The sequence below is a fragment of the Rhipicephalus microplus genome, chromosome X (genome assembly GCF_043290135.1).
Source record: "Rhipicephalus microplus isolate Deutch F79 chromosome X, USDA_Rmic, whole genome shotgun sequence".
Classification (NCBI taxonomy): domain Eukaryota; kingdom Metazoa; phylum Arthropoda; class Arachnida; order Ixodida; family Ixodidae; genus Rhipicephalus; species Rhipicephalus microplus.
In genome coordinates, this window is record NC_134710.1 from 312,661,247 (window position 1) to 312,805,425 (window position 144,179).

The 144,179-nt window shown below is 44.7% G+C and overlaps 1 protein-coding gene across 2 annotated transcripts; it reads right to left on the reverse strand.

Annotated features, from left to right (window-relative positions):
- Window positions 1-26,954: 26,954 nt before the first annotated feature.
- LOC119184751 (uncharacterized) lies at window positions 26,955-104,726 on the reverse strand. Of its 2 annotated transcripts, none has more exons than XM_037434042.2 (9): window positions 104,275-104,726; window positions 73,691-74,534; window positions 72,117-72,282; window positions 69,042-69,159; window positions 64,490-64,668; window positions 37,111-37,281; window positions 35,821-35,943; window positions 28,940-29,236; window positions 26,955-27,193 (listed from the first exon to the last, which is right to left on the reverse strand). In XM_037434042.2, the coding sequence occupies exons 1-9, from the start codon at window positions 104,280-104,282 to the stop codon at window positions 27,171-27,173; spliced, it is 1,929 nt and encodes a 642-aa protein (XP_037289939.2). In that variant the 5' UTR covers window positions 104,283-104,726; the 3' UTR covers window positions 26,955-27,170. The 2 variants fall into 2 exon arrangements, with proteins under 2 accessions (XP_037289939.2, XP_037289938.2); XM_037434041.2 differs by having other exon boundaries at window positions 37,111-37,284.
- Window positions 104,727-144,179: the final 39,453 nt, after the last annotated feature.

Here is a 144,179-nt window from a genome sequence, read left to right on the forward strand (position 1 = left end):
GCATTCGTGGTGTAATACAGCAGCATACATCTGCTGTTTTAGACTTAAGTCTTGCGGGCGTTGTCGTCGCTTCAGTGTAGACGTGGTCTTTAATGTATCTCCATAGAAAGAAATCCAGCGGAGTCAACTCTGGGGATCTTCCGGGCCACTCTGCAGGCCCAAGACGTCCAATCCCTTTCGAGGGAAATCCTCGATGAAGCCATGTTCGAGTCCACGCGCAGCTGTGCGGAGGAGGTCCGTCTTGCTGGAACCAGATATTCCCAAGCTGTGCTACAGGAGATTGCATTTGAAGTCACTCAGTGGACCATTTAGTATTTCGCTGATGTAGCGTTCTGCGGTGAGTTTTTCATCGAAAAAGACCAGGCCAATAATTTTGCCGTCGTAAATGCCGCACCAAACCCTGAATGAAAGACCACTGCACCTGGTGTTGTGACTGCGACAGCTAGTGAGGATTTGTAGCACTCCAGTAACGACCACTTTGAACATTCATTGCGCAGGGCGTGAGAAGCGCACTACATTAGATCAGATTATGTTCTACAGGAAGCTGGGATAGGGTATAATAACATTCAGGGGGGCAAGAACAGGCTGAAGTGGGAAGAGATAGAAGAACAGCTAAGAAAGAAGAGGCTGATGGTATACGGTTTTGTAGAAACACATCTTAGGGACATGGAACAACTTTCTAACAACCCGGACTACACGTGGGAATATTGTAACAGAACAGAAGGCAGCAGAAAGGGGGTGGTATTGGGGAATTCATTCATAAAAGTACAGACTGGCAAAGGGTCAAGCAGAAGTGCAAGGAACATTTATGGCTAAAAGGCAAAGTGGCAGGGCAAACGACACTCCTTGGTTTCGTGTACTTGTGGACGGGAGCAAAGGCCAGAGAGGAAAACCAGGCAATGGTAGAGTGCATATCAAAGGACATTTAGGAATTAGGAGTAGAGTGCGAGATAACTATACTAGGAGATGTGAATGCGCACATAGAAGATATAGATGGGTATACCGACCCGACAGGCAAAATGATCATGAATATGTGTGAAAGGCTTGATTGGATCATTTCCAACAGTACCGAGAAGTGTGAAGGGCAATTAACTTGGGAGGTAGGAAGGCTGCTGTCGACGATAGATTACGCACTGATGTCACATAGGATGTAAAATAAGCTCAGGGGAATGCACATAGATAAAGGTGGCTCCAGAAATCTGAGTAGTGATCACAAACGCATCAAGCTAAGTTTTGGAAGAGCAGTGAAAGTGGGAAGGAGACAAGATAAGCAACTACAGGAAAATTTTTATTCAGAAAGGCAAATAGAAATAGCTACTAAAAATTGAGAAAATAATCACTGAGGATAATAAAACAGTGTTGACATACACGAATCTAATTAGACTGTTTGAGCGAGCGCTTACTAAGGCACGTGACAAGTCGCCCCGGAAAAGAAGACGCAGACCCAGAAGTTGGTGGGATGAGGAAGTTAAGAGAGCCATAGCAAAACATCAGGAAGCCTCTAGGGAACACAGACATGCTAAGCAGTGGGGTGAAGCGACAGATGGTGTTGAAAGAAAATGGGAAATCTTTCTAGGCTGTAGAAAGAATGCATCCCTTCTGATCAATGAAAAGATTAGAAGAAAGGGAGCTCAGTCGCTGGCAGAAGTACATAAAAAAGACAGAAAGGCAACTGCTAAATTTTGAAATCATCTCACCTCCCTAAGAAATGAGACGAGCCTAGAGCAGAGGTTTATAACTACAGCTCAAGGTGCTAGGCTACAAGGGGACGAAGCTATTGAATATATAAGAACAAGGTTGACAGAAAAATTTCAACAAAGAAGTGCTCTATGCACCGCAATAGACAAGGATGAATCAAGTGGCGCAATGGGTCCATTTTCACAACAAGAGTGGGAAAGGGCTGAGAAGAGGGTTCCTAGTAGTACATCAACAGGCCCAGATGGCATTCCAATTATGCTGATAAAGACATTAGGTCCGAAGTCTAAGCAGGCTTTGAGAGAGGCAGTGAGCAAAATAATAATCGATGGTGAAGTCCCCGATGGATGGAAACTTAGCACGATGAGCATGATCTATAAAGGAAAGGGGGACAAAGCTGACATAAACAACTACCGTCCTATAACAGTGACACTATAGCAATAGTGGTCTACGGGCTGGCGATGCAGATTATAAAGGAAAGAAAATAGGCATGGATGGAGGATGAGAGGGTGCTGGGGGAACTGCAGAGTGGGTTTCGAAAACACAGGAGGTTGGAAGACAATCTGTTCTCACTGACGCAGTGCATCGAAATAGCAGAAAAGGAACACAGGCCCCTGTGGCTAGCATTTTTGGATATCAAGGGAGCGTACGATAGCCTGGTTCAAGAGGAATTGTGGGGAATACTGGACACACTAGGCGTGGAAGATGGAGTCACTAATCGTTTAAGGGATATTTATAAAGGTAACAAGGTAGCTATAAAGTAGGAAAAACAGGTATCCAAGCCTGCAGAGGAAAAACGGGGGCTTATAGGTAGGGGTGTCCTCTGTCACCCTCATGATTTACCTACAAGAATTAGAGGCCAAATTAGAGGAAAGTGGACTGGGCTTCAACCTCTCTTCTGTCAAACAAGGAAAACTCATTGAACAGGCACTACCAGCATTAATGTACGCAAAAGATATAGTGCTAATCGCCGACAAAAAGGAAGATTTGCAGATTGATGGACATCTGCGGTAATGAGGGAGATAGGTTAGATTTCAGATTCAGTAAGGAAAAATCAACAGTCATGATTTTTAATGACAATGAAGGTTAGAATACAGTATTTAGGTGAGCTTAGAAATCAGTATTTAAAATTTCATTTCAATCTTTGTTAATTATCATTCTTGGCGGATCGAAAAAATATTCTGACATGCAACATACAGCTAAGAACAATCCTGCGCTAGCTGGAGACGCGTAGCACTCATTTTTAATTTTTTATTGTTTTGTGCTTTTTAGCTGAAATACCCTGTATATTGAACACCATGTTATACGCTGTCGCGTAATGTTTTGATGTGAAAGGAACAGCCCTACCCTTTCACTACCCTTTTCGTTCCCCCTAAACCTAACCCCCCCCCCCCCGCCCGCTCACATGCCCACACACACACACAAACACACACGCGCGCGCGCGTGCGCCCACGCACGCACAAACTATTTCCTTAATGAGGCCTTGAAACACTCTTTCAAGTAACCATGGAATGAACTCACTGGAAGAGCTTATTGCCTCACGAATTCAACGCCGCAAAAATTTTGATGCGTGCAGTGCGAGTAGAGTTACAAAGCATTGTCGCATACTGCGATTGCATTATCTCTTCTCTCGTCCCGACGAAAGCGCTGTAAGTTAAGCAGGGAGGGACCGCAGGCGCAAATAAAATACGTCAGGCATGCTTCGTGACCTTGAGCACATTTTCTTTTTTTTTTCTTCGAATGCGCAGCTTTTTAAATGTGATCACAGTCGCGGCCTCCCGCGGCGACCTTTGTAACGACTGAGCGCGCCATGTTCAAATCAGCCAATGGCTCATAGATGGGCTTTCTATGAGGAGTTTTTGAGCGTCTTACGCCATTTTTTGAGCAAAGAGAAAGCAATTTCAGGTGCCTTTACTCCCGATCGGCAGCGTTTTCTGACCATGCCCAAAAAGTGTTGCGGGGCCCCTTTAAGGCTAATTATTCGTATCGCGTTAAAAGTACCGAGCTAAGAGGATCCACTGTCCTGCTCGCCCCTTTTCAAGCAGCGCCAGATCTGCGGTGGTACAGTCACGCGTGATTAGAAGGTTATCGCGAGAGCGTCGACCAAGAGTTACAACAGCGCCAGGTCCCAGAATACTCTCTCGATGAGAGAGTGGTAACACGCAAGCTTCACTCACTCTTTTCGCTCTTCCTTAAGCTGCGAGTGCTCCCGTCTGAGGAAGTTCTGGAAATGAAGCAGTGCGAAGCGCCAGCTTTAACACATCTTACCACCAATTTTCGTTATCACTAGCGGCTATAGGATAACACAGAGAATACACTTGATCGGAAGTAATGGAAGGCTCAAGATAGAAACAAAGGGCGTAGAGTTCGTCTTCGGGGTGATTGTTGTATGATGAAACATCCAACTAGAGAGATAATAATGCGCAATCTTGATTTCTACTGTTCTGAAACGCACCGCTAGGCCCGTGGGACGTTAGGCTGCTCAACACTCACGCAAGAACGTTCACATCACGTGCTACTGTACGTTAGATATGCATGTTTTGCAACGCCTCTTTTATTTTATTTAATGCCTGTGCGAACGCGCGCTCTTCCACTGAGGCCGCGATGCGATGCCACAAGGGGAATGGGGGCAAGGGGGGGGGGGGCACTTTCATTACACGTTCGTCTAGGTGCTACCCACTGAGACGCATTAGACGTGTGTCGCACTCCGATATCACACGTCTGTCAGACTAATTCCTTCATGCTCTTTCTCTTTGTGGCTGGAAGCAATGATGCCGCCACCTTACAGTGCTCTAGTTATGCAGCAGGGTCACCTTGACGTGTCCCTATTGGTTCCTTGCATAGCAGCACGAAAACTCCGTACCACTTGCAGAGCCAGCGTGACCACCAACATTGTGATCACAAGGAATGCAAAACGCAACGGATTTGTACAATAATGAACACAAAATACTGCATATATTTCCACTGAAAGGCACCACATGACGGTTTCCCTCCTACACGAAAGCTAGGCGATGGGTGAGAGCAGGGAAGGACTAGAGGCTAGGTGGTGAACAACTGTATAGGGCGCATCTGGCTGGCATTGAAAAAATAGAGTAGGCGCTGATTTTGCAGTAAACTATCACACAACAAAAGCACAAAGTAAACAGAAGCGTTAAAGATTCTAATGAAATCCGTCTATTGATATGTGGGGTTTAACGTCCCAAAACCACCATATGATTATGAGAGACGCCGTAGTGGAGGGCTTCGGACATTTCGACCACCTGGGGTTCTTTAACGTGCACCCAAATCTGAGCGCACGGTAATGAAATCCGTCAAAGATCACCCTGTTGCCAACAGTGATTTAGACTTAGACACCGTAGATAAACATGCCGGCATGTAAAGCGAGGACTGTAAAAATGGCAATGAAGCGATCTATAGTGATCCATGATTGTATGTGACTTTGTTATCGCCAACAGTTCGAGGCGTTATATAATTAATGAAGCGCACACTTTCACGGCGACTCGCAAGCACAATGTACGCATAGACTAGGCGATCAGACCACGGGAAGCCACGACCATTATTGAAGCAGCGGTTGTGGCAACTGGATCTTGTTCCGATTTGCTTCTCACTTACTCTGCAGGTTGGTGTGTTTGTTTTTTGCACGCGCTAGCGTGTTATCATTTACCACAACTGCTGCCTCTTAAATACGTGTGTTTATCCGTGTGTGTATTTGATTACCGTAAGTGTACTCGCTACCATGCCGTCCAATATAGAGTTGGTAAAAAAACTGAAGCACTTGAGTCTTTGGTTCACTCTAGACTTGACACTCTCGCAAACGATTTAACAGGTAAAATTAAAGAGAGGCGAGCAAAGGAAGGACTTGGGGGAGATGCGTCCCTCAGTGAAAGTGTTCGGTTTCTGTGTGACAGTTTTGACTCTATCAAAACAAAACAGGAGGAATCAGCACGAGTTAGCAAGGAACTTTTGCACAAAATGAGGCACTATAACAAGAATAATTGCGGGCCTAGAGCAGTATTCTAGGCTAAATAATGCTAAAGTCAAGGGTGAACCGGTCACTCTAGGTGACGACTGTACAGCCATTATGAAGAAGATTGGCGAAGCTATTCAGTGTCCGCTCACGCATGCCGACTTTGACACTGTTCACCGCGTCTCCACTAATTCTGAGGAAACAAATATTGTCACGCGATTTTGCTCTCGTGACAAGAAAAACGACTTTGTGTGTAAAACGCGTAAGGGCCGTCCGAACACTTCTGATATTGGCTTCTCCGGTGCCGGTAGCTCAATTAAGGCAAGCTATGTCAACGATCACCTGTCTCTCGAGAAGTAAAGATTGTTTGCTAAGGCACTCACTCTGAAAAAAAAAACGCATAAATGGCAATTTTTGTGGACCGACCATTGTCAGATCAAAGTGCGGAAGTCTGTGGATAGCAGGGTTTATCGCATTATGAAAGATAGTGACCTCAGCATCTTTTCATAACCACTGAGCTCTAGTTTTTGTTTCCTTTATACACTCTTTTTGCTTTCACCTAATCAACATGGCACTGCTATCTCGTGATGAGAATCAACGTATTTTATCTGTTGGTGATTGCTCAATATTTCATTTCAAAGTGCGTAGCTTCTGCGAAAATTTTGATAATATTTACGATTTTATAAGTTCACTTGCGCATTCTTTTTCTGTCATTTGCATCTCTGGATCTTGGTTCTGCACTTATGATGGAAATTTGTTCGGTCCGTCATCGTACGAGGCTGAATACTGCCACCATCAATCAGGTAGGCATGATGGCTCACTTTATCGCCTCAGATTTTTCTTACATCCCACGACAAGTCATTTCTTTAGGCATCCTGCTTTGTGAATCCGCATGAACTGAAATTGATCATTTTTAAATATAATCAGAACATCATTCTTGGATGTATTTACCCTTACCCTTCTTCGAGCGTGAAGGATTTCATTTCTTGCCTTGACACCATTTTGCATCAGCTGTCATCTGAAAACAAGTGCGTTATTTTAGTTGGGGATACCAACAATAATTTGCCTAAATCTGACCATTGTTCAAGTACAAATTATTTCGATTGTTTCAGGGGTTATGGTTTTGAGTGTCTTATTTCATCGCCTACTAGATGTCCCTTCTATGGTGGTGCTTCAGTACTTGATCATGCTATGTGTAATTTTTACCGTCTCCCTTTGCAGAAATAATTGATGTGAATATCACAGATCATTATCTTATTTTTTCTGGCATTTCGTGTCACGAAACCATTTGACACACCTTCGCATGCTACTTCCATACTGGATCAGAAATCGTTCTTCACTGCTATACGTAATATTAATTAGTCAAGAGTTACATCCTTATGCAATGTATACGAGGCATTAAATTTGTTCTCTGCCCTTTTCCTTAAAGTTGTAGAAGAGCGGACAAAAATAGGTAAATGTAAAAAGAAGTATAACTATCCTAAGAACCCTTGGCTTTCCTAAGAACTGCTGAGAAGTGTCCGCAAAAGAAATAACTTTTACCGAAAACTAAAGGAACAACCATTTAACGCGGCTTTAGCTTCTCGTTAGAAAAAAAAATATTCTAATGTTCTTTCATTTCTCTTGAAAAATACTAAAAAAATTACAATGATGATCAATTATCTTGGAAAAATAACAGCTCTAAAAGGCAACGACAACTGCTGAATATTTTCTAAATCGATCATCACGTAGCTCATCTTTTCAGAAAGTGACGTATACCGGCATTACGCATGATAACCCTGAAAGTGTTGCTGATGCTTTTAGTAACTACTTTTACGAAATTTTTAGTCAGGAACGAAGAAGGTCTCACTGGAATGTATAGCGTTCTAACCAATCTTTTTTTTCCTTTTTCCCGTGACCTCTGTGACGCAACAACAGCAATTAAAACTCTTAAGGAGATCAGTTCTGGTATACATAATATCTCAGCACGCCATTTAAAACTTGTAGTAGATATCATATGCAATCCACTAGCTGAAATTATAAATCTTACGTTCACGCATTTTTCCTACTTTTCTAAAAATATTCAAAGCACTTCCGGTGTTTAAAAAAGGCGATAAACAATGTGTTTTCAATTATCGTTTGATCTGTATTCTTTCTTGCCTTATTGATCGATATATGGGGTTGGACGTCCCAAAACCACCATATGATTATGAGGAACGCCGTAGTGAAGGGCTCTGGAAATTTCGACCACCTGCGGTTCTTTAACATGCACCCAAATGCCCCACCACGGTGGTCTAGTGGCTAAGGTACTCGGCTGCTGACACGCAGGTCGCGGGTTCGAATCCCGGCTGCGGCGGCTGCATTTCTGATGGAGGCGGAAATGTTGTAGGCCCTGTGCTCAGATTTGGGTGCACGTTAAAGAACCCCAGGTGGTCTAAATTTCCGGAGCCCTTCACTACGGCGTCTCTCATAATCATATGGTGGTGTTGAGACGTTAAACCCCACATATCAATCAATCAATCAACGTGCACCCAAATCTGAGCACACGGGCCTACAGCATTTCCACTTCCACCGGAAATGCAGCCGCCGAAGCCGGGATTGGGTTCCGCGACCTGCGGGTCAGCAGCAGAGTACCTTAGTCACTAGACCACCGCGGCTGGGCTATTCTTTCTTCCCTCAGTAAAGTAATCAAAAATTCTTTATAGTTCGGCCTAACAAATTTCTGAGTAATTTTAATGTATTTAGGTGCTGTCAATTTGGCGGTTGCTCTGGAAGTTCAACTAACCTTGCTCTGTTTTCTCTTTCTCACTACATCAAACACACTATTGATTCAGTGTGCACCGCAGGGTCAGTTTTTTGTTTTTTTGGATTTTTCAAAGGCATTCGACACCATTGTCATCTCATTTTGTCCTAGAAGCTAGACGCTTACGGTATCACAGGTTCATTCCTCAAGTTTTTAAACAGTTACCTGGCTAATAGAAAACATATTTTATATGTAGCAGGTTCATTTTCATATACTCAAACAATAAATCAAGGTGTTCCCGAGGGCTCACTACTGGGTCCCTTACTTTTTTTCACTCTACATTATTGACTTTCCTCTTATTATAAACAAGGCTCGCTGTGCTTTATATGCTGACGATACTACCATTTCTTTTGCTGATAGTTGTCTTACTGGTGTGACTACTAAATTGAATGCTACACTTCGTAATGTGTCCACGTGGTGTAAATAAAATCATCTAGTTAATAATCCAAATAAATCTAAATTTATGGTTTTAGATCACCTCAACGCAAGTTAACTTTATCACCAGGGATAACCATAGACTCTCATTTTATTAATATCAGTGACAGCGTATCATTTCTTGGTGTTCTACTAGATGCTAACCTTAATTTTGACCTCAATATTGCTCACATTAGAAAAATAACAGCATTCGGCATTCGCGCATTACTTAAAGCTCACTCATATTTTTCTCACAAAGCACTCCTTTCTCTTTACTTCGCTTTCATACATTCTCATATCACTTACGGTATCGCTTCATGGGGTGGCCTTATCCGTGCCATCTAATATCCTTACAGCATTTACAAAATAGAGCCCTTCGCATTATTTTTAACTGTGCTCGCGACAGTAACATCACTCACCTCCTCCATTGTAACAACATTTTCACTGTTAGCAACCTATTTAGATCTAATTTATATGTTTCTGCATAAACAAATAACACATCATTTTTTTTACCAACTTCATTGAGTGTGAACTTTTAGGTAATACTAACACTACCAGGTTCGCGGCTAACAACAACTTCCTTTTTCCGAAGGTTCATACTAACTATGGCAAGTCATCCTCACACTTTTGTGTCATCTCATTATGGAACTTCCTACCTTCATCGCTAAAATGTAAAATTTCTCCGATTTCGTTTAAAAAGTCATTAAATCATTATTTGTTAAACTTAAGAAGTTTTTTTATTTGGGAGTGCCAGATTATTGCTATATATAGTACTAATAATGTGCGTTTCAGCCACATGTCTTTTCATTTTTTTTTCTAGTTTAGGCATTCCCTGTTTCTTCAGTTGTTCTGGTCTTGTGGTGCTTCTAAATTTACCCATTCTATAGTGTGTTCTTGTTTTTCGTTGTTATATGCCTTTTTTGCTTTTTATATTTGGTTTATATCAGTTCTGCCTCCTACGTTGTTTTTATTCAATTGTAACTTTAACCGAGGATCCCGTTGCAGCCACGTACTTTGGCACCCTTGTGTGTATATTTTATATTTTGCAATTACTCTTTTTGTAATACTAAAAAAACGTTTGATTTGATTTAAGCATGATAGCACCTCTGAAGGTGATGAGCCCATGCTAACGCAATAGCTCTGCACAACAAACTAGGTGACCCGCCGTGGTGGTATAGGTGCTCGGCTACTGACCCTAAAGCTGCCGGTCAGATCCCGGATTCCACGGTCACATTTTGATTGAGGTGACGTGTTAAAGGCCCGTGTACTGTGCGATGCCAGTGCACAATGAAGAACACGAGATGGTCCGAATTTCCGCAGCCCTTCACAACGCGCACCTCATAGTGATATGATACTTTTTTCACATAACACCCAAAATAATATTGTAATATCAAACGGCACAGCTGGAAAAGTGTTTAGTTGTGCTGTGTGTGTTAAATAACCATAGATTCTATAATTGAGGACCAAATACATATCTCAGTGAGCATGCTCTTGTTCGCGATAATCACAAGCGTCATGCGTTTCTCGGTAGATAAGGGTTGACCTATATTCGATAAATGCGTTTATCTTTTTGCGTGTCATGAAGAACACAATAGATAGGGCTCGATCTATATAGGTTCGACCTATTTTCGAGTAAAGACGGTTTGTGGAAGAATATATTGTGAGGGGGTAAACATACAGAAATAATTTAATATCCAAGCAGTATCAAGGCAAGAATGTTTTCCTCAGTATCAATTAAATAACTTTACCAGGCGTTATACACACAAAGTTTGTTGAGAGATAAATAACGCAAACAGGCACGTTAAGTTGCGAGGAGGAATGCGCGTAACAAAAACGCTGAGGCTGCTACAGATATCAGCTTTTTGTTCTTGCTCTCTTGTTCATTATCTTTCTGCAATGAATTTAATATGATTGATTGATTGATTGATTGATTGATTGATTATTCCGAAGACAAGTGTTGAACGGAAAGCGGTGTAGTCAGGAACATAGATGACAACATTTAAAAATGGACGTTGATCATTACAATTTTATACTGTAGGTCCCTGACGTTTCGCATAACATACACGAGTCGATTCGCTTGAGGTCGGGAGGTAGACAAAGCGCATATACGTGTACGTCGATGCCTTCGTCTTCACGATCAAGATGTGTGTGCAGTTGTTTGGGTTGCCCAATTATTTCCTTTTTCTATTGTGTTTTCGCTTTCTCATCAAGTATATATATACAACCTACAGATGGACCTGCTTATATCAAACTCACTACAAAATGGAAATTAGTTTAGTATATGGTGTAATTTGACGTGAAACTTTATAAATACTATCTCATAATTTTATTGCACAAGCAGCCTTCACAGCACATTTTTGCAATAATGCAGAAAAGCTACCTTTCTGCAACACTAAGCAAATTGATTAGTTTTTACTTTTCCGTGATTTCCTTTTGGAGGTGCGCGTTAAATGCCAGGACAGGTTGTCGACAATAAAAAATACGGTGTCGATGAATACAGTGATTCAACTTCTTCAAACGCAGAGACGCGCACTCGTCTGTCACCGGAACCGTCCAGTGGATCATAATTTGCACACGAAGGGGATATGTGTATGTTTATTTGATGTTTATGTAAGCGTATATATTTATGGAAAGAATCTCTGGGGTCAGAATGGAATCAGGCGAGAGAATAGTAAAGTATAAAAAAAGGAGGGCCAAGATTTAACGGAAGAAATCAAGGCCCAAGCCAGTTGATGCCAGCCCTGACGGTGATACACAAGAAATTGCAGCGAAGGACATGGAAACAAAATACAAGGAAGATGGAGGATTCAGCATGTAAGATGGAAGATTGAAACCAAGATAACGAAAACAACAAGCGACAAAATTGTATTTTTAAGTCAAGAGTTCGTATGTCAAGATTGAGTCCAAATATTTATTTGTGTATTGTGTTGTATGGTTTTGTACAGTATGTCATTGAGGTCTTTGCTCGATCCCTTGGAGGTGGTTGGCAATGGTGATGGGGCTCTCTGCTTCATTTCTCTCTCTCTCTTTTTCTCTCTTGCCTTTTATCTCTCTTTTCTTTTTAAAAATTATCATTTGACACTTGACCTATATATTTTTAAAAAATTCTGTAGCATGCAATACTTCGGTAAAGCAGGCAGGGTAATGTTTATTGATTTATTTTTATTATTTAAAGACAAATTTTGACCCACACAAACCTGTCAATCAGGCAGTCTGCCTTGGCGCTATAAAAATAACCTTGTTTTTTTTATATATATATCAAGCTCAGCGTGTGTCTTAGAACGTTGTTTGCGCTGTAGACGTCAGGGCTCAGTTCTCTGCGTTTGACTGTGTTATCACCTTCTTTTCGGAGAAAAGCAGCATTCTCTTGTTTTATGGCATTGATTTAGTTAACAAAGAGGGCTAAGAAACGCACGGCGACCCCACACAATGGCCGTGAGGGTGAGGAGTAATGAGAGAAAACATGCAATGGCAGGCAATATTTGCTAGCTTTCTATTTAGTCTCCGGGGCACCCTCACAATCACAGCGCTCACTCTCCCGAATGCCGGCGATAAAGTCCCCTTACAAGAGGAAAAGCAGACTTCCTGGGATGTCTCGCACCGCCCGACGTTCAATATATCAAATGCTTTTTTTTAATTGATGTAGCTGCAAATGTTCATAAGCATTGACATTAAAGCATTCTTGTGGGTGACAATTGTTCGAAATAAAGGGCAATTTGATTTAGCTGACTTCGATAGATGTGAGCTCCCTATGTTATTATACAAAAACGGTTTATGTAGCTTTGAAAAGTGGCCCTCTTATAAGGTATCAGTGAATGCAAGGTACTGCGGCGTACATGGAATCGAGCGAATGGCTCACGATAACACCGCAATATTGACTATTTTGTTTTCATGACCGCATACTAACACTGTTGCGTATTCAGTCCTCCGAGAAACTACAGTGGCATACTCGTTCTTACTCAGTCACCATCACCACCGTCTTCTCGAAGTTGACCCAGATATGCGGTTACCGCCAACTTGAAAAGGTGCAAAAGCTTATTGCAGTGGTTACGAGTAGGTGTGGCGTTCACTTGTCGTTACCGACACCTTATCGAATGTGCATACAATCCTAGTTGTGAGGCCTGTGGTGCCCCTGAAACCACTTAACATATCTTGTGCGTCTGCCCACGATATATCGCGCGAAGAAATTCGATGGCGTACGTTTTGATGAAATGTACCAATCAGCGAATTTCTGAAAAATTACTGTTGGAAACACCACCTCGTCACCAGCGTGATATTTTGAAAGCACTGACCAAGTTTTTTACAAGAGGCAGAACTCGGCTAGAGACTATAAATTGATACGAGGTTTTGCTTCACCGCCAACTTCCTCATCATCTTCAACGTCTTCTCTCTCCTTCGTTTACCACCCCCTCCCCTCTCCTAACGCTGAGTAGTAGGCCAGAAAACGGATTCAGGCTGACATCTCAACTCTTCTGCCACAATAAACATTTCTCTCTTCTTTGAATTGAAATTTTAAACAATGAACTTTTTCATTAGTTGACTACGCGTGCATTAATTTAATTTTTACATATGCCGGTACCGCTCATGCAGCACCGGTGGACGCTGCATAAGTAGACACTGCAACAGCGGTGGCAGCAGATCCGAACCATTGTGCGAAATCGAGATATGATGGGGCACGCCGACTCGCTGTGGCTGCACCTTATGCTATTTCTAGCCTTCTCGTAAATTTTAATCCAAATCAAGCTCTCGAGGAACGCGTCATTGAAGAGGCTATGTAGTGTGGGCCGGGTAGTTTGCGATCTCACTGATACGACTCACCGCCGACTCCTTGGCCACCATTTCAAAATTGCAGCTGCTGCATATACCTATGCTAAGCCTAACAGAGTCGAAGTACGCCTTTCCGTGAAGAGAGCGGAAATGAGTTCCGTTGTCGCGTGGCGGAAAAATTGGTCCCGTATATATATATATATATATATATATATATATATATATATATATATATATATATATATATATATATATATATATATATATATATATATATATATATATTTATTTGCATGAAGCTCGCCACGTCAATTAAATGAGGCGAGCAGATTTCTTGAATGTTTCACCATTTTCGCACCCTTTCAGGCCAAGTGTGAACGCCTTTTTACACTACTGTAAATAGGTTGACGTCGCTTATTTTGATCAAACCTGGTGCGTTTGTAGTTCCGGCAATTTAAAACACACTGATTTCCAGTGTGCCTAACTTAAGATAACCTACAGCTTGCTGCTGAGTGTATTGGACAGGGCATCTGCACTCAGTAGCACGTTCAGGAAAATCTGAGAGGTTTCACAAACAAACAAATAAACTAAAAAAAACATGAAGAACCACCTCTAGTAGTCGTCTAAGTGATGCGTAAGCGTAGGTTTACTGTAGGTAAATTTGAATTTCGCCATCCGTGGAGCAATTTCACTGTGCCTTTTATCTTCTTTCTTGAGTTCGCCAGTGCACCAGTACCTGAATTGACCCCATTGAAGAAGCATCCCGCGTCATGCGCAACGCGCATTTGGCACTAAATATGAGTGAACTGGCAGTTGTTGTTGTTGTTGTTGTTGTTGTTGTTGTTGTTGTTGTTGTTGTTGTTGTTGTTGTTGTTGTTGTTGTTGTTGTTGTTGTTGTTGTTGTTGTTGTTGTTGTTGCGTACAATGCTTCATGTTGGCTTTAAATTTTCTCCCATAGAGAGAGTTCTTATTGTACCAAGCTTATCTAAAGTATTCTCCCTGTAACTTCAAATGAGTTGGCTGGCGTTGTCGATGACATTCAGGTGCCTTAATTCAAAAGCCAGAGCCATTATCGCGGCTCCTAAACAAGGATATACTGGCGTGTTTTTTTTTCTAATAAAACACGAACATCGAGACAACCATTGGATAGTGAAGGAAATGTGGCATCTTACCCCAATTTCTTCAGCCTGGATCATATCACATAAGGTAGTCAGGGCACAAACAAGTGACAAAAATATTGCTTCCAAGTTCTTAATATTTGCGGGCTATAGTACTGAATCTGTAACATTAATTACACTTAGGTTTTATTTGTCGTTTCCAATAGCGAAGTTAACAAAGTATGTTGGGGCACCGTACACTTCATTATCATCTTTTGACACTGGTCGAGGCACCTCGATGACCAGCTGCTTTTCGAGCAATCAAGTTTGGAATCCTAGAACGTTATAGCTTCTAACCAGGAAGTGACGAAGGTGCTGCTAAAGCTCCTGCTGCCAACCCGCCACACTAAACATCTATGACACCGCCGTGCTTAGGTGTGCTCGCGTTTTTTAACACGAAAGTCTTCTATGCCGTCCACCAAGGCTCCGATTATGTATTTCCGTCATGGATATGGCATTGTAAATTATATTTTAACAGATCAAGAAGAAAAAAGCGAGAAAAAAGAAGACGTGTCATGGTGTGTAGAACCAGTGACCTCTTCAACCACAGCGCGCGGCGCTAACTATTACTCCACGGATCATACATTGTAAAATGTGCTAACAGCAAGACATTTACATACACGATATACCGTTTGGCGGTCCTCAGAGCTTCGTACCTTCAGCGTCTTTTTGTCACCAGTAGCAGCTGGCACGAAAGTCTTGCGTAGGGCACGCTCTCAAAATAGTCGCCTCTAGCGTTTCGATCAGTGCCGCCTCCACAGAGCGTGGTCTCTCCTGCGCGCGCGCTTATCAGACTCGTGATTCGGGAGAGCACGAAGGTCACTTCGCTCGCTGCCGCTGCCGCGTCTACGAAAGGAGCACAATGCACACACACAAAAAAGTAAGACTTGAGACAACTTCTCGCACTTCTGTTGTGCAAAACTGACCATTCGTTTCACGAGTCTTTCTGCTTGAATACCGAGCTAAGAGTCGAGCTGTGACAGTTGCTAGTCCGCGCACGTCTTTTGTATGTTAATTTCATGTGTTCTTTCTGCTTGGAATGTGCGCTGCAAGTTTCGAGCTGTTTGTTGTTCTTCTGGTGATTTTGCATTTTGTTGCTGTAACAATCATTCCTTCCCCCTCATGGTGAAATAATGCACAAGAAACTCTCCACTACCTCTGTGAAGGCACGTTTCACTCGTGTTATACTGATTCCTAGAAGAGTGATCAACAACAATTTTTGTTATATTTTTAAAGACGATAGTCTTTCTTGGGGTTCTACGACGCCATAATTTTGGTCTGTCTGCCTGTTTGTACATTTGTCTGTTTATCCGCCGAAACAATACCGCAAGCGGCCAAAATCCAACACCATCCGCAACGCCCACCAATACTGCTCAAGCTTCAGTGTTCTTACTTGTGCGATTGTCAGTTAAAAATCACTTATTTCGCATATCTTAGGCACAATAACAACACGTGAACGTTTTGTATGTGTCCCTTTATACTAGAGAAAGCATACATGAGTAATTATAAGGGCCGTACCGTTTATCAAGTTTCGGAGATAATTCAAGTCTATGCACAAAAAGGCAAGTGTTTCCAACGCTTTGCTTAGATGACATGGTTATGGCAGCTGCCCGTCGCTTTGCGTTCTAAACCTTATCGCCTGTGAGACAGGCACGCAAGCCTTCCTTCGTTTTCGAAGATAACTGCCAGACAGCGCTCGTGTCTCACGTGCCTCGATGCGGTCGTTCGCCTTCACTGCACAAATCAAGGCACTCTAAAACATCAAATAAACGTTTTGCGCATACCCTCCAGACGCAAGACTATCGTCTTTCGATGGCATTTGCAGTGAATCATAAAAATGCGAGGCCAATTTTTTTACCCTTTCGCTTTTTTTCTCCCTTATCTTTTTGTCCCTCTTACTCCTTCCCCAGTACAGGCTAACAAATTAAAAACCTCCCTTTCTTCTATGTAACCTTTTCTTGTCTCTCCCTTTGCTGCTGACAGAGGTTCCCTTGTGTTCTATTTAACTCCAGCAGATCATAGGTGTAGCGGCATGGGTTTTCCATCGCCTCCTTCGACAGATGGCGCCACGCTGCGTGAGCACATAAAGTCACTGACTTTATGAGCACCCCGGCAGCGTCCATCGCGGCGCACGTGATGTTTGGCCGAGATGAGGCTTGCGACGAGCTTCAGTTCATCACTAAGATTTCAGGGCAGCGTCGATGCCATCGTCACGTTTTAATTTGTGAGCAGTGCCATCTATCACCAGTTTGCTTTGTCAGTAGCCACGTCATGCTTATAACAGACCTCGACTAAGAGAAAGCTAATCATTTTAATCTGTATGCAATCTGTATCTCATCTCGCAGTTGTATAAATATGCTATAGCTTGCAGAGCATCACTCGCTTCTAAAATATGCACGAATATGAACCCGATGACAATCGTTCGCTTGCAGCAACCAAGCCCTATCGCCAAGCGATGTTTATCCTAGGTATAGGGGTGTGTGTCTTGAGGTTATAAACCCACCACCCCCCAAGAAATAATGTTTTGTTTTATACACCTATTTTCCAACAGCAACGGTCTCTAGCGTGGCAAAGCGACGCAGGGATGGACGCACAGTTTTCTTTTTAGGTCGGCATGACAATAATTACGCGCTTAGAATAAAAACGTTCCCTTTTAAAGACCTTTGCATCGGGCGAGGAGGTCCAGTCTGGAAACCAGCGCATTCCTCCTCTCTCGCATGCGGGCGACGGCTTGGAGCGTGTGTGTTGATGCTGGTATGTGTGGCGTTATCAAGCAAATCGCCGTATATTAAGCCAAGCTGCTGATTTTGTTTTTATTCATTGCTATGATGGCCAAACATTGATCATCAGTGAACCACTGCGCTGTTTTTTGGTGCACTAACAACTACATAAAAAGGAAACTGCTGTCGGAAGAAATGTGCCATGTGCATCACCAGACGTGGAGTTTTTGTAGCTGTTGACTCTTCAAGTTGCATCGTTTTCCTGTTGACGAGAAGCAGCGGCTTCTATGGCTTGCAAACTTAAACAGGAAAAACTTTGCATCTTCCGCGGGTACTCGGGTATGTTCAGAGCACTTGTTCTCCGGCAAACGAACTACAACGACTTCGACACTGATGCTCAACCTCACTATCGGGGATCAGAAAGATCGCAGCCTACAGCTGTTCCAACGACGACAAGATTTCCTTGATAAACAGCCTTACGTAACATTTCTTTATGTCATAGGCCAAAGTACCAATGCCACGAACAGTAAAGCAACGGCTTGTGCCAACGAATAACCAAAGGGTAGGTCACCAAACAGTCTGCCATAATTGAAGCATGAACGAAAGCTTGAAGCCAACGCTACATAGCAGCTCCGGACGGCGTCAGTGTACAAGCCGCGCGCTCGAAACTAGGCTGTGCAGGTTACAGTTTACTTTTCGTCCTTGTTCTCAATTGCACAGTATTCCTCAATCATGAATCACTAACTGTCTCAATTGTCTACATTGATTAGCTACACTGGGTGACAGCAGTAATGCCTATCTGTGCACGCGGAAGGACCACGCCAAAAAAGTAAAAAAGGGGACGCACAGGCACGTCAGCGTCGTTTGATTTGAGAGCTGCATTCAAATGCACACTCGTAAAAACATACGAGCGTGTAAGATAGTCACTCCTTCAGAGCTGAGAAACAATTTAGACAACAGTTAGTGTGCGGTTAAAAAAAATACCTCAGTGCCACAAAATTAAGATAAATAAAGTGCACACTCCAATCCATGGCTTCATGCAAGAGCGGTAGCCGATGCGATGTCATGGCGTAAAGAAATCGATCTTCTTAGAAAAGCGGATGACTACAGCTCAAGAAAGATATCCACTATGCTCTCAAAGTGTTGTTGCTAATTCTGGAACAAGAAAGGCCTAAAAATACTCCGCATTCTTTGAGCAGAAAGTCGGTGCTGTGAACGAGGTGGACTCGTTCGCTGCGCTTGTATAATAAATTGCCCTTCAACGACTTGATCCTTGTCAGAACGTCTCAAAGACCCAGTTTCTAAAGAACCTGCATCACTTGAGTCGAAATTCCTTGAGTAAAAACTACAAGCGAACGATAAAACCACAGCTTGACGCTTATCTTTTATGCAAACAGTGAGCTTCCCGCATGCCAGAGGGGTTGCCAGACCAGAAAAGGGCCATCCGCTAGCGAGATGGCAGTGCCCACGAAAAAACGTCTGTAAAATGTGTTGTGCATGGAACCCACCACAACACAAATGATGAGAAGATACCTGACTATACCGAGGCCACACAAACTGCAGATAACAGAGCTGCAAAGGTCACCTAAAAGGGCCATCCTCGCTCAAGTATCCTTTAAACACACACACACACACACACACACACACACACACACACACACACACACACACACACACACACACACACACACACACACACACACACGCACACGCACACACACACACACACACACACACACACACACACATCCCAACAAAATCTCTCCGAGAATTTTGCGCTAAATTAATGAAGCCTATTTAAAAGAAAAAAAACATGTGCTTCACTGAACCTTCACTCACCCTTCTCGAAAAACAAGATTGTTTTTTAGCTGTTAACTTGAAACATTTCGAATCGATGTAGGTTCATCTTGCATTTCATCTTCATGCGCACGTGATAGTTGTAGTCTTTTTTTTCAGCTATATATTTTCTGGTGTAGTAAACTTGTACACTGTTGTTCGTCAGCGGTTGTGTTGTGTGGTCATTCTTCTTCGTCCTGTGATTGCGATGTTTCGCCCTCAGATTTATTTGCTATTCCTAGTAACTGTTGACCTCTTGTTTCGCGCATTGTTTTGTCCTCGCATCATGTTATGTTGAAGCGCTTACAGCGCTCTTTATTCCGGCTGATGCCTAGTACGTATCACGTACTTGAATATTTTAAGGCGACATCCTTTAGTGTCTCATACTCACGGTGACCGGCTGCGTCTGTCCGTGTCTTCGATGTGTAAATGCGACACCTCAAAGAGTTTTCGCACTTGCACTAAGTTCTGCTAAGGTCTTGTCAGCACTTATAGCTTAGGATCATTGATGATTCATTTGTGCGGTTTAACGTCCCAAAATCACCATATGATTATGAGAGACGCCGTAGTGGAGGGCTCCGGAAATTTTTACCACCTGGGGTTCTTTAACGTGCACCCAAATCTGAGCACACGGGCCTACGACATTTCCGCCTCCATCGGAAATGCAGCCGCCGCAGCCGGGATTTGAACCCGCGACCAGCGGGTCAGCAGCCGAGTACCTTAGCCACTAGACCACCGCGGCGGGGCTATAGCTTAGGATCAGTAGCGTAGCCAAAAGCGTTTTTGTTGGGAGAAAGGTGAGGTTCAGTTATGTTTATTTTATGTTGGCATGTGCGTTTGTATTTTGTATGTGTGCGTATGTATCTTTCGTGAGAACGGTAACAATATGGTGTTTAATTATACACTTTCGACCAGAGTCTGGCTTTAGTTTGAGGTCAGACGAAAGCCAAAATCTGGTCGACACTGGCGAATTAAACACTTCCGTTGTTACCGTTCTCACGGAAGATCTACTTGACTTTATATATATATATATATATGCTTTCACCAAACACACTTTGGAATTTGCAAAGTACTCCTCAATTTTGTTTTTGCTGCTCCTGCGCCGTGACCATAGCATTTCAAGCTCTCAAAAGCACCTCATGGGAATGAGTGGCGTGTTATCTGGAAGGCTGATGTATAGGGTATCAACACCATGGTACGTTTCATTATCTTCCCAGCGTTCGTCAGAATCTAGAACGGCCTAACGGAACGTGCATCCCTGCAACTTTCAAACTGTGTGTTTGGCGTTAAAGTTTCACAAACTGGCAACCTTTATGTCAATGCTTCATATCGGCAATAAATGTTTTTCTAAAAAGAACTTTTATTCTACTATCGCTATTCGTTTCAGCGGTTACAAATCAAATTCAACCTAATCATTTCAGCGGTCACAAGTAAAAATGGTATTACTAGGCAAAGATTCGGAAACTTAAAAGTTTTAGGGGCGAAGCTCCTTAAGGCGTGGGTCTGTTCATTGCTTGTATGTGTGTAGTAGTACGTGGCCACCGGTGGCACATACCCGCTCTAGAGCGGGCATGTGCCGCAGGGAATGCGACATGGGAGATGGCGGTACTTGGAGTGTTCCCTAGATGGACGCACGGACGGATGGATAGACGCGCGGACCTACGGGCGGATGGACGCATGAACAGACAGACAGACAGATTAATGGCCAGACTCACGGACGGATGCATGGACATACGGACAGGCCGAAGGTCGCGCGGATGAACGGAAGCACGGACTGGCTGACGGACGCTTCACCCCACTCATCATCATTCACTCCGTGGATATGCTGCGATTTTTTTTATTTTGGCCAAGTCATGTGAACTGGCGGCTCAGTCATGAATTAAGTGATGTTAGACAAAATGGCCTACACTCTAAAAAAATATCGAGTAAAAAGGGTGCCTTTTTGTCCCACAACAATACTATCGTCATCAGGCTTGCGTGCGCTTCCTTTCTTGACAACTCGGCGCTGGCCACTTTCCTATCGAGAATCCAACGTAACCCTGATAATGGGCATGTCGATCGTGACCGGAATGTACCGGGCCCGGGGTGATAGCGCAAGGATGGAATGCAATATAGATGAACGATTATTGTTGTGGGACAAAAAGACACCCTTTTTACTCGCTCTTTTTTAGAGTGTAGCATTACTCGGAGTTACCAACGCGAGAAATGGTTAGACGAGATTACTAATCTTGACGTACCAATAGTCGAAATCGTCTAAATGGCACGCAAAAACAATCGATATTCACCATATTTGCTTCTGTAGATGTCGTTCACAATACACCTCATTACCGCGAGCATAACGAAAAAAATTATCAATAAAGTGATCAACGAATTTGCGCCATTTTCGCACACGGGCGAATAACCAATAAAAATGCGCACTGCGACTGTCTGAAAACAAGAAACATCCTCCATTCAGGCATGCATCTCACTTAAGGCGTTTTTATCTAAACTAAAGCGTGACCATTTAGACAGATGGAATTCGTATTTTTTTTCTTTTCTATCTGTTTTTATTCGTTCATATCTCTACGCGTAGGCTACAGCGCTCGCTCTTTTTGGCTGCAAAATCAGCGTAACACGGGTAGTGCACTTCCTGAAAAACAGGAGGCAATGGCATAGATCGATGCGATTTGCGACGACCTGAAAACACCTGGCAAAAGTGTACCTCGTTAGCCATTCCTCGCGCACAACGCAGGTGAACTGTTTTATTCATTTTTTAACGTAAATTGCAGAAGAAGGCGGAAAGACTGATAGAAATATTCATTTTCTTTTAAATTCATCCAGTGTTTTTGTTCGTCTTTCATTTACTAATGCGGAAGCCCTGAAATAAAAGCGGAAAGAAAAACAGAACTACCGATGTCACGTATCGCGTAATAAACAGGAAGCGACTCTGGTACTACCGGCAGCTGCCGTCACTGTGCGACACGACGATCCCCATTGAGCTTGTATGACATTTAGAAATGCGGTATAGCAAAAAGACGTGCGAGAGAGGACAACGTTCGTACGCAGCAGCAAAAGACGACAAATGAGTCACGAAACACACGTCGTCGTAGCCGGGCTTACCAGGAGGGACGTTATATCGCGATTGTATAATGCCCAATTAACGACAAAAACGAAAGGAAAACACGGCAACCGAAGCGCGTTCTACAAACCAGGAAACGGTCGACAGACTCAATTCGGCGCTCTGAGCGGGACCGCCTTTTTCGTTCTCGCAGCGCCAGCTTCCTCGAATGTTGACTGCCATTCGCGGGTGTCGCAATGGTTTTCTTCTTTCGGCCCTTCGAAATTATTATAGAGTCACCAAAGCTGCTTACTTCAGTAGTGGCGACGATTCTACAAGCGCAACAGTTTCGCCTCAGCATGGCGAAAAACAACAACAGTGGATTCTATATCGTCTACCGCTGTAAAGGTGTTATGCGCGCTGCTTCGAGTCGTAATGAACGCCAATACCGGAAGAGAAAAGCGCTTGGGCAGCCTTTATCAACTTGGGAATTCGAGACGCACGCGCACGCCGTATATTTCCGCATTGCAGCCTGTATAGGAGACAATAAATGCACGCGCAAAGGCACGAGAACAGGACAGTACCAGATACGGTGGCATGTATGAAGCGTGTTGCACGCCCGGAAGAGTGCGCCCGAGAGCGAAAGATTGAAACAAGTGCTGCCTGGCAAGAGATCAAGAGACAAGCAAGAAAACTGCTTAGAGGAACGAACATGCAGGGACCCAACGGTCGGCGTAAGACAAAAAGAACGAGGAAATGTCGCCGGACTGGCCGCTTAGTAAGTGGCGCGGAACTCTCATTCCGATTGTCTCGCGCTACAGACCCTTTCCCTTTACCGGTAACCGGGCTGATAAGTTGCGCAATGACGACACGCTTCCGCGATACGCTTCTGCTGTAGTTGCGGCCGCAGCGTATGCGCTTTCGCTGCTGTGCCCCTCTTTCTCGCGAGGTCTTTAATCGAGGTCAAAACGACGCCGGCTTCACGCTTATCTCTCGGCCTATTGGAAAAGCGTCGTTGCGTCACTGAAAGAAAGAGAAAGGAAGCAATCGCACGTCCGGAGCCTCGGATTCAATTAACAGAGACAAGGCGAGGTTCGACTGCTCAGGGCCATTTTTAACCTGCGTCACGAATTAATTAAAAAGAGAGCACGTGACACATTGTGGGCTGATTTAATCAGAGCACAACGGAAATTTGGGACCACTCCACAAGTAATTTACAGTGCGTGTCTCTTCGGACGTTTAAGCATTCTGGAGTCAGATGCGCTATCGTTGCGCCACCGGGTCACACGTTTAAGTATTCGAACTACACCTCCTATTTTATAGCAAAGCGGCGTTTGTAGAATGTTTTGGTGGGGAAACAAATCGCGTCTTCGCACAGCCTACGGACCATCGAAAAGGACCCAAAGCCTTATGTCACCACAGAATAACCCAATATAAGCATGATCCTGGTTTGCGTCATAAAAAGCTAGCATATATCCTCCACGCCGGGCTTTTTCTGCACTTGTTCACGCGTATAACGAAACCAGCGTACGGTTTGAAAAGAACACCGAACTCCCAGGTTGGACGCCTACTGCTGCCCGACCCCTTAACGTAAGCGGCTCGTCGAAAGGATGGAGTAAATAGTTTTCTCTCGGAACAAGCCAGCCGACGCTACCGGCAGTTGTCGATAATTTTCGGAAATTCAAGGGTTTTGCGCATGACCACAAAACCACGACAACTGCTCAGAAAGTAAGAGGTTCTAATTTGTAGGACGCCACGTGTGCGTTACAGGGGCAACAAGCGACAGCGATAATCACAGTCGTGCTTGGTTAGTCTGCAGCAGCGCGTCCTCTATTTTTCAATGCCAGCCAGATGCGCCCGTTCCAGCCGTTCACCATTCCCTACTCTAGCCTTTTTCTGCTCTCGCCCTAGCCTTCCCGTGTGCAACGGCGTGTGCTTTGTGATCATGCGGGTGAAAACCCATCATGAAAGGCCTGACGGTGTAAATCATATTAAGTAATTTTTCATTGAGTTATGTGCAGATGCGTGGGGCGGTGCCTTGCATTCTTCGTGTTCGCAATACTGGCCGTCACGCTGGCGCGGTAAAAGATACGGTGTTTTGAGATAGCACGTCGCCGTTCATGACACTATGCGGGCAACCAATGGGGAAGTGTCACCGCAACGATATATACTGCATGATAATAAGGGTTGCAGCGCGAGCATGAATGTGCTAGAAGAAACAGACGAAAGTCGAGGTACGGAACGCAAAGAGGACATGCGCTGCGCTGGGATGCGACGATGGCATTGCTTCGAGCCACAAAAAAGGAGCACGAAAGAAGAAATCTGACATACATATGATATTGGAGTGGTAATCATGTCTGTCGTATTTCCGGGGGAAAGCACTCGGACGCACGTGTGACGCTAGCAGCGCTACCCATCATGTAGTGTCACATCACGACCACTTCCTGGACAGACGGCTTCCGTCGAGAAGCGCTTGTTTAACTGGCATTGAAAGAAACGAAGGACGCGTTGGTCGGCAGCGTTCCTTCATTGCCGAGGCCCCTGCGAACATTGTCTTCTGTGTTAGCTGTTTCCATCGCCATTCAGGGCATATGCATTATACACGAGGAATGAAGTTATATCCAGCCCCCAAGCTTGAAGATATGTCGTTTCGAAGTTATGCCGTGGGACACACATTTAAGCTATGTCAATCGTTGATGACGTGCTGTGTGCTGTTTGTCCTCCATAAAGAAAACAAGGAAAAATAACGTTGGGACAGCCCACACAACCCCGATGTAAAACAGGCTGAAGCCAACTAAAAAATGAGTGGCGGAATTTCCCAAATCGCCTTTTACAGAAAAACGCGTGAACTGTAACCTATAGAAAAAGCAAAATGGGCATTCAGCTATAGTAATGGAAACACTGGTAGCTCCTGTATTGTCCACTAGTTGATTGTGCGCATCCCACCGCAGCCTTGATACCTAAACTACGACGCGATTCCCGCGCGATAGAGTGGATCAAAAGAAGGTACGCGGGCCAATTGGGACAAATGGAGCGTATGAATGGTAGGTTCGAAAGAAGGTACGCGGGCCAATTGGGACAAATGGAGCGCATGAATCGTAAGGTCCGAAAGAAGGTATACGCGGGCCAATTGGGACAAATGGAGCGCATGAATCGGCGAAGCGGGCCTGCAGTCAAGATTGATGTATTCATGTTCTCGAAAGGTGACCGTGTCTGCCTCTATCGGCCACCTACCGACTCGTTGGTTTCGCGTTTACGCTAGCAAGTGAACCTCGTTGTGACGTCACTGCCACAGGACGACGTCGGTCCCCAAGAGAAACACACACTGATTGAATATGAAGAGCTTTTTCATCCGTTTTATTCTCTAATTCTGCGACGCGTGAAAGGCACTTAGATTAGAGAGCGCGAATGACAATGTCATGCACCATAGGTGCGCTGGATTTTAAGAACATGTTAACATATAACAAAAAGCAAGTCCGAAGGGTGTAAAAGAATATTGCCATTTTTCCTGTCTGGGACACCTGTGCTGAGCAAAGCCTCTTCAATCGAAAGGTTGCCATTGCGCCCACACATTGCATACACACAGGAAAACTATCAGACAGGGGCTTGACTTTTTGGCAAGTAACAACGAGAATATCTCCTCTTTTCTTTTTTTTTTAAATAAAGCACGACCTGAGACTATTGCCGCAGCGAGTACAATATTGCAGATACCGAGCTTCATGATGACTAGAGAGACTACTGTGAGCGCTTGAACTGAGCCCCATGCTCAGTGAAGTAAACGATACACCTCAGCTCAATGTAACCTTGGCAAAAAATAAACACTGTGCCATCTTTCCGGCAGAAACAAAGAAACAACGTACATAGCTAGGCAGTCGGCTCACGCGTACAACAATCGCGATGTAGAAATAGCACGGGAAATGGACTCCCAGAGTATGACCTTTCGCATTAGCGCCGATCAACGTGTCAACGCATTCAAACGCGAACTGGAGAAAACAACTGTTGACACAAACAAACGTGTCTGCTTCTCAACCACAGCTTTTGTTTATCTGTCTCATCCTACTTAAGTGTAATAGAAGCAACTTTGTTCAGGTTATTGGGTTTCGTTAACATAAACATTATGTTAGTGTTTGAGGCCGCAATTTGCAGATCACTGTGATGTCAAAAACTCTATTCTACGAGTCACTGTCTAATTACAATATTAGAGCATTAATCATTACCGACGAGTGTTTTTTTTTTTTGCTGTATGCTGCAAACCAGCGCGAAACGTGTGATTTTTGATCTTAGACGAGATCTCAGGACCATGATCTTATATACTAGATCTGCAAAAGGCTAAAAAAGTGCTGCGGTGATTCCCGAAGGATACCAACCGCAATTCGAGACAAAGTTCCGATAATTTCCTTTGAGTCGGCGATTTCTTCTTGCAATAACTTGACTTGCCAGTAGCCAAACGAATACAATTCCGCTTAACGACCCCTGTTTCGAGCATCATGTCGGATAGATTTTGGCGCCACTCTTCATGCTGCATCTTTCACGTGTGCGTGTGCTGAAATGTCGAGCTGTGATTGAGAAGCACAACGAATAGCAGGACACAGACATGTGCTGCCCTTAACAACGAAGGAAAACGTAACAAAACAGGGAAAAAAAAGAACTCAAGCTGCAACGCGACTGGGGACCACAAGTCTCGTAGCGTAAGTGGGGAGCTCGAGCCAGCGTGGCACAAGTGCATCTTCGCCGCTTCCCACTGGCGTTGTCTTCATCCAAGGCGTGGTATAAGCACCGCGTCCAGGACCACTCCTTAGAAATCTGTGCCACCGTCCCCTGTGGGAAACGAACAATTTTATTGTGAACAAATCACCGGCAGCGGAGCTTTCTTCTGCAGTACAGTGCCTATTCTTCAAACAATGCAATGACGGTTATAGCGAGTGCCAGACGGTTTCTCCCATGTTTAACTCGATTTTAAATTCGAAGTATTTCTTAGAGAACTTCGGCGAGTTTGACCGCATATATCTATCCATCTAGCCACCTACGACTTCTAGCTCCCTTCACCGTTTAGATAATCGGATCTATACCAAATTTGCTATACACGACGTGACTGTATCACGAGCATAACTGACTAGGCATAACATGCAGATTATGACATGTAAGTCATGAATTTAATTATTTAGATGCCATGGTCTTGTTGTTCCTGCCGTGTTTTCGGTCACGTGTGATGTGGCAAAACTGATGTGGTATGAAATGACTGCAGGGTGAACACAAGTGACCGGCCCTTGCGTGCCACATGATCGTGAAATGCGTTTCATGTAAGAACATGACTACCGGTCCTTGCGTGCAACATGATCGTGAAATGCGTTTAATGTAAGAACATGACTACATGCCATGCTCGTGATGCGCTGGTGGCCGTTTCACTAGCTTCACATATACCAAATTTGGTATTACGTGACGTGAATGGACGACGAAGGTAAATGACACGTCCATACATGATAATCATGATATGCGCGTGATGTAAAACTTAACCACTTGCTATGCTTATAGTGTGCTCAAAGCCGTTTCGCTACATCTACAAATACCAAGTTTGGTATCACGTGACTTCAATAGACGACGAAGGTAAATGACACGTCCAAACATAATAACCATGACATAGAAGCTATGTACAGCATAATGCACGTGCACCTCTTAAGGTTGCGGTGATTTTAAAGGGACATATCAACATTCCTCATTGGTGCTTCGCATATCATTGATTCCAGCTGTACGTGGAATCTGGGAAGTTTTTTTTTTTTTAAGTGGCAATGAGTGCTTGCCCTCTTGGACATTCTATGAGTAGGTTCAGTTGGAGCAAACCTTCGGTATACTGTATGCACGGCCACTTGGGAATATTAATTCATAAAAGAGAACCAGTTTATTCCTTTAAATGAGCTGCCGAAGGTCATATAATGACGGACAAAGGGGGTATAAAGCGTCGAGTATCAGGAAGCGAAACTTATACTGTGAGAAACAGCATGTGGGGATTCGTGAATAATCGTAGAACCTAGAATTAGTTTGTCTAACAAGTTTCACATACTTGTGAACTGAATTCGTTGAGCAAAATAATTAGAGCTGTTGAAGAACGGATGACTTGTTAAATAAATTTTCAGAAACATGCGCCTTCAATTCTAGGCGGAGAGTGGCCACAATGAAGCATAGAAGGCTTGACAATTGTAGGTTTCCTAAAATATTGGTAAGATTGAAAATCTAACAGTTGCCGTTTTTTGTAGCCGGAATGTTTAGTACATTCCGCGCGTGTTTAAACCTTTGAAAATGATGTCAGATGGTGAACTACATATTTCACAGGGGATTCGCCCCTGCCGGAAGCATTACGCTATTTCAATCTGTGGTTTAGCAAAAAAAAAAAAGTTGCAGGTGCAGTCATGCTCCGTCATACGCCTCGTACACTCAGTTTAGTTGACGGATTGTCACTCCGAAAGACAGTCATTTTACAACCCCGGTTTCATCGCTTTTTAAGAATGGGACGAGCAGCCATTTTTTTTCGAGACTGGAAGCAATGGGCACAGAACAGAGCATTCTCACCGGTGTTCTCTCCCGTCATGGCTTGCAGCATCCTGAAGGACCTCGAAGGGATGCTTCCGCCGGTGTACTTGCGCGGATCCGGTTCGGCCTCCTGTTGCGAAGCCGGCACGTTTGGGTTAGGGAACACCTTCTCGGGATGGGGCACGAATCCACCCTGCCCTTGAGGGCCAGAGTAGCCACACTCTTCGGCGGGTCCACCCAACTGGATGGTCATCTGTGTCGTCTTGCGTGGTTTGGGACCGCCTTGTTGTTGTTGCTGTTGACGTCTCTGGTCAAAAACGGAAGGCGCTACGGAGCCTGCGTAGAACAATAGATTGGCAAAAGGCAGCAGTGAGCGCTGACATTTCTGAAACTACGATTCATAAAAAAAAAAGTTGAATAGTCCAGCTGGCTCCTTATTGAAATCGTCACGTGTCTCTGTCAGTGTACTCTCAATTTTAGTCGGAAGCATTCCCATTATATCGCTGCAGGTGTGCGCTGGTGGAACAGAAGCGGCACGTGATAATGAAATAGAGGTCGATAATACCCACTTGCATCAGCGTTATATGTACGGGGGGTAGTTTTAGTCAACTCCAAATGACGACTCTCGTGTAACGCTGTTCAGCTAAAAGAGACCGACCATGACATGGCAAGCAGGTCAATTATATAGAAGAAACAGAGGCAACTCTATTCAACTCCAACTTCGTATCTTTCTATATGTATATGCTTGAAGCAGGACACAACGAGGATAGCTATTCACAAAAACGTCTAAACAGCCGCCACCACCCAACTGGAAGTAGTATACGCTGAGTGCAGTCAAAGACCACTTCCACTACGGCTGTTTTCTACGTGACATCCTAAGCATTTGACAAGTCAGCCCAGCCGGGTACTTTCGGGTTGAGAACTGCGCCAATATCAAAGCGTCTTGGTTCTGAAATGACACAACACTTCTGTGGGGGCACGCCAGTTCCTATTTCACCTGTCAATCCCCGGCGGCCACTCCCGCATGTGCAAACAAATGCAATTCAGTTACCACTCAGCTTCGATATTCCTCGACTTAGCTAAGCTATTCGTTGTTTGAGCAGCTCTGCGAACTTTGTGGAGTTTCTTTTTTTTTATTTTTCTGCTCCCGGTTACAATGCAATGAAGAAGCCTCAGCACGGGACCCTGGCATGGGTGATTACCGGGTATCCGACACCAGGTGTTTCTCAGGACCTCAATAAAGTTCTGTTTCTGTCTGTCTGTCTTCCGGTTACACGCAAAAGAGTATTGACAGAACATTTCTAAAATGTTGTCAAAGCATTACTGGAGATAAACATAGTACAACGCATATACTTCGAAAAGCGTGCTACAAACAGCACACCAAAAGACCAGATTCAAACTGGCCAAAGAAATCAATAAAAGTGAGTATAGCGAATTACGCGCTTTCATTTACTAAATATGACGTTGGGCACGCAGTAAAAACATATAGAAGCAAACTTATCAGTGAAGAACGCGAAAATAACGCTCTCATGGGCGTTCTGTTTCACCAATAGATTTTCATCAACTGTCTGGCATTCAGAACTCATTATATCACGCATACGAAAGTAGTTTTTACTGGTGGCCCATAGCACGATGCTTCACCAACCGTGGCTAATAAATAAACAAACAAATAAATAAATAACAAAATAATTAAATTAGTGAAGAAAGAAAGGAAAAAGAAAGAAAGAAAGAAAGAGTGAAAGAAAGAAAAGAAAGGAAGGAAAAGAGAAAGAAGGAAAGAAGAAAAGAAAAAAGAAACAAAGAAAGGAAGAAAGGCGTATTTGAACCTACATACAGCCTTTTTTGAAAACAATTGTCTAGCACCCTCCACTCTTTGTTGAGAGCTTTATTTAAGCGCTGCTTAGTGGCGCACCTCTACTCATGATTCGACGCTTTTGTATGTTCGCATATAGTAACGAATAAAGTGCAACAACGTCATCAGGCCGCTTTCGGTGCGTGACTTACCGCAGGGGTCTCAAACATGCGACCCGCCCACCTCTCACTGGCTGCCAGTGCCACCTCAAGGAATAAACTTTGGTCACTGCTAAATGATATTGACATTCTTTTCTCACTTATTCATATTAATAACGCTTTGTTTGGGGGAGCATCAGAGATGGGGCTGGTATCAATGATTTTTTTTTTTTGCTGAGGCATGTACCACAAGCGGTAACCATGAATGTTTTGAGACATTGCCACAGAAGAAAAATTCTTTTTCGCAATCATTTTTAGCCATTCTGCAGAACGTGTCGATTGTATATACTCCTCAAAACCTACGTCAATTCTCCGGCAGATATGGCCCATGACCGATAGTTTGGATATAGTAAAAACATATACCTTTCAAATATCTACGCTAGCTGACATTTTATTTAAACAAACACCCCCCCTTCCCCCCACCGTTTCGATTTTCTTCCCTTTCCCGGCCCTTGTCGGGAACAGATTTCAGGAATACGGCCCACTAGGTCACATGAGTTTGAGACCCCTGCCTTACCGCGGGTTATCATGTTATGCAGCATTTCGATCATGTGCTGCTCCATATAGATAAGAGATGAAAAATACTTGGAAGACAAGATCAGTCTTGACGGAACGTTGGCCCCTGCGACAACCTCTGCTCAGAGGTTTTGTGATCTTGTTAAGGATCAATCTTCCCCTAAACTTATGCCCTAGCTGTTGCTACCTATAGGTATAAGAGTACACGAGAGTACACGTATACTATTTGCATTCCTTTAACTACAATCCGAGGCATACACGCCTCACTGCAATGCTCTGCGTAGTACCGAGTATGTGCTTTTTTTTCATGTCGGCATGTGTCACTCCGTTATGCGAATAAAACGCGCACAAGAACAAAACCTGCATCTCGCATAAAGCTCGCTGCAGAAAGATTCCATCATTAGCTTACGAACGCTGTGTGTATATTTTACAAGGGCAGGCGTTTTATGTGTATATATACTTTTTTTTGTTTCAGACGCCGCAAACATAGGCGTTTTCGGCCGCGTCGTATGTGGACGAATACATAGAAATGAGCAGCGAAAGCTCACTACAGCAAGTGTTTCAAAAGCAGGGACGTCGGCAGTATATAGATGCGTATGCGTAGGAGTGCATAGTTGAAGGGGCGAGTGAGCGCTCGCTTGGTCACCTGTACAAATATTGCGCAGCTAACGCAGCTATCGACTATATTTGCACAGTGGTTCGGCATAATCGGTGTTACTCGGCCTTATAGCAATCGTTAAAAAAAAAAGAGCAATAGGCTTCGTGTAAACACGCCAGTGGTCAGCGTCGTGTTCTGAGAAGTGCAACATTTAGAGACTCCGCATGTAGGCGAATATAATGTAGCATATGGTGTGTTCCAGTTGGTATACAAAGGTGCGCTACACCGAGAGCGGCTGCGAGACGCGGAAACGAGAGGCGAAGCTAAAAGCAAATTATTTCTGCCAGCCGAGTCAATGACGAGGATCGCGCGGGCCTCGCCACTGAGGCGTAAAAACGGCGCGAGACAAATTACATAAACGCACACAATAAATTCTGAATAAAAAGAGAGACAAGAACAGCCTCGGGTGACCGACATCAGCGGCTGGCTCGCAGGACGAGGCGGCGAAGCGGCGGTCGGGCGCGAATAGCCTTCTCGATCAAACTTCGGGACAGCTGGCCTTTTTCTTCTTTTCAAGACTGTCGGAAGGTGCCGCCGCTGCCCGTGATGGGCGCCGTCCTTAGCCCCGATTTGCCACATAGATTCGTGGCGTGTGTGCTGAAAGACACCTGCTCGGAAACGCGAAGACAACAAAAGAAATGGTTTTTTTGTGGGAGCGAACCTTCTCCCTTTTTTTGTGCGGCCCAAACAAAGGACCCTCAGCAAGTGTTTCCACGAGGAGAATACAGAACGCGGAAAAGCAGCGCGTGTGCAAACAAGCGCACACGGGAATAAGCCAGGGCGCGCTAAAAGGCAAACACATGTGGTGCGGAAGATGTGGAGAAACGCCAGCGGGTGAGGCAGCCGTAGCGTTCCCATTTCTCCCTCTCCCACCGATGAAAACGAGGAAGGAAGAAAGTGGGAAGGTTTCCTAGCACCGCTATAACTGCATGACACACAGTTTTTAAATAGCTGAGTTGGTTACATTAATTTTCTCAGCCTTACTCATCTCAAAAGTGCCGAGTGTTTTCATTTCAAGGTTTTACAGAAAATGTACTTGGCTTTTCATTAGTTTTGAGCGTCGGTTTTCGAGAATAAGAAGTTCGCTTCTTCCTTCCACGTCCTTCTTATCCTAACCAATGCACGACATATTGGTAGCACGATTCCTCTGCCTGAAGTCTCGACAACCAGTATTACCGACTGATTTTATTCTGGACATTTATTTTTTACTTTTATAATGAACCTTGCGTAATTAAATTTGATCATAGTAGGCTCCCCCCCTCCCCTCATTTATTTGCGGAAAATAGAAAAGCTACTAGTCTCGTTGAATGTACCCTTTTTTCAATGGAAAGGGAAGGATAGAGAGGTGAAAAGTGTTCCGGATAGATTTAACTGCGCGCCCTGCTGTTCGCAATTTTGACATCCATCCGTTAGAGACGAACTCGTATGCACGCTCCTTTCTTACTTTTTTCTGAAAAAAAAACACGCTTGTCTATTCCTTTACTTCAAATAGCTGAGCTACTCTTTTTACTTATGCCAACAAAAATAAAACGAAAAAAAAAGCTTCCTGTTCACAAAACCGTCCAAACATACAGCTGAAAATACACGGCGCATTGTGTTTAACGCGCCATTCAAAGCTTGTTAAATGCGCCACTGTACAATCCTGTTTTAATAGCTGCTTTATGAAGTTCTGTAACCACAAGGTTGATTGATTGATACGTGGAGTTTAACGTCACAAACCCACCATATGATTATGAGAGACGCCATAGTGAGGGTCTCCGGAAATTTCGAGGCTTTTTAACGTGCACTCAAATCTGAGCACACGGGCATACAGCATTATCGCTTCCATCGAAAATGCAGCCGCCACAGCCGGGATTCGATGCCGCGACCTACGGGTAAGCATCCGAGTATCTGAGCCACTAGACCACCGCGGCGGGGCTGTAACCACAAGGTTGCAGGCAGTTTTCTGGACTAGGCCAAGTGCTTAGCAAAGTCACGTTATACCCAGTAGGTATGCTGAGCTCGGTCACAGAAGGCTTAAGCAGAAATATAAAAAAAACATCTAAAAGCAGTAATGGTGGTACAGCTAAAAAAGTGGCCCTCTTGCCAAACATGCACGACATTTCACACAATTCTAGAAGAATCGCAGGAAAGGGAAAGTCCGGGATGAATACGGTCTTTTCCGCTCCCTAACGTCTTCAAAAGTTATGTAAACGGGTCAACTCAAAAGGTTACAGTGTAAACGCTTGTCTCATTATTCATTGAACATCTTTTGTAAACTGTGCTCGTAACGTTGTTTATGCTATTCCACTTCCTAGCATAAGAACCCATGTTGGTCAGACCGGCCAATGTATCAATCAGAAATTGTAAGAGCATCATTATAAAAACACGAAAATAATCATAGGTCAATTGGGCCGTCATTGCCGAAATTGTGGATGCAAGCCCTTGTTAGAAAACATGGCAATCCTATTCAAGGCACCTGGCAAGATTACAAGAGAGATTATGAAGGCGTATGAAATTGCGAGATTAGCAAACATGTGTGTTAGCCAACCTTTTGTATCGCTTCCTCAGAAAAAGCTTCACTACCTTAATATGTCGCAGCGAAATTAATTTTTGCTATGTCGGGATAGTGCATTGTACACGTGCTCGGTTCAGCAATGTGAATCCACAAAACTTTTTTTGTTTCTGTTATTTCCATGCTCGCTCGTTATATATTTATCGGTTCGTACGAAAATAAAAGCTCCCTTGAAAGTAGCACTCTGTCTGTGTCTCTACTACGTCCTTGTCTATTCACACTTACTCCCTATTCATGAATGGTTAGAGCTTTGGCCGCCCTCATAGCAGCTTTATTAAGAAATACCTACAGTAGTTAGAATATGCCAATCACTACAAAAGCTCATGGAATACATTCGTTTACAAGGAATAATTTAATCAGAATTATTACTCACATATTATGTGGAACGTCCTTGTTTTTTGCAGTGTATTTGAAATGCCTTTCGCGCAAGTTTGCTGTTCTTTTTTTTTGCTATCAGCAAGCGCTTACGATTTTGTGATGGCGAAAAACTGGCCTTGATCGAAAAGCAACGATTGCATTCGAACGGAGTTGCTACATCATCTTGGTTCTGGGGCTTGGCTCACACGCTTTTAGCACTCCCTGGATTCGGTTATATAGAATATCTGCACCTCTACAGCTCTTTACAGCATACAGTTATTAAGTGAATCTAATGCTTATGCAGTGTACGCTGCTACATATATATCCAAACGAACAGCCATACCACGATTGTTGCATTAAAAATGTCTGTGCGGAATACCGCATTGATGTGCGCTTGCTAATGTTTATTTAAACTTAGGCGCAAGAAAAACACACAAAAACATCAAATAGTTCCCCCACAGTTCAAAGACGTGGAATATTGTTAAGCTCATGTGTGTATACGCTCAATGCTCCGACACACTATGCAATGCGTCCAGTAGAGCGAGCGCCATTATTCGCTAACGACCGCTAATCCTCTGCCAGCAAGCAGCGAAATCACACGTATTCTATTCACTCCTGCGTACGCTCTTTTTCCCTCGGTTCCGTTGGGTCGTTTCACGTACATCGTTTCACCAGCAAACGAATTCTTACTGAATTCGTTCGGGGGCGGAGCGATGCCGACGAGAATCAGCATACCGGTGAAAAAGCGAATATGGCCGGGGCCACCGGCATCGTTAGCTCATGCGCTGCGCTTCGCGTCCGCGCAATATGCTCGCCGAGACTCACCGTCGTCGCCAGTCATCTCCTGAAGCATCTTGAAGGAGCGAGAGGGGATGTTGCCTCCGCGGTAGCGCGGGTTGATGGTCGTGTCGTCCAGCTCCTCCGGGTGGTTGCAGTACTCGCGGATGTCTGCGCCAACCATCAAATGTATGACGCGCGACGCGTCGAAAACACAACGTAAACAGCGTGCGGGAGTGAGGAAGACTTTTCACGAGACATATGTCTATCTTGCCGCTATCTCTGACACAGGGTGTGTCTTCTGCAGTAACATAACTGTACAGCCTCAGTTGTTTAGTAACATTAATATATGGTACATCAAGCGCCCAAACCACTATGTAAGTATGAGGAGAGACGCCGTAGTTGATGGCTCTGGAAAATTTGACAATCTGGTGCGCTTTCACACGCACTGACATCGAACATTACACGAGCCTCTCACATTTCGGCTCCATCTAAATGCGACCGCTGTGGCAGGAATCGAACGCGCGACCTTCAATTCAGCCTCCCGGCGTGTTCACTATACCGCCTTGGCCGACGGCCTCAGTTGTTTCTGTGTAGAGCAATGATACCCCTCTCCTGGTGCACGACTTTAGACCGTCTACTAGACAGCCATGACAGGTGCTGTGTGACCGTGTAGACTACGAATAAAAGGTAAACCTTGTATGCGCTATGCACAACCACTCTCGCTGGAATCGCCTGTCTATATAAAGTGATACAACTGTGTTCTTCATGTTCCTGCAATCATCCGTGTACCATATATCAGTAAAGCCAGGGCTGGACAAAGGGTTAAGTTAGCCTAGTCCATTTTCACTGGCAAGGCGCGCCACAAGCTCCCTGGGACACAGCTGCATAATGACATTGTGACGATAAAAGTAACCGAAAGAAATAAAAACATACAAAGAGTAACTTGTCAATTTTACTGCCACGTTGTTATTTCTTCTCCTTACATTTTACGCCATATAAATATTAGTAGCATCTCAGTGCTCATGACAGCGGCAGTCAAGTGAAATGGCTGGCTACAGAATTTGTTTTTCAGGCCCATCCTTTCTTTTTTATCAATTTATTTTTTTCATTTATAATTCTTGATATTGTTTACACTGACACTTCGAAGGTAGTGTCAGGGAGCACGATGCTCCATGACAGCATAGCGCCGTTGTCGAGATTAAAGTCGAGTTTATGTGTTCGCGAACGCCTAACTCTGTTTCAGCTTGCTAAATTCGTCACACGAAGTTCATGACAGACAGGTCGTGATGACCGAGCAGCTGGACCATGCTAGACGAAGCACGTAACAGTGCTCACCCGGGGGTGGTTCCTGCTGTGACTGCGGGTAGTAGTACTGTTGTTGCTGCTGGTAGGGCTGGTCATCGGCGCCGGTCATTTTCTGGAGCGTCTGGAAGGAACGCGACGGGATCTGGTCCCTTCGTAGGCCACTGAACCGCATCTCATCCTCCTCACGAGGCTTGGGTGGCGCTGCTGCGAGAAAGCACGAAAATAAAATGTTATAATCCAGTTAGATCGAATACTCATTGGGTGAGTGACTGGTAACACGTAAAGTAAAAGATGTGTAACGTGTAACGAACGAGTGAAGGAGACAACTCGATGAGTTCCTGGTTAGATATCGAATCTAGCAAACGGTATGTTGATAAGAACAATATATGACCTGGAGGGGCCACATTTTTGATCGCTAGAGTACGGAAGAATAACACCGGTCAACTAAACAAAATGATGAATACGTATAAGGCAAAAAAAAGGGAAGTCAATGATCGGTTAAAACACGTATCAACACAAAGGAACACCTAGTTTCAATGAGAATACAGCCGCGCCACGGTGGTCTAGTGGCTAAGGTACTCGGCTGCTGACCCGCAGGTCGCGCGATCGAATCTCGGCTGCGGCGGCTGCATTTTCGATGGAGGCGGAAATGTTGTAGGCCCGTGTGCTAAGATTCGGGTGCACGTTAAAGAACCTCAGGTGGTCGAAATTTCTGGAGCCCTCCACTACGGCGTCTCTCATGACCATATCGTGGTTTTGGGACGTTAAACCCCACATATCAATCAATCAATCAATGAATCAATTAATCAATCAATCAATGAAAATATAACTAAAGCTAACTCAAGTCATTACGTCTTGTGCCTGCAGAAGTTTCGTCAACGTTGCACGAGATAGACATTCGGTATGCAGTTCGTCAACGAAGTGAATGGAATGCGTTTCATCATGAAGACGTTATGCTTTTGTTTGTTCGTTTGTTTTTCTCATGCAATTAACCCGGAGAGCATCATTTCAGAAATAAATGGAGCCCTAAACTTCTCCCTCTTCTTTTTCTCCAGTCACATCCGCGTCACTGATCACCCCAGGGAAAAGAAAGGAATCAAGAAGTTAGCATGGGAAGAGTGAAATTGACGCGGAGATTTGTGCTCATTATTGATCCATTTCAAATCAAACCTTTGAGCCATCAAATGGCTGAATTGAAACTGAGCGGGTCACGTTGCCGTGTAATCGCCTCACATTCGATAACCGGTAAGCGAATTCGCGTAATGTGTGAACTTCGTTTTTTTCTTATCGTTTGTGGGTTCGTTTAGTTTATGAAGCACGCTTCGCGAATGCCCGCATGGCCAGCGCCTTGTCATATTTCGTACGCCGCACACGTACACTACCTGTCTTGCGCATTCGACCTTCGTGGCGACGACGACATCGCAGCGGCAAATTGGCAACACTGTTTCACTCAGCACACCACTTCCTCATAGCGGTAAAGCCAAATGGTTGCGAAACGATCCCGGTTACACGATCTGTCATACTCCAGCACACCATGTATTCAGTACGCACTTTGCGTGTAATCCCGCGGTAACGCAATAAGTCGTAAATGAAATCCATATTGAAGTCAATGGCCAACATGCGCGTAGAAAGGGTTCGCGCCGAGAGGACATGCACTACGCCTGGTAAGAATCGGTGAAGACAAAATGTTTTTGGCCCCCGTCAGTGAACCACGATGTTTTGAGATAAACAAATGAAGAAAATGAATATACTAATATTATTATCGGGACTTCAACGTTACGAAACCGTGATACAATTCTCAAGCACGCCGTAGTGAAGGGCTTCGGAAATATCGACCGCCTGGTGTTTTTTGACGTGCACTGACGTGTAAACAGTACACGGCCACGGTGAATGTATAGAATGCAATTCTATACATTCACCGAGTATCCGACAACATAAGAATAATGGCGTGTAAACATAACACTGGGGTAGTGTTTTCTGCAGCTTGTGAGCTGTGCAAATTGTGCGCGTTGACAAACAAAGATTCATGATGGCTATGCACAACAAAGCAGAGAACGCGCAACACACGGTGCGATTCCAATGTGGTTTACAAGATACCCGTTTCCTGTGGACGCCAGTACACAGGGCAGACCGGAAGGTGTTTCAACGAGAGAGCGAGAGTGCGCAATTTGAATGTGCGTGGCTGAACATTGCAAGCAATGCGGATGTGCGCCCATTTTTTTTTAAACACAGAATTTTTGAAAAAGGCAAACGGCAAAACAGAATGTGAAATCATGGAAGTGTTTTTTATCAGAGAAGCAGGAGACAGTCGCATTAGCAAGCCGTCTAATTTACTCGCTCACTCTGGGACACAGTATCTCACAGGTTTCATTTAAATCGTTCCCTTGCAATGTTTTTTTGTTAAGAGGTGACTTTATGATTTTTCACTGGTGTTGTTTAAATTTGAGAGCGCAAGATGCGTGCGCGCGGTGCAGTTCATGTGCGCGTGATAGCTTCCAGTGACCATGCGGTTTACCTTCCTGATGATTTTGGCTGGTGTTTTGATATAGGTATGGTGTGGGTGGTTGAAAGAGCAGTCGGTGAAATTAAGATGTCAGCTTTAAATTATGCACTCGTATGTGTTCTATGTTTCTGTGTCCTCGTCTCTCTTACGCTCTTCTTCCCCGCTAACCAGTTACTTGTATACACTATGACTCCAACTTTGAATATACACTGTGTAATCGTAAACATGCATTAATACCTGGCCTCCGTATAAGCAGGCCTATGATTTCCCGTACAGATAAGCAATAACTAAACGCCCTTCAGGGATTCGATTATCCACAATGCGTGTCACGCAGAAATAATACGTGTGGTCCCGTCCTTCACCCCGCGAATCGCTTTTAAAGACCCACGCCCATATCACGCATCACGAACACACAAAGCCGCACCACTTCGCAAGGCACGTTCAAATAAATGTATACCGACAGGCGCATAGTTCTGCACGTATATGCGAACCAGTGTTACAATAATGCTTGCGTGCAAGACCTTTTTTTCTTGATTAGGCTTGCATGTGAACAGGGGTAGAGGCACTGAGGTTTAGAGAAGCGTTTTCTACACTGTGTAACTTGTGCCGCACGTAGCTGAGTAGTACACGATCTTTAAACATTCGCTGTCGCACGATTGTCTCCGAATATATGCCGCCCGGTTCTGCATGCCACTGAAATGGTACGTAACACCTGATGAAATTAAAGTTTTCTATAGTAGGATGCACAGTACGTCGCAAGAAGGTATAATTAAGAAAAATAAAACAAAAGAAGCAATTCAGACGAACAGAAACTCACAAGCCGTGTTTGTACCTGACAAAAAAAGAAAACAAGAAAGCTGCACCAACTGAGGGATGTATCGACGTTAATGCATTTGCAAGACACGCGGGGTTCGTGCTTAGGCGGAACCACCGCGCGGCAGTCATTGAATTACACATGTATCTACGTGTCTAGCGTGTTGTGCGAAGCATACAAAACGTTATATCTTGTGGAAAGGCGTGTTCAATTCATAGCCGCTTTGAATTAACGCATGCATCATAAGACACCTGCGTAGACTAAAGAGCGAATACAACGCCCGTTCTTCAGACCTTATTTTCATTTTCTGAGAATTCCTGCAATGATGTGACGCTATAAAGGGTGACTATAAGTAAAAGCAGTTCTAGTTGTCCAAGGTTCATTACAGTGATGTATCTCAGTCTGCGAGATAATCTTTCGTTATCTGATTTCTTAGTTTAAAAACCTAATACTTTGAGCGAGCTTGTTGCTGTAGTGTATGTTGATGGTAGCCAGGGCTTAAGATATGCACTTTAATAGTATAAATAGTGACAATAGCAACGTTTTTTTAGATCCATTCACGAACTTGCCCAGAAATTGTATCAACGTGGAAATTATTTCTCTCGAACTTCCTCTTCATTAATGTACCAAGACATGAAACTGTACTGAGAACAAACGTATCATACCAGGATATAATTTGGGTAAACACATCTCAAACTGGTGGTGCACTCTCCGAAATCCAATTAACCGGTTTTTACATGAGCAGTGACTGGATTCTATTATTTGTAAACTGTTTTATTAATAAAATAACCTAGTTGTAAAGTTACTTCAATTTTTTTTCTTCGTTTATTTTCTCATTGTTTGTTGATGCCAGCAGCCAACTTTTAACTCCTGACGTCGGTGATACATTTAGCACAACGTGACGTCTCCGAGTCATAGTCCATGCACGCTGTCGATACCCTACCTCACTCAAGTCGATGTCCAAAAAAAAGTCTGTGAGACACACTATATGATTGAACTGTGTATTTCGCCACAATGATAATAAAGGAGTGGCGATTCAAGTAAGGTCAGTTCATTTTAAGAAACCGCGTTCTGTAGCGGCATTCAAAAGCACCTGTTCATTAGGCTCGCCCGAGCGAAACAAGACTAAGGCTTACATGGTTCCACTGTCCCGTAAAGTGCAACCATGCCAGTATCAGTCACAGTCTCGCAACATTCATACCTTCAGACGCATATCATTTTTTTTGGCACTCCCCAATTTCATACACTTAGCTGAGTGTATCTGAGTGTATCTTTCCAGCGAAAGCACGGGTCACACTGTGCACTTGCATACTCACGCAACCGCAGCCAGCAGCAGCAGTAGTAGCCGCTGACTCGGCTTACTGCTGCCAAGGAGGAGATCGCTGCTTTCATTTCTCGTCCTCAGCAGTAGCATTCTGGTGGGTCACAAGCGCTCCTGAGTTCGAGACGCGATTGCACTACATGCACTAAATGGTGACTGCATTAAATGTAGTGCAGTTGCCCTTCAGGCTGTCTTTTTCACTTAATACATTTCAAGACAAATTTCCTTGTCGTGATCCTCGGGACCGTAATAATACAACTCAATAAACACAGGATCTTGGGGGAAAGACACTCACGCAACTCCCGTTCACACAATGGACTTTCACAAACATTCAGTTTGCGTACGGTAATGTTTGGGCAGCTAATTTCTAGAAAAGTATTGATTGCTCCATGCCATGTCAAGAACAACAAGAACCATAGGTGAAGGCATAGTTTGAACCCCACTGGCTGCGTCCCTGATTGAAAACTGTCACGTAAGGCGCCAGTGATGTTCAAAATTAAAAATAATAAAAGCAGTGGGGGGTGGGGGGTATGTGATTATAGTTCATTTTGTCGAAAAGTGCGTGCACTTGGAATCAGACAGAAACAATCCACAACCGCGAAAACGACACGCGCACTAGAAGCACATGGGCGACGAGATGATAGCATGTATCCAACTCACCAAATCCCCGAAGCACCTCGTCGGAAAAACAACCGTCCACGCTAAAAACGAAGCCATCCAACCCATCGAGCGATGGAACGAAAAGACGTTCCGCAGCATCCCGGCTGTGTACACAAATCGAGCCGAGACGCGCGCAGTTTGGGTGCGAGGAAATGCGCGCGCGGATGTAATAAAAGCCGTCGGTGCTCTCATACTCACTCCTCGTGTACGGCTCATACGGGACCACGCGGACGAGCACTTTCTCCATGTCGGCGGTTCACTTTCGCGCGGCGCCCTACTCCTTCGTCGCAAAACAGCGTGCCTCCACAGAGGCCTCGGCAGACAGGAAGAGTGAAACTTTCGCTCCGCGGCGCTCACCGCTTCGAAACTCCCTCTCGACCAGCTCGAGGAGGAGGTAAGAGAAAAAAAATCCGAGAAGCACAATTTGGCGCAAGTGTGGACCCCCGTAGGCGGCTCTCCTCCCCCCCACGTTCTTCCCTCCGGGCGCGTTCCACATTAGAGCGGAGCGGAATGATCGGTTCCATCGGTTTGACGACGCAGAAGCCGCGGCTTTATGGCACGTGCAGCCATCACTTCCTGTCCCACGCCACACTCTTCGCTTATGAGCACAGGAAGGCAAACTTTCGTCGCAACCGCGAAATGACGAGAAAGCTCGCGACTCGGGAAAGCCCTTCGGGCTGTTCCGTTAGCGCGGGTGCGCTTGAAGTTCCCGGCGACAGTGATGGTTCGAACGGCGACTTCATAAAAGCAGTAGGAGTAACGCCCTTGTGTTAATGTTTTCGTATGAACGCGTCGAGGGCTGCTCACCAGAGGGCTCGGATCAAGAAAAAAGTTAAGGCAGGAGTACGGAGCTGGCCAGCCTGGCTTGATTAGCTTTATTTTGCAGCGTTAGCTACACTGGCCTCGCAGTTTCTATTTTATCATCTCTTTCTTTCTTTTCTTTTCGTCTATCATTTTTTCTGTGTCTTCTCTGTCGCTGTTCAATTGAATTTCTTTCTTCCTTTTTCCCCATATTTCCTACTGTTTCTAGCTTTTTCTATCACCTTTTCCCTTTCCAATTTTTACTGCATTTCATTTTCTCTTCGTATATCTTAGATCTTGTCTATTTCGCCCTTATTAATCTCCTTGTTTGTGCTCTCCTTCTTTACCTCTATTTCTCTACATTTCCTTCCTCCTCATTCTCACTCCTCTTCCCCAGCCTCTTGCTATATACAATACTATGCAAGTCTATGTTATGTTCTGCCAGCGTGTCTCGATGAGCGAGTCATAACGATGCTCGCCTTTGGATCGTGGCTTTGAATCCCGTCTGGCCAAAAATATTTTGCTCGACAATACTTTCTTTTTCTCCTTTCTTTTGCTCAGTACTCGTTCTATTACCCATCAGCAATATTGTATCTCACGCCGGACACATCGGGAGAGAATCAGAATGATTGCACATGCCAGCAGGCTCATTCTCTACCGACGCCAAACAGCATAACGTAAAGCTCAAGAGCTCTGCTGTGGAAGGTTTATGCTAGAGTTGTTTGTAAAGCAATATTTCATGGACTAGATTTCAAGAGAAGGGAATCGTGCGAGAGAGACGCCGAAAGTGAGGTATGATGTGTGAAGCACTGTGCGGGTTCTGCAGGTCAAACTTTCGGTTGACGCAGGCGGCTCTTCCGTTGGAACAGTAAGGTTTGACATGTCCGCCGGGGGCTAATGGGATTAAGAAACTTGCGGGGATAACGTGACCACAGCTAGCACAGAACCCGACTATTAAGAACTAGCTGGCTGAAGTTCTTAATCCCCAGGACTTTACATCAAACGCGGTGCAAGTGACGACGCCTCATCGCTGGCTCTCGGTATAAGCTTGCGGCCAACTTTGAAGCCACTGCTCGCGTCCTGTGCCAGTCACGTATATTCTGGAGAGCGCGGAAATGAAAGCATATGGATGCGCCGACACGCGTAGACTGGAAAAAACTGGACACCGATGTCGCGGACTCAGCGGAGTGCGTTGGCGCTGGTAGTGTGAAGATGGCACGAGGATGGCTCTGCAATACCATGGATGTAAGCTAAAAGCAAAATCCCCAAGGTCTGCGAAAGGACTGCGGACGCCACGCAGTGAGTATACGTAATATCCTGGCAACGTTACCGGTATAGTAAAGGGGTACGAACCAGCGGGAGTGAAGTGCGACTTCGAAGAGGTTTAGAAAGTCACAGAATGACCACAAAGAGGGCTTTTTGATCCTCCGCCTCTCTATATACATTCAGCAATTTGACGCAATTTTATGGACGAATTTCAGTTTCACCTGAAGGTTGTGTTTTTTTGGGCAAATTGTGAGCTGTGGAGCATGACCGCCTGTATTTAATGTGTTTTGTATATAATATTATTTGATAGAGAGAATTGTAACAAAGGTTTTGATGTTTACTGTGAATATTATAAGCAAAAGCGACCGACATTTGACAAGAGTGCTACCATAAAAAAATTTCGTTTTCTTTTTCTTTATTCATTCAGCCGCGAACGCAATGTTACAACAGTTTTCTGACTCAGCATTCACAAATAAAAATTATATAGACACTTCTTGAAAGACATAGGTGGTCTTTATATTCTGGAAGTAGTTCTTAATGCATGGAAAGTGCCCAATATCGAAAATCACAGGCGTGCTCCAGGGAAGTAAATGCCAAACGCGAGAATGCCGAATGCCTGACGGGAGGGAAACAAACCTAATTACAATACTGTCGTACTTGGTAAATGTGGTACCGTTAAACAAGCTGAATAGATTTAAACTAGCCTTTGACACACATACCGTACATGGGTTACTATAACCGACAGATGTTAACGACGCATTCTTGCACACAAATTATAGAACAGAAGTGATAAGCTCGATCAGTATAGACAGTGTACAATGCCGGTACAAAGAGTTGGGAATGTTGGCTTTGTTATGCCTCTTTTGTATCCCCTAACGATCTCACCCAGATATGGCTATTGTAAATGCGCTTCCTCCCCTTTTTTAGGTGGCCTTGTTTATGTATGCATTCATAAAGAAGCCTATAATCGAGCTCCAGATAGCATTTTCTGCAGCAACGTGCCATGCTGTGTGTAGTCCTACGATGGGAACCTAGTCACCCTCGGAAATGTCAACGCCGTGAGAGCGAAGCTTATCTCGATACTGATGACCCGTCGTGATACATATTAATTTGCAAACGTAATATAAAAGGTCTGACTTTAAGATTCATAAGAGAGCGCACATTCTAAGCGCAGCGTTTTAATGTCAAACCTCACCTTGTTCGCACACGCAGCGCCCCGCCTTTCTCATCTCGAAGCTGAACGCATCGCGCTATAGTACCTTAAGAAGGAGGTAGGCACGTAGTACACATATACTACGTGCTTTGCGTACGCTCCTCCAGTCATGCGTGCATAAGATATATCGTCCCCAAGAGTGGTACCTGTCGGCTGGCAGCGAAAAAAAAATACAATCACGTGTAATCAGAACTGAACAAGGCAAAGCTGTTATGCTGTAGAATAAGACAGAGAGAGATACAAGAGAAAAAAGGCAGGAAGGTTAACCAGAGTTACATCCGATATGCCAATCTGTACTAATGTAAAATGAAAGAAAGATGTAAAGAAAAGTGAACGGGGCTCTAAGCGCTTGTGTCCCTATGTGTGTCTTTAGTGGGGCAATGGAACGGAGTCAGTACATAATAAACATCAAGCCGTTTCAAAATCGGCGGTTACTTAAAGAAGTGTTCTAACAGTTATAGCGTCACAGCTGTTACTATAGCCCAAATATTGTAAAAAATAGAAGGTGTGCCAGGAAACGGTGTCGCAAATTATAAGATCGGTGATAAACATAAAATCATCGCGCGGAATAAATTTCGTCTGAGTCTTCTCTGTATACGTGACACTACCTTATAATTTCATGTCGTGGCCTTGATGTTATGCTTTGCTTCACGACGAGGACGGAGATGATGCATGCCGGCAGAAGATCTTGAGAGTCGTTCCTTGATCGTGTGATGTGAACACTGCTCCGTGGATGCAGCTATTCTAGCCACCATAACACAGCTGGTGACGCATTTTTTTTTTCAATGATGGTTACACAATTGACATTTGATTGTTTGGAACGTTCTCTTATTTGCTTTGTGATCCGTGTCCATCAGAATGGCAATGCGGCGTGAGGGTGACGGTAAAAAGGAACGCTTCTCTCGTGCTCAGAAAATAATTCTGCATAAGTGTATCTTATAGAACTACTCCACGCTTTCAAACAGAAATAGCCGCTGTGACAGTTTTCACGTGATCATGGAGAGCGGTGGCGAGCTTTGGGCTGGGCATACCCTACGCATCGCGACGTCACTACAAGCGCCTCTGTGTGTCGACGGCGCCTATCCCTGTTTATAAACAGGCAATAGGTCTATAATGCGTTTTTAAGGAATCTACATGATTGCGGTCACACGCAAGCCTAATGGTGAGCTGTCAGGACAGAGCTCACTTCATTGCCACAGACATAGCTCAGTAATGCCTTTATGACGTTCGTTTGGCTGAGCTGTTTTACCCGAGCTCTTCCCCACCGTTAATACATGTGGAAGAATCACCTGCTATTTTCTTCTTTGCGGTGTGGTGGGTAGGACACACCTCCTCCTTCCTTTCTGGTCATCCCCACTTCCACATTTTTCCCAGCAACACGCACGTCTCATAATCCACTTGTTGTTAGATCCTAAAAAGAGGTATCAATGGTTGTCTCTGCTTTAATAATTCATCGAGATTTACATCATCGAGCTATTGGAATGTAGACAGCTGGGCTTTTCATTCCAGTATATATATAGCGCACGGCAGCGAGGACTTGTAGTTATACTCGTGTTCGCGTTTAACATTCCTTTCGTCGACGCGCGAAATATACATTCGAAGGCAAGTAGGCAAGTGGTACGTGCTCAAAAAGAGTTCTTATACGCAAGAACTGCTTGTAAGAGAAATTTTTCGGACAATCCTAAAGCTGGGCATAATATAAGCGATGCCGGTCAGCCAACGGACACTTACAAAACGAAAAAGCTTCGTGAATTTGGCCCCTGCTCCAGAAGGTCATGGCACTCAACTTCGGAAAAATGTGCGCAAAATACCGCGAGTTATACTTTATATCGCATTTGCCAGGGAACGAACGGAAGGGATGCGAGTGGTGCGCTGCCAGAAGATGTCGTGTTGGCAGTCTTTCATTTTCACGCTGTTACTCGTAGGTACACTCCACTCGCGCATTATAAAGTGCGTACATTACGTTCACAGTACAACGCCGCCGGCACGAACATCGAATGTGTTGAGCAATGCGAGCCTTATGAATGCCAACATATATATATATATATATACTTAGATCGGTCAGGCCGTGGAGGGTTCATCGCTACATGTGCGTGCATACACCGGCCGGCACTTTTGCGGCATCTGGAGAAAACTCGCCTGTGTGCGTGCGTGCGGCCTAGACTACGGTATACAAGTGGCTTCAAGGCAATTAAGCATTAGGAGCGGGTTCCTGGAAGAACAATTGTCGTCACCGAGTGGTGCTGTGACATCGTAGCTGGAACGCCCGAGCCCTGCGCTATTCGTCTATCCTCTACTTCTAATTTGTCGTTTTTTGCTTCTTGAACCATGAATTTTGCTCAATGATCCGCTACAAGAGCGTGATTTCACAAGGTTCAACTCTGAAAACTTGCTATATATATGGTATAGATTATATGAAATATTGGCTGTGTAGAGTGGCTGATTCGCATTTGTTGTATCAGGACGCGAAGGGTTGTGCCAAAATTCCAAAGCATTAGATAACCTGAATCGATTAAATGTCTCCTTTTTTGAGAAGTAATTAACTTTCATCCTTCTGACGTTTCTATTACATTCATTTGACTATTCATATCCAGGCAGCCTTCCAGTCCTACAAAAAATTGCGTAAATTGCTTCTTGAGGCTGGGCCCGCTGACATTGAACGTTCAGGCGCCTAGACGGAAACTTTTCTCGGGGTAAGGGGCGCATTTATGATTTCGGGGAGGGTATCCCCTTGAAATGGTCATTTTTCGCTTTCCATTCCATGCATAGGACACTTTAATGCAATAGAATATTACTCGTAAGAAATTATATACATTCCTCGCAAGTCCCAGTGCCATGAGACCATGTATACGTGCTCGAACCATCAAACAGGAAACAGAAATAATTTATACTGTACAGATCGACTAACTTTCGCGGGAGGTTTTTGTCGCAGCGCTAACCAGCAATACTGCCCATGTAGCTGGGGAAGCCGGAAATACACCGCTAATTATTTTAAGATGTTTGAACTGTAGTTTCCTCTTTGGCATGAGTATCGACCTAATATGTATATGCACACAGTGTCGTCAGCAATTGGGATAATTAAGTCTTGCTATGCATTCCGTTAATTGACGTATAAGCACGTGGGAGGTTAGACAAGGAGAGCAGAAAAGTAGGTCTTAAAATTAATCTGCAGAAAACGAAAGTAATGTACAACAACCTCGGAAGAGAACAGCGCTTCGAGATAGGTAATAGTGCACTTGAAGTTGTAAAAGACTATGCCTACTTAGGACAGGTAATAACCGCGGAGCCGAACCACGAGACTGAAGTAACTAGAAGAATAAGAATGGGGTGGAGCACATTTGACAAGCACTCTCAAATTATGACAGGTAGATTGCCACTGTAACCCAAGAGGAAAGGTATATAACAGCTGCATCTTCCCGGTACTTAGCTACGGAGCAGAAACTTGGAGACTTACAAAGAGGGTTCAGCTTAAATTGCGGACGACGCAGCGAGCAATGGAAAGGAAAATGGTCCGGGTTGACTGACGGAACATGGGAGAGGCCTTGGTCCTGCAGTGGGCGTAGTCAGGATGATGATGACGATGATGATGATGATGACGATGATGATGATGCATTCCGTGTGTGAAGGACATACTGAGAGTTTCAGCATATTCAGAAGCATCACAGTGTTTACTGAAAAGATGACAGGAGAGATTATCACACAACAGGCTATTGCACTGCTTTACTTCGTTCATCTTCAAATTTTCTGTTCTGCTTGTTTTGCCTGCACAAAGACAGGTGAGAAAAAAGTTTGCGTAATGAGCCTAAGCTAACGATACCACAAGGCATTATCATTTTTATAATTAGCGCTGTTTGACTGACTTTCATCTTAACGACGACTTAGTGCATGATTGTGATTAACAAAGCCGTTTCTACATAAGCGATATATGTTCCGGAGAACTTCTACCGAACTGACTATCACCTTCTAGTTTGGTCAGTATCGGGTTACTAGGACCTCTCAGCGTCCAATGATCACCTCCAGTCTCTTAGCCGTGACGATTGTCATAGCGCGAGAACAGAACGACGACAAAGGGACAAGAAGAAGACGAGCGCTCGTCTAATTCCTGTCCTTTTGTCGTCGTTCTGTTCTCAAAATATAAAAATCGTCATGTCATACCAACTATAGCCGAAACTTCCACTTCTCTTAGCCAGTCGCATTATGCTTTTCACCACACAACTGGTGTCACATGAAACAGTCAATGAAATTTGCATGAAAAAGGTACAAATTTATTCGTAACCTTAGCGCAACCGTAATAGGAAATGCAAGCGCAGCAAAGCCATCGACAAATACAGTCAAGATGTCGGCGTCAATAAATAAGAAAACGTGGTGGGTCTATAGATCAGTGCTGTTTTTTTTTTGTTTTCAGTGACGCGTTAATAGTAAATACCGCGGTCCGCTCCCGTGGTTTACAGTAATACACGTGACATAAACAGATGGTTAACACCATGTTGGTAAATGCTAACGGTTTTTGGTAACACTACATGATACACCCAATTTACATGCATAAATTTACTATGGGTGGCACAGATGTTATAAATTTAGATATTATCTATAATTACACTCATTTTGTGTCGAACTAAATAACTGAGAAACATATGACGCTAGCAACAATGCGATAAAAAATTGCCGAAGCGTGTTCCAAGCACTAAGCCATGAAATCATTGCAGCAGCGAGACTGATAATTTCGCCGACTAATCTGGTTGCTTCTATAGGTTCTTTTTAGACCCCAGATAGGCGGTGATTGTTGTTTTATTGGTTGCTTCTAGGTCATTGCTATAGACTTTAGCTAGTTGATGTTAGGTTTCTTTCTACGTTTATTCTCAGAGCTGAGAGGTTCTAGTTAAACAACACACAGACACGACACAGATGTCCAAACTCTATAGACACCAACTCGCACTTGAAGCAAGCCTTCGCACCTCTCATTGATCTGCAGGAACGTCGTTATTGGTGAAGGCCTTCCATCGCAACTCTAGAGACACAAACTCCCGCTTAAAAAAAGCCTTCGCACCTCTCATTGATCTGCGGGCTCGTAGTTAATGGCGTAGGCCTTCTATCGCTTCGGGGTCTTCTCGCAGCCGTCGTTGCCTTTCCCGTTGCTTAGTGTTGGGACGATAGTTATAGCGCGAGAACAGAACGACGACAAAGAGACAAGAAGGACACTTTGGGTTGTTCTATTCTCGCACTATAACTATCGTCATGTCATACCAACTAGCCCAAACTGCCACACTTCTTAGTGTTGGGCTAACGCTTGACTGCCCCCCCCCCCTTTTTTTGTTTAGAATACCAGTGGGGAGTAGTGGGACTTACCCGATTTCTGTGACATACCAGAGACGACACAGATTTTCGGCAGCTTAAGTAGCTGCGCTGTTTAAAAGCAGTGACAATACATAAGGTAAATGAGTTCTGGCTGATAATATGACAGAAATGCGACACGCTCGAATAGGAGCGCTGCACAGAGAAACTCAATTAGCTGCTATAATTAGCCTAATTGCTTTAGGATGGTGCTTTACGGTTAGCAACTACAGCCTGCTTGCTTGGGAGGTCCGCCGTGTAGCCGGGGACTAATTCGGGCCAGCTGATGGTCTTCCATGTGGATCTAAATATAAGCAGACGAATGCTTTTGCACTTCGCCCCCGTCGAAACACAACTATAACAGCCGTTATTCATCCAACGACCTGGGGCCACGTGCGAGATCACAAAACTTCTCTTTCGCAACTGCTGTTTGCATTTCGCCGGCCTCCTTCACTAATAATATGCCGAACGAAAGGATTGGTTTGTTCTTGCGAACATTTCCAGCGTAATATATTTTGTTAATACGGAACGGAAGCAGAGAGTTCAAAAAACTTTTTCTAGCTTGCAATGGAGATGCAATATCAAACAGACAGCGGGGCTAATGGTCACCTAAGATATATACCCGGCTGTGGTTGTTTCGCTATGTTCAGGCTTTTTTATTTATTTCTTCTCTGTTTTTTTTTGTGCACGTCTTTCCTAATTGTCTGTGTTTATTTTGATTTCTTTATTTCTCTCTGACTTTCTGTACTTCTTTTTTTCTAGGTCTTTCAATCATTCTTTATCTTTCCTTTCTTTCCTTATTTCTTTCTGTCTCTCTCTCTCTCAACATTTCTTTCTTTGTCGCAGTCATTCTATCTTTCTCTTTCTTTCTTTCTTTCCTTTCTTTCTCTCGCCATATTTTTAGCTTCCTCTAAAGTAAGCGTCCCAAGACTACGAGCAGCAGCACCAGATGCGGACCTCCTCAGTGAAGCGTCTTGCGTCCCCAGGCGAGACCGGAATCCCAGCATGGAGTCGTTGTAGTGACCGTTCTCCTCCAAGTACCGCTGCCACCGGTTGTTGAGGACGTGCTCCAACACCTTGCCCACGCAGGACGTGAGCGAGATGGGGCGCAGGCCCTCTATTCCCGGCGGCTTGTTGGGCTTGGGCAGTAGTATCGTCTTGGCCGTCTTCCACTGCTTGGGAAGGCTTCCGCTCGTCCAGCAGGCGTTGAAGTACTTCGTCAGGGCCGAGACTGCAGCGTCGCTGATGTTACGCAGAGCCGCTGATGTTACGCATCGCTAGCGCGACACGTGTGCCCCGAACTCTACGTGAGTGAAATGTGCAGTGTGTGCGCGAGCGCGAGAGCCACCCTGGCTCACATACTCTGGGGATGTGACGCAGACAGCGCGGACGGTCCGGTGTTACCGCCGCAAGTAGAACAGCGTGTGGGGTCTACGGACCCAGAAGACCAGCGAAGGGCCGTCCGGCAGCTCGAGGTCGCACTGGCGCTGCAAAGGCGAAAGGGGGACACCCTCAGTAACCCGAGCGGCGACGGGGCACGAAGGCCTTGAGGTCTAGGCCCGCGTGACATTAGGACTTCTAGTGTAACGTGAGATAGGGTGAACCCCACGCCCTGCGCGGCCGGAGGGAATCCCGCATGCTGGAACCCAATAAAGTTTATTCTCTCTCTCTCAGTGAAGCGTGGGAGGCTGCGATCTCCCAGCCGGACCTGGTCGAGCAGCGTCAACTCGTCGCTCGAGCTCGGCGGGCTGTCCAAGCCAGAGGGTTCCTGGAATAAGGGACCCTCCCACCTTCACTCACAAGCTTCATTCAATAAATGGTTTTCTCTCTCTCTCTCTTTCTGTCTATCGTTCTTTCGCTTTCTATTTCTCTCTTTCTTTGATTTTCTCTTTCTGTCTTGTTTCTTTATGCCTTTCGTTCTATTTCACTTCTTCTCTTTGTTTCTATAATATGATTTATTCTTTCTTTTCCCCTTTTACCCCCCCCATTCCCACTTTCCTTTTCAGCACCTCGCTATACTTTGCTAGGCTATGTGATGTTCTGCTGGCATGTTCGGACAGTTGACTAATTAAGACACCCGCCTTCAATTCGTGAGTAACGTGGCTATGAATCTCGCCTCACGAAAAAATTTACCCCTCTAGAATTTCTCTCTTACTCTACCTATATTTCTTTTTGTTTCTCTGTCTCTCTCTCTTTGTACTCGTTTTCTCGCGCATCATAGTTATTGCATGCCACACCGGAGTAATCGGCACACGTGTTCCGGAAGTTAAGAAGACGAATTGCAGGATGAAGTGAACACGTGCTGGTTCGTGTTAATCACTTTTTGTTCGCTGTTCCTGCACCAATGGTGGCCTTAAACAGCGCCCTTAAGCAACTTCGTTTTCCGCAAAATCAGCGACGACTACGATACTCCCTGATGAGACATAGGAGCGCAGCAAGATTCGGGCGCCGGCGGCGCTTAGCCGCTGCTCGGGAAGTTCGTTTGGCAGCAGCACAGAACGGAGAACTTACGCCAGTTGCGTCTCTTGCCCCGGCTGCGTCGCCGGATGCGTCTCGCATTGCGTATAAAGAAAACATGAACTCAGAGACGCGTGGCTCACGTGCCGCAGAACGTGCCTAATTTGTGTCCGCACTCTGAGCTTCTCGAGCTGTGCTCACACCTTTCGTCTTCCCACAGGTGAATCGTTTGCTCGGTTACAACGTATGACGCGAAACCCAAGAACCGAGCCTTGAGAGATGCGCTCCAAGACAGGAAACAGAATAGTGCACTTCAGGCACGTCATTTCATGTAATGCTTTTGCACATGTAACAGAATGTACAGGTGCAGAAAGTATCGCAGAACTAAAATTATAGGCTCGACACAAAGCGTTGTACTTGCAGAAAGAAACTCTCCTCCCCAGAAAATGCACTCAGTTCTGTGAGGCTCTTGGCAACATGGAGAACCATATAAATGCAGCATAAAAATATGCAAAAGACGTAGTAAGTTTGTATATATTGAGCAGTTTGCCATTTGTGTAGTCGTAACAATATGGTTGCATCGCTATTTTCTCTACGAGGTAGCAGATAGTTTCTAAAGAAACTCTTAATATAAAAAATACAATTGACTAATTAAGCTAGCGATAACTTATCTCACTGATTGTCTAACTGATTGATTGATTGATTGATACTTTGTTGCTATCGTATACACGTGGACAGCAGCAGCCTTAACGACTCGGTGCCCGTACACCAGCAGGCGTAACGTCTTGAAAGCCAACAGTAGCATATCTTCGCTGCCTCCCGCTGCCACTCGTGCAGTTCGGGAAGGAGTGGCAGTAGAGTGGTAGAAAATCACGCATGCACACTGAACAGATTAGCGAAAAGTGGACGCCACGTTGAGCAACCGGCAATGGAGCACGCCTTACGCGCGCTCAATGGAGGACGAAATGTGCATTGTGGCGGGTAGAGCTCGCGTTACTCGCGGTTCCGCAGCGACTCGGTAAGGCGCGGTGCTGCGGTTGCAGCAACAGGAGGAATTCGCGTTCTCAACTACAAAGGAGAAGCCGAGAAGAAGAGGACGCCGATTCAGGGGCCGCCGATCTATAGCGGCGCAAGCAGCCGTCGACCGCGGAGATTATCAGATCAAAGCGCCCCGCGCACTCCGCGCGAGTTGCCACTGCAGTCCACGACGTCGCCGCAGCCCACCGCTCACGCGCCTCGATCAGATTAGGTGTAATGCGGAGCTAGCGGCGAATAACGGAACAGCGCGGCGAATGCGCCTTCCGGTCGTCAGCGCGGAGAAACGCATTGCGTGCCGCGGAGGTGTGGCGCTCCGATGCCGCCGGCAAGCCGCTACTGCTGAACGGGAGCGGTGGCGGCTCGAGGCACGCGCGCGATCTCGCCGCGTGTTGCGGAAATAAGGTTGCCGGCGAAACATGGGCGCGGCAAATACATGCATTGCGCGAAGCACACTGTAGTATACGGGCCTTTCGGGCTTATGTGCACGCCCATTGGCTGCACAACTGGTGGCCCCGCGGACAACCGTCGTTTGCGCAATTGTTGCTCATCTGAAAAACTCAAAAGGTACACAAGGTTGGAACTCGAAAAGAAAATGCCCGCGAATGGGGCAGCCGACAGCAACAATAATGGACGCCAGGAAGTTGCACGTGAAAGTGGAGGGAGGTTGAAAATGTGACATGGTACTCCAGTTTGTCGGTATTGATCAAATGAAGAAAAACCAGCGGGAAAGAGCCAGTGACACGGGGCAGCAACAGTGACAGTTTGATTATAACGTGAGAAGGAGAAGACTGGGTAATCTTTAAAAAAATTGCTGGCCGTCTATATTTCTGGAAGACTTGCGACGGTCTGGACACGTCGAGTGCACGTAGAGAACGGTACTGCTCACGTATTATGTACAGTTGAAAATAGATAACAGTACGCTTCCACTGCTATGTTTCGCAGTGTTGCTAAAAAAATTGAGAACTTAATCTGAAAACGGAGCCTTTCTAGAACGAAAGCACTCTATCACTCGCACTGCGCTTTTGTGGCGCGACGAATGTGCGGGCGAAATTTGAACAGCGCAGATGCCGAATATCGTTCCCATAATGAACGGTCAAAGAATATACCCGGGCGCGAGAGGTTCTCAGCCTTAGCGATGGAGTATAAGACAAAAATCCCGACGAAAGCTAGAGAAAAACTTCGCCGGTCACTTCAAAACAGTGCGCCGACGAAAAAATAAAGCAGAATACTTAAGAGAATTTATTTTACGCTGCAATGGTAACGTGGTTGTCGCAGCAAACGAAATCAGTGCAGAACACAACCGTTGTAAGTGAAAAGCAGCTGGCCGTATGACGATCGTCTTTGTTTACAGTGTGTTCTCTGTCAACATCGGACGGCGTATTCTCTTGCGCATTTTTTCAGCCATTCTGACTGCATCGAGAACAGCAGTCTATAAGGAATGTAGTGCTCAGCGCAGTTCATTCATTCGTCCATTCGAACTTTGCTCAGTAAAGTTGAATGTGGTTGTCATGAAAATGGCACAGCGTGATTGATCAATATGAAATATATCGAAAAGCGCGCTGAGACACAATGGTCTCAAACACTGAAGAGAGCCTTGACTGCGAAATGGGCACTTAATAGGCAGGGTGTACAGCTAACTAGGAGCAACATTAAGTTAAGAACGTGTGCTCTAGAAAAGTCCTACCGGCTGTGTATCAGTGGCATAGTTGTGTGTCACATACAACGTGTACTTTTCTCATGAGCGAGCACTTAATAAATATTTAAACAAATTGGCCAACCTTTTTATTCTTGCTTGAATCGTTAAAACATTAACTTTATGCTGTGCCTCTTCTCCAATAACCCCATAATGATATAATTTTTGCCCAAATCTTCATGGTTATTCCGACAAAAAGCAAAACCGCGCGAAACAGGCAAAATATGAAATGGACTGGCGCTCTCGTGTCACTACTCGAGCACTTGAATTCCAAGCGTTCTTATCGTATACACGGCTGCGTTCGTTCATTGTACCGGGCTTCACACTACTTCATGGACGCGCATCAAAAGACACTGCTGGTGCATCCATCTTCGAACTTGGAAGCCCTACACAATAGGTTGACGAACGAACGCAGCCATGCGAATCGACTAAAGAACGCTTGGAAGCGCACGAGCACGTCTGTATTTCATATTTCGCTTGCTTGCCTATTTCATATTTGCCGTTTTTGCTATACTCTATTTTCATGAGTGCCATGTATCACAGTTTTACTTACGAGTTAGTTCAATTCTATGTTTCATTATTACCATTGAGAAACCTTTCACTTATGTTACTTTATATTGATGTTCTTGTTGCTTTACACTTTTTAACTGTGAGTTCACCGAGTTCTTTTGACGCATTGTTGATGTCTTCGCTGTACATAATCACCCTTCGTGTTCCTTTTCGTGACTGTGTGAAAATTCTTTTAATTACTGCGCACACTTTGCCATACACTAACATTTTTTAATGTAGTCATGATAATATCTCATCACGCTATGTTGATTTCTCTTATACATGTGCGATATTAGATATTGGTTAAACACGTGGTTGGCTCGCTAGCACTTCCACAAAGCTCGCTAGCAGCGTCACAACGACTCAAAGCGTCGAAATAAAACAATTGACGTACTTCCAATCGCTTCTATACACTGCAGTTGAAATTATACATGTAGCCGATATCTCCTCACGCGTTTTGCACAAAATGAAGGATGCCTTTTTTTGTTGCACAATGAATGGAGTTCAACTTGATGAGAGTCCCTTCAACGTGTATTGGTTAAGAGCTGTGGCCGATCTGAGAGAGACACACAAAAATGTTGCAGTAACAAAACTAAAGAAGCATGAGTAGTACTGAAACAGGAGGCGGAGCCTGAAGAACATGGGTTCTGTTCTTTGGCTCTTCCTAGCATCATCACTCCTACAACGGTAGAAGGACGTCTGGTCCAGGAAAAAAAGCAAGTGGTAGGACGGACGTGGAAAAAAGCCAAGACAGGAAGACAATGAAATTTTGAGTTCAGAGACGAGGTGCCGTCAATTAAAGAGTACATTTGTTTGCGCTTCGTGCTGCATGTATCCTGTTCACATGATAAAGAAAAAAAAAATTGACCAGGATGCAGTCGGAAGAGCAGCGGCCACCTCGCCCCGCCGCGATGGTCTAGTGGCTAAGGTACTCGGCTGCTGACCCGCAGGGCGCGGGTTCGAATCCCGGCTGCGGCGGCTGCATTTCCGATGGAGGCGGAAATGTTGTAGGCCCGTGTGCTCAGATTTGGGTGCACGTTAAAGAACCCCAGGTGGTCAAAATTTCCGTAGCCCTCCACTACGGCGTCTCTCATAATCATAGCGTGGTTTTGGGACGTTAAACCCCACAAATCAATCAAATCAGCGGCCACCTCGAAAGAAAAAAATGCAGGAGCTTTAAAGACAGATGTAACAGAGAGCGAGAGAGACAGGTGTTAGGTGTTAGTTCAACTCAATATTTCTTTATCACCATTGCAAACCTTTCACTCATCTTTTCTTTGTATTGCTGTTCTCGTTGCCTAAGGTCCATTTGAGAACCGATTTGCGAGTGATGGATCTTCAAGCGGTGTTTTAATGTGCGTCGTTGAGCCCTCAGTCTAACAGGTCTGCCATACCACTGTGAACGAGCACCGATTTTTTATCGCAGGTCAAATGGAAGCACACAGCTAACGAGCCCCAGCCAACCACACTGATGGTTCTCGCTGACTGTCGTACAAGTCAAGAAATCCTCAGGAATCTACTGCTGTGCGTTGACCAGTTCCCCGATCAAGAGTGCTGTTTTTTTTTTCGCTTCCCAGCTTTCGTAACGACCCCGGTAACAAACGAGTCTCTTCGCATCGAGAGCGATTTGACAACGCTTCAGTGAGACCGAAACATTAGGAAAAAAGTGATGTAGTGACTGCGTGTTGTGACATTGTAGACGTTAAGTGATTATTGACTGGCCGTCACGGACGTAACTCTGGGGTGTTTATTTGTTGTGAAGTTAAAATGAGAATTCACGTACAGATACAGAATCGCCGAAAAGTTCACCGGAATTGTTATTTGATGAGCAACATTTACTAGGGTGAATAGTGACAGCTACTATCCGAAGTTGCTAACCCCCCGCCAAGAAGAAAAAAAAGGAAATGCATGAAAAGCAAATTAATTCACGATCCACGGATACGTAAGTGATATACAAATGCCCTTTTACTGAGCTCATTTATCCTGCTGCTTTAAAACTTCTTGCGTGGCTTCGTACAAGCACGCACGTTCTATATGCTGCACATTGTGTTTCGAAAAGTTGAGAGCGAAAACTCGAACAGCCTTTCATTGGTACTTTCGAGTAGTACGTTGGCCCCAACAGACTGAGCCAGATTTTAAAATGTTGATAAGGGAGAAATCAAGCTTAAAATTTGGACACTTTCTGCTGCAACATGCATAGTTACAGGAGGTTTAAAAACTGTGGGATTAAGTACTCGGAGAAGATAAGCCTTAGGAGAGAAAGTAAGCCAGTTTCATTACACTTTGGCCACACTAGGAGTTGTTGAATGTGATGAAAGCTGTGTACTATTGCTAATTTGTTGAATTATTGGTTATCTGCTGTAGCTTTCGCGCATGAAGAAATGACATACACTGAGAATCCAAAAAGAAAAAGCAGCATACAGTTTAAACTGCCAGTTCAGTATTCAATCAGCAAAGCTGCAAACAATACCTTGAGATGCGAAGCAGCTTTTTTGACTAACCTGTGTAACGCTGTCCCCCCGTCCCCACCACTTCTCTCGCGGAAGGTGCTGGAGCGGTGCGAAGTAGCTCACGCCCTCCTTGCAGTGCGCGGTGACGTCTCTCTCTCTCGCCTGCTGCACGCTCGCCGCGTGTCAGCTCTCTCTCGACTCACCCTCTCCAGTGCTCGCAACGCTAGAGCCCACTCCTCACGTGGGCATCATCTCACCCGCGCCACCTCTTTTCATATGTCGGCGAGAAGAAGCCGCGAGCTGGCGGGTGCGCGCATCGAGAATCTCGCGGCGCCGACAATAGACAGTTGAAGTATACCGGGCTTACCGGGATACCGGGTGTACCGTGATACTGGAATTGAAGTGCGCATGCGCAGATACGTACGTTACCCGTACCGCTTACCATACACGCGGTATTTCTCAGATTTGAGGTTACTGTGGTAGCGTAAGTGTACGTAGTGTACGTAAACATGGCGGTGCTCTCGGATGCCCGCTTCGAAGTGATTTTGGCGTAGTTGTTGAAAGATTCACCTTGTTCGCAGCAAACGACCGTTTAAAGTGGCTTCGCTTGCCTTCAATTAGTTTCGATGACCGAGTATTACGGATAAGTTGACGTAATTTTTGAGATAGCTTCCCATTTCGAACGCGTCTAGGCCTAACTACAAGATCGATGTAAACAAATCGGCAACATAATTTTTTTCGCGTTTGGTGCGTGATTCATATTTATTTGCTTTTATTATTTGTAAAATAAACTTGTAACAATCCTTCGCGCGGTGGCATAGGCAAACATTCTCGTGTTCCTTTCCTTTTTACTGTCTTTAACTTATTAACCATCCGATAGGTGGCGCCACCGTCCCAGCTAAGACATGTAAACCACGTAAACGCTATCCCGCTAAACTATAAGACGCTGTCCACAACGAACGTTTGCTGCACGGTAACGCCATTCCCTTAACCTCTGCTATCACGTTAACCGTAAACTATAACTGTCTAATATGGACAGCGCGCCGCTGCAGCCTTGCGATCGCGCCGACGGGCGGAACGCCGTTGCGGCAAGCTTCCCGCTAAGTGTGGTGTACCTTTCCCGGCGCCGGCGTTTCAAGGGTTAGCGAAGCCAATCACGTCCGCGAATTGCGACGTCAACACCAACAAGGTGCGAGCCAGGCAAGCCGAATGGAAGCGTCGGCTGTGGATGACCAGCGACACTGACGAGGTCCGAATCAAGAAGACCGATCACGTTCGAGAATACAGACGGCGCGTGGGTAACATCGACGAGACGCGATCCAAGGAAGCCAAACGCAAGCGTCGTCAACTCATTCCGCATTCCGTGTCCATGCGTTTCAAACAAACGTTTACTCTAGTAAACGCTACACCAAGTTTTGCTTCATACCTTTGTTCTAGCACCCGCGTCGATGCCTATTTTAACCGGGTTAACGCCGTGCGTACCGCTGCTGCTTCGCATCCCGTCAGGGTTCCCTTTGGGGAGATGGTCTATAATTGTTTTTGTTTACTGGGCATGTGCAGTGTTACTAGCGAACGACCATCGTTATTTGACGTTTTACTTGCGTTTCCAAATATGACATTTTTATATATGACACGAATATGGCTGTTTTCATACACTTATAAAATTGTGTAGCCTCATCATCTGACAAAGTATACCCTCGCCCTTAACGTCATGGCACAACTTCAAAGATGCGGTGGAGTTGACGTACTTAGGACACCGAAGCAAAGTGTGTCTATACAGGTGTGCCTCCCTAAGTGTGGCTCTCAACCCGAATACCCTGAAACATTGCCATCCATGATAACATGAACAGATATTTATAATATACCGCTTACAAATTAAACCGTTTCAGGCGCCACCGCAGGTTTTAAAGGTAGTAATTTGTCTTTGTTCTAAAACTTAACAGTGTCCGTCACTTATCCTTGATATTATTTTAGGAGTTTTATATTCAACAGAACGCCGTTTCTGCAATGTGGCTGGTATAAGAAGAGACTCCTACCGGGTCTAATCCATAAATTAATAGAGCAGAAAACTATAGCTAACATTTTTCTGCTTAAGCTGATTTTTTTTTTCAATGCAAAAAGAAACGCTTAATAATATATGACAGCACTGAGTCAACCGTAGACGCTGAAACAACAAGGCTTGTGTGTGTACGCAAAAACATTGACCCATTTACATCCAGTTCACTTGTAAGCTCGGTTCACAAGCCTCTCAGAAAGAACTTCAATATAATATAAAGGCGTACTGACACGAAAGTTTTCAGTTGTTTTTTTTTCTGCGTCCAATGAAAGGCCAAGCCTTCAAGAGCCTAGAAAATGTTCTGCAAACCATGAGTGCATCCTAAAAAAGTAAAACAGTTTTTAAAAGATAGTTGCGGTTTCTACTGTACCCTGACGTCACTACACGGCATCAGCTTCTTGTCACGTGCTCTGCCAAAGTGTCATGACATTTCCACAGACGTTCCACACCATGGCTCCATTAGTGACGCAGAAGCAACCATTTTGATTGTTTTGGTGATGCACGAGCGGCCATCCAGGAAGTTTTGGCACCTGACGTCATCACAATTACCCAGACTGCTGTGTGAAGTCGCCATAATTGGTTCCGTAGCCTGACGTCAAGTTATTGCCGATGTCGGTTGGGGCTCCATGTGAAAAATGACTTGAATATCAAAATAAAATGCTTTATCTGCATTTGCTGAGCTTTAACTTTGTTCAGAGTCGTCTCTACATAAGGAATATGTGTATAGCAGGATAACCTCACTTCCTAAAAATGTTGTCAGTACCGCTTTGCTGCAAAAAGATTGCCCGCAGCTTCCCTCGGGGGAACACTGAGGAGGATGCGGAGCATATAATTGGTTAACGGGGTGTTAAAGTGCGACTTACTTGGGTCGATGGCTAAATTGGTTAACGTGGTTGTGAAATGGGGTGTTAAATTGCGACTTACTTGGGTCGATGGCTAAATTGGTTAACGTGGTTGTAGGAGGGGGTGTTAAATGAGTGAACACGTGCACACGTATGCGAAAGGGCGGCGCTGGTCGAAGGGACGTCGATCATTGTGTTTGTGGATTCGTTGGCATTCATTTCACCGCGACCTTGGACGTCGACGCGCCGTACAAACCAACCGACGAGCGGCAACTGAGCGAGCGAGCGCCAACCTTGAGTATATATACAGCGCGACGGCGCATGCACTGTCAGCTGTTGAATGTTCTCGAAGCGCGACGGCGCATGCGCGTCCACTGGAGAATCAGGAGAATTGTAGAATGTTCTCGAAGGGGAGAAGCGCGCGCGGCACAGATGGTGGGTGACGGTGCATGCGCGCGTCAGCTGTCGAATGTTCGAGAAGAAGGAGAAGCGCAACGGCGCATGCGCGCGCGTCAGCTGCCGATGTTCTCGAAGCGCGACGGCGCATGCGCGCGCGTCAGCTGCCGATGTTCTCGAAGCGTGACGGCGCATGCGCGCTACATTATACACCTAGCGAATGTTCGTGAAGAGGAGAAGCGCACGCGGTGTGTAGAGGAGGAAGGGTGCACAGATGGTGGAGGAGTGAAGCGCGCGCGGTGTGTGGAGGAGGAAGGGATGCACAGATGGTGGAAGGAGGAGGAGGAAGCTTGCGGACGGCGCCGCACTACAAGCCTCGAGTATTAGATGCTCCGCATCTAAAAGCTCCCGTAGAATAATGAATTTCATGTTAGTCACGCGGGGATCAAATATAAAATCTGTATTGCGAGTTAACGTTAAGCACATCTTCAATAACCCGTTCATGAAAGAAAAAGGCAACTCCCGGCACAGGTCGGCTCCTCTTTACGCTCGAGTTGCACTAAATGAGCAAGAAAAGAAATGTGCTGAGGCGGTGGTATTTCGAAATCCACACTTTCACAGATGTATAGGCTCTGCAGCGAGCACTGCTTCTCCATTCAACTAACGAGATGCGCTAGAGCAACAAAAAGAGAGGGATAAAAAAGACAAATCCACGCAATAATCCTTGAACTGCGCAGTCAGAAGGCCGGCCAACAGAATGGACCCAGCGCCTTTATCTTGACTTTTGATTGATTGATATGTGGGGTTTAACGTCCCAAAACCACCATATGATTATGAGAGACGCCGTAGTGGAGGGCTCCGGAAATTTCGACCACCTGGGGTTCTTTAACGTGTGCCCAAATCTGAGCACACGGGCCTACAACATTTCCGCCTCCATCGGAAATGCAGCCGCTGCAGCCGGGATTTGATCCCGCGACCTTCGGGTCAGCAGCCGAGTACCTTAGCCACTAGACCACCGCGGCGGGGCGTATCTTGACTTTTGGTGTTTGCATTTCACTCGCATGGGTGAAAGGATCAACAACACAGCGCAAGAGGAGCATCACTGATTGAGGAAAAGGTACGAGCATTGGTGGCTCATTGCTGATTATATTTTTCTGGACAGATAAGCTGAAAATTATGGCAGGGGCAGGGCGTCTAATGACGCAGAACAGGCCACCGCCAAACAGCGCGTGAAATAAGCAACGCTCACGGTAAATTCTTTGCGCAGGTATTTGGTTTTGTGGAGATACCGGCTGGCTATAGCAAAGCAGTAGAAGTAGCTCGATAAGCTAAACATTAACACTCACCAAAGATATCAAATACTGATATCATTGTATACGATACCGTTATCACTGTGTGATAAGGCTTATAGCCATGCTTAACATCTTCATTCCACCTTGGCATGCGTATGATCTAGGAAACGTCATCGATCAGCTACAACAAAAATCGTGAGCATTATCTTCACGTAGATGATGGGGTGTGACACGAAGAAAGTGTAGTAAACTTTTTCTAAATTATAGCGGACAAAAGCAGCCTTTTGTCGACTATTCCCGTTTGCACCCGGAAGTGTGCAAACAGGTGTTCGGCCAAGTTTTAGTGGTGTTGCGTATGCAATTGTAATTTTTGTCCTGTTAATGTACTTTTTGAGATCTTTGGAAGCACTCTTGTCTTCTCCTCACCCAAAATTGTCATTACTTAATCAATGAGTGGCAACTGTAGGCAATAAATTACGGACGATCGGCAGTTTTCATTCGCTCCTGAAAGCTCTATCTCTATCAAAAATGTATTGTACTTTATAACATTTCGACATCAAAGTTTATTATGTGTTTTGTGCGTTAGCTTCGGGGTGGGAAGATCAATACATCGGGATAATACGAGCGGACATTTCCTCAGCTGTTTGCTCTCATGTTGGTATGTATTTTTATTATTCGATTCCCATAGCGTGAAAAAACTTGCATGTGGCGATGGGGCGAGACTTACGTGGTTGGTAGTCTGGAGAATCGGTGTCGGTAATCTTCTGGAGCACGCGAAAAGATCGCGACTGCACGAAGTCACCGGGGTCCGAAGCGCGCTGTCCTGGCGCCGGTGGACGGGGCAGAGAGTGCGTCCGGTTGGGGTCCACGTAACGGTCTTGCGGCTGTGTCCCATCCAAGTTCAATCTGCAAGAAGCGTGCGAATCGTGTAAGATGAAGAGAAGGGGTCACAGTAAAGTGGGAAGAAAAGAATACACGTACAAAATTCCTAACCTAAAAGTCAAATGGTTCCTTGTACATTCGGCTAAGACGAATCAAAGAAGATGATGATGATAATGTTTTTTCACATATGGCTCGTACCAACAATGAGGGACTGGTGAACACTTTATCTTTTTCTCCACAGCCCATTGTAGTAATTTATTCGCCTGCGTAATTGTGTGCCACAGATTTGTTCGTTTGTAGCCTGGATACCGTGGCACATAGCCACTCTAGGGGATTGGTCAAGAAAACATACAGTAGCCTATGGATGGTCACTGCACTGTTGCTCACCAATAAAAATAAGAAATATTACAAAACTCAAGAGCAAGAAAGTGAAAAACAAAAAAAAGAAATAACTGATATTACATCAACAATATTCTGATTCCAGGCTCTACTTCTTCTGCTTGATCCCCCTTCCTCCAAAAGAATTCTGCCCTTAACATGCACTGCCTAGCGGATCCCAGGCACCGCAGCTTTCTGCTCGCCACGTGATTTTTCAGCCCTCCATCAGAAATCAGCCCATGTTTGACCGAGCGACAAGGTGGTGTGGTGACGTCGGCTCGAGACGGCATGTTATATGATGTCATGGTGACGTAACAACTTTTGGTGAGCTATGACGTAACTGCATAATGATTTTTTTTTTCTCATCAGCTCTTGTTGACGCAAACCCCACCAATGCCACTGATGGTCACTTTTCAGGTTCAATGAAGTGTCTCAGGTTTTTGTCCTAATAGCGATTTTGGAATGAACAGGATATATATAGTGTTCTGGCGCTGTTCCAAGGCGCACCAGATATACTGCGCATTGCTAACTACAAAATACATACTACAAATGTAATGTGGTGCAAACTGATTTTTTACCTATAAATAACACCATCATATTGCGCGTATAAACAATCACGTCACTGGCCAGTAAGATGCCGGAGTCATTAAATGCGGGGCAACACTGGCAAGAAGCATGGCAATGGAAAATATGCCAGCCATACAATCCAGCAGTGAAACAAAAAAAACTATAGTGAAAGAACTCACTGAACTACGGAAACATTCTGCAGCCAGTTTTTCCCACTTTTTTATTAAAACCTTCAGAAACTGCATTAGACTCGTCAATTAAAATATCCCCCACCCCTTACTTAGAGATTAAGATGACAGATACATCCGGATTCTCACATCAAAGTAGTCAAAGACACACCCCGCGCTTTTAACGTGTCTTGATAATGGCGAACAATTGTTTGTTCGTAGCGCCGCCACCGCTGAAATCTTGCCATGTACAGTGCACTCTTGCTCCCAATACACCGTCACCGCAGAGCACGCGCAGACTACGGGGACAAAGAGAGAAGAACACAACACAAACGCGTGTGTCCTGTTCTCTCTTTGTCCCCATCGCCAATGGCCGCTCTCAGGTAACGATGAGTACATGCCAACTCGTCCAGTTTTTTGCTTTGTTGCTCAATAACAGTACCATATTCAGAACAGTACCATATTTTTGTTGCAATTTGATTTTGCTTTGTTATTGCGGTCTTCCGTTTTGCTCTAGGGGCTGCTCAATGTGAAGTGTTTTCTTCGTGAAATATTTTGTTCTAACAGGCTTGCAATGAAGGCATTGATGTATATGTCACTTCGGCTACTCCGGTCCTCTAAGTTCGACAGCGAAAAAGAGAAGTGGTTACCCAAAAACAAAAAATGAACAAGTAAAGAAAATCATACAGCAAGCAAAGAATTTTTTAAATGACGTTAAAATTTACAGTTCGCTTACAGGAGTTCTCTTAGCAATAAAACGTTCCCACGCACACATTTTTGAGCCAGCTGTAACCGCACTACGGGGGATAACACATTACTTCGTGTATAGGTACGTATACCAGCTCATCTCAATTGCTTAATGCGTCCAATGCCCACTAAGAGGTCTTTTAGGAGGCTGAAGCCTTGTGCTGAAAATGCTCTTCAGGTCGCGCTTTACGCAGTTCTCATAATCAAGGAAGCACCTGTGCAAACTTGTTTTTTTTTTACTTTTTTATTTCCCTCTCTTGCTTTAGTCACTTCAAAACAACATAGCCAACATTGTAATATGACCCCTGCAGCATTCGAGCGAATTGTATCATTCTATCTTGTGCAGAAAACTGCATGCGTACCCTACTTCTAGTCAAAGCTTGGGAAATAAAGCCTCCATGTGTTGACGGAGATCTGCCGCTATGAAGAATTGGCTTTGGATATAGGCTTCACATAGCAACAACTGTTTTATTTGGTAATATCAAACCATATCTTCATACAACATGGGTTCTATATTTGTGTTTTATATTTTCCATATTCACCTTGTAGACACAGGGATAACGCAATCTCATCCTCCATTTAGCGTTTTGTGATCAGTTGATGCGCTTTAAATAAGGGCGCATGGAACGACCCAATAGTTATAGATTTTGCTGCAAGACTTTGGTACCTTCATAGAGCCAACAATGTCTTCCACCTCCTTAAAACGTGGTCCTTGGCCCCTTTATGACTTCATTGTTTAGTAAAGCGCCAAAATAGTGGTCGAACATTATTATAAAACTGATGCACTTTCCAGGACTCCTTAAAAGTCCTCCGCTCACAAACGCATTTACCAACCTCAGCAACCCCGCTGGGCTACACGGATACGTGATGAATTGTTCTGCATGCATAAAGACGGTGAATGTTGCAAATGTTAGCGAGCTGAAAGTGAGACACACCCACCGTTCCCCCAAAACTCGGATGTCATCGAAGTTTGCGGTAAGCATATAGGCGCTCCTTCTCTCTTTCGATATATATATATATATATATTTATATATATATATATATATATATATATATATATATATATAGACAGAAAGAGCTGTATATATATATATATATATATATATATATATATATATATATATATATATATATATATATATATATATATATATATATATATATATATATATAGTGGGAGTAATAATTCAATGGGCCAGTTAGTCTTCGTGAGGGTATGGGATATGGCACAACGGGAGCGTTGTCAACAAGGATAAATATATTTATTTCCCAACAGTTTCGGGAGGGGTCCTCCCTTCAACAGGAGATGAGTACCTTTTATTTTCTGCACACAGGTCACACAACGCATTTCCGAGTAGTGGCTCACTATCTGTTTTCAACAATGCATTCTTAATAATTTGTCGCGCGCCTTTTTATCCCCAAGAAAAAAAGTCTTATGGTTATAACTCATCCCCTGATGAAGGGAGGACCCCTCCCGAAACTGTTGGGAAATAAATATATTTATCCTTGTTGACAACGCTCCCGTTGTGCCATATCCCATACCTTCATATATATATATATATATATATATATATATATATATATATATATATATATATATATATATATATATATATATATATATATATATATATTGTGTGTGTGTGTGTGTCACGCAGCTGGGCGTTCTACTCTATCCTATTAATGACTGCACTCAGTTCACGTTTGAATACTACTTGGGGCTGCTATCGAATTTAATGACCTACTTTCCGAAATATTACGTTAGGCACTGATGCTTACCCAATTTCTATGGGCAAAATTAGGGCAGAAAAATAAAAGCAACACGAAAACGCACTCGTACCATTCGCATAGAGCCTGAGGCGAAAGCATTAAGACACCAACGAAGAGCCATTTAGTGCTCCATTGACCGTAAACATTGTGCACGGCGTTTCCTTTAATGTGCAGTAGGTCGTTGAACAAGGCGAAAACACACTGTGCCACATTGGGTACGTGCACAAGGTCAGTCAAGGTTGAACGCACACACCTGTGCACCCTTTTACGGCAGCGTGGCCAAAGATGTCACGATAAGAAGAGTGGTGCGGTGACGAAAGTGGGGTTTCACTGCGTTTACAATGATGCGCCAATGGAACAATAGAGTGAGTACAAATTTGTAAAAGCAGGTCGTATCCGGTAGTTTTCCTCAAGTTATTTGCTATGCGTGTACCTCGGGTGGTTGTAACGTTTGTGCTTTGCGACTTGTAGGGAAGTTGGGAATGGCAGCGATGACAACATCGCCCATCTTACTCGTGAAAAAGAAAAAAAAAAGCCGGGAGACGCTTTCTGAAGTTCCTCGAGTGGTTCCAGTATCCCTATAGGAATGGTCCCGTTAAGATTCTAAACTCACTGATGAAGAAAAAAATATATTACAGGGCTGCGCCTGGGGGGGAGGGGTGAAATTCCTTTTTTTTTTTTTTTGAAGAGGTCACGAAGTATTCAACTATTTTTTTGAGACAACAACTTCTTTTTCAATCGGTATTGTATGGTACGCCTTGAGCTCACCCTTCCATTTGGCGACTAGGTGGATCTCCCCATCCTTCGCCTTGCGCGGCGGCTGCTTCCTGGCGAGCGTTGATGCGCCTCTGGATGCGCGGAGACTTGATCTCCGACAGGTCCAAACCTGCGCGTAAAAGAAGGAGCCACGACGCAGACAAGAATTATCGACGCTCATGCACGTCATCAGAAGCCTTGTGTAAACGCATGCTCTGTAAACTGTAAGGGGGCTTTGACGAAGAAAGGAAGAAGTACAGCAGCAGAGGTGGGAAGGGGGGGGGGGGAGGGGTAGTGGTATAGTTGACGCATGTCTGAGTGAAAAAAGTGTGGAATGATGGGAACTCAACCAGAACAAGAACGCAAGTGCTGGAATATAGGTGGATTGAAGTGCGTGTTTGTTGAATAGTCGTACCTCATGTACAGCTTTTCTCGATTATACGTTAGCCTTGAAGAGCATCACAGAAAGCAGAAAAAAATACAGAAAAGGACAGAAAACGGTGAAGAGACCTCAGCAGTATACGTTGATCAGGTAGGCGGAGCACACACTACTGAAAAAAACTATGAATTGCTGAGATATGAGTGTGGTTGCCCATGTGTGGCCGCACCTATTCAGTCTTTAGCAGCCCGATCGCAGCCATATAAAAGAGCTGACGGAGCCCGCGTTATAGGTTTCATCGGGTTTTTCCGGTCTATTGAGTTATCACAGCCGTTAGAGCTTCCTATATTGGTTCGAGGAAACCTTCGAGAGACATTGCTTAAAGCACTGCGTTGTGTGCATCCTTACGCAGACGCAGCAGGAAAAACAGAAAAGAGAGAGGAAGGAGGAGAAACGATTCAGCTAGGTGGTTCGACTGTATGAGAATCCTTTGATACAGGCCCCTCTGTACAGGTATGAGAATCCTCCACAAACATCGATGTGATGCCTGAGGAAAGCTGTGTCGGGGAAGAAGCTCGGAAACCCCACGAACGCGCAGCAGATTGAGTATGTCTTACTCAACGGCGTTCAGTTATCATGGCCAATAAGAATCGGTTATCACAATACAGGTCGCATAACTATGTGTCGTTAAAACAATACAAATGATTTTATATAAACAGAGGTGGACCTGTAAAGCCCTATTATACGTGGAATAAAAAATCCAATAGTTTATTTCAAATTTGGAGACAATTCCAGCTGAGTGATGGATGTAGAAATTATAGGTAGCATAAAGAGCAATAATAATGATAAGTTAGTGTGTTCTGTGAGTGTTCTATATTCAAGAGAGAAGGGGAAAAACTGTCATAAGTAAACAGGCCAACCTACAGATATAGTCAGGGTAATAGCAGTTAGGACTAGTGCTCGTAACAAATATGTTACTTTAGAACAGTAATGTGGATTGACATGTATGTATTGAATGAGACCATTGATATATTGTTTGTAAAGCAGTTGCAGAGAGATGATTGATTGATATGTGGCGCTTAAAGTCCCGAAATCACCGTATGATTATGAGAGACGCCGTAGTGGAGGGCTCGGGAAAGTTCGAAAACCTGCAGGGTTCTTTAACGTGCGCCCAAATCTGAGCACATGGGCCTACAACATTTCCGCCTCCGTCGGAAATGCAGCCGCCGTAGCCGGGATTCGATCCAGCTACCTGCGAGTCAGCAGCCGAGTACCTCAGCCACTAGACCATCACGGCGGGGCAGTTGCAGAGAGAGGTGAAGGACTTAGACCGACGAGTATGTAAGATAAGCTCTCCCGTGCAAAAAAGCGCTAATAAAGAAATGGCAAATCATAAAATTGTCAATCTCAAGCAATCAAATTCACTGAAGTCGCTGAAACGTAAGCCTATTCTACACAATAATGTAGAAAAATGGAGCAAGCTTCAAAATAGGTGCCACGAAGTCAGTGAGAAGAATTTGGGATGAGCGAGTAACACTCATCGGTAGTGGAAGATAATGATATATGGGGTTTAACGCCTCAAAACCACCATATGAATATGAGAGACGCCGTAGTGGAGGACTCCGAAAATTTTGACCACTTGGGGTTCTTTCACGTGCACCTAAATCTCAGCACACGGGCCTACAGCATTTTCGCCTCCACCGAAAATGCAGTCGCCGCATCCGGGATCCGATCCCCTGAACTGCGGGTCAGCAGCCGAGTACCTTCGCCACTAGACCACCGCGGCGGAGGGTAGTGGAAGATCACTGGGACCTTTGTTGTACAGTGAAAACAGATATATTCTGGTGGCGATGATGTTATGAGCACTGATTCCCTTAGCGTGGTTAGAGTGTCAAACTGTCATAGTAATGTTCGCATTTACTTGTTAGTTATCACATATGCACTCAAAATGTATGACCGAGTAGTCTCTGGGGTTTAAGCGATTGAACCTATATTCTTTAGAAAAGCATGGTACCGGTAATCAGACCTTCCCTAGTTCTTTGCAATTTATCAACCCTCCGACAGCTTTATACCTCCCCCCTATACTCCAGGTATGAGTACTGCACAGGTTAAACCTGATTGAAAGAGTAACATGTTCTCATATGCATTTCTAAGACAACAGGAAGGCGAAAGCCTTTTTTTTTTCATCACCTCAGATTATGTAGCTCTCACCCGAAGGCTTTGAACTCCCAACGTGATTTTTGCTGGCATCGAAATCGGAAGAATCGGAAGGTTTCTACATCACTCGTGGTTTTGCAGCGCCTTGTCGATCGGCCTACTGTGATCTAGCTGCAATCTCGCGTGATGAAACCAACACGTGATGCCCCTAATATCACGTAATAGTGATGTCACGGGACTTCACTGTGATGCCACACACTTTCTGTGCCTTGGCTGTGACGTCATGACGATGTCATAGGATGACTTCGTCACATTATATTTCATCACTTGTGTTGGCGTCGCCAACACTGACGGTAATTTTTCGCGTTTTATGAAGTAAATAAGCTTTTCTAATTATATTACACTCGCCAATGGCTTGTGGCCACAAATCACGTCTGACACAATGGAACGATCTTTCAGTAACACGTGTTGGAAGACGAAGTCTCAAACTTATTGAGCGTGTATGTACGCGCATGAATCTTGTGTCTTGCCTCGCCCCACAACGCACTCACCACCGGGGGTATAAGTAAAAGGCTTCTTGTCCTTGCTGTTGAGAGTGCCAACCAGCTGGGGAGGCAGGTAGCAGAATGGTTGGGTGCCGTCCTGGGGTCCTTGGGCCGCAATTTGGGCAGGATCGTAGCCGGATCCCGATTGCCTCTGTGCGGCTTTCTCAGCCTCCTGTTAAAGTGATAGTGGATGTCAGATAATAGGTGCTGACACAAACAAAACAAAGTGACGTGGTACTGTAATCAGTGCTGCAGCTGTGAACTTGCAACCTTGAGAGTTTGTTCAATGAGGTACAGTGTGTACAGAAACTGCCAGTTTAGAACCTTTGGCTCTATCATGACGCTGTCGTATTTCAATGAAGCAAAAGTTAATTTCAGAACCTTTTTCACTTATATTTCCGTCATCAATGCTCCCCACAAAGGAAGCTTCTCTCAGCTATTAGCAACTGAGCTGTCATTTCGATGATGCCTCTACTAACAAGAAAAATGCTCAAATATTGTAGTAATAAACAAATGCTGTGGCAGATTAGTCACGAAGTAAAACATTTGAACACATATACAATTGTTCCTCTGATACCTGTATAAATTTCCCAAAAACTGAGTGTTTACGCAAAATATTGAAATTCAACATCTTTGCGTCAAAAATTCAGTATCTACAAAAGCGTATGCCCGCAGAAGCAGATAGACAGAATGAAATTTCATTTTAAAATGTAAATTCAAAACAAGCCCGACATTACTGTCAGGAAAATGTTCTCATCATGAGAACGTGTTGTAGAACTTAAGCGAAAGGTACTCTAGCAACGAGACAAGAGAAGGTCGGGAAAGCTCGGTGAAAGTAGCGAGACGAAGGAGTTTCGCATGAAACTCCTGAGATAATTGGAATGAAAAGTAACGACTAACGTGAAACCTCACGTTACCGAAAATCATAACGTAAGTACGTTATTGGTTACAGTTCCGAAAAGATAATGAGTGCGTTACTAAGTTACGAAAAAAGTCATGCATTACCAGTAACTTCATTGTTTGTAACGCGTTAACGGCCACACTGGGTATAAATACATTGAATCACGAGGGCCTCTTAAAAGGATATCCAATTTAGTCGGTTTTGCGCAAGCTGGTTTCATTTTATTCCTGCGAAGCTATTGTGGCAGGTATTCAAGAAGTTCGGTCAGCAATATGTGTGACTATGTATACGTCTGTCTCGCGCTTGGCTTTCATCGTTGTAAACGGTGGTATGAGACGAGCACGAACGCGCAAGCACGGCATTACGAAAGGCTACAGATAAAGCATCAATCAATGAGAACAAAGAGACGCTAAGTGATCCAGAGCAACTTATAGGCAGCCGTATAACGAGGCGTATTTGTCTCCGACGCACAGAGCGTCTTCATTTATTACTAATCCCTAAGAGGAAAACAAATCATGTCTCAGATTGTAAAATCATTGTACTGTTTTTAGTGCAAGCACATCCATTGCTAGCCTCCGCAGAATTGCACCTGATTCATGAAACGGAGTAAAGTATATGGGAACAAAATCAGTGGAGGAATTGCGCAGTCGCGTGTCGAAGCCTTTTTTATTATACTGACCTGCTTTTGCCTCCAGGTGGGTCCACCACCAGACGGCGGTGGGGGTGGCGGTGGTGGAGGGGGCGGTGGTGGTCCACCCGGACCACCTCCTCCACTTTGAACTGGAGGAAGAGGCGGTGGTGGCGGTGGCGCAGGGCCCTGTTGCGAAAAAGGTGGTGGGGGAGGAGGGGGCGGCGTGGGCGGCTCCTGTTGGAATGGTCCGCCGCTGCCATAACCACCTGGCACCGGGGATGACGACGCGATGGGCGGAGGAGGCGGAGGATACGAGTACGACTGATCTTCGTAGCCCCCGGTGGCGCTCGTCGGTGAGGACACCATGCCTCCGAGGGACTGTGTCGGGGGTGGCGGTATGTAAAAGGCTCCGGGGCTGCGGCCACCGCCAGAAACAGAAGGCGAAGCACTGCCTGCACGACCCCCGGGGGGTGGCGGCGGAGGTATTTGAAAGGTGTTGGGACTGTAGCCGCCACTTGAAGGTGCCGACCTCCCCTGTCCAGCTGGTGGAGGTGGTGGTATTCCGAACGTATTTTGTGTGCGCGGGGAAGTGGTTCCTGATGAAGGAGGTGGCGGAATGGGAAACTTGGGTCCGCTTGACGTGAAGCGGCCGTTGGGCGACGCCGACCTTTGACCTGCGGATGGCGGTTGACTTCCGCCTTGCATAGGGAACAATGCACCCGTGCTGCAATACACTGGCGCATCTGGAGTTTCCGGTGCTGGCGGCCATGATGGAGCTGACCACTGCGGACTGGTGGGCGTGCGATTAGAGGTGAAGGCCATCCTGTTGGGGTCACTCAAGCCGCCGGGAGTCATGGGCATGTTGTGGCCGAATGGTCCACCTTGTTGCTGCCTGCGGATAGAACAGCGGCATTAAATGTCGTTACTCAAATGGCGCATAGACTGATTGGGGCGTTTAAGAATCGGACATTATACTTTGACAGTAAAAATGGTGCTGAATTGCTGATCGCAATGCCTGTGGGCGATGGAGACCTAAATAAACAGTAGTGGCATAGTAGGTATTATCACTGGAGGCCTTTAAGCAAAAAAGTAAAAATGCACACAAAACGCATATTACTATACTTTATACATATATAGTGTACTTTTTGCTTTACTTTTTTTTCAGTTTTCCACGAGTAATCTTCGCCATCCTAGTTCTGACTGAAGCGTGCGGTTGTGAGGTAAAATGGGAACAGAGTCGTTTCACAGCCTGTAACAGCTCAACTTTAATGTAGACCTTTCTCTCATCACATCGATCGTGCCCCGCTGTGGTCGTCTAGTAGCTAAACTAGTCGGCTGCTGACCCACAGGACGCGGGATCGAATACCAGCTGCGGCGGCTGCATTTATGATGAAGGCGAAAATGCTGTAGGCCACGATTGCTCAGATATGGGTGCACGTTAAAGAACCCCATGTGGTCGAAATTTCCGGAGTCCTCCACTACAGCGTCTCTCATAATCATATGATGGTTTTTGGAATGTTAAAACCCGTGCACATATCAATCAAATCAATCAATAATTCCTTCCATCGTGCTAAAAGTTACACAGAGAGGATGGCGCGGGGAAAAGAAGCTTAGCGTCAGCGCGCGTCATCACCTCGAGTGCACGTCATCAGTGCGCGTCATCTCTCCCCCCTTGTGATTCCCTGCGCGTGTCTGGCTGATCGTGCAATGATAGCAGACTATGGTGTGCCGGCGCAGGGCGGCCACCCATAGAAAACTTCGCATCTGACCTAATAAACCTATGAATTTATTCTGGCTAATTGCCGATAGCATGCTATGTGCCATTCGACGTCAAACAGCAGGACGCCGGCATCTCCGAAGGGAATGAGCACAGGCCTCTGTATGAAAAGAGGGCGTCTGAGAAAATGACAACTTCACGCTTCACCTCTAACCTGTCTTTGCCACGCAAAAGTGCAAGATTTTGCTGAGATGTTCAAAGCATTGTCTGCTATTATTATGCCCGCGGGGCATAATGATAGCAGACACTGCTATCATTATGCTTATGTTTCCTTTAAGGCACTTAAGGCACACAATGAATTGAATAAAAATACAACCAACAGTGTGTATTTATAAGCACCTTCAATACAAAACTGTTTATCACTTCGACATGTGTTTTGTTTTCAAGGTATCATTTCATTCTGTTGAAGTAATTTATTTAATTTATTTAAATACCTGTGTGATGTGCAACAAGATACCAATAGTGTGTATATTTTACGTCTTTGTCTCTCACGTCTATGCATGCCTCGTGAATTTGTACGTCAAACAAGTCAGATGTTCAGGTGAAGGTGACTGCTTGAAGCAACGCATAATTGGTCGATTAGGTAAAACAGATATTTGGATTAGTTTGCACATGATTGATGGAAAAGGCACACTCACAGACACGGGCTACAGAAACAGGTGCACCTGCAGGTGTCGTCTTCTTTTCTAAGTTCATGCCTGTGAGTGTGCCTTTTCTACCAAATCGATTAAGCAATGTGACCGGAACCAACGTTTTGACAGGAGCGTTAGTCTTAATCAAGACACTTTGAACTTATTAACGTTTTAAGCTTTATTTATTACCTACCATCGCACTAGCTCAAACTGAAAAGATCACAGATATAACCATGTTATGCGAGATTGTATCTAAAGCGCATTCCATAGCCATGTTACCAAGAGTTATCTCACAAAAGCAATATTCATTTTAAGAGGCTCCCTAATTTCAGCTCGTGCGGTTCTATTCCCTATCAAAACAATCGACAAAGTTTTCATTTGTTTATCCACTGCAATAGACGAGAAAGGGTAAACGGTTATTGCGTCCACGTATATGTGCTTTTCTCTTTATTTTTTTTTCTGAAAAAGTATATACACACATTTGGCGTTCTCCAAATACGTGGTCGTTCCCCGACACGCGCTGATTACACGCAGAACGATAGATGCATGACGTACAAATTAATCAGGATGGTCCGTTCAGCTCCGAAGCTTTGTTAGTGCTGCCGTCGAACGCATAACGCAAGCGCTGCTGCACAAGCGCACAAGTACCATCTTGTAGCTCGCAAAACAAGCCACGCGGCGAGCGCCCGCCGAAAACGTGTGCAATGGCCGATACACAAGACGAACAGACTGATGACTGCGCACGCAGTGCGTATGCAGCGTGAGCCAGATGCGCGCATTTATAGACGTCGCTTGTTTGGCGCACAGGGGCCGGGCCACTGGGTTAACGCTTGCACTTATTCTTCGCTTTCGTTTTTGTTAAGCGAATTCTGGAACTGAACCGAGGGACTTGGAGTTCGCTCAAAGCAGCTCTAGAAGAGGCACAACCAGTGTTAGCGTCCACAGCTTGGAACTTGGGCGCGGTTATAAAAATAGCGGGCCACCCTAACGGAGGACTGTTGGTTCCTGAAGAGGCCTGGCACGATAAGTGAACTGCACCGGTGCCATTGCACGCCTCAACAACGCGCCGCCCCACCCCTTAGAGAAGGGCAGATAAGACGGCTCGAGCTTACTATGCTTCAACATTGTTGTACTCGTTTCCTTGACTGATCTCGTTTAAGTTTCCCATTGATCAGGCTACCATATTCCGCGGGCATAGGTTCAAGGTCACCGCATTCCTATTGCTTTACGATTTTACTACGTGATTTTATATATCTTCAGATTATACAAATCGACGGAGACATCGCACGGAATTTTATTGAAAGCAGAAGGATAGGTATTCAAATGTTCTAGGAGCATTCCCTACTGCCCGCAAGCAATGCGCTCTCGTTAGGTCGAGGTAGGCAAGATATGAACCTGTGTTTCAAACATTCGAAACGAGCGCCACTATACTGCATACCACCAAACTGCTGTTCTACACATGAGCAGGGACGCATTACATCATGGTTTCAGGCTACTGCGAGGCAAATTGTGTTCTTCAAAACCACTTACCCAACACGCGCATTTTGACGCAGGCAGATTTTTATATCAAGATGCCGAACAGCGCCAAAAGGAAACATAAGAGCTCGTGTTTGAAGGGAAGGGGGCCAGAGTATCAAGTAGTGCAAATACTATACGTCACTGCAGAAACTCTACTGAACATTGCACTCGGCCTTCTTTCCGATGGCTTCCCTTGAGAATATGTGCCAAACAGGTGACATAAATTGTGCAATTTGCTGTCTCTTGACAACCAATGCTGCGGCGGCGGGGTCATTCCATTCTGCTCGACATTGTTACGATACCCGGGTAAAAAAAAACCATGATACCTGGACAAAACGACGCTGCGTGTGTTTGCGCGTGCCTCGGGGGTTCGTTTCGCAAATCGTCCGTTGCCCCGGGCATACTGAAAAGCACGACCTTGGCGGCTCCAAGGAGACAACAACCGTATGAAGTCACGCTCTCGCTTTCACTGCCGTGCTGCCTCCTTCTCGAGGAGAGCAGGGGCGCGGAGTTGGCACGCTCTGCGTTTCTGACGAGCCGCGCTCGCGTTACGCCAATGACTCGGAACAACAAGGGGGAACGAACCGCCAGTGCCGAGACTCATTCGAAACCAGCGCACACGCGTGCCTGCACGAAGGACGGCATTAGTAGGGACACACATGCACACAATGAGTTGTTCACTTTGCATGAGCTAAGATTACTCTCGCTCTTTCTCTCGCTTCGTCTTTCCTGGTCTCCGGTTTCACCTTCTTGCCTTCCTGCTATTGCACGCCTCATTTGCGTTGCCCCTGTTTTTGTACCACTTTTTTTTTCTACGGTAGTTCAAATCCGCCAGTTTTTGCGCAAAAGCGGCCGCATCAAAACGAACAAAAGGTGAGCGCACAAAGCTGGCACGCGTACAGGCATCGTAACAAAGTGGGCCCAGGTTGCGTTTCATTGTTGTTGAGTGGTTTGCCTGCCGGTCACGAGTAGCGCACAATGCTCGCCTGGATGGCGCGTCCGCCGCCGCCCTGAATGACGACGTCACTTCTGACGGGTTCACTGCGGTGCCTGTGTCACGTCTACCTCTGAGATCCATTAGACTTTCCAAAGAGGCTCGGAAATATGAGCCATTGCAGCTCGACAAGACTTTTTGTGCCATTTTCATTTATTTATGGGGTCGGCAGTACCTTTTCAAAAGAGAACTGCATGCCTGACTATACCTGATATGCCCTCTCAGGCTGTTGTCACGTTGTAGGCGTCACCAACATCCCAACAACGATGCAACAGCTTGTTGAAAAATACACCAACAAGTATGCGCGTGAGCGAACGAGGTGTTTGTGCGTGCGTGAGTACGTGTGCATGCATGCGTGCGTGCGTGCGTGTGTGTGTGTGTGTGTGTGCGTGCGTGTGTGCGTGTGTGTGTGTGCGTGCGTGCGTGCGTGCGTGCGTGTGTGTGTGTGTGTGTGTGTGTGTGTGTGTGTGTGTGTGTGTGTGTGTGTGTGTGTGTGTGTGTGTGTGTGTGCTTAAGTTGTATGAAAGACGCCAACTATGGCTTCGCGTGACTGTTACCTCTCTTTCTGTCTATACAACGTCTTATTTTGGCATATAAGCTTGCCTTTTCACATAAGTATCAAGGGCAGGGTCTGTTACAGCTATCTTTGTCATGTTTCCGTCCATTGCCAGCGCCCCCTCTAGTCTAAGGTGGACATAAAAAAATTGGCACTCTTTAGCCACTTTTCTATATGTCATCTTTCTGACCCCGGGTAAAATTGGGGTTCTTGCCTTCAATATTGCCATTTTGTTCTTGTTCTAATGCATTTGCGATACGTGTCAAAACAAGCTACAAGTTCAAAACCCCGTGCCGTTAGCCATCGTCCTCGCGCGTAGCCCCGCCGGGGTGCGCGTAGCCCCGCCGGGGTGGTCTAGTGGCTAAGCTACTCGGCTGCTGACCCGCAGGTCACGGGATCAAATTCCGGCTGCGGCGGCTGCATTTTAGATGGAGGCAAAAATGCTGTAGGCCCGTGTGCTCAGATTGGGGAGCAGGTTAAAGAACCCCAGGTGGTCAAAATTTCCGGAGTCCACCACTCCGGCGTCTTTCATAATCATATGGTGGTTTTGGGACGTTAAACCCGACATATCAATCAAATCAATCTTTATGCGCGTTCTTCTTTCCTTCCTCAGTCTTTTTCTCTCTGTTTGTGCAATATGTTTAGTCTCAAAGCAGAACAAGACAGGTTTATACTTCTCGTGGTAGCAGTTAGTTGATTGTTTGCATTTTAACGAATTTCTATGACCACCTTGAACAGACGTTCGACGACTGATGTCCATTTCTTTTGTTGTTTTCATTTCTGGATACCGTGTCGATCGCGAGCGCAGTATTATCGGAAACGTAAAATTTGGGGTTAATCAACGATTGCTCGCAATGAAATGATATGTATTTTAAATACAGAGGACTTACGCTATAGCAAAAGATTTAAAGCACAACATAATGTTTCAGTAGGTACGAAGCCACTGTGAAACGAAAAAAACGACATAGCTGATCGCATATGGCTCATGCATCGCATCAGGAGAGTAATATATCACTATCACTGCTACCTCTACTCATTAGTGACACGCGATGTCTAATAAATAAGCTGAGCTGTCAATTGTCCAAGGAAACTTGGTTCGAAAATGTTGCGCAAAAACTCTCAGTTGTGTAGAATAGATCCCAGCATAGAATTTAGCATTCTCTTAAAGGTTAGCCGATCTGTAGAAACAGTCATTTATAGGCATCGACTTGGCAAGGCCTACACGACGGCCTTCCCGTATAGAATAAGAAAAGCCCTGACCTCTCATGTGGAGGATGTGAAGAAGACGTTGAGCACACTCTTCTACATTGTAAAAATTACGATGAACCTCGAAAGAAACCTTTACAAAACTAAATTCTTTGGATAAGTGACCCCGATCCATACCGAAAATTCTGGGCTTATGGCTAAATAGAACCTACCATTTACTGCTGCACGCGCAGTAGTCACTTTCTGAAGGAATCAGAGATATCAAAAAAGTACTAAACCAAAAAAAAGAAAATATATTTGCGTTATTTTTAGCAAGCATGTTTAACTACAATATTCTTGTGTTTACAATTTTGCAGAGATATTTTTATGAAAACCTTGGTGAAAACAGTGCAGACTGCTCTCGAGAGAAATGATCACTTTTGACAATATTTTACTGAGCATTCGAGCTTTGTGTGGACATTTCCATTGCATGATCACTCGTGTTTTTTTTTTCGTTGAATTCTGTGTGATGTGGACAGATTTTTGCATTGAAAAAGTTGAACTCGGAGGGTATGTGTTGCGCTATGCACCGAATCTGTATAGCTTTGTGTTTGCTATCTAATATGCGATTACGACTGTTGTTCGAGAGAATCGGAGTGACTTCCGCCACGCATGGGCACCAATCTATCTTGATATACATTTATTAATAATTAAACAAACGATATAAATGTGACGTAATAAATTGCAAGAGACGCCATTCTTCTTGAATATTTTGTGCTGTGAACACTTTTGAGCTTGCCAGGAGCATTTAGCCACTTTGACCTCCAAGGTGTACATTTCGTGTTACATTTCAAATTGCCCACGACTGTACATACTGCCAACACGTCTCTCCAGTAATTCCACCGAAGATGTTAAAACGGGCACGAAGGCAAACACGCAGTCGATGCGCCAATTAGGACATGTTATTGCAACATATTCCTCTAACGTGCTTAAACAGTCACAAATTGTGTGGCGTGTGACTTAGAATAGGATCACCACGGCCGAATACTATAAACGTTATTCAAATGGCAATCCATCATTCAAGTGGGAATCACATCGTTAACAATAAAAAACAAACAAATAATTTATAAAAACTTTCACAGCAGCGTCACAACTGAAAACCTATTGCATTTTAACGTTACTCTGTATGTACCTGAACAACTTTTTCTTCTCTTCGTGGATCCGAGGTACACAACCGATTTAAATGTATATCGACACAAGTGCGCACATTTACTTTGGTGTTGCGGCTAAAAATTCAATATATAGCTCAAAGAACTGCCCAATTATTAATCACTTACTGCCCACACGGCCACGTATGGAACAAATTGATTAGGCCACATGTCTGAGTCAGTAGTCAGGATGTCAAGGTATGCAGAAAACGACCTCATCTTCACGCAACATGGTCTAGTCATTGTATATAGAATTGTCGAGAAGTTAATTTATTCGGCAGATACATGAAATTTTTTCTTTACATTTCTCTCATTCGGGTCATCGGTTCTCTACAGTACAAAATACAGCTTAAAGTGTCTGTTATTCCGTGTGTTCAGGCATCTGTAAGCTGCATGTATCTCCTCACTATCGGTATACGCCTGCTCAGTTTGATCCGCTTTTAAATGCGAAGCATTTCGTAGCACAATATCTATCCATCTATCTATCTATCTATCTATCTATCTATCTATCTATCTATCTATCTATCTATCTATCTATCTATCTATCTATCTATCTATCTATCTATCTGCCTGCCTACCTGCCTGCCTGCCTGCCTGCCTGCCTACCTGCCTGTCTGTCTGTCTGTCTGTCTGCCTGTCTGTCTGTCTGTCTGTCTAAATTATTTTTCACGTTGCATCAATCACCACCCGACTGTGTTTAGGACCTAGGATATAAATGCAAGAACTTTAGCAGTTGACTATAATTTTTTTTCATTTTTCTCATCATCTTGACGCGTACAGCTGTGCTCGAGGCATAGCGTCGTTGTCACGTCGCCTGTCACGTCTATGCAAGTTATGTCCTCGCCTAATGAAACAAGGCTGACACTTGGGCTTCGAGCCCATCATGAAGTCCTATTAAAGATGGAAAAAGACTCCAAGGGATGAAGCGGACGGTGTTGGCGAAGGACCAAGGCCTCGCAAGTACACGCAAACCTGCAAACTCTTCCATTTGCACGGGAGACTACCTAATTTTGAGCCAAGCTGCTGAGTGAGCAGGCACGGTCACAAATCTTCCAAAGATCACCCCCAACAGCCCTATGACAAGAATATCAAGAATATGGAAGCAACAAAGGAAAGCGGTTCTAAAGTTTTCTCGCCTTCATCCATTGTGTGCAAAGTGGTTCTTAAGTCACTTTCGCCGCAACAATTTCTTTTCATGCGAGAAAGCGTGGTAAAATTAGGCAGAGACTAATAGCGGTTACATGTCACAGCACATCTGGTTCAATAACTACACGTGCACACGTACTGCACATTTACGAATACAAGTATAATAGATGATGTCTAAAAACTTTAGCGGCAATCATTTAAAGCTGTTATTGACGCCGCAGCGGCACTGCGAAACAATAATTCAAAATGTATGCCAACTTTCATTGCCATGTGTCCGAACTTTCGAAGATACGAACTTTCGATGATGGGAATCATTTTGGTGGCCAGAGAGATTCGTATCACCGAGGCTTCGCTAGTACTATTTGGAAAAAATGTCTCGTTTTTATTGTGAATTGCGAAAACAATTTCTTTCGAAAAAAAGAAAAAGCTTCCCTGAAGTTTTACTTTTAACAGTTCAACGCGATAGGGATATTCTGTTCCTATACTTCAAACACTTAGTGTATGAAATCTTTTCGAACTTTCTATGCACTTACTACGTGGCCCTGAGGGTGCAGTAGCGTGTGGGCCTTTTGTAGTGGGTGACTGGCTTAAAACTATAAAGTCATTACGATAATCCCTTGTTCAGATGCCCGATGTCAAAGCACGCTCATACCACGCATTATTACGGCAAAATTTTATGTTGTATTGTGAAGCATGTGTACCGGACGCGTGTCTTTGTAAAGCGTGAAAGTTACTTTCACTGCATTTTCAAGGAGAGGAAGTTATTTGTCCTGTATTCGCAAGCAGAGGCGTGGATGTGTGGTATAACACCCGCTTGCCCCGCAAACAACCGTGGCTCGATCCTCAGTCAGACCCAGAACTCTTATATATATTTTTTAAATTTTATTTGCATTTATCGATTTTTCACTCACGCAAAGATGGTATTTTTTCGCTCACAACCAACGACACCAACGCAAGAATTTCTGCGAAACGAGCTATTTAACGCTATCGCATTAAAAATGAGTTGAGACCCTTGACTGCGTTAACACAGTGGAAGGTCCATGTGCGGCAATCTGGGACACCCACTAGTGCGGCAAAGCCGATACCAAGGGGAAGCGCTGGGCGTAACGCTATGGGGAGCGTTCTTCAAAAACTTATTACTGTGCAGTGCCTGATTTTTCGCTTATCGCACCTCAGGAGCTTCATTTTGACAATGACCTTATTTTGTACAATGAAATTACTTTTAATTGGCCGGCAGAATTTTTTTCCCGAGACACTTTTTTGTATTCTTTGAAAGTGTATGGGGTGATTTTTGAAAAGCTAATTGTAGCGCAACAATAAATTATTCGCTAATTGCCCTCTTGTGGGATGTACAGTAGGAAAACGCGTTTTTGTGTTTGCAGTTTCGTGGGATTACGCTGAATGTATTTTTTTTTCCTGAAGTGCTTTCCCAAATCAATAGTGCAGAAAAGCAGCATTACAGAGGTAAAATAATCACCTGTCGGTAAATTGATGAGAAAGCGGACGTTGATCATGGTAAAGCCTCAACACAAGTCTGCGCATGTGATGTTCATTATGATGTACAGCATGATGTTCTGTATGCCTCTTGGTGTGAAAAAAGGTGAACCAAAAGCGATGTCCCGAATTGCTGGGTATGCAAAAGCTTGGAGGATGCGTGAGCTCCGCCTTCTGGAGTAAAACGTGACAGTGCAATCGGTCCCCGTGCGTATCGCCTGCTCGTTTGCTAGCCTAGTTTTGTTCCTCAGTGGATGTCTCAACCGTGCCGCAAAGAAACGAACCACTGCTTGGGCGAAATTGGCCGTTTCAAACTATCCCAGAATGTTGTTGTTGTTGTTCTCCTATTGTTAGTGGCGCATGCCCCCTGTGGGGGATTGGCCAAGAGTTGAGTGGTTTTCGTACCGCAAGCACAGTTGTGCCCACCACGTCACAAATCTTATTTCTGCGAATCATCGAAGGACCCACTACACTTCTATAAGGCAACACATGAACCTATGCAGCTGCTCACTTTGGTGGTGCTTCTACCACTGAGGATGACAAACATGTAGGCCGATAAGCGTTTTCTAATTATTTTTTTAACACTCTATGTGCAATCCACGTTTTGACGTCTGGCGCGATTCTTCGCTTCTGCCAAGCAATAATTACATGCGTTAAAGTAGACTCCTTCCACTAGATAACATTCATATAGTGTTTTTCCGAAGCAGTTTCATGCAATGGCATGGCATCATGGTGGGACACGTGTTGGCCAAAAAGACGGCTTGGGTTCTATTCTCACACGGCCCGAAATTTTCATTATTTATTTTATATGCATTTTTCTCAATTGTTCGGGTATTTACAAGGCAGTTTTTTGCGCACAACCAACGACGCCAACACCAACACTGGAATTTCTGTGAAACGAGCTCTAAGGTTTATGGTGCAGTAAACCACCCAAAAATAGATTGTGCAATTTTCACAAACAAAAAAAAATCTACTGTACTGTGAAGAACAAACCTGTGGAAGCCCGACATCGAGCAACCGCTCCGAGTGGTTCAAACTCCGCGCCGAAGTGTGCCGCGCACCGTCTGGAGTAAGTAGTATGCGCACGTAAAACTTTGTTTTTTTTTTTTTGAAATTGCGTTTTCTGTAAGTATTTCAAATTCAATTTACCTTTTCTCAAAAAGTAATAAATTCATTTCGATTAAACTTTGTATGCGTGAGCTACAGTATGTTAGACACAACTTGAACTAAAAAATGCTGATTTTAAAAAAGTGAAGCTGTAAAAAATTTAAATAAAAATACGCACCCTACGTAGCGTTGATCAAGCAGTATTTTCATTTTTTACGAAACCTTCATGAAATTGTAATATATTTTTTCCCGCTCAGATGCAACCTATGAGTCTCCACAACAACACGGATGAATTCCTTTCGGTAGCTGCAGAGAAAAGGGACATTGAAGAAAAGTAAACCCACTTTAAAACTCGGGAGTGGGCCATAGGAAGGAAAAGCAACCTAGGCATAAAAAAAAGGGTGTCACTTGATACCCAGTGGCGTTTTTTGTGAGCACGTAACGTTTTATAACAATACTTGCGGCCGCTTTAAATTTACTACGCTAAAAGTTACATATACCATTTACCCTACCATACATTCTTAGCCTTATGACGGTAAAACTCTTTTCGTGGATGATACACTAGATGTGTGTGTATAATCTGAGAGGATGGAGTTGTTTGACGGATTCCAGTTACCGGAATAATGCTACTCATTATTTTCTACTTTTCTTACAGAACTAGTGTTGCTTGTTTAATACACGTGCTTTTTCCTTGTTTTCTCTTCCATAGCCACTTTATATTTCTTATTTTGTACACTGGTCTTGACACTCAGTTTCCAAATCATTGGATAACCGACCAGTATTTGACCTGTTTCCTGCTTTATGATAGTTTACATAAAAAAATGCCCCTGAGAGTTTCTAGCTGTGGGACTGCCTGTGTTTAAACAACGTCGTGCATGTGTACTGTTTTGTAAAGTTGGTATTGTTAATAGACTTGACTGACTGAAATATGCACAAATGCGGTCCTGTTATGACTGGCTCGCCACTGACCTACGCCGCCTTCAGAGGCACTCTCTGAGCGCATTGAACGCATCAAATCTTCAAATACTTGGTGGTTCGTGAAGAGTTTTTCCTTGGATGCTGTAGTGTGCATTGTGAGTGAAGGCCCCACATACTCATACGTAAGTTATAGAAAGAACTTGATATACTGGGGAAATCATCAGTTAAAAATACTTGAAGCGTGTCCTTTTGTTTGCTTCTTTTAAGTGAAACGACAGAATAAATGACATGGTAGATTTTTTTTTACAGTATGGCTCACTGCTTTAAAGCCTATAGCTCTAGCCATTTCTTCACCGCTTCACAGAAGGATTTGTTGATTCAAGAAGTAACAGGAACCTACCTTTCAAATCATTCTGCAGCTATTTCAATTTTCGTACTAGCAGAGTGTGCGAACACGAGGTCGTTAAACGCTAGTATGAAAACCCTGAAAAAATAATGAAGAGCTCGGAAAGCTTAAGGATCTGACAAAAAACGAAAGCTACTATACAGAAAGCTACAAAATAGAAAAACATACACGGCGAAAAAACTACAAAAAATCTCAATACGTCGCCACTTAAAGGGGCTTGCAATAGCTTCTCTGCTTCGCGAATAGATAGCCACAACAAAATTAGAAACCATTAACTACGGACGGATTTCCGAGAATTCGTCACCCACTTCAAGCGCTTTTTTCTCCTTTCGTACTTGACAGTGAGCTGAAAGCTACGCAGGTAAGGGTGATGTGACAGAGGGGCAAGAAAATGCACTATACGCTGGCGCGTTATTTGTTCGTTTGTTTGTTTCTTTGTTGCCTGTGAGCAATGGCACATACCTACTCTGGAGGATTGGCGAAAAAAGCTTGTAGTAGGCTATATGTGATAACTATACAATGGTTGCCCGCCTATTACTAAGACGAACAAAGAGGGAAAAAATTAGCAAGTTTTATATCGAAAATAAAGTAATAGTAAAAAATGGATCAATAAAAGCAAAACTGAGCTAAATCTATAGCAGAAGACTGAAATTTTAGTACACCAGACAGTTTAGCTTACCTCACCCTACTAAAATTGATCGTATGTCCCTCATTCGTTCAGATTACCAATTGTATCACAAGTATTGATTTATGATGATTGATATGTGGGGTTTAACGTCCCAAGAGCACCATATGATTATGAGAGACGCCGTAGTGGAGAGCTCCAGAAATTTCGACCGCCTCGGGTTCTTTGACGTGCACCTAAATTTGAGCATACGGGCCTACAGCATTAACGCCTCCATCGGAAATGCAGCCGCCTCAGCCGGGTTTCCATCCCGCAACCTGCGAGTCAGCGACCGAGTATCTTAGCCACCAGACCACAGCGGCGGGGCTGCATCACAAGTATTCGTCAATAACATAATAAAACACACGTTATATTTGCATGCGTTTATATTCTTGAATAAAATTAAATACTGCATCACATACGTTCCCGTGGCAATGTCCCAAGCTGGAGAAGCGCCCAAACTGAGAACATTATATGCAGTTAAATTTAAACCTAATGTGGAAAACGGTATAGCTAGAAGTATGTTCCTAATTAATGAATAGTTTCAACTCGATATAAAATAATGCTAATTTTTTTATTAGCACAATGGGCATAGGGGAGATATTGCCAGACCAGCTTTAATTGGGGGACACGGCATGAAAATTTGGTCAATATAACTGCTAACTTTCTAGATTGACTCCAGTAAGTTTTCTAGTGATATCGGAGGTGCTGATAGTGTATTCATTTAGTAATACTCTCCATCAAATCTGTCCAAATAGCAAATTTCTACATCTGATCGATACTATATATTCTGTTTTTGAAAGTAGCGAATTCACAGGACCATGAGGCAAAGCTCCGGCTAATGAATCAGCCATTGCATTTAACTATATGCCATACTGGCCTGGGACCCATACTAACTTGAGGCGTTTCAGTTGAGTCGGAAGTAACGTCAATAAGGCTCTTCATTCTTCCGAAGCTATGAGAGCTGTACACACCGAAAGATAATCTGTAATGATGATTGCACCGACTTCGTTTGAAGTCAGGCGTTATAACCTTGAACAGTTCTTTCTCTTCTTCTTCTTCTTGAAAATTGCGAGTGATCGTTCAGGCACATGATGGTACCGCGTGGTGGACGCGTTACCAAACTCTACAACCATTAGGTCAAATAGGCAAATTGTCGTGAACCTAGGGTTAATGGTTGGAGCATTTGGGTTTATGGTATGATTTGTCGAGAGAAGAAACGGGAAGAGATTTCTAGCTGAGTTTAAAAATTATTTGTGAATTCCAAGCTGCGTGCTGCGATACAATGTCTAGTTCATGTGTACTCAAGAATGTCGACTACTGATCAGCAGCCCTTTCAGACCATGCTGCAGAAGTGTTGCAGGGCCCCTCTTACGTATGAGTGGCGTGCTTAAAAAGAAATAAAGCAGCAAAAATGGGGACTTGGTCAACAGTTCCAGCGAGCAGACTACGCGAAAGAAAGCTGTAACGCAGTTGTTCCACATGTTTGAACATTTGAAGCTGTGTTTTACAGGATATTGTATAGAATTAACCGCCATTTTCGCTGCTGTTGTCCAGTCTATTTGAATGTCCAAGGTACAATAACGACTCAATAAGACTTAGCTTAATTCAGCAGCCTGCTTCAAATGAATAGAAAACGCCACAGCACACGTGAAACCGAGCACAAGCGTGAATACTCTATATTTAGCCTAATCTTCTCCCTAAATATTCGTTGATAGGATACATCTGCTTTCAAATAACGCCGCATATTCTCCGTCCGGGACATCGATTTACGATCCACACTTAATGTTGCTTTGCACACTGTCATTTCTTATCCAAATTACGTCTATAGGTTAGTCGTATCTGAAACAGGCTTTTGGTGCATCGTAAACAACTCTACTGTGAACTAGGCGGATGGGACATGCTACTGAAGAAATGCAGTAGAAAATTCCTTTTGCTGCAGTTACTATTGCCGGCGTTAATAGCATGACGGCAACCCGAGGACACTTCATCAGCGTAGTGAAAACGCTTTGAAGGACTGACAACTCGGCAAGCGTGTGTGAATTCATACTGCTTGAACGGCACCACAAGGTGAGACGAAATCCTGAGAAAGGTACACAAAACACAAGCGCCAGCTCTAATTAAACTTATATTTTATTGACATGCGCAAAACAAATATTTACCCACGCGTGGCATCACACAAGTAACAATCTCATACATAAACGTATGACAACCAGCGTGAGCAACTAAAATAAATTGGTTGCTCATACCAGTTGATAGGGCACGAACACAAGAATGTTACGTCGTCGTTGCTTCAGGGTGTAAATTTTTCACAGCATGACTTAGTTTTGCAGAAACTCAAAATAACAATTTCATGAAATTAAGACTCCGCGTATATATTTTAGCCCAAACAAACGCATCTCTCCCGAAACACTAATGGAACAGTCCACGTAGAGGTGTAGGACATCAGTAGTAATAGTGGTTTAATGTCACTGTCTGTAGAGTTACGTCAGATTGCTTGTGCAGCCGGCATCAAAATTTAGAGGCCACTAAGTAGGAGTCAACATCTAATATATCAGTAACTTCTTCCTCAATAGTATCAAAAGTAGACGCTACTTTTGAAGCTGTTGAGTTTATCTGTGACTATTCTAAAATGCCGCACTCGATAGCAGGTACGGATAGAAAACCAGCTTTTTAGCTAACCAGTGACCCTCTAGAAATAGTAAAATAACCACATGTATGACGGAAACTCTGCAATATGCCTCAGTGCCGCATCAAAGCATCGTATTTAAATGGATACCCAAACAAGTTTGAATAAAAGGCAACGAAGAGGTCGACAAACTAGCCAAAAAAGTATCGAATGAAGGACTGAATTGTGCGATCTCCGAATCTAAGGCGGATATCCTAAATATTGTAATGCAAGCATCTAACCAATGTTTTATGAAGAGGTAATCCAATAGAAATAAATTGAGACATTCATTACTTTGTGAACGTGATCAACAAAGGAAGTTATCAATAGCATCAGGTCCCCCATGACACATAGAGACATTACTTCCCAGACTTCGAGTGAAAGTAGTGTACACAAATAGTTTTCTGTCTAAGATAAACCTTGCGGTAATCCTATCGTGCTCATAAAGATGAGAATATTGGACACATTCTTTCAAAATGTGTAAAGTAGGCAAATAAAATAAAGATCTTAGAGAAGAAGCTAGCATGTTTGAATAGACACCCTCTTACTTTACACTATTCATTGTACCATGTCCTGAATAGCACCTTCCTAAGAGACTCATTAGTGGAGACTGGATTCACAAGCGTTTGTGACAAACAGCTATGTGTGGCTATGTGCGAAATGATGGGCGAAATGATTTCTACTGCAACGTAAACTTTTGAAGGCGAACTCTACATCGTGTTATTTTTTAAGTTGTTTCAGTTTGTTTAAGCTTTTTTTTATTACGTGCTAATTTTTTTATTTTGTGTAAGTACTTTTTTCTCCTTTGTTTTTTCGCTGAAGAACTTATAGAAAAGAGGTAGTTATGGCGATTCAAACCTCAGCCTCCAGAGCAAGCCAGTTAATAATGAACAGAAGAAAACAGAATTTGTGACGGTATATTATGTAACTACACCGTACATTTAAAGACCTTTAGAACAAGCCGGAAATCTAAATTCAAGACGGCCTGCCAAAGTAGCGGAAGTAGTCAGCATTTTCTTGTGTCCTACAGTTCCTGAACTTTTGACGGAGACTTTTGATCTTTGAAACCACGGGTGGAACAAGGTGAAGCAATCTGTCAATGATGAATTGCGCACATAACAAGACTTTTTCCTCAAGAAAAATACTTCATCGTACTCCACGCAAATCCACACTGAATCATCAAAGAGAAATACGAGGTTCCGAAATCTTTGACAGGCCTTTACAAACAAAAGCAATAAAGAAGTCAAATATTGTACCAGTAAGGAGTTACTAAAAGTTAAAAACAAATGCACGCCGAAAGGCACGAGTTCGTTTTTTTTTGTTTTCTTCTCCTACCAAAAAACTACAAGTGGGGAAACCTGAGACATTGACCCTGACGGGGTTCGTAGTCGGCCTCCCTCACTCGGGAATCAAACGAACAGAGAGGCACCAGATGTTGCAGTTAAAAGGAGGAGGAGGAATAAACGTTTATTTTTGAAACGGTGTAGCGGTGTAGGCTCCACGTTCACCTCAGGTGGGAAATGAAATCTCCTCATTCCAGGAACCCTCTGGCCTTCGCTGCCTCCTAGGCCCTGGCGACGAGACGTCGTTGTTGGTCCAGATCCTCCAAGGCGAGCTTGGCCTCCCATGTTTCGAGAAGGTGCTCGCTTTCTTTACCAGCGTCGCAGGTGTTCGGCAGAGGCGATAGGTCTGTATTTGAATTGCATGGACACTCCAGGATGAGGTGGGCGAACGTGTTAAGTACAGAGCGAATCGGGCATACATATTCCTGTAATCGCATCTTCGTAATCATCAGTGTTTATAGAACTGTTGCCGATGTTTTTGCACTATTGCTAGGTTGTAGTTACTGGCATAATAGTTTTTTTGTATTTCATCTTCACATACTGTAACTCACTTTTCTAGTATGTATTTTGCTTACATGTTCATAAGTTGAACTGCATTTTCTATTATATTCATTATTTGCCTATGTATGTGTAGATATTATGTATATATATTTTTCTAACATATTACCTGTACCGCCCCCCTTACACAATGCCCCTCGAGGGATCTGTAAGGTACTGTAAATAAATAAATAAATAAAAATAATGTTGGGTACAATCGGTGTATTAGTATGCCGTGTGTGTATGTGTTGCTCTGCAGTCTTCTCAGCATGGTGCTGTCCTCTTTGTTTAGCTTCGAGTGTGGTGGTGGATACTCTCTGCACGCCACCCTAAGGTGTTGCAGTATTTCAGTGTAAGTCTTAGGTACAGACTCAGCTTCCGCGGACACAGTCCTGGCGTTTAGAAAGTGGGAAGGGGTAGCCTAGTAGGCGTGATCGCGGGCTGCGGCATCAGCCGCCTCGTTTCCCTCCAGCCCTTCGTGCCCAGGAACCCTAGCCACACAGGTGAACGGCATCGAAGTGCTTGGGCGCTTCAATATCTGAATTGCTCGTGCCAACACACGACTTTGCTGTAGTTTCGCATGGCTGCTTGAGAGTCTGTGAATACAGCAACTGCATCTAAGCACGTTCTAGTAGCTAGGGCAATTGCCGCTTCCACTGCAGTTTCTGGGCTTCGGGTGCATACTGTGGCAGATGCGAGCTTTACGCCCCGAGTATCGACGACACTCAAAGCGTAGGCGTCTCTACCAGGATACTTGGCTGCGTCTGTATATCTGGCGTCCGGATCTTGGCTGTGATTTCGTCGTAGAGCATTCACTCGTTCCTGCCTTCTTTGCTTGTGATGTGCGGGGTGCATATTGCGGGGGATTCGTGCAATACAGAAAGATTCGCGGATGTTTGGTGGAATTCGTTCTTTTCGGTCCTCGTCTGTGTCGCCTCTAAAGGTTTCGCTATAGTTCAGCTGTTTTAGCACTGAGCTTCCAGTGGGCGAGAGCTTTAGTCGTTCTAGCTGGCTAGCGCTGTGGGCTTCGGCTTGTTCCTGTCAGGTATTGTGCACGCCAATTTTCAGTAGTTTCACAGTGGAAGCCGTGAATGGGAGGCCTAAAGCGATTTTGGTGGCCTTACGAATTATGGTGTTCAGCTTCTCTACCTCTGTGTTCTTCAAGGCGAGGTAGGAAGTGCCATAGGTTATTCGACTGCTGAGGAGACCTTGCACAACGCGCGGTGTGTCTTACTCTTTAAGGCCACTTCTGCGGTTCGTGATTCGCCTGACAAGATGCATTAGTTGGGATAGCGTGCGCGGTAGTCGAGGGAGTGTGGCCACACCTGACCTATCTTTGTGGATGTGGAGCCTCAGTACTCCTAATGTTTCCACTTTGTTGATGGGCTTTCCGTTGAGGGTGACGCTGGGATCAGGTTCAATGTAGGTGGCAGGCCGCCCTCTTGTCCTACACTTCAGGATGAGGTGTTTCGAATTTTCGGGAACACATTCGAGACCACATTTTTTCAAGCACCTCTCGATGATATTTACTGCTTCTTGTAAGCGCATTTCTCGAATTCCGGTATTTGAGGCCCTTGTCCATAGCGTAATGTCATAAGACATGTCGCAGGTCTCGTATACCATCGAGGAGGCTGGGCAACCTGATCAATGCAAAGTTGAAAAGCAACGGTGAAATGACCGAACCCTGTGGAGTACCTCTGTTCGGTGGTCGGAAAGTCTCACTGTGAAGGTTGTAAATTCCCACTGTGGCAGTGCGATGCTTGAGGAAATTTCTATCGTAGTTGTATAACCGAGGCCCACAGTAAAGATGTTCAAGATTGCAGAGGACTGCGTCGTGGCTGACGTGCTCGAAAGCTCCCTTTATATCAATGGCTACAATTGAAGATTTGCTTCTGGTGCTCAAATGATCGATGATGTCTTCCTTGAGCAAAAAGAAGATGTCTTGCGTTGATAGGTGTTGCCTGAATCCAAATATTGTGTTCGGAAAATATCCTTTGTCTTCGAGGTATGGGGTTAGCCTGTTGTGTACCATGTTCTCCAATAGTTTCTCTACACACGAGGTAAGGGAAATGGGGCGCTGGTTCTCGATGCTGAGGGGCTTGTTGGGTTTCGGGATCATAGTAATCTCTGAACGTTTCCAGGTGGTAGGTATCTCACCACTCTCCCAGCAAGCATTCAGATACTGGAGTAGGGCATCGGTGGCCTGCTGCGGAAGGTTGTGGAGATGCTTGTTCATAATGCGATCCTTCCCTGGGCTGGTGTTTTCAGTGAGTGTAGCTAATTTTATGTTGAAAACAGTTTGTTAACGGTGATAGAGTATCATACGGCCTACTTTCTAATAACTAAACTTACTGCCCAATCGAAACAACAGCTGTGTTTCAAAGCTGCCAACAGAGAGCCTGCCCCACGTCTTAGAAAATATGTTCGAATATAGCTATGGTCAATAGCAACTCGAGGGGTGCACTGGATGGCACTTCTGCATTTACCTTCAGTGAGAGATGGCAAATGAGTTGAATGAACTCAGGAGCTCATTTCAAATAATGATTGGTATGTGGTGTTTAACGTCCCGAAACACCATATGATTATGAGAGACGCCGTTGTGGAGGGCTCCGGAAATTTCGACCACCTGGGGTTCTTTACCGTGCACCCAGAACTGAGCCCATGGGCCGACAGCCTTTTCACCTCCATCGAACATACAGCAGCCGTAGCTGGGGTTAGATCCCGCGACCTGCGGCTGAGAAGCCGAGTACCTTACCCGCTGGACCACCGTGGTGGGCCAGGTCATTTAGATTGAAGGTAACCACTGATGTGACCCCTCACGTTACAGAAAGAAGTTAAAATATGCACACTCGCACTACAGTTTCGAAGAGCTGATGTGTTTATTTTTGAGTTACCCACCAACCCACTCACACCCATTTTACCAAGGAAAACATTAAAATGAAATAAAATCAAATAACGTGGTAGCGGTGACGCCTTTTTTTTCGGTTCCTATTATAGGTGAGCATTACTGTCAAGCCATTTTATCGGAAGCTACCGCAGCAGTGACAGCACGCAATCGCTAAAACGCCCGCAAAGGCAATGAGACTTACACGTTCGAACTAGTGGCGAGCATGCGTCGGAGAAATGGTAGAACATGTTTAATGGGACTTGGAAGTCCGCAATCCGTAACAGCAATGGTATTGTTGCGTAAACACCTACGCCGTCGTTACTGGCAACTGACGTGGCTGGAATGTGTGCTTTGAAAGATTTCTGAGCATTCTGCCTCCCCGCTCCCTACTGATTCTAACGTTCTTAACATGGCGAACTGACGCTGGGCGAACTGGCGCCGCGATACATGCGTCGTATCGTGAAAGGATTTGACGTTTACTTAAAATGGGAACGTTACTTTTGTTCATTCGTGAGCAATAGGCACTCAGCGTGCGTCAGTGTTTTATTTGACCGGGCTTATCACCATCCAACATCTCACTGCATCACCGACATCGTAAATTCATGTAAAAAAAAGGCAGATCTCACGTACAGTGGTAATCGATCATATGCGCAGCACGAATGAAGAAGGTTGATATGTCACTTTAAAATCAGCACAGCGTTACGAGGTACACGGATGTAGTACACAGAAAACACATGTAAAAATGGGATGTGCACTCAGGTATCTAGATAAGATGCAAGTATGTTGTTTGAAGTCACGTAACGACGGCTCCTCTATCGTTTGAAATACCAGCTCTAGCAGTGGTAGGCATATAAATTATGCCATACATGACTTCCATGCCATGATTATCATGCTTTAGACTGGCATCTGTATTCATCGTCTATTCACGTCCCGAAATAGCAAATTCATTATATGTGAAGCTAGCGAAACGGCCGCGAGCACGCTATGAGCGTAGCATGTAGTCATGTTTTACATGACCCGCATGTCATGATTATCGTGCTTGCACTAGTCTTATACCTTCGCCTTCCCTTCACGTACCATAATAGCGAATTTCGTATATGTGAAGCTAGCGATACGGCCGCGGGCGCACTATGAACGTAGCACGTAGTCAAGTTTTACATGACACGCATATTATGATAATCATGTTTGGACGTGGCATTTACATTTATCGTCCGTTCGCGCGACGTAATTCTAAATTTGGTACATGGGAAGTGAAGCTAGCTAAATGGCCGTGAGCGCATCATGAGCGTGCTTCTGGTCATGTTCTTACATGACGTGCATCTCATGATTATCATGTTTGCACCAGTCATATACCTTCGTGATCCATTCACGTCACGTGTTACCAAATTTGGTAATGTGAAGCAAGGGAAACGACCGTGAGCGCACCATGAGCGTGGTGTGTAGTCATTACTTACATGACATGCATGTCATGATTTCAGTCGTAATGCTTTCCATGTTAGGGCCTGTCACTTATGTTTGCTATGAAGTCATGTCATACGTTACCAGTTTTGCCAAATGTGATGTGAACAAACCATCGCAAGAGCAACAACGTCATGATATGTAAATCATGACATTCATGACACACGTGTCTTGATTTTCATGTTATGACTGGTCACTTATGCTCATCATACAGTCATGCTATGCCGTATCAATTTTAGTACAGATCCCATTATCGAAACAGCCAGGAGAGCTATAAGTTGTAGGCGGCTAAATAGATAAATAGATTTGGGCAAGGTCGCCGAAGTTCGCTAAGAAATGCTTCGCATTAAATTGGAAGTACGCATTTTCTAGCAGGCATAAGGACGAAGAAACACATGTGATGGTATCTGGTTGTTAAGGCTACGTATGCCAATGGTATAAAGGAAGCCAATCCTGACAGGGCCCTCAACTAACTTGCATGAAGAAATTAAATTCCTAAACAGCCAACTCTATAGTGCAGACCGGCACGTAATAAATAATACCACCTAACTCATAGGCGGTGCAATGTATCATCACTGAGCATGCCCAGGCATGTGTCATGTTCACCTAACTTCTCCGTCTCAATGCCCCTTTCCCCTTCAGCTGCCGCGGTGGAACAGCGGTTATGATGCTCGGCTGCTGAAGGTCGCGGGTTTAATCTCCTGCAGCGACGGTCGCATTTCTATGTAAGCGAAAATACTAGAGACCTATGTAAGTGATGTTAGGTGCACATTAATGATCCCCCAATGGTCTAAATTTTCGGAGGCCTCTCCAACGGCGTTCCTTGCAACTATGGCATGGTTTCGGCTCGTAAAACCATGCCAACAGATCTGAATCATGCTCTCTGAAAATGTAGGCTATACGCGTAAGAGAGACCATCTCTGAAGGTGGCTTTACATCTCCAATGTGGCTGTAACCTGGAGTTGCGGCATGTTCAGGACCCATTGCAAAGCAGCAACTGTGCATTACGCATATCGAGAGCGCTGCTTACTTTCTTGCAGGCCACGAGCCTAAACAAAGCTTTGTAAATTGTGTAGTTTACGCCCTTTATGGCTGCATGTGTAATGTGTTCACTATTATATAAATAAATAAATATATATATATATATATATATATATATATATATATATATATATATATATATATATATATATATATATATATATATATATATTATCATCATCACCCACCCCTTGGAGTAGCGTGATGGCAGCCGAATAGGTAGGCAAACACCTCCAGCTCTTCATTAAAATCTTTCTCTCTCCCTCTCGCTCGTGAAATCTCTAAGAAATTATTATTCAAATAAGATGTACCAACGCGACATAAATATCAGGTTTGGAAGCCTACTCAACTATCTTGAGTTGCATGATTAGGCGAAGAAGGAAAGTGGCTTTAACGTGGAATTCCCCGTATATCAAGTTGTGATGCTTCAATATTCGAAGTTTCTTCTCCCCTGAGCAGGAACGTAGGACAACAAAACTCGAGTGCAGCTGCGAAGTGTCACGGCGTGATCCGCTGCTTAATAACTGGAGTTGGCGCCAGCACGTCTAAGTGCAGTGGATGGAAAACAGCCACAAAAACGGTGAAGAAACAACAAAGAACCGCTATTCAACGAGTCACTCCTGTGCGGCTGCTTCTTTTCACGCACGCGCTCCTTGTTGCGCGGCACTTCATCGACGGCTGTCATCTTGAGTGAAAAGTGACGAGTTACCCGACGACCCAGTCCGACGCCGCAGCCGATATATCGGCTTCTTCCTCCGGCGGTGTCGCGAACTGCGGGAGCTCGCAGAGCCTGCATATTTGGGCCGTTGCCAATGCAAGTAAGCGTAGACCTCGCAAAATAGCGCGTGCTGTGTCTTCTCGATCGCGCCGGGTAGTTACGCGGAGAGACGCAACACTTGCGACAGAAGCGTGGGCGTCTTCCGGTTGCATTCACGTGCCAGTTCAACGCTGAATCGCGACTTTTTCGCTGCAAGCGTTGTAGCGTAAGGGTTTTCGAACACGGGCCCAGTTTTGCAATGGACGAAAGCTCATTTGAGAGGACACACAGCGGGAGCAGCTTAGTGTCTATGCGCTGAGCGTGATAGTTTTCGAAATGCAAAAGACACTTTTTTTCTTCGAATATGGCCACTTTTGGGCAGCTCCCTGTCTGACCTCGTACGTATACAAGTGAATTTGTCAGAACACATGAACTAAAAGAGAAAATTGGTATCTGTTCGTAGAGGCAAGCTACAAAAAATACGCACGTATTTTGCATGGAAATCCCTACAAATTGTTAAGACAAACTTTTTTTCGCAAACTAGCGAAATTTTTTTTGTGGAAATAAGCAAGAATTTTCTGGTAACTATCTTCGAGAAACGAGATGGATGCCAACTTTTCCTTTCATAACCCTTAAGCCACTTTGTTGGAAGCTGCACCATCTGCACCATGTGTGAAATATGCATCAAAAAAGGGGGGAAATTCCACTTCACAAAATTTTATTCCATGTCTGAAGAGCTCTGAAGGAGTAATTTTTCTTGGCATTGTGACAGTAGTTTTAGGAAAAGCACCTATTACACGTACCTGAAGAAGTGACGTTAATATAATTGCGTTTTTGGATGAATAGTGGACACCGAAGGCCTGGAGACCCAGGAAACTTGCAAGCTGGCAGTCCACATGAATAGAACCTAAGTCGGCAATTGGTTCTTATATTCGCTTTGACCTAATATTCAAAATTTTAAAACTAACATTTCTCTCAAATGTGTTCTGCGTCGCCAACGAGGCGATGCGAACATAACGAGGTGATGCGGACGTACAGGGGCCCATGACGCGGCGTGGCCCGGTTCTCGCATAATTTTAGTTTCCCCACGTTTGGTGTCCCGTGTTTTCACACAACGCCGCCTGCGTTTGACTCACCTCTCATACACTGCTGCTTCTCTAAACTGAAGAGCAGCCTACCCAACGCAGCTTAAATACCCAGTTTCTTGTGGTTCCCAATTCTTGAACTATACCAGCAACACTTCAATGATCCCATATTGCACAAGACTAGCATTTTGTCCCCACATTATCTCATTGTGACTCGTAGATGACCCCACTTCTCTCTGACGTGCCATCGCCACATGCCCGCAGGGTGTGTGAATCCAAGATAGTACGGTATATACAAAAAGCCTTCGTAATTCGGCTATAGATTTTACAATTTTCTTGAGTTTGCCAACAGAATGTAAAATAAACGCCTCCTGACAATTAAGATGTTACTTTGTTGCCGTGGCTATAAAGTGGCATGCAGCTTCAGACTACTTCAGCCAGATAAGTTCAAAACAATAAAAAAATTTTCTTCTGAAATGAAGGTCGACAAAAGATTCCCCTACGTACAACACGCGCCATCCCGAGGTAGAAAAAATTGACAAATGTCACCTGACCTTTGCAAGTCAAGCACAAATGTACAGATTACTAGGATTGCTAAAAGAGCATCCAAACATTGGTACGAACCAGCGGTGCGAACGCAGGTTTGACGTTTCCGAATGTGCTAGGAAGCATATACGAATAAGCATACAACGTGTCATCTTTTAGTTCAATAGATTAATTCTTTTTATTTCTTTCATGTGTGATGTAGTGAAGGTATCATAGTATATTTATGGATCTTCATTATGAACATATTTCTTTCTCGTTTTGCACTCTTTCGCAGCCATGTGCAGTTTTGAAATTTCTATGTATACCGATTTTTTTCTCGTGTATATACAGATACACAATTCATACCACTTTATTTCATGTTCCGGTATACGGATTGGTTCAGTGCACCTTAGCAGCACATGTGGCTCATTCCACTTTGAGGCTTTATGTCCATTCATGAAACATATTAGATATGCATGTTCAATAAAGATCAATTGAATTGAAAAACATTTCGCAGTCTATCCCAGGAAGTAAGCAAGCAGAAAAATATGTCGTTACTTCACAAATAATGAGAAAGCTTATGGCCATGAAAGCATTTGATCAGAAAACCCTCATGGTCCCGCCTCGCTACCTTTACTTATCTTGTTACAAGTAAGCAATGAGCTCTCAGAATTGTACAAGTGTTATCAAAGCCAAGATGTTACACAAAAATTAACATCCCCTGTTCATGTTGTAAAGGTATTGCAAATAAGCAACCGGAGAATCGTTAGCATTTCGGAAACAAGCATGTCCTTTTTGTCACGATCAGGAAGTCACTGAGTGGTCATCTTCGCGAAATAATATAAGATAAAATATATTCTTTACTTAGCTTTATTGCAACGGTATATAAAGAAGGGTACCCCGGGTATATTTCCCCGTTAGCATCGCCGTTACGTTCTGAATGAAGTCCAAATTAATAAAACCGCCACGCGCGTCGCATATTGTTTGTGCGACTGAAAGCGTGGGAGCACTGTCTAAAAATAGAGTAAGATAAGAAGGCATTGTCATGTGAAATGCATGAAATGAAATCTAATGCATGTGAGAGGCTACTGGCACAGCGCTCACAGTGCAAAATATTTCCAGAAAGGAAAGTTCATTGTTTGTATGTCATATGCGAAATAAAGAGGCAGCTTAGCCCAAGTGGTGCCAAAACTGATGCAAGGGCAGAACTTTGCTTTTCGCTTTGTTTACTGCTCTCTTTCTTTTCTGTTCTCTTTTCCAATTTTTTTAAATGCGGAGCATCTATCTATCTATCTATCTATCTATTTATCTATCTATCTATCTATCTATCTATCTATCTATCTATCTATCTATCTATCTATCTATCTATCTATCTATCTATGCACCTACGACATTTAGTGGTCCTGTCCGTTTTGATAATGGCATCTATGTCAAAATTAGTATGGCATAACATCACCGTATGACGAGCGTAAATCATTAGTCATAACAAGAAAATCATGACATGTCAAGAAGTCATGAATGTAATGATTTATGTGTTAAGGTCTTGCTGCTCTTGCAGTGGTTTTGTCCACATGACATGCTGCAAAACTGATATGGTATTGACGAACGTACGCGACAGGCCTTGTCGTGGAAATCATTACATGCATGTCATGTTAGTCATGAGCCATGACTACACGCCACACTCATGGTGCGCTCGAGGTCGTTTTGCTAGCTTCACATATACCAAATTCGGTATTACAATATGTGCATAGATGACGAAGATAAATGACACGTCCAAACATGATAATCGTGACATGCCTGTCATGTCAAACATGACTACATGAACGCTCATGACGCGCTCATGACCGTTTCGCTATCTTCACAAATACCAAACTTGGTATTACGTCACGTGAATAGACGATGAAGGTAAATGACTCGTCCAAACATGATATTCATGACATGCGGGTGATGTAAAGCATGACTACATGCTATACTCATAGGGCGCCACAGATGTCATGTAAGGCATAATTTACATGCCTACCTCTGCTAGTCCTGGTATTGCAAGCACTAGTGGTGCCATCGCTACGTGACCTTAAACAACATGCTTGCATTTTAACTAGATTCGTCACTGCTAATAACATTTCTAATTGTGGTTACTGTGTACTACGTCCACCGGCTTCGTAACGTTGGGCTAATTTTACATTGACATATATACCTTCCTCCTTCGTTCTTTGCATATCATCGATTCCCACTGTACGTGAGATCTGCTAATTTTTTTTTCTGTGTTGTTTCTCGTTACTTCGATTTTAATTTATATTTTTTCACTCTCTTTTTATTTCTCGATTGCTTTGTCATTCTACTTTTATAAGCGACTTGTGTTGTCGTGTTTCTTTAGCCTTAGAAGTAATATCCGCACCTTATATCATAATCAAGGCGTTCAAAAAACAACAGAAAGAAGACGCGTTAAAATCTTGATCAAAGCGCTGTAATAACATGAGGAAGAAGATTCCTCGTTGGCACGAGCACGCTCCATATGCCACAGCTGCCGATGTTGAAGTTTTGCCCGCGTTACACTAAGCGGCGACGACCGCATGCAACAGCTCGGCCCCTTAAAGTGTTCCGCACTTAAAAGCGATCATCAAATATGCTCCAAAAGACGGCCAAGGATAATCACAGTGTGTTTCTAAAAGGCTTCCTCATCACTTTCAATGCAAATGATTGGAGCATACCAGTGGGCCAAGGCAACTGAAGTTGTGATTGCTATTGTGATATTATTTCTTTCTTCTTTGGTCTTTTTTTCGAACCGTAGTGAAGGGTTCCGAAATTTTTGATTACCTAGAGTTTTGTAGCATGCCCCTAAATGAAACCACACGGGCCTATAGCATCTTGATCCCGGTCGAAATGCGGCCACCGCAACGTGAATTTGATTTTCCGATTTTTTATGGAGTATAGTTGTCCGTATACGGTGGAAAAAATATATGCGAGTTCTATTTTTTTTTTTTGCAGTCTTCACCTGCGCTTTTTAGACACGAATGGAGTCGGCATTCCGCAGACAATGGCCAAATTTTTTTCCCCAATTTAAGCGCCCCGTCACACGTGTAATGATCATGAAAATCAGCAGCACGGTGCCGCAGAAATCTCTTCCCGTAATAATAATATCAGCAAATGTCTATGTTAAATTTTTCACACATGATATTGAAGTAATCAAACTGGTATTGAAGACCGCTTTTGAAACATCCGGTCATTTTTATTAAACAAGGTAGCTTCCCAAACGCGTAGAAATGTTGACGTTTGACAGGAGCACCCACGCAGGGCTCTATAGTAGTGGAGAACTTGGGAGGCACGTGCACGTATATATTAGATTTTTGCCACAACTTTGTTCACACGTGGCGCTTCTTGGTCCTTTGTGTTTTCGACTCTGGTTTACGAAATCATGTTTAGTGTTCAGAGTTAAGTTTCGTAAGAGCATGGTAAGCCACTTTTCTATGGACGCTCGAAACTTTGTGTGCCGGCGGAAAACGCTGACGTAGACTGCGGCACTCGGGTGATGCGGCTCTGCATGTCACATTGAAGTGGGTTTTGTTTTCGGGCTAGTGTTAGGGGTGTCACCGGTGGAATGGTTGGATTACAGTCAGCCTGGCATCACTTGGAGCGTCATCCAGTGTTTAAGATATCAGAGATAAACTTTTGTCAAAATTCAGCTCGTCTTATTATAGTCTTGCCTGTTTTTCTTGTTTTTTTTCTTTTATTTTCGCGGGTGATCAATTAGCTGTTCATATTTCATCATTCGCCACTACTCTTGCTCACACTTGTGACAGCAACGCAGATAGACACTTTTCTGCCCCTGATTTCTCCTGGCTCTTTGCCATACGTCAGAGCTTCCAAGATGGATCTTTCACCGTAAGACAAAGAAGATGGCGTTTCCCGTTTGGCTTCAGCTTAAAAAAAAGTTAGGAGTGCTAACTTTATTTTTGGCAGGAGCTATAGTAATACTACCAAAGGAGACCCTAAATTGGTTATGCTTCTTTAATTGCTTTTAACGCTGCCCTGGCGACATCATAATGCAACGAGAACAAACAAGTGCCAAGAAAGAATATATCGGCGAGTATAACTGACGGACGTTCGCGTTCGAAAAATGCACTGCAGTGGCCCGAAAAGAAATGCGTGTGTACTAGAAACCGACACTGTGATCCGTGAATTCCTAATCATGTACCATTTTTAACCTATCCAATCATTTTAAAGGTTTTGTACATCTCGCTTTATTATATACTTCCTTATAAAAAGTATAGCTGACCACGCTTGTTTCTTTCCTATCCTGAATGTGAAGAATAATGAGCGCAAGCCGACTAGCAGATACAAACACGAAATAAAACAAAAACGCTCAACAAAGGAGAACTTTTCAGAGCGTTTGATAAAAGATGACTTTGGGGAAACGGTCTATCATTTCAAAACTACTTTCAGAATGAGAGGAACACATATCGACTTGCGAAACTTCTAGTTAGATGATGAAAAGTTAAGTTCAGATTCTCATTTAGGGTAGGCCATGTGTACGTCCCGGCATATCTTTTTTTTTTGTCTAGTTCAAGTTTGAGGAACCTAAGACGCATGTTGATACGCATTAGCTTATCGCAAAACTAATACGTATCAAAACATCAGCTATGACCGTATAGCCAAAATTAGTACGAACCTCCCAGGAAGAATAAGTAATTGTGCGGTTTGTACGTTTCGCCACACGCAGATCACTTACCACGACATCTTTGCTTTCGAAGATCTCCGGACAGTGGCGTCCCGAAAAAGTGCCGCTCCACTTGTTATGACTCAGAGATGCCTTGATAGCCAATCGGTGGACGAGAACATCTGTAGAGGCACGTTTTTCAGTTCTCGCTGCAATAACGATGATTCAGGAGACTCGCACAGGACGGCAGTGAGTCCCGGAGAATAAGGGCGAAGCTGTTCCGTTTCTTGTACCGAGCTTCTGTCGAAGAGAAGCCACCGCTGCACTTTCTTGCTGAGGCGTAGCAGCGGGTCTCGCTGTCCTGGCCCCCCCGGGTTCGCAACCTTCTCAGATTCACCCAAGACCCTGACCGAACTGCGAAAAAGATGGCGTGGGTGCGAGGGTGGGTCGTGTGTGAGAGAGGTGTAGGGATGTGATCAAGGTAGCACGGAGGATGGGACAGGAGTGTGGCGAGGAGGTCGGCTTCTTCGGGCGTCTCCCTGCCACAGCAGCCGCGGGTGGTGGGTGCACAAAGGCGTTCGCAGCGGAGGACGCGAGAGCTTCTTTCTTCTGTCTTGCCGACCGACAGACGAGGTTCGCGCGGGTCCAGGAGAAATGGTCGGCTCGGGTGCCGGTTGCGGCTTGCCCCGGCTAGAAGCACCGTAACGCGGACTCTATTTTTAGGTGCGCCCGTCGGAGCTCTCTCTCTCCACCACCAGCGGGCCACGGGTTTTTCTCTCCTCGAGACTCGGGCTGCTACCCGAAATTCTCGTCGCAGAGGCTGTAGCTAGAATGGCGGCCACGCTGTCGGCCGGTGACGGCTCCATGACCCGACGCGGCCGCGGGGTACGTGCGCACTCGGTCCTGAAAACACGTGCGGTGAGACAACCAGCAACAACATGGCCCGACCCGGTGCAGGATGGGTGGCGAACACACGTGCTTCTCTCTTCGCACTTGATCAACACGTACTAACTTACATTCCGTGTGCTAGAAATTCGGAGGACTCTTGAGATTTGCCTTTAAAAGCAGAACAGAAAAGTGTATCGGGCCTCATTCACACTGCCTTCTCAATCGCGAGGCTCACTTTACTTCTCGGTCGACATCTCAACAGCACCACAAGAAAAAAAAACGCGTGCCGGGTTAAGTTCGTTCGCATCATGAGCATGTGCAGAGAAGTGTTCGCGTCTTTTTTTTTTCGCCATCGTGACCATTTTCAGTTCTTAGTAGGCGTTTGTGACGTCTTGATTTCCTTCTTGGGTTCGTGTTTCCACGCCCTCTCTTTTTATAATAAATACGCACGAACTAGCTCGATCAGCTCTCTGTTTTTCTAAAGAAAGCAACATGCATGCAACTTTGGTCATTTCAAGGAATCTGAGAACGCCTATACGGTGCCTTGGCAAAGTGCCTACTCCACCATCTCTCTATACCATTACCGAATTGGTCAAGTAGGCGTCCGTAAGGCAACACGTACACCAGCGCACCTGCACGCTTTCTTGGTGCTGTTCCTGTTGATCATAGTGATTAGTTATGCCTGAGCACTTTGTAGTGATAGGGCTTTAAAACCACCAACTTGTTGCGGTATTCACATGTTACGCGTCTGCCACGAATCACCTCACGCGTCATAGAGTTTCCTGACATTAGTAAGGCTTGCCCCCGAAACACTTTCAAGTATTGGTGTGGCTCTGTGGTAGAACACCGGTTTTCTACGCAGACGTCCTTAGTTAAATTTTGATTACAGCCTAACATGCTTTAGTAATTATTTATTGGCCTCTTTCTCGAATTGTGATCTACGGACAATGCTGATTTTTCACACAATAACAACAACACCAACACCGGAATTTCTACGAAACAAGCTCGTTAACCCAACCGCCTTAAATGGAATGTTCAGCCAGTGCAGTGATTGAATATTGTATAAATATTAGGGGACCCTTAAGCTTTATCTTTAAGAGTTGAACGCGATAGCGATATCCTGTCCCTAGTGCGTACATCAAACACTTAGGGAATAAAATTTCTTCGAACTTGCCAAGCACCCACTATGTGGCCTTACGGGTAGGCGCGCAGTAACGTGTGTGCCTTTTGTAGTGGGTGACCAGCTTCAAACCATGAAGTCGTTATGAGAATCACATGTTCTGACGCCCGATAGTAATTGACGCTTGTACCCCGCAATAGTACTGCAATATTTCATGTTTTCTTGTGAACCATGTATAGAGGACGCGTGTGTTCGCTAAAGCATGAAAGTTAATTTCACTGCATTTCCAAGAAGAGTAAGTTATTTTCACTGCATTGACAAGCAGACGCGTGGCTGTGTGGTAAAACACCCGCCTACCACGCAAGCCACCGGCATTCGTTGTGCACTTGGACCCAGAATTTTTATTGTTTATTTTATCTGTGTCTCTCTCATTTGTTTAGTCACGCACCAAATCGTTTTTCACTCTCAACAAACGACGCCGAGGCTGACACCAACGCCGACGCCACAATTTTTGCGAAACAAGGTCTCTAACGCTATCACGTTAATACGGAATAACCTGACGCTGCGCTTACACTACAACTCGAATCACGACGATTACTCTTCGAGCACACAGCAAACAAAAAAAACATTTTTACCTTGGCTTCTCAATTGTCATTCGCAGACTGCTCTGAATATCAATCACAACTCTATCAATCACTATCATCACTATCAATCACTATCAGCATATGCTCCAAGATCATGGAACACGTCATCTACTCTCAAGTTGCTCATTTCCTAAGCTCGGTGAACTTCTTTCATCCAAATCAACATGGTTTCAGGAAGGGTCACTGATGCGAATCTCAACTTGCTCTGTTCCCTCAGGACATTCATTCAAACTTAGACAGTAACATTCCAACCGATGCTCTATTCTTAGATTTTGAAAAGGCCCTCGATAAGGTTTCTCACTCTCGTCTTTTGTTGAAATTGTCGCGCCTAAACATTCATCCGCTTGTTCGCAATTGGATTGAGTGTTTCTTAACCAACCGGAAACAGTTCGTATACGCTAACTACACATCATCCACTTCACCCGTTCTGTCTGGCGTGGCTGAAGGCACTGTTCTATAGGGCCGCTTCTCTTCCTAATCTACATCAACGACCTGCCATCTACTGTAACCTCTGAAATACGTCTTTTTGCAGATGATTGCGTCGTGTACCGCCCTATCAATAACTCTTCCGACGTTTGTACTCTTCAGGAAGACCTCCTTCGTATTCAAGACTCGTGTACCACGTGGCTCATGTCACTGAACACCAGTAAGACCGTGAACATTTCATTTCATCGTCGACCCAACTATGCACCCTCCGTGTATAAGAATAATAACAGAATTATAGCTAATGTGCATTCCTTCAAGTACCTAGGGCTTACCTGTCTCACGACTTATCTTGGACGGATCATATAACCCACATTATCAATTCAGCGAACAAAATGTTTGGTTACCTTCGCCGAAACCTTTTCATGGCTCAGTCACATGTAAGATTACTTGCATACATAACGCTCGTGCGACCTAAACTTGAATATGCCTCTGCTATCTTTGACGCCCACCAATCTAATCTCACTAAAGCTCTCCAATCAGTCCAGAACCGTTCCACCAGATTTATCCTTTCTGAGTACTCGTATCACGCAAGCCTTTCGTCTCTAACGTCTAAGCTGGAGCTGGTGTTCCTTGCCTCTCGTCGCCGCATCTGACGCCTTTACCTCTAACACAGAATCTTTCACACCACGCCTCGTGACAGTCGGTTGATTCGACTGACTCATCGTACATCCCGAACAAGCCACCTGAACGCAGTAATTCCACCCCGTACCCGCACCACTGCGTTCCATCAGTAATTCTTCGTCAGAAGTGCCCGAGACTGGAATGGCCTTCCAAAAGATGTTGCACTTGTCCGTGATGCAACACGCTTCAGATATACTATCGAACATAAATGAATTGATGCCTTTGGATTTGCCTTTGTGAAATGGAATGTCTTATTTTTATTGCCGCCATTTGTATCTACATTTTGTATTTTAGACTTATTGATGTTCATTGTTATATTGTTTATAGTTTTCTCTTTACTTATGATGCCCACCCCTCCAGTAATGTCCCTAAGGACCCTTGAGGTACCAATAAATAAATAAATAAACAACTGCAACTGCCCAAATAAAATTTAACGGCACTTTGTAAATGTCAAAGCGTGCTCGGCGAACGAAGCCTGTGCGCATGGAGATGGGGCCGATCAGAATGTAACACGCTGCGCGTGACTCCCTTCGTGCAAAAGGGGGCACGCTGAGCACAGCGCGACGCTACGCAAGCAAAGCGCGAGGGCTCTTAAGTCCGGCGCGAGGCGATACCGACGTGACCGGCGTCCGTTGGCGCGTCCCGGCGGCCACCTGGCACCATGCCCGGGCATGGTTGAATGGACGGACGGATGGACATGAGCATTGTTGTGCCTTGCCGCTCATAAGTTGATCGTGCGGATGGAACAGCACCAGAAGCTACGTTATTCAAAGCTTCTTTCTCGGATCTCTCCCGGCAAGGTCGCAAATTGCTTCCTTTGAGCATGGGACGACAGCGCGGGAAGCTACGTTATACAAAGCTTCTTTCTCGACTCTCTCTCGGTATGCCCGTGTAACTGTACACCACTTATCCTCTGGAATGCAAACTACGTCCGTCTCCTCCGCTGCCGGGGACAAACACACAATGTGAAACAAACCCGCTCTGCCAACCGGCTTGGAATGTTTGTGGTTTAGAGACAAGTCGCCGCTGCCGGGGGCAAACGCACGATGGGATAAAGCGACCCCGCCCTGCCTCCGCTGCCGGGCGCGAGCTCAGTGGAAGTAGGCGACACGCTCTGCCCTGGCGATCGGCTCAAAGTCGCAGCGATGCACGACCCGAACACAAGGAAAGCGGAGAAAGTCAAAGGCCGCTTGCTACCTGCGGGGGCAATAAGGTTCCGCGCGCGATCATTTAACTTCCGGCTTTGAGGTTCGTCTCGGCTCGCTGGGTGTGGGAAAAGGCATGAATGTACCGGGTCTACAATGCCGATATCTCCTGAGCGAGAGAATTCCTGAGCACGTGGGACGTGGAGAGAGAGAGACATGATGGGAAAGAGTACCAAAACGCCTGTTTAAACTGTAGAAGCGCTGCTGTCGAGAGTAAGGTCAGCCCAGTAGGGAGTGACTTAATCTGAGTGGAAACAGATTGGATGAGAGAATGTTGAGGCGGACCAGCAGTGGCCACCTCCCCTTTTTCTTTGTTACCGAAAGATGCTTAAGACTGGAGGGAATCTGTTTCTCTTCAGTCGAGGCTGCAATCACTTAACTGATAGATCAGTACGACTCCGTACGATGCAACTTTTGTCTGGGCCGTAACCACTTGGTGGTCGAACAGTGAGACTAAGTACGTTGTATGTAGTAACAGTGTTCTGGGCTCTAACTTAAGCAAAGGTAAATAGAAGAATAAGACGCTGTTGATGTCTGTGTTATGATGAGTGTGCTTCGGCAAGATGTACATATGACTGTAAATATTTCGCTGTAATATACCTTCAAGTTTTCATTACCTTCAACCTGCCTCCTGCTTCATCGACGCCGATCATCTCCTTGACGGGACTTCAATCCACATCAAGGAGATCAACGACTGCGCCCGCTCACACTGTTAACAAAGAAAGCGGTACCTAATAAGATACCCTGGCCGGAGGAAGCTCGGGCGGCATTTGAGACTCTCAAACGATCTTTGTGCGAGGCCGTGGCGCTAAACACCCCTGAGCCATCTCAGCCCTACTGGCTTTTCACAGACGCATCATCTACGGCGGCGGGAGCATGTTTGGCACAAATGTCAGCCGAGGGAGAAGAGAAGTCTATTGCCTTTGCAAGCCACCGCTTCTCACCGACCCAGATGCGTTGGTCGACAATTGAGAGGGAAGCGTTCGCAATAATATGGGCCTTAAAGAAGTTTGACTACTGGCTTTTCGGTGCCATAGTAAACGTCGTTTCCGACCACAATCCGCTGTCGTACCTTACAACTTCGACTCCGCACGGGGCGAAATTAACAAGATGGGCGCTGGCTTTACAGCGATATCATGTGTCGGTACAACATCGGAAGGGAGTATGTAACGGTAATGCGGATGCGTTATCTAGGCTTCAGAATAGTTCATGGAAGCCATCAGAATAACAGTGCCATGCCAACTGGGGGGGACGTGATTGTTCCTGCCCACGTGCTGCTGTATATTGTGGACTGTGTGATTGACAATTCAAGAAACAGACACTAGTGATCTCACTGCTTGAAGCAGCAATGCTGTACTTGATTGTTTAGCATGTATTTGTTTTCGTTTAGTGTATTCTCCTGTAGTGTTGACTTGCAATTGTGTTTGATGCTTGTGTACAACTGTTGTGTGGTTAGAAAATCCAGTGACTTAATCGCGGCAGTGCTTTATCGTATCACTGAGCGTAAGACAGCCCAGTATACTCTTTAGGGGGGACGTGTTGTGTTTTGCCGCTCATAAGTTGATCGTGCGGATGGGACAGCACCAGAAGCTACGTTATTCAAAGCTTCTTTCTCGGATCTCTCTCGGCAAGGTCGCAAATTGCTTCCTTTGAGCATGGGACGACAGCGCGGGAAGCTACGTTATACAAAGCTTCTTTCTCGACTCTCTCTTGGTATGCCCGTGTAACTGTACACCACTTATCCTCTGGAATGCAAACTACGTCCGTTTTCTCCGCTGCCGGGGACAAACACACAATGTGAAACGAACCCGCTAGGCCAACCGGCTTGGAATGTTTGTGGTTTAGGGACAAGTCGCCGCTGCCGGGGGCAAACGCACACTGGGATTAAGCGACCCCGTCCTGCCTCCGCTGCCGGGCGCGAGCTCAGTGGGAGTAGGCGACACGCTCTGCCCTGGCGATCGGCTCAAAGTCGCAGCGATGCACGACCCGAACACAAGGAAAGCGGAGAAAGTCAAAGGCCGATTGCCACCTGCGGGGGCAATAACGTTTCGCGCGCGATCATTTAACTTCCGGCTTTGAGGTTCGTCTCGGCTCGCTGGGTGTGGGAAAAGGCATGAATGTACCGGGTCTACAATGCCGATATCTCCCGAGCGAGAGAATTCCTGAGCGCGTGGGAGGTGGAGAGAGAGAGAGACATGATGGGAAAGAGTACCAAAACGCCTGTTTAAACTGTAGAAGCGCTGCTGTCGAAAGTAAGGTCAGCCCAGTAGGGAGTGACTTAATCTGAGTGGAAACAGATTGGATGAGAGAATGTTGAGGCGGACCAGCAGTGGCCACCTCCCCTTTTTTCTTTGTTACCGCAAGATGCTTAAGACTGGAGGGAATCCGTTTCTCTTCAGTCGAGGCTGCAATCACTTAACTGATAGATCAGTACGACTCCGTACGATGCAACTTTTGTCTTAGCCGTAACCACTTGGTGGTCGAACAGTGAGACTAAGTACGTTGTATGTAGTAACAGTGTTCTAGGCTCTAACTCAAGCAAAGTTAAGTAGAAAAATAAGACGCTGTTGATGTCTGTGTTATCATGAGTGTGCTTCGGCAAGATGTACATATGACTGTAAATATTTCGCTGTAATATACCTTCAAGTTTTCATTACCTCCAACCTGCCTCCTGCTTCATCGACGCTGATCATCTCCATGACGGGACTTCAATCCACATCAAGGAGATCAACGAGCAAGAAGGAAAACTTAACTAGCATGATACATTAAAGACTTTAACCTTAATAAAAGCATTCGTCAACCATAGTGCTACCTAAAACACTAAGCAGGAACAATCGAAACGAGTACTGATTGTTTTGTATAGTTTAAAATTCCCGAATTGCGTAAAAACCAGGCTGTTATGACGAAAGGATACTAAAAAATAAATGCAGTTCTAAACTTCACGGCAAACTTCTAAACTATTAAGGCTAGTTGAAAAGGCACAGTCTCTGAGTTGATTCATTGTTAGGGAAAAGCCAGTTTTTTGCGATGGAACCGGACGAATTCTCGGCTGCATGCTTGCCTGATGGCCAAGGGTTTTTTCCTCACGGCGGCCGTCTTTCGGTACAGGCGAAATGCCAGAGGCCCGAGTAGTGTGCGATGATAGCACACGTTAAAGAACACCAGATGGTTAAAACTTCCAGAGCCCCATATTACGGTGTGCCTTTCCTAATTGTAACTAGACGCTTCTTTATGTACATGTGCCCTAGACAGTCACCTACTGATCATGTCACAGCTTGTCTGTCTGTCTGTCTTATATAAACAGTGATTTACCAGACAATAAACGCCTTTCAGACACTGCTTACGCTCGTTCACATGGTGTCGGAAGTGGGGTGCGATGCGTTTCGCTTGCCCTTTCATCAAAGTACACCCCCGTCTCCCACATAATCCAAGTAGAGCCCAGTAGGCAACGAAGTATGGCATCGACGCTACTTCCACCACCAAGGCCACTCGACACTACTGGTGACGTCTTTCACAATTGGACTACATAGAAAAGTGAGTTTTCACTGTATTCTACGGTTACCGGATGGAAGCAACAGGCTAAGGAAGTTCCGGTGGACTTTCCTTGTAATAATTGGCGAAGAAGGAAGGTGAGCGTACTATAACCTCAAGTTTGAATGAGGATGAGAAGCAAAACGTAGACAAGCTCATTCAAAAGTTTGAAGTCCACTACAAACCAGCGACGAATCTCACGTTCAACGAATTTTGTTTTGGCTCCCGGGACCAGCGAGAGTGCGAAAGTTTCAACGAGTGGTTAATAAATCTTGGAACCCTGGCACGTCAATGTGAATTCGGAGAACTAGAAGAAACACTGTTGCGCAGTCGAATTATTCTATAAATCAGAAATAAAAGCTTACAGCAGGAACTTTTGGCGAAAAATCTTTCGTATGCCAAAGCTGTTGAAATTTGCTGGGCCAAAGAGCAAGGGCTACATTGTTTTGACTGAATCTAGGAGGTATCGGCGAGCACAGCAGATGAGAGTAGTGTACATTCTTTGAAGGCGGCAACCACTGTCAAGACTTGTGGAAGCTGTGGCCTATCGGAACACGAAAAAGCAAGGTGTCCTGCTCAAGGCAAGCGCTGTAACAAATGTGGTGGCCAAAACCACTGCACCCCCGTGTGTCGTAAACCGCAAGTAACACAGAGAAGCCAAGGACGCATAATACAGCAGGTCGAGGCGGTAGAGGAACAAGAATATTTCCACAAATGTTGCAAGTAAACGCACTTGATAAGCTTCACCCCTAGTCTGCCACCCTAGATGTCACAGGGGTCACCATAAGGTGTAAGATTGATACCGGAGCCAACTGCTGCGTCATGCTCGAGTCTACGCTAAAGAGAATAAGGACACACAGCCAATACAAATTTGCTCCTCTAGGCTACGGTTGCTCTTTGGGCACAAGGAAAAGGCATTGCAAAGGATTGAGCTCAACATAGCTAGTGCAACAAAAGCGATAAGGTAACAAAAGCGGCAAGGTTGCCGAGGGTTTAAGGCCTCATTTGCCACATAAACTTGGTGAACGCCTCAGAACCTGAAGTACTAATCAAAGGCTTTGAAGATGTTTTTCAGGGTCTGGGAGAAATAAAGGACATCGCCTACCCCATGAAGTTGAAGCCTGAAGCTCAAGACACCATTAAGTTTGTAAGGCGCATCGCCGTTGCCCTTCAAGAATGTGTCAGAGCGGAACTAGACAAGGCGGAGTCAATGCTAAGGTAACAGAACCTACCCCCTGGTCAAGCCACATGGTTGTGATAGTAAAAAAAGATAAGCTGCGCATTTGCTTATACCCATCAGAGTTCAACAAGGATATTCTCAGAGAGCGTTATCACATGCTGACCTTGGAAAATATTTAGCCACTACTACAAGGAGAACAATCTTTTCCACTTTAGACGTGTCATCGGGATTCTGGCAGATAAAGTTAAACGAGCCGAGCTCCTGCCTATGCACAATGAGCACGCCCTACGGTCGATACATGTTTCTGCACATGCCGCATATCTTCCGGCCCAGAAATTTTTTAGCGTGTGACGCACAAAATACTTGAAGCCTGGAGGGCGTTGCTGCCGTAATGGACGACATACTTGTTTGGTGAGAATCGTGAGAGCAGCACGACAACAATTTGTTCGCCTTGCTGGAGAGATGCATACAACACAACCTGAAACTAAATAAGAAAAAGTGCTATTTCCCGCAGCCTGGAGTCCACTACATAGCCCACGTTCTCACTAAAGAAGGGATGTGCCTGAACCCCAGCAGAGTGGAAGACATCATGGGATTGCCCCCTCTGCGAACCCGTAAGGAACTCAAAATTTTTCTCGGCATCATAAACTTCGTGGCGCACTTTGTCTCGAGCATGTCACCTTGTCTGCACTGCTACGCCATCTTTTGAAAAAAGACGTTTCATGGGTCTGGGCAGACCAGCAAGAAGACAGCTTTCGCCAAATTCGAGAAACACTCACCCGGGCTCCTGTATTTGCGTATATTAACCAAGGAAAACCTGTGGCATCGTCAGTAGACGCCAGTCATTTTGGTGTAGGAGCTGTTTTTCTCCAGGATCGGCAACCGATACCCTATTCATCGCGTTCGCTAACAGAAACAAAGCAGCGATACGCGCAAATCGAAAAAGAAACGGTCGCCATTGTTCACGACTGTACAAAATTTTATGATTATATCTTTGAGCGGTCTGAATTATCATCGAGTCTGATCAGACCATTAGAGCACATATTTTAAAAACCACTGTGTGAGTGCCCACTGAGCTTGCAACGCATAAGGCTTGTTTTACAGAGGTTCCCAATCAAAGTGACTTATACACCTTGCAGGAAAGGAGCTCTACCTAGCCGACACACTTTCTCGATTCCCAAGTCCTACTCGTCTCAAGGATGAGACAGAGTAATTTCATGTCAGCATTAGTTTTTTTCTTCTCATGTCAGATCAACAGCTAGAAAAATTCGCAACGAAACCAACAAATGCTGCCATGACTGAACTTCGCACCTACGCAAGCACGGAACCACCAGAAACGAAGGACTAACAGCCCTCGACGTGCGCCATTACTGGCACACGTCGAGGATGGCCTGCTGCTCAGGATCAATAAAATCGTCATTCTTCGAGCCAAGCGACCGGAAGTCCTTCGCTTACTACATGCCGCCCACGAAGGGGAAGAAAAAATGATGAGAGCCAGACAGCTAATGTTTTGGACGGGAATTAACACGGACATTTCAGTCCTAGCTAAGTCGTGTACAGCTTGCCATAAGTACAAAGGCAGAAACACCTGTCTACCAATGCTGAGCCACGATATACTAAGCCTACCGTGGCAAGTCGTAGGCCTTAATATCTGATAGCACACTGAACAGACATACTTAATTCTAGTTGACTTCTACTCATTCTTTTTCGAAATTCAACACCTACAGCAATCTAGATCTGAAGCTGTAAACAATGCGTGCATGCTTGTTTTCGCGACACATGGCATTCCGACAAAGTTGTGCAGTGATAATGGACAACCTTTCAACAGTGCTTGCTTCCGCTTCTTTCTCGCACAGCTAAAAATCATCCACATAACTCCCGTGGTTACGGCATGGCGGAACTGGCAGTGGAAGAGGCGAAAAAGTTGCTAAAGAAAGCTCCTTTTGCAACGTTTAATTTTTACAGTGCTCACCTGGAGAGGAAAAATATGCGTAGGGATGAACGCCTGAAGTCACCCGTCCAGCGATTTATGGGACGACAAACCAAAACTCGACTGCCTGTCCATCCTCAGCACCTGGTATCTCAGATCGTGCCACCAGAGTCCATTCGCAACAGTCTTCAAGAAATGCGAGAAAAACAACGGACTTTCTACAACAGGACTGCCAAACACCAGCCGGCACTTCTCAGTGGTTCTCCAGTATCGGTATACAACACCGCACGCCTTGTTCCCATCAGTGGTCATCGGTCCTGCAGGTAAATAAAGGTCCTAAAATCTAACCACACCGAGTGGACAACTGAGGTAGACCAGGGAGCATCTCGCAGAACTGCAACCACAGCCTGACCCGGAGACTCACTCGCCTGCCTGGTCCTGATACGCCGCGGCCACAAGCAGACGCAATACGTCGAAGTCACCGCATTCGTAGAGCCCCACAACGTTATCCACAGCCTGAAAGAAGGTAGTGATGGCCCCTTGTATAATCCACAAAGGAAGATGTAACTAGAAGCTTCGTCATGTACACGTGCCCTGGACCGTCACCTACTGCGCATGTCACTGCTTGTCTGCCATATATAAACAGATTTATTGATTGATATGTGAGTTTCAACGTCCCAAAACCACCATATGATTGAGAGACGCCGTAGTGGAGGGCTCCAGAAATTTATACCACCTGGTGTTCTTTAACGTGCACCCAAATCTGAGCACACGGGCCTACAGCATTTTCGCCTCCATTGGAAGTGCAGCAGCCCTATGTAAACAGTGATTTACCAGACAATAAACCGTTTTCAGACACTGCTTACGCTCGTTCACAACAATCGCATCATGGTTTCGGCACAAAGATATACACAGATATTTATATTATAACAGCCTGGTAAATTTAATTTTGGAGGACAGTTGCATAACTCTTCTTTGACTGAGTTAAGAGTTATGTCATTTACATTAACAAGAACACAATAGTGCCCAGCTCAACACCCGTCCAAGTACCAAGCCCTGCAACCCTTTTGAACATGTCGGTTCCAATAATGTGAGGATAATTTAGAGTGCACAACGCGCCCTCTCCATGGTTATTGGTGTCTAACGTTTGGCAGAGTGTACTTTAGTAAGTGACGAGCAACAAGATGTAGATTTTGAGCACCTGTAGGTCCTTTTTGCTTGACTGTAGTCGGTATGGTTTCAGGCGGGACTCTCGTATGAGCGTCGTTTCTAGCTACCTTCATGTAAACAGCAGATGCATTCGTAACGCTCGCATCTTATGTTTTCCGAATCGATTTTTTTATACTGGAGTTTCTGCTGGTGTTACACGCATCAGTAGAGTACTGCGTGAGCTGCTAGTCAATTTTGTTGACGCCTGCCACTATGTTTCGTTCACTACCATCTCTGGTATTCTGCACGGTATTATGGTGTTTGTTTTTCGCTTCTTTCATTTATTCTGCATGAACATCGCTAAGAAAAACCTGATCACTTTTTCTGTAGTTTTATAAGAAGTGCCCGACATTTCTCTATTTTCACCGTGCCATGTTTCAAAATATGGCTCGCAGTGCAGCGGCTTTTTGTGACGTAGTGTACTGTCGTAAAATGAATTTTGCCTGTATGCGGCGAAATAATGCGCTCAATGTCGTTTCTGCTGTTCAAATGATTCTGCATGTAATCGCGAGTTATACAAAGCGCTGATCGAAACGAGCTCGTGCGAAGAGCATATTGCGACAGGCAGCTTAATTTTGTCTCCGACAAGAGCACTGATTATTCCCCGTGTTCTCAGCGGGGAATAGTTATGGGCTCAGCAATGAAGTTTATTCAAGTAATCTCGGCAAGGTTTCTGAAACTCTGTTCATACTTTCGATTCGTACGTTTCAGGTCATCAATGAAGTACGAAAGAGACACCCACGCGATCTTTAATTAAAGCTACCACCCGCCCCTGCTGTGCGCCTTGTACATGCAGCACGCGTTGTCATAATCAGGAAAATGTCGTTTCTGCTTTTTATATCTCCATGCCACCATCTACCTCACCTGTATCCACCTGGCATGGAATGAATTCATACCGTGGCTGCCCTCCCGGGCTGCCCTCGCAGACGTGCGGTAGCGGTAAATAATATGCCTGGGTATCTTTCGTCTGTCACTATGCGCTACAATTTGAGGTTTCGAAGGAACGAGAAAGCATTTCCTCGATATTGTGAACGTCCTCATTTAATGAAATATTTCAAGCGCGCTCATTATTTTGTTAAAATGTGTTCCAACTGTATCACTATTGGCAACCGTAAAAAAAGAAACATGAAAAGATATTTGGAGTGTTAAGCATTCGCCAAGGACGACTCGTATGCTTTTTTTTACCTAGCACTTTACATCGACGTTCAACTTTCGCTAACCAAGTGTCACTATAGTTCATCGTCCCAAATGTTGCGAGCGTTTATCAGTTTTCCTAGTTTTCTTGAACTAACTCACCATTACCCTTAATTTGATTTAGTTATCATTATGTGTATGAATAGTCATGCTTTTACCCACGTATGTGTGGATTTTGCTCCCCTAGACGTCAGCAAGGCGAGTCACAAGAATGTCACTTTTAATATTCTCCAAGCGGCCGGCACCACTCCGCGGAAGCTTTCTATGACTTTGCGAGGCCCCTTTAGCTTTGTTTTTTTTTGTTTGTTTTTTCATGACATCCTGCTTGCAGAAAGACCAAGCCACGTGAATGTCATTGTTTTATTGTTGTGTAACAATTTTTGACACACACACACGCACACACAGACAGACACACACACACACGCACGGACGCACGCACACACAGACAGACACACACACACACAGAGACACACACACACACAAACACACACACACACACACACACAAGACATTGCTCAAATCAAAACTTGCGTTCAATGTTCTGCATAATTGACGAGACCGACCGTCAGTATCATTTCCGCGTAACAATATTAACTGTATTCCATTCGAGGATACTATCGAACAACGAGGGCATACGCCACTGTTGCATGACACGTATGTCGAAACAGTCGGACGTCGATACGGTCTATGCGCCCAGATTCACCGGTCTGACAAACGCTGTGCCCTCCAAATGCATTTCTCTGGTCGTGTGATGCGCCTTTCATTAAGCTGTCGCAGACTGTCGAACGCTGGAAAGACGACAGACGCCGCTTGGACGACACCCGATAGCAATGTTCCGGGGAAGGCGACATTGTAGGGCAAGTGCTGGAAATATAGAGGCGTGATACTGCATGCCGCTGGGAACAAAGAGCACACCACTCGTCAAAGCACTAATGAAAACCAGCAGCAGGTCAATGGTTGTTATTAACGTTCTGTCAAACAAAGAAAAGCGTCCTCACAACTTGTCTTTATTCGCCTCAACGCAGTGCGACGAAACAGCAGGGGATTAGTAGCGAACGCGCTTCCGGAGGAGATTCTGCGCGTAGTTTTCGTCACACAGATGACTCTCCTTCTCGTGGACTTGTACAGCATTGCAGCGACACTGTACTACATAGGAATTACGCTCTGCTTTTGATACTGCGCATGCACGTAGCACAGCTTCAGTGGACGTTGAAGAACTCCTTTGCTCCTTGACGTCCGATGAAGACACCGAAAGCTGGAAAAACATGTTGGAACGTCTTCTGACGAAGCGCAATACTTTTTTATCTTTTGCTCATGCGCATTAGCGGCGGTCTTCTTTTTAACCATTTAACTGATTGATTGATATGTGGGGTTTAACGTCCCAAAACCACCATATGATTATGAGAGACGCCGTAGTGGAGGGCTCCGGAAATTTCGACCACCTGGGGTTCTTTAACGTGCACCCAAATCTGAGCACACGGGCCTACAACATTTCCGCCTCCATCGGAAATGCAGCCGCCGCAGCCGGGATTCGAACCCGCGACCTGCGGGCCAGTAGCCGAGTTTTAACCATTTAACTTTTCTCATTCTAAAATATTCGCTTTTTGGCGTATTGATCAAAATAGCATCGAAAGAAGCACATCAGGTCCTCTTTTGAAGGAGATAAATATTTATTATTATTATTATTATTATTATTATTATTATTATTACTATTATTATTATTATTATTATTATTATTATTATTATTATTATTATTATTATTATTATTATTATTATTATTATTATTATTATTATTATTATTATTATTATTATTATTATTATTATTATTATTATTATTATTATTATTATTATTATTCAATAGTTTGATGAAGGACAGCTGCAGGTGAAAGCTGCTCTCCAAAAGAGGCAGCTTGACGAAGGCCCACATCTACCTGCACACTGCCGAGGGTATTATTGGGTATTATTAAATTACTGCAGTCAAAAGAATTATTACTAAGCCATTTGTACCACGCAATGGGCTCGTAATTCACGTGTTTTCATTGTATGTTTTTATACCACGAACATGGTAGTGTAGCGGGTACAGGGTGCTCGCCTGCTGGTCCACAAGTCACGGGTTCGATTCTGTCTATGGCAATCGCACTACGATGGAGGCGAATGCTGGAGGCTCACGTACTGTGCGATGTCAGTGCACGTTGAAGAACAACTGGTGGTCAAAGTTTGAGGACCCCTTCACCGCGACGCTCCCCATAACCATATCGCAATTTCGGGACGTAAAACCCAAGAGATCTTCATTACGTTTTGATACTAGGTAGTTTTCTTAAGACAGATACTTGAGCCCTAAGAAACATCTTCTGTAGTCCCTTGCGATCATGTGAATTTTGATCCATGTGAAAGTATTGAAAAAGCACATGTCAGTAATATTTGTTCTTTTATTGTTCTGCCGTTGATAGTCGTATATACGTAGCATAAATTTTTTCACTAAAAACATTGAATGAGAAGAAGTTAACCAGCGACCGACACTCGCTTCATTTATTTCTTTCGAAGATTTATAGCCAATATTGCTCAAGTACACTTGAATGTGGCACAAAATACATTTCGTGAAAATAGGAGAAACATAAGAAAACGAGGTGAAGTGCTAATTATAAAGTGTTTATTAACAGTTACTGAGAAACGTACCAAAAAAAAAGACATTCTCGCGAATGCGTGAGCAGTCAACATATGACGTGCAGTAACTTGGTCTAGGCAACATATTATCAAGAAAGCGAACTTATGTTGAATACTAAGTTATAAATGTGTCGCTGACACAACCAGATTTTTTTTTCTTTTTGATAAATAATGTTTGCAAAACTCTCTAGCTATCTGTCTGCGTTTTCTTTTTTCGAGAATGAGTGCTTGTGCAAAGCATGGATGATATCCGCAGGCCTTGAAATGCACGGGAAAAAGCGCATAATCTCTCTTACCAGTGCTATTAGAATGCTTCTTCAGTCTTTTATTAATAACGTTCCGTTTCTCTGGTGTAGGACCTGCCACAGTTTAAGGGTATCTCAAATACGATCCCTCGTGCACAGCGCCTAAAAAATGTGTGCTGCTTCAAGCAGCCCCTCGCCTCGTCATGTATGTATGATACTCGAATACAATTGAGCCAACTTGTTGGGAACCCAATAATATGAACGGGAAGGCTCAGCGGTAAGCCGCTTCTTGAGGTTATGCCTCACATAGTGCACATAAGGGAATACCTCAGTATTAACCCGCTTTACTTCGGCGCTTCTTCTTCTCTTCTGCTCTCCTTCTTTTTTTTTTCGCGAAATGTGTTTTGCGCCACAAAGTGTACCCAAGCAATTTAAGTACCGACTCGCCCAGAAAGAGTTCCATTTAGTTTTTCACACAGTTATACAGTTTCATCAAAACATGAAGCTGTTTTCCCTGGAGCCTGTTGTTGTTGTTGTTTTTCTAGGAAAGACTTATGTTGCGGATCGTATATCTGTCGCTGCAAGTCAGGCGGCCTCATGTGCTGAAGTAGCCGCATAAGGGAAAGAAGTGAAAATTTGAAGGTTCGTTTTTCTTTGTTAGGCACAATAATAATGAGACCTGACAGAAAGTAATACCAAGAAGAGTATAAGGTATGTCATTAGCAGTATCATTATCAGCGTCATTCATCATTCTCAGGCTGTTTTATTTCACTGCAGGACGAAAGCTCCTCGCGTTGATCTCCAGTTTAGCCTATCCTATGCGAGCTAATTCCATTTGAAAATCCTGGAGCCTCAAGGCCTTGGCGTAGTAAGGAGGTTCATTTCAGGAGTGCTGGCCTGATACAGCCCCAGGGAGGCTAATTCCTGTTCCGGTGAGGTAGTGAGCGTGCTTGGGAAACACAAGAGAATGTATTCCAGTAAAGTGCCCCGCCAGCAATCAAGTGATACTCACAATGAAGGCGCTAATAATCACTAGTAATTATTTGTAATGTAAATGTGAAAGAAAATGGAGCAAACCTATAATTTACCACTGGCAGGGACTGAACCTGCGACATTCTACTAACGTGTCTGATGCTCTATCAACTAAGCCACAGCAGCCCCTCGTCCAGTTTATTGAGTATATCTGTGCATTTAAACCTTGGTCTGTTAGTCCGCGCAGCTAGTAGCAATGAGGGTGAGTGTGGAACACTTGTTCTGCTTGTTGGCGTCACCTATCACGTGATCCTATTACGAGCGCGAAGTAACCGTATGGCGCACGTGGCTCCAACGAGCCCCTTGTAGGTCAGAGCACGTCCATAAAAGGTGGTTTCAACATGAGGTAAATGTCCAAAGCTCAGTTATGCTGCGTACATCCGGGGGGGGGGGGGGTCACCCATTTCTTTAGGCGTACAACGGCAGCCGTTCTTGATGAGTCGACGTTCTCTTATTAGGATTTCTTAAGCATGTTGGACTGGACGGGAAGAATCGCGTTGACATACACAAGCACCTGTGTCGCCATCATGGTTATCTCCGTCTCTAGTTCCGCCTCGAAAACCTTAAATCGGCTAAGGGCGAACGTAATCGACTGCCATGAGGCAGCCTTCTCATCCTCAACTGCACTTTCTCCTACAAGCCTTCAAGCACCACTAACACTCCGATCCGACCTATTGTCCACAATGCAATGCGAGAATGTTTGCGTCTGCGCGTGTTTAGAGCCCTTTCACGTGAGGTGAGTGTAACGGCAAATGCGCACCAACAAGGGAAGGAATGGGCCCCACCGCGGTGGTCTAGTGGCTAAGGTACTCGTCTGCTGACCAGAAGGTCACGGGATCGAATCCTGGCTGTGGCGGCTGCATTTCTGATGGAGACGGAAATGTTGTAGGCCCGTGTGCTCAGATTTGGGTGCACGTTAAAGAACCCCAGGTGGTCGAAATTTCTGGAGCCCTCCACTACGGCGTCTCTCACTCATATGGTGGTTTTGGGACGTTAAACCCCACATATCAATCAATCAACGAAAGGAATGAGCAGAACTAAGAACGTTCTGAAAAATTGAAGGACACTGTAAACTTCAATGTGTGCTCGGCGAAAGCGTGCGTCCAATTTTTCATGAGTGCGCCACGCTGCGCACCGCGGTGCACGCACGGCGCGACCGACGCGAGCGGCATCAATTGGCGCGCACCGGCAGCCACGTGGTTGCTTAGGTAGTGTCAAGAGCAGAGGCCACAGCTGGTACGATTTAAGGGACTGAACCGAGAAACGGATGAACAGACGGACGGGCGGGCGTGAGTGTGAGACATTAAAGGCTTTCACCTTAATATTTACTGACCTGGTATCATGACACCCATCAAGGATCTGGCCCCGGCCATGGCCTAATGGGAAACGCACTAATCACAGCATGTGAACTGGCATGTAATGTTTCCACATATAGTCTCTCGCTGCCCGCAGGTTCCACTCACCACGAAGTCATCATAGCAACATCCCACAACCTCATATGTACATATATTCCCCTATAGAGGAATGCCACCAACGCATTTTTAGTGCGTCGACACAGTTCCCGTCACTTGCTACGAAGTCAGGATCCATCCGCCTAGCGAATTGTGCGCTCTGCGAGGTTGCGCTGCAGTCTTCGTGGCATAAGTTCATGAAACAGAATTTGTCCTTCGAATTTACTTATCTGTCCTTTAACTTGAACTTGACCCAAATATGCTGTACTTTCATTCTTACCGAAGTGTCTTTGAAACCGAAGTGTCTTTCATCCTTACCTGTGTCTTTAAAAAAGTCACAGCTTTGCGGATAAGGCGACGCAATGAACGCGATATCAACAAATTGGAAGGTCATGCATAGAATGGCAAGCAGATCAAAACGTGCCCCACGTTTTTCACGCACAAATGACGCACGAAACGTCCTCACAGGTACAGGTGAACGTGAGTAAGTGTCTCAGTTGTTACTTCAATGTGTCTGAAAAGCATGCCCTTTTTGCAAACGGAGACTGTGCAACGATTGCAGTGACCTTTGTGCGCCTGGTAACTGCAACGGAATCGCTGCAGTGAAAGCCCAACGCTAGCCAAGACGTACCATCGTCCCCACCGCGAGATAAGGGCGCGCGAGTGAGCGTCGACCCCCTTCTCTCCACGGGGCAAAGTACGCGTGCGACATGAAAGCGCACGCCGCCGCGTCGTGACGATGTGGCGACAGGCGCTCATTGCGCCATTTTGCTGGTAACAGTTCCTTCAAAGATAGTTTGAAGAGTTCCTTCAAAGATGCCCGTCAGCAGAGGTAAGTGGTAGATATAAATAGCTTGCCGTTTGAACGTTGAAGGAAGTGTCTCTGTAGCTCAGTGGTTAATGACTCGCATTCATCATTCAGAGGCTTCACGTTCAATTCTGTGTGCCAGAGCTTTTTTTCGATTATTTTTCTTTCTTGCGCGTACATATATAAAGATACGTATACATATACAGTGATTGATGGCGACGCCAACAACGACGTCGGCACCAACGCCGGCAACAAAGGTCAGCGGAGAGTCTCCATATATTTGCTATCGCAATAAAATATAGTGTGCCATGACATTTACTATGAACGATTCGAGACCTTTACAAAAGATAGCTGGGGGTAGCGCACACTCCTTCAATACAATGTGGCTGGCTAGCAAACTTTTGCTGGCTGGGTATGATGCGGCACGGAAAGCGAGGAGCACTGCAACCAAATGCTGGAGGTGGTAATCCCACGAAAGCGTACTCAGACTTCGTGATGAGCAGGAGCACTTGAGGTTATAACGTAGCTCATTACTGCGCAGAGCTTTTAATCCACCGCCTGTTCATCACCGACCAAATGCGGGTCGTTATGAGAACAGAGCCCGGATCAGAGACCACAGGTCATTACAACAAATCTCCGGGCTTTGAGTGGAACTTGAAGCAACGTTCGCCGGTATGCCTCTCAGCCGAGCCAAGCCCCCGGTTTCAGTGCATTTTTTTGCGAAACTCAGCTAATTCTGCCAATTTAGAAATTGCTCATCTCAGGCTATAAAGGGCTTTATCCTAAGAGGTCTCTATAAACACTCAGCTGAAGACTCTGTAATCTGTACACGTGCCGCTGTAACAAAACTCTTCAGCCATGTTTTCAGCTGCGATTGCGCATTGCAGTGGTTGTCATTTTTCTTTATCTTTTACCGCACAAAGATGTGCATGAACATCGTAATAAAGAAGCAAAATACGATCTTTTTATAACAGCAAAGCTGTTTAGCAAATCGTTCATTGTGATTTGATTGCCGAAAACTATCAAAATCTTAATGGTCACGTGCCACTGCATGACCTACTACAAACTGTCATCATACACGGGCACGTGCCACAGAAATAGTTTTTTTTTAATCTGTGGTTTGCCGCGAGGGAAGGCGTGTCCACATCATCGCAGTTGTGAATCGCATGGGAAATTGCTTCACGGGTACCACGTTGCGCGCACGTTACACACAGTGGCGGCCGAAGTGGTGGAGATTGCTTTTGCACTGGTCGAGGCACCGGAAGCTGCGGTCGTGATCAGCGACTCGCAGGCTGTCGTCCATTGCTTTGCGCTCGGCCACTTCTCGTGGCAGGCGGCCCGGATTCTGCAATCAAGCTATGGCATGAAAGGACGGCGGCGAGCTTCGAGGAGCGATGGCCTCAACGTCGTCGTCCTCGCATTTCAAAACTGAAAAAGCGACGGTCTTTCTCCTGTGGACTCCGGCTCACACCAGCGTCTCACTCGTAGGTAATCAGGCAGCCCACACCATGGTTCGAGGTCTCACTCACCGAGCCGTGGCCGATTCGATGGCCGCCTACACCTCCGAGAGCGGGGCGATGCCATTATTAACACAACAACCAAAATTGTTTTGGGGTGATCGCCCGACCATATTCAACGACCTTACACAACATTACAGGCTAAACAGATGAAAAACCCACCACCACACAACGAATTGAACAAAAGACAGGACGTAACCCTAAGAATATTAAAAAATACGTGCCCCAGCCCGGTGATCCTACGCATGTGTTATTCAAGCCTATACCAGACGGACCCGTGTAAACCGTGAAGGGAAAGGGCCGCACTGTGGCACATGCTTTGGGAGTCTGCCGGAAAAGCTCGTGTCACCGCTGCCGCTCTCTTCGCGCATGTTAGACAGGGACGAACTCCGAGGCGAATTGTTGCTGCAATCAGCGCGCGAGGGCAGGGGCCGGCCACGGCCGCTGCTTTGGTCACTGCTGCGGATCACCTGCGTCAGCGTCGCTGCCACTGAGAGGTGGCACTCACCAGGGACGAGTTGGCCGACCAGCTTTGGGCCATCCGGCCAGCTGAAAATGCCGCCCGGATCCAAGGACTTCAAGCGGTCACCTGAGGCACCGCCATCATCATCGATAGATAGTGGGAAAGGATAAGGGTTAATACCCTCTTCCCCCCGACTCACCCAAACGACACTGCCGGGCTTTAAATAAAGTTTGGTTGATTGATATGTGGGGTTTAACCTCCCAAAACCACCATATGATTATGAGAGGCGCCATAGTCGAAAGCTGTGGAAATTTTGATCACCTGGGGTTCTTTAACGTGGACCCAAATCTGAGCACACGGGCCTACATTTAAATAAAGTTTATTCATTCATCTGGGGTTTTACGTCCCAAAACGGCAAAATGATTATGAGGGCTAGTTCTCACAGCCGTCAAACAACCCATCCTGTCACCGTGACGTCACCGGTTTTTGTCAGGGGAGAGGATTTTCGTCCCGTTTTCTCTTCAAAAACGGGGTGACGGCAACGTAGAGCAATGCTCTGAGTTTCCGTCGCCAGCGCCAAGATGGAGCCTCACTCCTCATTGTACCAGGGCCGCTTGCCCTTCGGTGCACCTGACGAACAAAAGAAAACGCGTAGAGTACAAGAGAACGCGGGGATAGAACGACTGGGTGTTTGCATGGTCATGGAGGAAGGGATTATCGTGTACAAAAATGTGCTGCGGTCGGCCTTGCAAACACCGTCGTCTGTCCGTGCACAGCCCCATCGCGTATTGTCTACGTTTTCTTTTTTAACGTAACATAACGCGACGGGTCGTTTGATGGCTGCGAGAACGAGCCCTGAGAGACGCCGTAGTGGAGAAGGAAATTTCGACCACCTGGGGTTCTTTAAAGTGCACCTAAATCTGAATACACGGTCCTCAAAAATGCAGCAGCCTCAGCCAGGATTCGACACTGTGACTTTGGGGTTAGCAGTCGAGTGCCATAAATAATCACTAAAGCACCGCGGCGGGGCTACAGAAATTGGGTAGACCCAAAACTCATCGCTGGTTCCCTAAAAGTGACAAAACCAACAGTTAGCCGAATAAACAGCCGCGAAGCGATGGCACTGAACCGAAAACCCCGAATACATACAACGAACATGGCCTCCACGATGGCGGGCGCGCGGTGGGTTACTCTCCAAAAGGGATTGTTTTTGAGCTAATTGGTACATACTTGGTGCAGGTGACTGAGGCGCAAAAACATTTCGTGCAACAGGAGGAGCAGAAGAGAAGAAAGAACATGCAGGTGAATCTTCAACGGAACACAAGAATTTATCTTCGCATTAGGTAGAGCTTACGTCACAGCCACGATCAGATTCTAACAGTGCGCAATTCGCTGCATTCGGATGTTGCAGGTTCCATCAGCGCGGTCGAAAGAAGGATGCCGAAACGAATACACGCGCATGCTTTTCTCAACATCCAATATGTGAAAATTTGTTGAACATCAACGTCATTCGGATGGTACCGGTGAAGTACAGTAGACGTTAGCAGAGAGGCAGTCGTAACTGCACGTTTCATTGCTCTAACCGTTTCGCTCCGCTGGTCGAGCTCGAGCGTGTTAGCGGCATACGGTGCTCCGTAATATTCCCGGTAATTGGGCTACATGCAATGCAAAAGAATAATTCTGCTTTAAATTTGAGCTCGTTGAAGGATATCATACAATAAATACAATCAAAGTAAGCTATTATGGGAAAGTGCGAAGCATGACAACTCGCTCGGAAAGAAAGTTTCACTTCAGCACGATAAGCTACGGATTGATAATTATGTATTCATCTGGAATGAAACAGCAAACCAACGTGAGATAACTTCTGGTTTTCATGCCAATTTACATTCTACTTGACAAGTTGGTTGGTTTGTGGGGTTTAACGTCCCAAAACCACCATAGGATTATGAAAGACGCCGTAGTGGAGGGCTCCGGAAATTTTGACCACCTGGGGTTCTTCAACGTGCACTCAAATATGAGCACACGGGCCTACGACATTTCCGCCCCCATCGGAAATGCAGCCGCCGCAGCCGGGATTCAATCCCGCAACCTGCGGGTCAGCAGCCGAGCACCTTTAGCCACTAGACCACCGTGGCGGGGCGTACTTGACAAAGTCAAGGAAAGGCTTGTTAGATTACTGAACATTAACGCACGCAGTATAGTGAATAAAACTAATCAATTAGAATCGGTTATTTTGTCGCACTCCCCACATGTTATTGTTTTAACGGAAACCTGGCTACACGATGAAGTTAGTGACATGGACTTAATTCCACCTGGCTACAAAATAATTCGAAGAGATAGAACCTCTAGGGGTGGTGGTGTGGCCGTGGTTGCTAAGTCGTCTGTTCAGGTAATTTCGTTGATACAATCGAAGGACACTGAAAGCCTCTGCATTAAACTAATCATTTATGGTCATGTCTTTGTTTTATGTGCCGTTTACAGGCCACCTGACTCAGTCCCTGAGAACTTGTTAAAAATTAGTGACAACATTTCACAATTCAATAAAAGTAAACTTCTGGTGGTTAGTGATTTTCACCTACCAGGCATTGACTGGGATCGTATTAAATCGGGTGCCGGTTCTGTACGTGACGCAAACGTTCTTTTTGATTTGATGCTTGTACACAATCTCGTACAAGTAGTTCGCGAGCCTACTAGACATGGAACCGGTATCGACTCGCTCCTTGATCTCGTCTTTCTTGAACGTTCCTTTTCTAATCACCATGTATCTGTCAAGCCCGGCCTATCTGACCATGATATTGTGTCTGTATACTTTTCGTTGAATGTTAAACATACGCCTGACCCGCATGCACCTGTGTTTGTGAAAGATTTTGCACGGGCTGATGATATCAGTGTAATAGAATATCTTGAATCTTGCTTTTGTGAATTTCGCGCAAGTGACGTCCTTGAGCTTTGGACCAAGTTTAAAGCCATGTGCTTATTCTGCATATATCAGTTCATACCAAACAAACGTGTAAAACCAACTAAACACACACCTTGGATGAACAGGCGTACCATTTAGTTAAAACATAAAGCCAAACGATTTCGTAAAAAAGGATCTGCTACCGTTAATTTAACCATTGTTCATACAGCTCTGTCGGAATCTATTACAGAAGCAAAGAAGTTTTATTTCAGCAACACTTTACCTAACATTATAAGGGAAGATCCACAGAAGTTTTAGAACTTTATTAAGGAGCAAAAGAAATCAATACCGAGCATTACCCACGACGGTACTGCAATAACTGACCCTAAAAGCATTGCTAACATATTAAATGCCCACTTTCACAGTGAGAATCCCCACCTAATCACCCTTTCTTTTCAACTTTTATGGTCTTCTTCTTCGGATATCAATATTTCTCAACAAGGTGTGCTTAACATGCTTCTACGATTAAAAACGAAATCTTCCGTTGGTCCTGATGGCATTCCCAACTCCTTCCTTCGGCATTACGCTGAACCACTAAGCAAATTGCTCGTCGCAATTTTTCAGGTCTCTCTAGAATCCGCGATACTTCCACCCGGCTGGAAATTTCCACGCATTGTACCAATTTTAAAAAAGGCGACCCATCTTCAAACTTCAATTACCGTCCGATTTCTATTTTATCATATTCTTACAAAATGATTGAGCATATCGTTTCGGATTACATTAATAACTTCCTAAATGAGCATGACATTCTAACTCTTTTTCAGCATGGCTTTAGGAAGGGTCTTTCGACAATCACCCAATAAAGCACGGTCATACATTCTTTCAGCAGCGATGGCGTAGTGGTTAAAGCACCCGCCTCGCATGCAAAAGGTCTGTGGTTCAAATCCCGGTGCCGCGCAGCTCCCAACCGGATAAAAAAAATCCACGTGGTGATGGAACTGCATTACGAGGCCTGGGGTGCGGCCTCACTGGTAACCACCGCCGGGAACGCACTCCCTCACCAGAGAAGGATTGGCCACCCTGGTGCAGTATCTGGCCACTACCTCCTACATGCATACGTCAAATAACTCACGGCCCTCAGTCCCCAGCAGCTGCGAAGCAACTGACCACGGGGGCGGTCAGATCTGCAACTCAGCAGAAGGTGCTAAGAATCTCTGGATCCGGACAGGCCGCCATTGGAACCTGAACTTGGCAACGTTTAACGCTAGAACCTTATCTAGCGTTAGAAGTCTAGCTGTACTATTCGAGGAGCTAGAGGGTGTTAAATGGGATATAATAGGGCTCAGTGAGGTTAGGAGGACAGATGAGGCCTATACGGTGCTACAGAATGGGCACGTCCTTTGCTATCGGGGCTTGGCTGACAGAAGAGAACTGGGAGTGGGGTTCCTAATTCACAGAAATAAAGCTGGCAACATAGAGGAATACTATAGCAATAATGAAAGGGTGGTAGGTATCGTAATTAAACTGAATAAGAGATACAAGATGAAGGTGGTACAGGCTTACGCGCCTACATCCAGCCATGATGACGCTTCAGTTGAAAGTTTCTATGAAGACGTGGAATCGGCAATGAGTAAGGTAAAAACACAGTATACAATACTGATGGGAGACTTTAATGCAAAGGTAGGGAAGAAGCAGGCTGGAGACCAGGCAGTAGGAGATTATGGCATCGGTACTGGAAACGCCAGAGGAGAGCTACTAGTAGAATTCGCAGAACGCAATAATTTACGAATTTTGAATACCTTCTACCGAAAACGAGGAAACTGCAATTGGACATGGAGAAGCCCTAATGGCTAAAATAAGAACGAAATAGACTTTATAATGAGTGGCGGCGTGCAGGCAGCGTGCAGGATGCGGAAGTGGTTGGCAAGGTACGATGCAGTGACCATAGAATGGTACGGTCTCGAATTCGCCTAGACTTGAGGAAGGAACGACAGAAACTGATACACAAGAAGCCAATCAATGAGCTAGCACTGAGAGGGAAAGTACAGGAATTATGAGTCTCGCTTCAGAACAGGTACTCGGCTCTTAGTGAGGAAATCAACCTTAGCATAGATACAATTAATGATAATCTGACGGGTATCATTACGGAGTGTGCAGTGAAAGTTGGAGGCAGGGTAGTTAGACAGGACACTGGCAAGCTTTCCCAGGAAACGAAGAATCTCATTAAGAAGCACTCAATCATGAAAGTCTCAAGTGCAACAGACAAAGTAGAACTGGCAGAGCTTTCGAAGTTGATTAATAGGCGTAAGGTGTCCGATGTAAGAAGGTATAACATGGAGAGAATTGAATACGCTCTGAAAAACAGAGAAAGCGTCAAAGCAATGAAGAGGAAACTTGGGATAGGGAAAAATCGGATGTATGCACTAAGGGACAAAGAAGGCAACATAACTACCAATATGAATAGGATAGTTAAAAAGCGGAGGAGTTTTACAGAGATCTGTACAGTAGCCGGGACAACCACGACTTTAATACTACAAGAACTAGCAGTAACCCAGATGACACCCCACCAGTAATGATAAAAGGAGTCAGAAAAGCTTTGGAGAGCATGCAAAGAGGCAAAGCTGCTGGTGGTAACATAAGATCTGCTGAAAGATGGAGGACCGATTGTGTTGGAAAAACTAGCCACCCTGTTTACGAGGTGTCTCCTGACGGTAAGAGTACCAGAGTCTTGGAAGAACGCTAACATCATCTTAATACATAAGAAAGAAGATGACAAGGACTTGAAGAATTACAGGCCGATTAGCTTGCTCTCTGTAGTATACAAGCTATTTAAAAGGTAATTGCAAACAGAGTAAAGAAAACATTAGAATACAATCAACCAAAGGAACAAGCAGGATTTAGAACAGGCTACTCAACAATCGACCACATTCAAAATATCAATCAGGTAATAGAGAAATGCTCAGAATATAACCAACCACTATACATAGCCTTCATAGATTACGAGAAGGCGTTTGATTCAGTAGAAATATCAGCCCTCATGCAGACACTGCGGAATCAGGGCGTCGATGAAGTATATATAAACATCTTCGAAGAAATATACAGGATAGCAACTGCTACCATCCCTATTGAAAAAATTGCCATGGTGGATACTGGAAAACATGGTGGGCGTAGTGGAAATAATAGTGGGCATGGTGGAAATATTAGTGGGCATGGTGGAAATTATGATGGCTATGGTAGGACGTAGTGGAAAATATGGTGGTTATGCCGGGACATACTGGGTTGTATGGTGCACAGATGATGGGTAAAGTGGAAATGATGGTGGAAAGCAGAGGCTCGATAGTGGGCAATAATGGGACACTCTGCCCACCATTGCGATAATGCTGGGAAGCCCTAAGCATATGGTGGGTGGTGCTTATCATGGTGGGCTACATGGTGTACCAAGCTGAGAAACTCTTCCCACCATTGCGATAATGCTGGGAAGCACTAAGCAGATGATGGGTGCTGCTTGTTATGGTGGGCCACATGGTGTACCAAGCTAAGAAGCTCTGAACACCATCGCGATAATGCTGGGAAGCAGTAAGCAGATGATGGGTGGGCTTATCATCATCATCATCATCAGCCTGACTACGTCCACTGCAGGACAAAGGCCTCTCCCATGTTCCGCCAGTTAACCCGGTCCTGTGCTTGCTGCTGCCAATTTATACCCGCAAACTTCTTAATCTCATCTGCCCACCTAACCTTCTGCCTCCCCCTAACCCGCTTCCCTTCTCTGGGAATCCAGTCAGTTACCCTTAATGACCAGCGGTTATCCTGTCTACGCGCTACATGCCCGGCCCATGTCCATTTCTTCTTCTTGATTTCAGCTATGATATCCTTAACCCCCGTTTGTTCCCTAATCCACTCTGCTCTCTTCTTGTCTCTTAAGGTTACACCTACCATTTTTCTCTCCATTGCTCGCTGCGTCGTCCTCAATTTAAGCTGAACCCTCTTTGTAAGTCTCCAAGTTTCTGCTCCGTAGCTAAGTACCGGCAAGATACAGCTGTTATATACCTTCCTCTTGAGGGATAGTGGCAATCTACCTGTCATAATTTGAGAGTGCTTGCCGAATGTGCTCCACCCCATTCTTATTCTTCTAGTTACTTCAATCTCGTGGTTCGGCTCTGCGGTTATTACCTGCCCTAAGTAGACGTAGTCTTTTACAACTTCAAGTGCACTATTACCTATCTCGAAGCGCTGCTCCTTGCCGAGGTTGTTGTACATTACTTTCGTTTTCTGCAGATTAATTTTAAGACCCACCTTTCTGCTCTCCTTGTCTAACTCCGTAATCATCAGTTGTAATTCGTCCCCCGAGTTACTCAGTAATGCAATGTCATCGGCGAAGCGCAGGTTACTAAGGTATTCTCCATTGACTCTTATCCCTAACTGTTCCCATTCTAGGCTTCTGAAAACCTCCTGTAAGCACGCGGTAAATAGCATTGGGGAAATTGTGTCCCCCTGCCTTACACCCTTCTTGATTGGGATTCTGTTGCTTTCTTTATGAAGCACTATGGTAGCAGTTGATCCCCTGTAGATTTCTTCCAGAATATTTATATATACTTCATCTACACCCTGATTCCGCAGTGTTTGCATGACGGCTGATATTTCTACTGAATCAAACGCCTTCTCGTAATCTATGAAGGCTATGTATAGGGGCTGGTTATACTCTGAGCATTTCTCTATTACCTGATTGATAGTATGAATGTGGTCAATTGTTGAGTAGCCTGTTCGAAATCCTGCTTGTTCCTTTGGTTGATTGAATTCTAATGTTTTCTTTACTCTGTTAGCAATTACTTTTGTAAATAGCTTGTATACTACAGAGAGCAAGCTGATCGGCCTGTAATTCTTCAAGTCCTTGTCATCTCCTTTCTTATGTATTAAGATGATGTTAGCGTTCTTCCAAGACTCTGGTACTCTTCCCGTCAGGAGACACCTCGTAAACAGGGTGGCTAGTTTTTCTAACACAATCTGTCCTCCATCTTTCAGCAGATCTGATGTTACCTGATCCTCACCAGCAGCTTTGTCCCTTTGCATGCTCTCCAAAGCTTTTCTGACTTCTTCTATCATTACTGGTGGGGTGTAATCTGGGTTACTGCTAGTTCTTATAGTATTAAGGTCGTGATTGTCTCGGCTACTGTACAGATATCTGTAGAACTCCTCCGCTATTTTAACTATCCTATCCATATTGGTAGTTATTTTGCCTTCTTTGTCCCTTAGTGCATACATCCGACTTTTGCCTATCCCAAGTTTCCTCTTCAATGCTTTGACACTTCCTCCGTTTTTCAGAGCGTGTTCAATTCTCTCCATGTTATACCTTCTTACATCGCATACCTTACGTCTATTAATCAACTTCGAAAGCTCTGCCAGTTCTGTTTTGTCTGTTGTACTTGACACTTTCATGATTTGACGCTTCTTAATTAGGTTCTTCGTTTCCTGGGAAAGCTTGCCAGTGTTCTGTCTAACTACCCTGCCTCCAACTTCCACTGCACACTCCGTAATGATACTCGTTAGATTATCATTTATTGTATCGACGCTAAGGTTGGTTTCCTCACTAAGAGCCGAGTACCTGTTCTGCAGCGACACTCTGAATTCCTGTACTTTCCCTCTCAGTGCTAGCTCATTGATTGGCTTCTTGCGTATCAGTTTCTGTCGTTCCTTCTTCAAGTCTAGGCGAATTCGGGACCGTACCATTCTATGGTCACTGCATCGTACCTTGCCAATCACTTCCACATCCTGCACGATTCCTGGGTGTGCACTCATTATAAAGTCTATTTCGTTCTTATTTTCGCCATTAGGGCTCCTCCATGTCCACTTGCGGTTTTCTCGTTTTCGGTAGAAGGTATTCAAAATCCGTAAATTATTGCGTTCTGCGAATTCTACTAATAGCTCTCCTCTGGCGTTTCTAGTACCGATGCCATAATCTCCTACTGCCTGGTCTCCAGCCTGCTTCTTCCCTACCTTTGCATTAAAGTCGCCCATCACTATAGTATACTGTGTTTTTACCTTACTCATTGCCGATTCCACGTCTTCATAGAAGCTTTCAACTGAAGCGTCATCATGGCTGGATGTAGGCGCGTAAGCCTGTACTACCTTCATCTTGTATTTTTTATTCAGTTTAATTACGATACCTACCACCCTTTCATTAATGCTATAGTATTCCTCTATGTTGCCAGCTATGTTTCTGTGAATTAGGAACCCCACTCCCAGTTCTCTTCTGTCTGCCAAGCCCCTGTAGCAAAGGACGTGCCCATTCTGTAGCACCGTATAGGCCTCATCTGTCCTCCTAACCTCACTGAGCCCTATTATATCCCATTTAACACCCTCTAGCTCCTCGGGTGGGCTTATAATAGCGGGCAATTTATATAGTGTACCAAGCTGGGATCTGTACACTACATGTTCTACCACCATGATTTCCACCAAAGGTTAGGCCTACTGACCGAGCCCGTACAATTGTCTTATCCGTGCTTCTGGGTTTCAGAATACACGATTACGACGATTAAGTATGACAATACAGTGCAGCCACATGGCATCAATTAACCTAAATGAAGCATTTTTCATTGTGTATGGTGTCCGCTCAAGAAGCAACAAACATCGATGCGACGCGATTAAAGCACTCCCAGAAAACGTAATTAAGTGTCCTCTCACCGACAGCCGCCGGTCGCACTCGCCGGCACTTCTCTAGCTTTTGTACGAGAACTCAGACGTGGCAATTCGTGTGCTTGGTGAACCATTATGATAGCGTAATGTTTCCGGCACACTGCATTCGTTTTGGCCACGACCAGCTTTATGGTTTTGGCCAAGCCGTTATGTAGTTGTTGCTTTAGCGAAAGAGCTACAGCATCGCACTGGCGAGACCGCCCTCTACATTATGCGAAAAGCATCCCAATACTCAATCAAATAAATTAGGCGGGCGTATTTATGAAATGAGCCTAGAAGCGTCATAAAGCGTGAGCAGATGTCGCTCTTTAGAACGAGCGCGAAACGGATATTAAACTTGGCAGACCCCGCCGGTAAACTGTTGCTGCTCCCCAGTCCACTTGGTTTTTTTCCCTTGAATTTGTGAATTGTAAAAAAAAAAATAGCACTAGTGTCATTAACATAGTGGCAATCGTTACAGGCCGCAGTTGCTTGTGTTTAATAAATGTGCAATTTTTAGTAGCAGGTGTAGATCTTGTCTATGTTGTGTACGCGACAAACATAACTTAAGTTGAACCTTAAGTTTATATGCTAACTAAAAATTTAACACGCGCTCACCGTCATGTTGGTGTGGCGCAGTGGTTAGCGTCTTCGGATAGAAATCCGCAGGTTGCCCGTTCGATCCTCCGTGGCGCCTTGTTATTTTTTTTTACAGGCAGGGTGTTTTTTATACCGTTTTTATAGAATTCTTTTTTATTTTTTGTGGCAGCTCGTCACGGTGATTCTGACGTCATTTCGCGCTCAAGTGTTGCCGGCACTGCAGCACCCACCATACCCACCATGCGCCATGGTGGGCGTTTCCCACCATTCACCCACTACATTAATCCACTATAATGGTGGGTGGTGGTTTCCACCATGCCCACCATTCGTTTTTTTTTCGATAGGGATAGTGCTTCATAAAGAAAGCAACAGAATACCAATCAAGAAGGGTGTAAGGCAGGGGGACACAATCTCCCCAATGCTATTTACCGCGTGCTTACAGGAGGTTTTCAGAAGCCTAGAATGGGAACAGTTAGGGATGAGAGTTAATGGAGAGTACCTTAGTAACCTGCGCTTCGCTGATGACATTGCATTGCTGAGTAACTCAGGGGACGAATTGCAACTCATTATTACGGAGTTAGACAAGGAAAGCAGAAAGGTGGGCCTTGAAATGAATATGCAGAAAACGAAAGTAATGTACAACAACCTCAGAAAAGAGCAGCGCTTCGAGATAGGTAATAGTGCAGTTCAAGTTGTAAAAGACTATGTCTACTTAGGGCAGGTAATAACCGCGGAGCCGAACCACGAGATTGAAGTAACTAGAAGGATAAGAATGGGGTGGAGCACATTTGGCAAGCACTCTCAAATTATGACAGGTAGATTGCCACTATCCCTCAAGAAGAAGGTATATAACAGGTGTATCTTGCCGGTACTAAGCTACGGAGCAGAAACCTGGACACATACAAAGAGAGTTCAGCTTAAATTGAGGACGACGCAGCGAGCAATGGAGAGAAAAATGGTAGGTGTAACCTTAAGAGACAAGAAGAGAGCAGAGTGGATTAGGGAACAAACGGGGGTTAAGGATATCATAGCTGATATCAAGAAGGAGAAATGGACATGGGCCGGGCATGTAGCGCGCGTAGACAGGATAACCACTGGTCGTTAAGGGTAACTAACTGGATTCCCAGAGAAGGCAAGTGGGTTAGGGGGGAACAGAAGGTTAGGTGGTCAGATGAGATTAAGAAGTTTGCGGGTATAATTTGGCAGCAGCAAGCACAGGATCGGGTTAACTGGCAGAACATGAGAGAGGCCTTTGTCCTGCAGTGGACGTAGTCAGGCTGATGATGATGATGGTGATACATTCTTTCGCTTCTGTTCTTGACAGAGGTGGACAAATGGACGTTATCTTTCTAGATTTTCAAAAGGCTTTTGATGTAGTTCCTCATGACAAATTAATCTCCAAATTACAGTTCCTTCGTTTTCCTGGCTTCGTCCTATCATCGTTATCTGCTTATTTAGTGCATCGGAAACAGTGTGTTATCATTGACGGACAACAATCTGACTCTTTCCCGGTAACCTCAGGGGTCCCTCAGGGAAGTGTACTTGGTCCACTATTATTCCTATTTATTGCCACGACATAATAGATGTCATACAAGCCCCAGTAAATATTCGTCTTTTCGCAGACGAATGCGTTATTTTCAACGAAATCAATAGTGTTGAAGACCAATTCTAGCTTAGTGCAGCCTTAAACAGTATAAGTGGAGCAATAAATGGGGCATGAAGCTAAATTTTTGTAAGTCTGTGCTCCTGCGTATAACTAAAAAAAAACAGTACCCCTGATGTTTTCATACTCCATTAGCCAAGACCCACTGATTGAAGTTAAGGAGTACAAATATCTTGGAGTTACCATTACTAACAACCTCAACTGGAGCACACATATTTCTAACACCGCCTCTTCTGCTTTCAGAAAATTGTCTACTTCGACACAAGCTTAAACATGCATCCCATGACGAAAAAACGTTAGCCTATACAACTTTTATCAGACCCAAGTTAGAATACGCCTCCATTATTTGGGATCCCTTCACCAAAACCAATATTAAGTGTCTTGAAAGAATACAGAGAAAAGCCATGCGATTCATTTTTTTCTAAATACAGCCGTGAGGATTCTGTAACGGATCTTATACGTTCTAACGGTTTTCACACACTTCAAATAAGGCGCAAAATATCCCGACTGAAGTTCCTCCATTCTTTGTTAAATCATAATTTTTTTATGGATCCCAGTCCTTACATAACCCTTTTTGAGACTAGGAAAACCCGTCCTTCTCATCGCCTCACACTCTCCCCTTATGTTGCCAGATCTAAACTCTTTAAATATTCTTTTTTCTGCACCATAGAGGAATGGAACCTAATACCTATTGATCATCTGGATTCGACTGAATAAATACAAAATTACTTCTTCACTATTTCCTCATTATATTTTATTTAGAGTTGTTTTTTGTTACCTGACTTGTTTATGATATTCAATTGTGCTTTGTAGATGTATTCATGTTGTATCCTGTCCCTTTTGCATGGGCCACATGGCCTGCAATATGTTGTAAATAAAATAAAACATTGTACAATAAATACAATCAAAGTGGCTTACGAGCGTGAAAAAACATTAACGCACGAGGAGACGTGAAGTGAAACTCGGTGCTCGTGAGTGAGCAGCTGATCGTTCATCGTCGCTGTCACTCTCGGTGCATTCTACGCCTAGTGGAAAACACTCGATGTCAAGACGGTTTCTTTCAACATCACTGCTCAAAGTAATCTGAGGAATTTTCCCCGCCGAACGACTTCGTTAACACCAACAACGCGTCACTCACCACGCACAGCCCCTGCACGGCATCACTCACCACGTTTATCTGGGCGCGGAGAACATTTCGCTCTGATACCAGGCAAGAAGCGAATCGCTTGCAGTGTGCTGCCATCTATCAATGAACGTAAAAAAAGAAGCGGCGCAGCATTGGTCAAGGTTTGGAAGAGCACATCGCGAGCCTGGGCTACTTTCCGCGTACAATGAATGTTATGGGATTCTTGCCCTACAAAAGCAGTGACGAATGCTATACTCACGCAAAACAGAGTGAGTTTAAACTCCAAAGATTATACGATAACATTTCACTATCGAACGTGGCTGCTGAAAATATCGCGAAGCTGGTATCTATAATCTGCGGGCAATAATAGAAAGCGCGAGATGCAATGTATTTTACGAAAACTTCCCGTCTCGCAAAAACGAATAAGATTTATCATGTCATGGACGGTCTCGCAGATTCACTGATGCATAAAACGTACACTGTGGTTTCTGTTGGTTTCTTGCAAACGCGTTAACACTGAGGCTAGAACAACCGAACAAGAGAGCGTCTGTTTACTGATTAGAGTACTACTGATCATCATCGAGAGGACGCTCCTGAATTCCGCTTGGTGGTGCGACAGTCTACGAACAGTGCTAATATTAGGGAATGGGATAAGCAATGGCGGCTGCGAGAATATCCCGAAGCGATGGAAGGTCTACGCCAATTAACGATTAAGTGCCCGTAGATCTTGGACAGGTGCGAACGCTTGGTTTCAGCATCACTTTCTGTCTCTGGAGTTTGGACATCCCCGTCGTGCCATTGTCACTTGCTGTCAATGGTTAAAGTCTAACCTCTCTGCGCTGAGATTCAACGTAGAAACAACGTTGCATCACCTACCTAAAGCCTAGCAGCAACCACAATAATCTTCAGAATCATCAAGTTTCGCTGTTTCAAGTTTTGCGTGGCTTAATGCAAGCTTCGCCGTTTTTTTTTATTTAGTGTAAAAATTAGTTTTTTAGGCATAGCTTCAAGTCGAATATAGGATGTTAGTTACTTTTACCCATGAAGGCACAGAGCTCGAAGACATTACAATTAATGCATAACTGCTATCACACTTTCTTTCCTTCTTTCTCAGCTGTTCTTTCGATTATTAATTGCGTCGCTCATAATCAAATAGTGGTTTTGGGACGTTAAACCCCACAAGTCAGTTTCGATTATTAATTTCAACCTTACTTCACTGCAAAGTAGCAGAAGTAAATTATTCGGTTAGCTGCCCTGTCTGGACAATTTCATTTATCGTCACATCAGTGAAACAATCTGCGTGCAAAATGCGAGCATACATGAGCCATGTGCGCGTCTTTTACAGCTCCTCAACGTGTGCGCAGCACTAGCCCACTTCGCTGTGAAAGGAGCCAAATTCAGAGTAATTAAAAGTTCTTCAGCAACCGTGGTGTAGATAATCACTGTCTTTCTTCGAATTCTTCATTCAGTTTCCCTGTACAGTTTTTCACGCCACACTTTTTCTCAAGTTGGTGTAGGCTTGAGAAGTATAACAACATAAAGTAGGTATTTCTGAAGGAAATAAGTACGTAAAGAGCAATGTAACAACGATGTCAACGTTAACTACAATGCTCTGATAGAAAATTTTATGGTTCAAGTATCGGCAGGTTTAATGACAAGCTCAGATACTTTCATGTAGCCCTTCTTCTTCAGGTTTTTTTTTTTTCTGCCACCTCTTGTCCCACCTGTTCCTTCGGTGCCGTAAAGCACATATCTTCATTCGGTATTCACACATCTCTAAAAGCGTTAAAAAAATGAGCAGGTGGGCAAGCGACCGAAGTACGATGAAGAATATCTCAATGAGGAATCCCGGACATCCTAAGCATTGTGGGAATAAATTTCGTGCGAAACAGTCACCGAGTAGCAGAAGTGCTTGTTTTTTTAGGGGCAAAGCTCCTTAGGCCACGGGTCGTTCCTTCCTCTGTAGTTGTAGTAGTAGTATGTAGCCACCTCTAGTTTACAAGTTGCTCTATAGATAGCGTTGTTTATATGTCCTTCGGAGTAATATGACTAGATGGCGTTAGTTCTTTTCGCAGCATTCTAAAGAGTGAATGATGATGAGTGGGGCGAAGCGTCAATCCGTCCGTCTGTGAGTCCATCCGTGCTTCCGTCCGTCCATGCCTCCATCCGTTTATGCAGCCGTGCTTGTGTATGTCTGTCCATCCGTCTGTCTGTCCATCCATGCTTCCGTCTGTCTGTCCGTGAATCCACCCGTGCATCCGTCCATGTGTCTGTTCGTCCGTGCTTCTGTCTATACGTCCATCCGTCCGTACATGCGTCCATGCTTCTTTCTACCTTCCGTCCATTCGTGCTTCCGTCCGTCCGTCCATGCGTCCGTCCTTCCGTCCGTACGTATGTGCCTCTGTCCATCCATCCGTCCGGAAGCATGAACTGACGGATGCTTCGCCCACTCATCATCATTCACTCCGTGAATATGCTGGATTATCTCTTTTTTTTTTTGCATTTGAGCCAAGCATTACGAGATGAAAAGACATATTTGTGTAAATTGAGTAGTACGACGGATACAGTGGGCTTGCGAGGCACGTCAAGTATACTGGCATGCAAAGGGAACCTCTCTGTCCGACGTAGTGGCGGTACTCACGTTAAACCAGAGATGTCAGTTTTACCGCAACGAACTGCAATTGACGGTGAGATGACGGGCACACCATAAGTGGCGATTGTCGGCATATTCTAGCAACGCTTGACTATAGCCTGATGAAGGATATACGTGTACGCTTGTAATGTTTAATACATTGTTATGAAAGCGGATAGCCAACATCACAACCACAGTAGGCATTGTTCATACATGTCAACCGTATACAAGGTCTTCTAGCGGTGCAGCTGTTTGAGCTTGAGGTTCCCCACGTTCGCAAAAACTCGCGTTGCCTAGAACCACTTGGCAGAACTGCTCATGACTTCGACAGGTGCGCCGCCTAACAACGCGTTGGAGGAACAACAGGATTGCACATAAAAGATGTGAAAATAGAGACAAAAATACATGAAACAAATTTCTTGGGGAGGGGGGGGGGGTGTATCGAACTTGGGTGTCAACGTTTCAAATACGAGCGAGAAAATCACGCGGCTACCCAGGCCCGCTAGCAGATTAAGCAATAGTTGGAACCGTATAATTGCGTTGCTTGCTACGAGAGTGAGAAAAAGACAGACAGAAAAATAAAAAAAGAGAAATATAGCAAGATGAAGAGAAAGAAGCACCGAAAAGGAAAATAGGAAGAGAAAGGGATAAAAACCGGAAGACAGGGAGAAATAGACTTACCATAGCCACGTATATTATAGTCTAGTGAGAAGAGAAAGAGAAGCGCGCGGAGGGTAGAGAGTGAAGTATCACATAGACATAAGAAGCATAGTAGAGCAAGGGGTGGGAAAGGAAACCGATGATTAGGAGTGCTGTGAGGGCGAGCGTGAGGAAAAGGGGGGTGGTGACGGGTGAAACATAACAAAAAATGTATAGTACAGCATGTGAAGTATCACATAGACATAAGTAGTATATTAGAGGTAGTGAGAAAAAACGGAAATGCGTGAAGGAGGGTAGAGGGTGAAGTATCACATAGACATAAGTAGTATAGTAGAGCAAGGCGTGGGAAAGAAAAGGGATGGTTAGGAGTGCTGTGAGGGCGAGCGTGAGGAAAAGGAGGGTGGTGACGGGTGAAACATAGCATAAAAAGTATAGTATAGTATAGCGTATCAAGGGGTGGGAAAAAAACTGAAAGTAAGGAGAAAGGAAAGGAGGAAGAACACCACCAGTTCCGCTGTTTCCTCACTCTTCACGCCACTGGTGCGTAGCTCCTTCAATTCTTTCAGAAGCAGTTTAAAGCACTGTGGCTCGCTCTGTGGCTGCCCACAACCACAGAGCCACGCTACTTGAAGGCTCCACAGACTGCCTGCGTTCTATCCGGCTCTAGCCTTGATTCCTATTAACGGACTTCTGTAAGCTGGCATAAAAAGCTCTGGTCTGCAGGCAGACACGGGTGGGAATGCGCCATAGACATTTGGCAAGGCCCAGTGACAGCAGTGGCGATCGTTAAACGAAAACTCTGCTCGGAAAAGAGAAGATATATATATATAGATAGATAGATAGATAGATAGATAGATAGATAGATAGATAGATAGATAGATAGATAGATAGATAGATAGATAGATAGATAGATAGACAGATAGACAGATAGACAGATAGATAGATAGATAGATAGATAGATAGATAGATAGATAGATAGATAGATAGATAGATAGATAGATAGATAGATAGATAGATAGATAGATAGATAGATAGATAGATAGATAGATCAAGCAAGCATCATGAACACACATGATCCGCTACGCTCTTTAAATAGGCACGAAACGCAGTTTCACAAACCTGTTGTCGTCGACGCGTGGTATCGCTGCTATTGCCGTCTTCGTCGTCGCCATTCGAAGAGCCTGCTAAGCTTTCGCCGCTCTTCGGGACCGAGGACTTCGGTTCGCACGGGCGCTCGTGTGAAGCCGTGCATTTTGCGGCTATGGTGACAGCTGCTTCGCCGAAACATACTTCCCCACGCAACACCACTCTGTGGCGCCCACAAACACTCTCCCTCTCTGCTTCTATGGAGAGGCAAACGTGTTGCCATGTTTCGCATAGGCCAAAGGATGCACGCGCGCCTTCGTGTGGGCGTAAGGGGCAGGGGAGGGGGAGCATTTTGTGTATGCTCGGGGAACTGGAGACTGCCAGTCTGACGCCACGTCCCGTACACGCTGTCGTGCAGAAGACGTGGCAATGTGTTTTCTGTCACACATCT

Coding starts and splice junctions, on each gene's coding strand:
- LOC119184751 (XM_037434041.2), bottom strand. Junction 29,237..35,820: donor GGAGATGACTGGCGACGACG/GTGAGTCTCGGC, acceptor TGTTCTACGCAG/GCTCCGTAGCGCCTTCCGTT. Junction 27,194..28,939: donor CATGACGGGAGAGAACACCG/GTGAGAATGCTC, acceptor CGTTTCCCACAG/GGGACGGTGGCACAGATTTC.